The sequence below is a fragment of the Cetorhinus maximus genome, unplaced genomic scaffold (genome assembly GCF_964194155.1).
Source record: "Cetorhinus maximus unplaced genomic scaffold, sCetMax3.hap1.1 HAP1_SCAFFOLD_442, whole genome shotgun sequence".
Taxonomy (NCBI): Eukaryota; Metazoa; Chordata; class Chondrichthyes; order Lamniformes; family Cetorhinidae; genus Cetorhinus; species Cetorhinus maximus.
The window spans coordinates 18,494-162,672 of record NW_027596386.1 but is presented as its reverse complement, the minus strand read 5'-3'; the positions used below and the strand labels follow the sequence as shown (position 1 = coordinate 162,672).

The following is a 144,179-nucleotide window of genomic DNA, read 5'->3' as shown; positions in this document are numbered from 1 at the left end:
GAAATGAACAGACACAGTACAATATAAACACAGAGTAATGAACTGATACAATACAATGTAAACACAGGATAATGAACTGACACAGTACAATGTAAACACAGAGTAATGAATTGACACAGTACAATATAAACACAGAGTAATGAACTGACACACTACAATATAAACACAGGGCAATGAACTGACACAGTACAATACAAACACAGGGTAATGAACTGACACACTACAATATAAACACAGGGTAATGAACTGACACAGTACAATGTAAACACAGAGTAATGAACTGACATAGTATAATATAAACACAGAGTAATGAACTGATACAGTACAATATAAACACAGAGTAATGAACTGACACAGTACAATGTAAACACAGAGTAATGAACTGACACAGTACAATATAAACACAGAGTAATGAACTGACACAGTACCATAAAAACACAGAGTAATGAACTGACACAGTGCAATATAAACACAGAGTAATGAACTGACACAGTGCAATATAAACACAGAGTAATGAACTGACACACTACAATTTAAACACAGAGTAATGAACTGACACAGTACAATATAAACACAGAGTAATGAACTGACACATTACAATATAAACACAGAGTAATGCAATGACACACTACCAAATAAACACAGAGTAATGAACTGACACAGTACTATATAAACACAGAGCAATGAACTGACACAGTGCAATATAAACACAGAGTAATGAACTGACACACTACAATATAACCACAGAGTAATGAACTGTTACGCTACAGTATAAACACAGAGTAGTGAACTGACACGGTACAATATAAGCACAGAGTAATGAACTGACACTTAAAATATAAACACAGAGCAATGAACTGACACAGTACAATACAAACACAGAGTAATGAACTGACACAGTACAATATAAACACAGAGTAATGAACTGACACAGTACAATATAAACACAGGGTAATGAACTGACACAATACAATATATACACAGAGTAATGAACTGACACACTACAATATAAACACAGAGTATTGAACTGACACAGTACAATGTAAACACAGAGTAATGAACTGACACAGTACAATATAAAGACAGAGTAATGAACTGACACTGTGCAATATAAACACAGAGTAATGAACTGACAGAGTGCAATATAAACACAGAGTAATGAACTGACACACTACAATGTAAACTCAGAGTAATGAACTGACACAGTACAATATAAAGACAGAGTAATGAACTGACACACTACAATATAAACACAATGCAATGAACTGACACGGTACAGTATAAACACAGAGTAATGAACTGACACACTACAATATAAACACAGAGTAATGAACTGACACAGTACAATATAAACACAGAGTAATGAACTGACACATTACAATATAAACACAGAGTAATGAAATGACACACTACCAAATAAACACAGAGTAATGAACTGACACAGTACAATATAAACACAGAGTAATGAACTGTCACAGTGCAATATAAACACAGAGTAATGAACGGACACAGTACAATATAAACACAGAGTAATGAACTGACACAGTACAATATAAACACAGAGTAATGAACTGACACACTACAATATAAACATAGAGTAATGAACTGACACAGTACAATATAAACACAGATTAATGAACTGACACAGTACAACATAAACACAGTGTAATGAACTGACACACTACAATATAAACAGAGAGTAATGAACTGACACAGTACAATATAAACACAGAGTAATGAACTGACACAGTACAATATAAACACAGAGTAATGAACAGATACAGTACAATATAAACACAGAGTAATGAACTGACACAGTACAATATAAACACAGAGTAATGAACTGACACAGTAAATATAAACACAGAGTAATGAACTGACACACTACAGTATAAACAGAGAATAATGAACTGACATATTACAATATAAACACAGAGTAATGAACTGACACACTACAATTTAAACACAGAGCAATGAACTGACACAGTACAATATAAACACAGAGTAATGAACGGACACAGTACAATATAAACACAGAGTAATGAACTGACACACTACAATATAAACATTGAGTAATGAACTGACACAGTACAATATAAACAAAGAGTAATGAACTGACACACTACAATATAAATACAGAGTAATGAACTGACACAGTGCAATATAAACACAGAGTAATGAACTGACACAGTACAAAATTAACACAGAGTAATGAACTGGCACACTACAATATAAACACAGAGTAATGAACTGACACACTACAATATAAACAAAGAGTAATCAACTGACACACGACAACATTAACACAGGGTAATGAACTGACACAGTACAATATAAACACAGAGTAATGAACTGACACAGTACAATATAAACACAGAGTAATGAACTGACACACTACAATATAAACAAGGAGTAATGAACTGACACAGTACAATATAAACACAGAGAAATGAACTGACAGAGTACAACATAAACAGAGAATAATGAACTGACACACTACAATATAAACACAGAGTAATGAACTGACACACTACAATATAAACACAGAGTAATGAACGGATACAGTACAATATAAACACCGAGTAATGAACTGACACAGTACAATATAAACACAGAGTAATGAACTGACACAGTACAATATAAACACAGGGTAATGAACTGACACAGTACAATATAAACACAGAGTAATGAACTGACACACTACAATATAAACACAGAGTAATGAACTGACACACTACAATATAAACACAGAGTAATGAACTGACACGCTACAATATAAACACAGGGTAATGAACTTACACAGTACAATGTAAACACAGAGTAATGAACTGACACAGTACAATATAACCACAGAGTAATAAACTGACACAGTACAATATAAACACGGAGTAATGAACTGACACACTACAATATAAACACAGAGTAATGAACTGACACACTGCAATATGAACACAGATAAATGAACTGCTACGCTACAGTATAAACACAGAGTAAAGTGCTGACATGGTACAATATAAGCACAGAGAAATGAACTGACACAGTAAAATATAAGCACAGAGTAATGAACTGATACAGTACAATATAAACACAGAGTAATGAACTGACACAGTACAATATAAACACAGAGTAATGAACTGACACAGTACAATATAAACACAGGGTAATGAACTGACACACTACAATATAAAAACAGAGTAATGAACTGACACACCACAATATAAACACAGAGTAATGAACTGACACAGTACAATGTAAACACAGAGTAATGAACTGACACAGTACAATATAAACACAGAGTAATGAACTGACACAGTACAATATAAACACAGAGTAATGAATTGACATACTACAATATAATCACAGGGTAATGAACTGACACAGTACAATATAAAGACAGAGTAATGAACTGACACACTACAATATAAACATAGAGTAATGAACTGACATACTACAGTATAAACGCAGGGTAATGAACTGACACAGTACAATATAAACACAGAGAATTGAACTGACACAGTACAATATAAACACAGAGTAATGAACTGACACACTTCAATATAAAAACAGAGAAATGAACAGACACAGTACAATATAAACACAGAGTAATGAACTGATACAATACAATGTAAACACAGGATAATGAACTGACACAGTACAATGTAAACACAGAGTAATGAATTGACACAGTACAATATAAACACAGAGTAATGAACTGACACACTACAATATAAACACAGGGCAATGAACTGACACAGTACAATACAAACACAGGGTAATGAACTGACACACTACAATATAAACACAGGGTAATGAACTGACACAGTACAATGTAAACACAGAGTAATGAACTGACATAGTATAATATAAACACAGAGTAATGAACAGATACAGTACAATATAAACACAGAGTAATGAACTGACACAGTACAATGTAAACACAGAGTAATGAACTGACACAGTACAATATAAACACAGAGTAATGAACTGACACAGTACCATAAAAACACAGAGTAATGAACTGACACAGTGCAATATAAACACAGAGTAATGAACTGACACAGTGCAATATAAACACAGAGTAATGAACTGACACACTACAATTTAAACACAGAGTAATGAACTGACACAGTACAATATAAACACAGAGTAATGAACTGACACATTACAATATAAACACAGAGTAATGCAATGACACACTACCAAATAAACACAGAGTAATGAACTGACACAGTACTATATAAACACAGAGCAATGAACTGACACAGTGCAATATAAACACAGAGTAATGAACTGACACACTACAATATAACCACAGAGTAATGAACTGTTACGCTACAGTATAAACACAGAGTAGTGAACTGACAGGGTACAATATAAGCACAGAGTAATGAACTGACACTTAAAATATAAACACAGAGCAATGAACTGACACAGTACAATACAAACACAGAGTAATGAACTGACACAGTACAATATAAACACAGAGTAATGAACTGACACAGTACAATATAAACACAGGGTAATGAACTGACACAATACAATATATACACAGAGTAATGAACTGACACAGTACAATATAAACACAGGGTAATGAACTGACACACTACAATATAAACACAGAGTAATGAACTGACACACTACAATATAAACACAGAGTAATGAACTGACACAGTACAATGTAAACACAGAGTAATGAACTGACACAGTACAATATAAACACAGAGTAATGAACTGATACAGTACAATGTAAACACAGAGTAATGAACTGACACAGTACAATATAAATACAGAGTATTGAACTGACATAGTACAATATAAACACAGAGTAATGAACTGACACACTACAATATAAACACAGGGCAATGACCTGACACAGTAGAATATAAACACAGGGTAATGAACTGACACAGTACAATATCAACACAGAGTAATGAACAGACACAGTACAATGTAAACACAGAGTAATGAACTGACACAGTACAATATAAGCACAGAGTAATGAACTGACACACTACAATATAAACACAGTGCAATGAACTGACACGATACAGTATAAACACAGAGTAATGAACTGACACACTACAATATAAACACAGAGTAATGAACTGACGCAGTACAATATAAACACAGAGAAATGATCTGACACACTACAATATAAACACAGAGTAATGAACTGACACACTACAATATAAATACAGAGTAATGAAATGAAACACTACCAAATATACACAGAGTAATGAACTGACACAGTACAATATAAACACAGAGTAATGAACTGACACAGTGCAATATAAACACAGAGTAATGAACGGACACAGTACAATATAACCACAGAGTAATGAAATGACACTGTACAATATAAACACAGAGTAAAGAACTGACACGGTACAATATAATCAGAGAGTAATGAACTGACATAGTACAATATAAACACAGAGTAATGCACTGACGTACTACAGTATAATCACAGGGTAATGAACTGACACAGTACAATATAAACACAGAGTAATGAACTGACACAGTACAATATAAACACAGAGTAATGAACTGACACATTACAAAATAAACACAGGGTAATGAACTGACACAGTACAATGTAAACACAGAGTAATGAACTGACACACTACAATATAAACACAGAGTAATGAAGTGACTCAGTGCAATATAAACAGAGAGTAATTAACTGACACACTACAATATAAACACAGAGTAATGAAATGACACACTACCAAATAAACACAGAGTAATGAACTGACACACTACAATATAAACACAGAGTAATGAACTGACACACTACAATATGAACACAGAGTAATGAACTGACACAGTACAATATAAACACAGAGTAATGAACTTACACAGTACAATGTAAACACAGAGTAATGAACTGACACAGTACAATATAAACACAGAGTAATAAACTGACACAGTACCATATAAACACAGAGTAATGAAATGACACACTTCCAAATAAACACAGAGTAATGAACAGACACACTACAATATAAAGACAGAGTAATGAACTGACACACTACAATATAAACACAGAGTAATGAACTGACACACTACAATATAAACACAGAATAATGAACTTCTACGCTACAGTATAAACACAGAGTAATGAACTGACGCGGTACAATATAAGCACAGAGTAATGAACTGACACAGTAAAATATAAACAAAGAGTAATGAACTGACACAGTACAATATAAACACAGAGTAATGAACTGACACAGTACAATATAAACACAGAGAAATGAACTGACACAGTACAATATAAACACAGGGTAATGAACTGACACATTACAATATAAACACAGAGTAATGAACAGACACACTACAATATAAACACAGAGTAATGAACTGACACAGTACAATGTAAAAACAGAGTAATGAACTGACACAGTACAATATAAACACAGAGTAATGAACTGACACAGTACAATATAAACACAGAGTAATGAACTGGTACAGTACAATGTAAATACAGAGTAATGAACTGACACAGTACAATATAAACACAGAGAATTGAACTGACATAGTACAATATAAACACAGAGTAATGAACTGACACACTACAATATAAACACAGGGCAATGAACTGACACAGTACAATATAAACACAGAGTAATGAACTGACACAGTACAATATACACACAGAGTAATGAACTGACACACTACAATATAAACACAGGGTAATGAACTGACACAGTACAATGTAAACACAGAGTAATGAATTGACACAGTACAATATAAACACAGAGTAATGAACTGATACAGTACAATATATACACAGAGTAAAGAACTGACACAGTACAAAATAAACACAGAGTAATGAACTGACACAGTACAATATAAACACGGAGTAATGAACTGACACAGTACAATATAAACACAGAGTAATGAACTGACACAGTACAATATAAACACAGAGTAATGAACTGACACACTACAATATAAAAACAGAGTAATGAACTGACACAGTGCAATATAAACACAGAGTAATGAACTGACAAACTACAATATAAACACAGAGTAATGAACTGACACACTACAATGTAAACACAGAGTAATGAACTGACACTGTACAATATAAACACAGAGTAATGAACTGACACACTACAATATAAACACAGTGCAATGAACTGACACAGTACAATATAAACACAGAGTAATGAACTGACACACTACAATATAAACACAGTGCAATGAACTGACACAGTACAATATAAACACAGAGTAATGAACGGACACACTACAATATAAACACAGAGTAATGAAATGAAACACTACCAAATAAACACAGAGTAATGAACTGACACAGTACAATATATACACAGAGTAATAAACTAACACAGTGCAATAAAAACACAGAGTACTAAACGGACACAGTACAATATAAACACAGAGTAATGAACTGACACGGTACAATATAAACACAGAGTAATGAACTGACACGGTACAATATAAACACAGAGTAATGAACTGACACAGTACAATATGAACACAGAGTAATGACTGACATACTACAATATAAACACAGGGTAATGAACTGACACAGTACAATATAAACACAGAGTAATGAACTGACACACTACAATATAAACACAGAGTAATGAACTGACATACTACAATATAAACACAGGGTAATGAAGTGACACAGTACAATATAAACACAGAGTAATGAACTGACACAGTACAATATAAACACAGAGTAATGAACTGACACACTACAATATAAACACAGAGTAATGAACATACACACTACAATATAAACACAGAGTAATGAACTGACACATTACAATATAAACACAGAGTAATGAAATGACACACTACCAAATAAACACAGAGTAATGAACTGACACAGTACAATATAAACACAGAGTAATGAACTGTCACAGTGCAATATAAACACAGAGTAATGAACGGACACAGTACAATATAAACACAGAGTAATGAACTGACACACTACAAGATAAACACAGAGTAATGAACAGACACGATACAATATAAACACAGCGTAATGAACTGACACTGTACAATATAAACACAGGGTAATGAACGACACACTACAATATAAACACAGAGTAATGAACTGACACAATACAATAAAAACAGAGAGTAATGAACTGACACAGTACAATATAAACACAGAAAAATGAACTTACACAGTACAATGTAAACACAGAGTAATGAACTGACACAGTAAAATATAAACAGAGAGTAATGAAGTGACACAGTGCAATATAAACACAGAGTAATCAACTGACACACTACAATATAAACACAGAGTAATGAAATGACACACTACCAAATAAACATAGAGTAATGAACTGACACAGTACAATATAAACACAGAGTAATGAACTAACACAGTGCAATAAAAACACAGAGTACTAAACGGACACAGTACAATATAAACACAGAGTAATGAACTTACACAGTACAATGTAAACACAGAGTAATGAGCTGACACGGTACAATATAAACACAGAGTAATGAACTGACACGGTAAATATAAACACAGAGTAATGAACTTACACAGTACAATATGAACACAGAGTAATGAACTGTCATACTACAATATAAACGCAGGGTAATCAACTGACACAGTACAATATAAACACAGAGTAATGAACTGACACACTACAATATAAACACAGAGTAATGAACTGACATACTACAATATAAACACAGGGTAATGAACTGACACAGTACAATATAAACACAGAGTAATGAACTGACACAGTACAATATAAACACAGAGTAATGAACTGACACACTACAATATAAACACAGAGTAATGAACTGACACACTACAATATAAACACAGAGTAATGAACTGACACGCTACAATATAAACACAGAGTAATGAACTTACACAGTACAATGTAAACACAGAGTAATAAACTGACACAGTGCAATAAAAACACGGAGTAATGAACTGACAAACTACAATATAAACACAGAGTAATGAACTGACACACTACAATATAAACACAGAATAATGAACTGCTACGCTACAGTATAAACACAGAGTAATGAACTGACATGGTACAATATAAGCACAGAGTATTGAACTGACACAGTAAAATATAAACACAGAGTAATAAACTGACACATTACAATATATACACAGAGTAATGAAATGAAACACTACCAAATATACATAGAGTAATGAACTGACACAGTACAATATAAACACAGAGTAATGAACTGACACAGTGCAATATAAACACAGAGTAATGAACTGACACAGTACAATATAAACACAGAGTAATGAACTGACACAGTACAATATAAACACAGGGTAATGAACTGACACACTACAATATAAACACAGAGTAATGAACTGACACACTACAATATAAACACAGAGTAATGAACTGACACAGTACAATGTAAACACAGAGTAATGAACTGACACAGTACAATATAAACACAGAGTAATGAACTGATACAGTACAATGTAAACACAGAGTAAAGAACTGACACAGTACAATATAAACACAGAGTATTGAACTGACATAGTACAATATAAACACAGAGTAATGAACTGACACACTACAATATAAACACAGGGCAATGACCTGACACAGTACAATGTAAACACAGAGTAATGAACTGACACAGTACAATATAAACACAGAGTAATGAACTGACACAGTACAATGTAAACACAGAGTAATGAACTGACACAGTACAATATAAGCACAGAGTAATGAACTGACAGAGTACAATATAAACACAGAGTAATGAACTGACACAGTACAATATAAGCACAGAGTAATGAACTGACACAGTACAATATAAGCACAGAGTAATGAACTGACACACTACAATATAAACACAGTGCAATGAACTGACACGATACAGTATAAACACAGAGTAATGAACTGACACACTACAATATAAACACAGAGTAATGAACTGACGCAGTACAATATAAACACAGAGAAATGATCTGACACACTACAATATAAATACAGAGTAATGAAATGAAACACTACCAAATATACACAGAGTAATGAACTGACACAGTACAATATAAACACAGAGTAATGAACTGACACAGTGCAATATAAACACAGAGTAATGAACGGACACAGTACAATATAACCACAGAGTAATGAAATGACACTGTACAATATAAACACAGAGTAAAGAACTGACACGGTACAATATAAACAGAGAGTAATGAACTGACATAGTACAATATAAACACAGAGTAATGCACTGACATACTACAGTATAATCACAGGGTAATGAACTGACACAGTACAATATAAACACAGAGTAATGAACTGACACAGTACAATATAAACACAGAGTAATGAACTGACACATTACAATATAAACACAGGGTAATGAACTGACACAGTACAATGTAAACACAGAGTAATGAACTGACACACTACAATATAAACACAGAGTAATGAAGTGACTCAGTGCAATATAAACAGAGAGTAATTAACTGACACACTACAATATAAACACAGAGTAATGAAATGACACACTACCAAATAAACACAGAGTAATGAACTGACACACTACAATATAAACACAGAGTAATGAACTGACACACTACAATATGAAAACAGAGTAATGAACTGACACAGTACAATATAAACACAGAGTAATGAACTTACGCAGTACAATGTAAACACAGAGTAATGAACTGACACAGTACAATATAAACACAGAGTAATAAACTGACACAGTACCATATAAACACAGAGTAATGAAATGACAAACTACCAAATAAACACAGAGTAATGAACTGACACACTACAATATAAACACAGAGTAATGAACTGACACACTACAATATAAACACAGAGTAATGAACTGATGCACTACAATATAAACACAGAATAATGAACTTCTACGCTACAGTATAAACACAGAGTAATGAACTGACACGGTACAATATAAGCACAGAGTAATGAACTGACACAGTAAAATATAAACAAAGAGTAATGAACTGACACAGTACAATATAAACACAGAGTTACGAACTGACACAGTACAATATAAACACAGAGAAATGAACTGACACAGTACAATATAAACACAGGGTAATGAACTGACACATTACAATATAAACACAGAGTAATGAACAGACACACTACAATATAAACACAGAGTAATGAACTGACACAGTACAATGTAAAAACAGATTAATGAACTGACAGAGTACAATATAAACACAGAGTAATGAACTGACACAGTACAATATAAACACAGAGTAATGAACTGATACAGTACAATGTAAATACAGAGTAATGAACTGACACAGTACAATATAAACACAGAATATTGAACTGACATAGTACAATATAAACACAGAGTAATGAACTGACACACTACAATATAAACACAGGGCAATGAACTGACACAGTACAATATAAACACAGAGTAATGAACTGACACAGTACAATATACACACAGAGTAATGAACTGACACACTACAATATAAACACAGTGTAATGAACTGACACAGTACAATGTAAACACAGAGTAATGAATTGACACAGTACAATATAAACACAGAGTAATGAACTGATACAGTACAATATATACACAGAGTAAAGAACTGACACAGTACAAAATAAACACAGAGTAATGAACTGACACAGTACAATATAAACACGGAGTAATGAACTGACACAGTACAATATAAACACAGAGTAATGAACTGACACAGTACAATATAAACACAGAGTAATGAACTGACACACTACAATATAAAAACAGAGTAATGAACTGACACAGTGCAATATAAACACAGAGTAATGAACTGACACACTACAATGTAAACACAGAGTAATGAACTGACACTGTACAATATAAACACAGAGTAATGAACTGACACACTACAATATAAACACAGAGTAATGAACTGACACAGTACAATATAAACACAGAGTAATGAACTGACACACTACAATGTAAACACAGAGTAATGAACTGACACTGTACAATATAAACACAGAGTAATGAACTGACACACTACAATATAAACACAGTGCAATGAACTGACACGGTACAATATAAACACAGAGTAATGAACTGACACAGTACAATATAAACACAGAGTAATGAACTGATACAGTACAATGTAAACACAGAGTAATGAACTGGCACAGTACAATAAAAACACAGAGTATTGAACTGACATAGTACAATATAAACACAGAGTAATGAACTGAACACTACAATATAAACACAGGGCAATGAAATGACACAGTACAGTATAAACACAGAGTAATGAACTGACCCAGTACAATATACACACAGAGTAATGAACTAACACACTACAATATAAACACAGGGTAATGAACTGACACAGCACAATGTAAACACAGAGTAATGAATTGACACAGTACAATATAAACACAGAGTAATGAACTGATACAGTACCATATATACACAGAGTAAAGAACTGACACAGTACAAAATAAACACAGAGTAATGAACTGACACAGTACAATATAAACACGGAGTAATGAACTGACACAGTACAATATAAACACAGAGTAATGAACTGACACAGTACAATATAAACACAGAGTAATGAACTGACACACTACAATATAAACACAGAGTAATGAACTGACACACTACAATATAAACACAGAATAATGAACTGACACAGTACAATATAAACACAGAGTAATGAACTGACAGAGTACAATATAAACACAGAGTAATGAACTGACACACTACAATATAAACACAGAGTAATGAACTGACACACTACAATATAAACACAGAGTAATGAACTGACACAGTTCAATGTAAACACAGAGTAATGAACTGACACAGTACAATATAAACACAGAGTAATGAACTGAAACAGTACACTATAAACACAGGGTAATGAATTGACACAGTACAATATAAACACAGAGTAATGAACTTACACAGTACAATATAAACACAGAGTAATGAACTGACACAGTACAATATAAACACAGAGTAATGAACTGACACACTACAATATAAACACAGAGTAATGAACTGACACAGTACAATATAAACACAGAGTAATGAACTGACACACTACAATATAAACACAGAGTAATGAACTGACACAGTACAATATAAACACGGAGTAATGAACTGACACAGTACAATATGAACACAGGGCAATGAACTGACACAGTACAATATAAACACAGAGTAATGAACTGACACAGTACAATATAAACACAGAGTAATGAACTGACACAGTGCAATATAAACACAGAGTAATGAATGGACACAGTACAATATAAACACAGAGTAATGAACAGACACGGTACAATATAAACACAGGGTAATGAACTGACACAGTACAATAGAAACTCACAGTAATGAACTGACACAGTACAATATAAGTACAGAGTAATGAACTGACACACTACAATATTAACACAGGGTAATGAACTGACACAGTACAATATAAACACAGAGTAATGAACTGACACAGTACAATATAATCACAGAAAATGAACTGACACAGTACAATATAAGCACTGAGTAATAAACTGACACAGTACAATATAAACACAGAGTAATGAACTGACACAGTACAATATAAACACAGAGAAATGAACTGACACAGTACAATATAAGCACGGAATAATGAACTGACAAAGTACAATATAAACACAGAGTAATGAACTGACACAGTACAATATAAACACAGAGTAATGAACTGACACACTACAATATAAACACAGAGTAATGAACTGACACACTACAATATAAACACAGAGTAATGAACTGACACAGTACAATATAAACACGAAGTAATGAACTGACACACTACAATATAAACACAGAGTAATGAACTGACACACTACAATATAAGCACAGAGTAATGAACTGACACTCCACAATATAAACACAGAGTAATGAACTGACACAGTACAATATAAACACAGAGTAATGAACTGACACACTACAATATAAATATAGAGTAATGAACTGACACAGTACAATATAAACACAGAGTAATGAACTGACACACTACAATATATACACAGAGTAATGAACTGACACACTACAATATAAACACAGAGTAATGAACTGACACACTACAATATAAACACAGAGTAATGAACTGACACAGTACAATATAAACACAGATTAATGAACTGACACACTACAATATAAACACAGAGTAATGAACTGACACAGTACAATATAAACACAGAGTAATGAACTGACACACTACAATATAAACACAGAGTAATGAACTGACACAGTACAATATAAAGACAGAGTAATGAACTGACACACTACAATATAAACAGAGAGTAATGAACTGACACACTACAATATAAACACACAGTAATGAACTGACACAGAACAATATAAACACAGAGTAATGAACTGACACGCTACAATATAAACACAGAGTAATGAACTGACACAGTACAATATAAACACAGAGTAATGAACTGACACACTACAATATAAACACAGAGTAATGAACTGACACAGTACAATATAAACACAGAGTAATGAACTGACACGGTACAATATAAACACAGAGTATTGAACTGACACAGTATAATATAAACACAGAGTAATGAACTGACACAGTACAATGTAAACACAGAGTAATGAACTGACACACTACAATATAAACACAGAGTAATGAACTGACACACTACAATATAAACACAGAGTAGTGAACTGACACAGTGTAATATAAACACAGAGTAATGAACTGACACAGTACAATATAAACACAGAGTAATGAACTGACACAGTACAAAATAAACACAGAGTAATGAACTGACACACTACAATATAAACACAGAGTAATGAACTGACACGCTACAATATAAACACAGAGTAATGAACTGACACAGTACAATATAAACACAGAGTAATGAACTGACACACTACAATATAAACACAGAGTAATGAACTGACACAGTACAATATAAACACAGAGTAATGAACTGACACGGTACAATATAAACACAGAGTATTGAACTGACACAGTATAATATAAACACAGAGTAATGAACTGACACAGAACAATATAAACACAGAGTAATGAACTGACACGCTACAATATAAACACAGAGTAATGAACTGACACAGTACAATATAAAAACAGAGTAATGAACTGACACAGTACATTATAAACACAGAGTCATGAACTGACACAGTACAATATAACCACAGAGTAATGAACTGACACTGTACAATATAAACACTTGAGTAATGAACTGACACAGTACAATATAAACACAGAGTAATGAACTGACACACTACAATATAAACACAGAGTAATGAACTGACACACTACAATATAAACACAGAGTAATGAACCGACACACTACAATATAAACACAGAGTAATGAACTGACACAGTACAATATAAACACAGAGTAATGAACTGACACACTACAATATAAACACAGGGTAATTAACTGACACTCTACAATATAAACACAGAGTAATGAACTGACACACTACAATATAAACACAGAGTAATGAACTGACACAGTGCAATATAAACACAGATTAATGACATGACACAGTACAATATACACACAGAGTAATGAACTGACACAGTACAATATAAACACAGAGTAATGAACTGACACAGTACAATATAAACACAGAGTAATGAACTGACACAGTGTAATATAAACACAGAGTAATGAACTGACACACTACAATATAAACACAGAGTAATGAACTGACACAGTGTAATATACACACAGAATAATGAACTGACACAGTACAATATAAACACAGAGTAATGAACTGACACACTACAATATAAAAACAGAGTAAGGAACTGACACAGTACATTATAAACACAGAGTCATGAACTGACACAGTACAATATAAACACAGAGTAATGAACTGACACAGTACAATATAAACACAGAGTAATGAACTGACACACTACAATATAAACACAGAGTAATGAACTGACACACTACAATATAAACACAGAGTAATGAACTGACACAGTACAATATAAACACAGAGTAATGAACTGACACAGTACAATATAAACACAGAGTAATGAACTGACACACTACAATATAGACACAGAGTCATGAACAGACACAGTACAATAGAAACACAGAGTAATGAACTGACACAGTACAATATAAACACAGAGTCATGAACTGACACAGTACAATATAAACACAGAGTAATGAACTCACACACTACAATATAAACACAGAGTAATGAACTGACACAGTACAATATAAACACAGAGTAATGAACTGACACAGTACAATATAAACACAGAGTAATGACATGACACAGTACAATATAAGCACAGAGTCATGAACTGACACAGTACAATATAAACACAGAGTAATGAACTGACACAATACAATATAAACACAGGGTAATGAACTGACACAGTACAATATAAACACAGAGTAATGAACAGTCACAGGGCAATATAAACACAGAGTAATGAACTGACACAGTACAATATACACACAGAGTAATGAACTGACCAAGTACAATATAAACACAGAGTAATGAACTGACACACTACAATGTAAACACAGAGTAATGAACTGACACACTACAATATAAACACAGAGTAATGAACTGACACACTACAATATAAACACAGAGTAATGAACTGACACAGTACAATATAAACACAGAGTAATGAACTGACACAGTACAATATAAACACAGAGTAATGAACTGACACACTACAATATAAACACAGAGTAATGAACTGACACAGTACAATATAAACACAGAGTAATGAACTGACACACTACAATATAAACACAGAGTAATGAACTGACACAGTACAATTTAAACACAGAGTAATGAACTGACACAGTACAATATAGACACAGAGTAATGAACTGACACACTACAATATAAACACAGAGTAATGAACTGACACACTACAATATAAACACAGAGTAATGAACTGACACAGTACAATATAAGCACTGAGTAATAAACTGACACACTACAATATAAACACAGAGTAATGAACTGACACACTACAATATAAACACAGAGTAATGAACTGACACACTACAATATAAGCACAGAGTAATGAACTGACACTCCACAATATAAACACAGAGTAATGAACTGACACAGTACAATATAAACACAGAGTAATGAACTGACACACTACAATATAAATATAGAGTAATGAACTGACACAGTACAATATAAACACAGAGTAATGAACTGACACAGTACAATATAAACACAGAGTAATGAACTGACACACTACAATATAAACACAGAGTAATGAACTGACACAGTGCAATATAAACACAGAGTAATGAACTGACACACTACAATATAAACACAGAGTAATGAACTGACACACTACAATATATACACAGAGTAATGAACTGACACACTACAATATAAACACAGAGTAATGAACTGACACACTACAATATAAACACAGAGTAATGAACTGACACAGTACAATATAAACACAGATTAATGAACTGACACACTACAATATAAACACAGAGTAATGAACTGACACAGTACAATATAAACACAGAGTAATGAACTGACACACTACAATATAAACACAGAGTAATGAACTGACACAGTACAATATAAAGACAGAGTAATGAGCTGACACACTACAATATAAACAGAGAGTAATGAACTGACACACTACAATATAAACACACAGTAATGAACTGACACAGAACAATATAAACACAGAGTAATGAACTGACACGCTACAATATAAACACAGAGTAATGAACTGACACAGTACAATATAAACACAGAGTAATGAACAGACACACTACAATATAAACACAGAGTAATGAACTGACACAGTACAATATAAACACAGAGTAATGAACTGACACGGTACAATATAAACACAGAGTATTGAACTGACACAGTATAATATAAACACAGAGTAATGAACTGACACAGTACAATGTAAACACAGAGTAATGAACTGACACACTACAATATAAACACAGAGTAATGAACTGACACACTACAATATAAACACAGAGTAGTGAACTGACACAGTGTAATATAAACACAGAGTAATGAACTGACACAGTACAATATAAACACAGAGTAATGAACTGACACAGTACAAAATAAACACAGAGTAATGAACTGACACACTACAATATAAAAACAGAGTAATGAACTGACACAGTACATTATAAACACAGAGTCATGAACTGACACAGTACAATATAACCACAGAGTAATGAACTGACACTGTACAATATAAACACTTGAGTAATGAACTGACACAGTACAATATAAACACAGAGTAATGAACTGACACACTACAATATAAACACAGATTAATGAACTGACACACTACAATATAAACACAGAGTAATGAACCGACACACTACATTATAAACACAGAGTAATGAACTGACACAGTACAATATAAACACAGAGTAATGAAGTGACACACTACAATATAAACACAGGGTAATGAACTGACACTCTACAATATAAACACAGAGTAATGAACTGACACACTACAATATAAACACAGAGTAATGAACTGACACAGGGCAATATAAACACAGAGTAATGACATGACACAGTACAATATACACACAGAGTAATGAACTGACACAGTACAATATAAACACAGAGTAATGAACTGACACAGTACAATATAAACACAGAGTAATGAACTGACACAGTGTAATATAAACACAGAGTAATGAACTGACACACTACAATATAAACACAGAGTAATGAACTGACACAGTGTAATATACACACAGAATAATGAACTGACACAGTACAATATAAACACAGAGTAATGAACTGACACACTACAATATAAAAACAGAGTAATGAACTGACACAGTACATTATAAACACAGAGTCATGAACTGACACAGTACAATATAAACACAGAGTAATGAACTGACACAGTACAATATAAACACAGAGTAATGAACTGACACACTACAATATAAACACAGAGTAATGAACTGACACACTACAATATAAACACAGAGTAATGAACTGACACAGTACAATATAAACACAGAGTAATGAACTGACACAGTACAATATAAACACAGAGTAATGAACTGACACACTACAATATAGACACAGAGTCATGAACAGACACAGTACAATAGAAACACAGAGTAATGAACTGACACAGTACAATATAAACACAGAGTCATGAACTGACACAGTACAATATAAACACAGAGTAATGAACTGACACAGTACAATATAAAAACAGAGTAATGAACTGACACAATACAATATAAACACAGGGTAATGAACTGACACAGTACAATATAAACACAGAGTAATGAACAGTCACAGGGCAATATAAAAACAGAGTAATGAACTGACACAGTACAATATACACACAGAGTAATGAACTGACCAAGTACAATATAAACACAGAGTAATGAACTGACACACTACAATGTAAACACAGAGTAATGAACTGACACACTACAATATAAACACAGAGTAATGAACTGACACACTACAATATAAACACAGAGTAATGAACTGACACAGTACAATATAAACACAGAGTAATGAACTGACACAGTACAATATAAACACAGAGTAATGAACTGACACACTACAATATAAACACAGAGTAATGAACTGACACAGTACAATATAAACACAGAGTAATGAACTGACACACTACAATATAAACACAGAGTAATGAACTGACACAGTACAATTTAAACACAGAGTAATGAACTGACACAGTACAATATAAACACAGAGTAATGAACTGACACACTACAATATAAACACAGAGTAATGAACTGACACACTACAATATAAACACAGAGTAATGAACTGACACAGTACAATATAAGCACTGAGTAATAAACTGACACAGTACAATATAAACACAGAGTAATGAACTGACACAGTACAATATAAACACAGAGAAATGAACTGACACAGTACAATATAAGCACGGAGGAATGAACTGACACAGTACAATATAAACACAGAGTAATGAACTGACACAGTACAATATAAACACAGAGTAATGAACTGACACACTACAATATAAACACAGAGTAATGAACTGACACACTACAATATAAACACAGAGTAATGAACTGACACACTACAATATAAACACAGGGTAATGAACTGACACAGTACAATATAAACACAGAGTAATGAACGGACACAGTACAATATAAACACAGAGTAATGAACTGACACAGTACAATATAAAGACAGAGTAATGAACTGACACACTACAATATAAACACAGAGTAATGAACTGACACACTACAATATAAGCACAGAGTAATGAACTGACACTCCACAATATAAACACAGAGTAATGAACTGACACAGTACAATATAAACACAGAGTAATGAACTGAAACACTACAATATAAACATAGAGTAATGAACTGACACAGTACAATATAAACACAGAGTAATGAACTGACACAGTACAATATAAACACAGAGTAATGAACTGACACACTACAATATAAACACAGAGTAATGAACTGACACAGTGCAATATAAACACAGAGTAATGAACTGACACACTACAATATAAACATAGAGTAATGAACTGACACACTACAATATAAACACACAGTAATGAACTGACACACTACAATATAAACACAGAGTAATGAACTGACACACTACAATATAAACACAGAGTAATGAACTGACACACTACAATATAAACACAGAGTAATGAACTGACACACTACAATATAAAGACAGAGTAATGAACGGACACAGTACAATATATACACAGAGTAATGAACTGACACAGTACAATATAAACACAGAGTAATGAACTGACACACTACAATATAAACACAGGGTAATGAACTGACACACTACAATATAAATACAGAGTAATGAACTGACACACTACAATATAAACACAGAGTAATGAACTGACACACTACAATATAAACACAGAGTAATGAACTGACACACTACAATATAAACACAGAGTAATGAACTGACACAGTACAATATAAACACATAGTAATGAACTGACACACTACAATATAAACACAGAGTAATGAACTGACACAGTACAATATAAACACAGAGTAATGAACTGACATGCTACAATATAAACACAGAGTAATGAACTGACACACTACATTATAAACACAGAGTAATGAACTGACACAGTACAATATAAACACAGAGTAACGAACTGACACAGTACAATATAAACACAGAGTAATGAACTGACACAGTACAATATAAACGCAGAGTAATGAACTGACACACTACAATATAAACACAGAGTAATGAACTGACACAGTGCAATATAAACACAGAGTAATGAACTGACACAGTACAATATAAACACAGAGTAATGAACTGACACACTACAATATAAACACAGAGTAATGAACTGACAGACTACAATATAAACACAGAGTAATGAACTGACACACTACAATATAAACACAGAGTAATGAACTGACACACTACAATAGAAACACAGAGTAATGAACTGACACGATACAATATAAACACAGAGTAATGAACTTACACAGTACAATATAAACACAGAGTAATGAACTGACACAGTACAATATAAACACAGAGTAATGAACTGACACACTACAATATAAACACAGAGTAATGAACTGACACACTACAATATAAACACAGAGTAATGAACTGACACACTACAATATAAACACTGAGTAATGAACTGACACAGTACAATATAAACACAGAGTAATGAACTGACACAGTACAAGAGAAACACAGAGTAATGAACTGACACAGTACAATATAAACACAGAGTAATGAACTGACACAGTACAATATAAACACAGAGTAATGAACTGACACACTACAATATAAACACAGAGTAATGAACTGACACACTACAATATAAACACAGAGTAATGAACTGACACACTACAATATAAACACAGAGTAATGAACTGACACACTACAATATAAACACAGAGTAATGAACTGACACACTACAATATAAAGACAGAGTAATGAACGGACACAGTACAATATAAACACAGAGTAATGAACGGACACAGTACAATATAAACACAGAGTAATGAACTGACACAGTACAATATAAACACAGAGTAATGAACTGACACACTACAATATAAACACAGAGTAATGAACTGACACAGTACAATATAAACACAGAGTAATGAACTGACACAGTGCAATATAAACACGGAGTCATGAACTGACACAGTACAATATAAACACAGAGTAATGAACTGATACAGTACAATATAAACACAGAGTAATGAACTGACACACTACAATATAAACACAGAGTAATGAACTGACACAGTACAATATAAACACAGAGTAATGAACTGACACACTACAATATAAACACAGAGTAATGAACTGACACAGTACAATATAAACACAGAGTAATGAACTGACACAGTACAATATAAACACAGAGTAATGAACTGACACACTACAATATTATCACAGAGTAATGAACTGACACACTACAATATAAACACAGAGTAATGAACTGACACAGTACAATATAAACACAGAGTAATGAACTGACACACTACAATATAAACACAGAGTAATGAACTGACACAGTACAATATAAACACAGAGTAATGAACTGACACACTACAATATAAACACAGAGTAATGAACTGACACAGTGCAATATAAACACAGAGTAATGAACTGACACACTACAATATAAACAGAGAGTAATGAACTGACACACTACAATATAAACACAGAGTAATGAACTGACACAGTACAATATAAACACAGAGTAATGAACTGACACACTACAATATAAACACAGAGTAATGAACTGACACAGTACAATATAAACACAGAGTAATGAACTGACACACTACAATATAAACACAGAGTAATGAACTGACACAGTACAATATAAACACAGAGTAATGAACTGACACGGTACAATATAAACACAGAGTAATGAACTGACACGGTACAATATAAACACAGAGTAATGAACTGACACAGTACAATGTAAACACAGAGTAATGAACTGACACAGTACAATATAAACACAGAGTAATGAACTGACACGGTACAATATAAACACACGGTAATGAACTGACACAGTACAATAGAAACTCACAGTAATGAACTGACACAGTACAATATAAGTACAGAGTAATAAACTGACACACTACAATATTAACACAGGGTAATGAACTGACACAGTACAATATAAACACAGAGTAATGAACTGACACAGTACAATATAAACACAGAAAATGAACTGACACAGTACAATATAAGCACTGAGTAATAAACTGACACAGTACAATATAAACACAGAGTAATGAACTGACACAGTACAATATAAACACAGAGAAATGAACTGACACAGTACAATATAAGCACGGAGTAATGAACTGACAAAGTACAATATAAACACAGAGTAATGAACTGACACAGTACAATATAAACACAGAGTAATGAACTGACACACTACAATATAAACACAGAGTAATGAACTGACACACTACAATATAAACACAGAGTAATGAACTGACACAGTACAATATAAACACGAAGTAATGAACTGACACACTACAATATAAACACAGAGTAATGAACTGACACACTACAATATAAGCACAGAGTAATGAACTGACACTCCACAATATAAACACAGAGTAATGAACTGACACAGTACAATATAAACACAGAGTAATGAACTGACACACTACAATATAAATATAGAGTAATGAACTGACACAGTACAATATAAACACAGAGTAATGAACTGACACAGTACAATATAAACACAGAGTAATGAACTGACACACTACAATATAAACACAGAGTAATGAACTGACACAGTGCAATATAAACACAGAGTAATGAACTGACACACTACAATATAAACACAGAGTAATGAACTGACACACTACAATATATACACAGAGTAATGAACTGACACACTACAATATAAACACAGAGTAATGAACTGACACACTACAATATAAACACAGAGTAATGAACTGACACAGTACAATATAAACACAGATTAATGAACTGACACACTACAATATAAACACAGAGTAATGAACTGACACACTACAATATAAACACAGAGTAGTGAACTGACACAGTGTAATATAAACACAGAGTAATGAACTGACACAGTACAATATAAACACAGAGTAATGAACTGACACAGTAAAAAATAAACACAGAGTAATGAACTGACACACTACAATATAAAAACAGAGTAATGAACTGACACAGTACATTATAAACACAGAGTCATGAACTGACACAGTACAATATAACCACAGAGTAATGAACTGACACTGTACAATATAAACACTTGAGTAATGAACTGACACAGTACAATATAAACACAGAGTAATGAACTGACACACTACAATATAAACACAGAGTAATGAACTGACACACTACAATATAAACAAAGAGTAATGAACCGACACACTACAATATAAACACAGAGTAATGAACTGACACAGTACAATATAAACACAGAGTAATGAACTGACACACTACAATATAAACACAGGGTAATGAACTGACACTCTACAATATAAACACAGAGTAATGAACTGACACACTACAATATAAACACAGAGTAATGAACTGACACAGGGCAATATAAACACAGAGTAATGACATGACACAGTACAATATACACACAGAGTAATGAACTGACACAGTACAATATAAACACAGAGTAATGAACTGACACAGTACAATATAAACACAGAGTAATGAACTGACACAGTGTAATATAAACACAGAGTAATGAACTGACACACTACAATATAAACACAGAGTAATGAACTGACACAGTGTAATATACACACAGAATAATGAACTGACACAGTACAATATAAACACAGAGTAATGAACTGACACACTACAATATAAAAACAGAGTAATGAACTGACACAGTACATTATAAACACAGAGTCATGAACTGACACAGTACAATATAAACACAGAGTAATGAACTGACACAGTACAATATAAACACAGAGTAATGAACTGACACACTACAATATAAACACAGAGTAATGAACTGACACACTACAATATAAACACAGAGTAATGAACTGACACAGTACAATATAAACACAGAGTAATGAACGGACACAGTACAATATAAACACAGAGTAATGAACTGACACACTACAATATAGACACAGAGTCATGAACAGACACAGTACAATAGAAACACAGAGTAATGAACTGACACAGTACAATATAAACACAGAGTCATGAACTGACACAGTACAATATAAACACAGAGTAATGAACTGACACAGTACAATATAAACACAGAGTAATGAACTGACACAATACAATATAAACACAGGGTAATGAACTGACACAGTACAATATAAACACAGAGTAATGAACAGTCACAGGGCAATATAAACACAGAGTAATGAACTGACACAGTACAATATACACACAGAGTAATGAACTGACCAAGTACAATATAAACACAGAGTAATGAACTGACACACTACAATGTAAACACAGAGTAATGAACTGACACACTACAATATAAACACAGAGTAATGAACTGACACACTACAACATAAACACAGAGTAATGAACTGACACAGTACAATATAAACACAGAGTAATGAACTGACACACTACAATATAAACACAGAGTAATGAACTGACACACTACAATATAAACACAGAGTAATGAACTGACACAGTACAATATAAACACAGAGTAATGAACTGACACACTACAATATAAACACAGAGTAATGAACTGACACAGTACAATTTAAACACAGAGTAATGAACTGACACAGTACAATATAAACACAGAGTAATGAACTGACACACTACAATATAAACACAGAGTAATGAACTGACACACTACAATATAAACACAGAGTAATGAACTGACACAGTACAATATAAGCACTGAGAAATAAACTGACACAGTACAATATAAACACAGAGTAATGAACTGACACAGTACAATATAAACACAGAGAAATGAACTGACACAGTACAATATAAGCACGGAGGAATGAACTGACACAGTACAATATAAACACAGAGTAATGAACTGACACAGTACAATATAAACACAGAGTAATGAACTGACACACTACAATATAAACACAGAGTAATGAACTGACACACTACAATATAAACACAGAGTAATGAACTGACACACTACAATATAAACACAGGGTAATGAACTGACACAGTACAATATAAACACAGAGTAATGAACGGACACAGTACAATATAAACACAGAGTAATGAACTGACACCGTACAATATAAACACAGAGTAATGAACTGACACACTACAATATAAACACAGAGTAATGAACTGACACACTACATTATAAGCACAGAGTAATGAACTGACACTCCACAATATAAACACAGAGTAATGAACTGACACAGTACAATATAAACACAGAGTAATGAACTGAAACACTACAATAAAAACATAGAGTAATGAACTGACACAGTACAATATAAACACAGAGTAATGAACTGACACAGTACAATATAAACACAGAGTAATGAACTGACACACTACAATATAAACACAGAGTAATGAACTGACACAGTGCAATATAAACACAGAGTAATGAACTGACACACTACAATATAAACACAGAGTAATGAACAGACACGCTACAATATAAACACACAGTAATGAACTGACACACTACAATATAAACACAGAGTAATGAACTGACACACTACAATATAAACACAGAGTAATGAACTGACACAGTACAATATAAACACAGAGTAATGAAATGACACACTACAATATAAAGACAGAGTAATGAACGGACACAGTACAATATATACACAGAGTAATGAACTGACACAGTACAATATAAACACAGAGTAATGAACTGACACACTACAATATAAACACAGGGTAATGAACTGACACACTACTATATAAATACAGAGTAATGAACTGACACACTACAATATAAACACAGAGTAATGAACTGACACACTACAATATAAACACATGGTAATGAACTGACACAGTACAATATAAACACAGAGTAATGAACGGACACAGTACAATATAAACACAGAGTAATGAACTGACACAGTACAATATAAACACAGAGTAATGAACTGACACAGTACAATATAAACACAGAGTAATGAACTGACACACTACAATATAAACACAGAGTAATGAACTGACACACTACAATATAAACACAGAGTAATGAACTGACACAGTACAATATAAACACATAGTAATGAACTGACACACTACAATATAAACACAGAGTAATGAACTGACACAGTACAATATAAACACAGAGTAATGAACTGACATGCTACAATATAAACACAGAGTAATGAACTGACACACTACATTATAAACACAGAGTAATGAACTGACACAGTACAATATAAACACAGAGTAACGAACTGACACAGTACAATATAAACACAGAGTAATGAACTGACACAGTACAATATAAACGCAGAGTAATGAATTGACACACTACAATATAAACACAGAGTAATGAACTGACACAGTGCAATATAAACACAGAGTAATGAACTGACACAGTACAATATAAACACAGAGTAATGAACTGACACAGTACAATATAAACACAGAGTAATGAACTGACAGACTACAATATAAACACAGAGTAATGAACTGACACAGTACAATATAAACACAGAGTAATGAACTGACACGATACAATATAAACACAGAGTAATGAACTTACACAGTACAAGAGAAACACAGAGTAATGAACTGACACAGTACAATATAAACACAGAGTAATGAACTGACACAGTACAATATAAACACAGAGTAATGAACTGACACACTACAATATAAACACAGAGTAATGAACTGACACACTACAATATAAACACAGAGTAATGAACTGACACACTACAATATAAACACAGAGTAATGAACTGACACACTACAATATAAACACAGAGTAATGAACTGACACACTACAATATAAACACAGAGTAATGAACGGACACAGTACAATATAAACACAGAGTAATGAACGGACACAGTACAATATAAACACAGAGTAATGAACTGACACAGTACAATATAAACACAGAGTAATGAACTGACACACTACAATATAAACACAGAGTAATGAACTGACACACTACAATATAAACACAGAGTAATGAACTGACACAGTGCAATATAAACACGGAGTCATGAACTGACACAGTACAATATAAACACAGAGTAATGAACTGATACAGTACAATATAAACACAGAGTAATGAACTGACACACTACAATATAAACACAGAGTAATGAACTGACACACTACAATATAAACACAGAGTAATGAACTGACACACTACAATATAAACACAGAGTAATGAACTGACACAGTACAATATAAACACAGAGTAATGAACTGACACAGTACAATATAAACACAGAGTAATGAACTGACACACTACAATATTATCACAGAGTAATGAACTGACACACTACAATATAAACACAGAGTAATGAACTGACACACTACAATATAAATACAGGGTAAAGAAATGACACAGTACAATATAAACACAGAGTAATGAACGGACACAGTACAATATAAACACAGAGTAATGAACTGACACACTACAATATAAACACAGAGTAATGAAATGACACAGTACAATATAAACACAGAGTAATGAACTGACAGAGTACAATATAAACACAGAGTAATGAACTGACACACTACAATATAAACACAGAGTAATGAACTGACACAGTACAATATAAACACAGAGTAATGAACTGACACACTACAATATAAACACAGAGTAATGAACTGACACAGTACAATATAAACACAGAGTAATGAACTGACACACTACAATATAAACACAGAGTAATGAACTGACACAGTGCAATATAAACACAGAGTAATGAACTGACACACTACAATATAAACAGAGAATAATGAACTGACACACTACAATATAAACACAGAGTAATGAACTGACACAGTACAATATAAACACAGAGTAATGAACTGACACACTACAATATAAACACAGAGTAATGAACTGACACAGTACAATATAAACACAGAGTAATGAACTGACACACTACAATATAAACACAGAGTAATGAACTGACACAGTACAATATAAACACAGAGTAATGAACTGACACGGTACAATATAAACACAGAGTAATGAACTGACACGGTACAATATAAACACAGAGTAATGAACTGACACAGTACAATGTAAACACAGAGTAATGAACTGACACAGTACAATATAAACACAGAGTAATGAACTGACACACTACAATATAAACACAGAGTAATGAACTGACACACTACAATATAAACACAGAGTAATGACCTGACACACTACAATATAAACACAGAGTAATGAACTGACACACTACAATATAAACACAGAGTAATGAACTGACACAGTACAATATAAACACAGAGTAATGAACTGACACTACAATATAAACACAGAGTAATGAACTGACACACTACAATATAAACACAGAGTAATGAACTGACACAGTACAATATAAACACAGAGTAATGATCTGACACACTACAATATAAACACAGAGTAATGAACTGACACAGTACAATATAAACACAGAGTAATGAACTGACACAGTACAATATAAACACAGAGTAATGAACTGACACACTACAATATAAACACAGAGTAATGAACTGACACACTACAATATAAACACAGAGTAATGAACTAACACACTACAATATAAACACAGAGTAATGAACTGACACACTACAATATAAACACAGAGTAATGAACTGACACAGTATAATATAAACACAGAGTAATGAACTGACACAGTACAATATAAACACAGAGTAATGAACTGACACAGTACAATATAAACACAGAGTAATGAACTGACACATTACAATATAAACACAGGGTAATGAATTGACACAGTACAATATAAACACAGAGTAATGAACTGACACAGTACAATATAAACACAGAGTAATGAACTGACACAGTACAATATAAACACAGGGTAATGAACTGACACAGTACAATATAAACACAGAGTAATGAACTGACACAGTACAATATAAACACAGAGTAATGAACTGACACAGTACAATATAAACACAGAGTAATGAACTGACACAGTACAATATAAACACAGAGTAATGAACTGACACAGTACAATATAAACACAGAGTAATGAACTGACACACTACAATATAAACACAGAGTAATGAACTGACACACTACAATATAAACACAGAGTAATGAACTGACACACTACAATATAAACACAGGGTAATGAACTGACACAGTACAATATAAACACAGAGTAATGAACGGACACAGTACAATATAAACACAGAGTAATGAACTGACACACTACAATATAAACACAGAGTAATGAACTGACACAGTACAATATAAACACAGAGTAATGAACTGACACAGTACAATATAAGCACAGAGTAATGAACTGACACTCTACAATATAAACACAGAGTAATGAACTGACACAGAACAATATAAACACAGAGTAATGAACTGACACACTACAATATAAACATAGAGTAATGAACTGACACAGTACAATATAAACACAGAGTAATGAACTAACACACTACAATATAAACACAGAGTAATGAACTGACACACTACAATATAAACACAGAGTAATGAACTGACACAGTATAATATAAACACAGAGTAATGAACTGACAGAGTACAATATAAACACAGAGTAATGAACTGACACACTACAATATAAACACAGAGTAATGAACTGACACAGTACAATATAAACACAGGGTAATGAATTGACACAGTACAATATAAACACAGAGTAATGAACTGACACAGTACAATATAAACACAGAGTAATGAACTCACACAGTACAATATAAACACAGGGTAATGAACTGACACAGTACAATATAAACACAGAGTAATGAACTGACACAGTACAATATAAACACAGAGTTATGAACTGACACAGTACAATATAAACACAGAGTAATGAACTGGCACAGTGCAATATAAACACGGAGTCATGAACTGACACAGTACAATATAAACACAGAGTAATGAACTGATACAGTACAATATAAACACAGAGTAATGAACTGACACACTACAATATAAACACAGAGTAATGAACTGACACACTACAATATAAACACAGAGTAATGAACTGACACACTACAATATAAACACAGAGTAATGAACTGACACAGTACAATATAAACACAGAGTAATGAACTGACACAGTACAATATAAACACAGAGTAATGAACTGACACACTACAATATAAACACAGAGTAATGAACTGACACACTACAATATAAACACAGAGTAATGAACTGACACACTACAATATAAACACAGGGTAATGAACTGACAGAGTACAATATAAACACAGAGTAATGAACTGACACACTACAATATAAACACAGAGTAATGAACTGACACAGTGCAATATAAACACAGAGTAATGAACTGACACACTACAATATAAACACAGAGAAATGAACTGACACACTACAATATGAACACAGAGTAATGAACTGACACAGTACAATATAAACACAGAGTAATGAACTGACACACTACAATATAAACACAGAGTAATGAACTGACACACTACAATATAAACACAGAGTAATGAACTGACACACTACAATATAAACACAGAGTAATGAACTGACACACTACAATATAAACACAGAGTAATGAACTGACACAGTGCAATATAAACACAGAGTAATGAACTGACACACTACAATATAAACAGAGAGTAATGAACTGACACACTACAATATGAACACAGAGTAATGAACTGACACAGTACAATATAAACACAGAGTAATGAACTGACACACTACAATATAAACACAGAGTAATGAACTGACACAGTACAATATAAACACAGAGTAATGAACTGACACACTACAATATAAACACAGAGTAATGAACTGACACACTACAATATAAACACAGAGTAATGAACTGACACGGTACAATATAAACACAGAGTAATGAACTGACACGGTACAATATAAACACAGAGTAATGAACTGACACAGTACAATATAAACACAGAGTAATGAACTGACACACTACAATATAAACACAGAGTAATGAACTGACACACTACAATATAAACACAGAGTAATGACCTGACACACTACAATATAAACACAGAGTAATGAACTGACACACTACAATATAAACACAGAGTAATGAACTGACACAGTACAATATAAACACAGAGTAATGAACTGACACTACAATATAAACACAGAGTAATGAACTGACACACTACAATATAAACACAGAGTAATGAACTGACACACTACAATATAAACACAGAGTAATGAACTGACACACTACAATATAAACACAGAGTAATGAACTGACACAGTACAATATAAACACAGAGTAATGAACTGACACAGTACAATATAAACACAGAGTAATGAACTGACACACTACAATATAAACACAGAGTAATGAACTGACACACTACAATATAAACACAGAGTGATGAACTAACACACTACAATATAAACACAGAGTAATGAACTGACACACTACAATATAAACACAGAGTAATGAACTGACACAGTATAATATAAACACAGAGTAATGATCTGACACAGTACAATATAAACACCGAGTAATGAACTGACACACTACAATATAAACACAGAGTAATGAACTGACACAGTACAATATAAACACAGGGTAATGAATTGACACAGTACAATATAAACACAGAGTAATGAACTGACACAGTGCAATATAAACACAGAGTAATGAACTGACACAGTACAATATAAACACAGGGTAATGAACTGACACAGTACAATATAAACACAGAGTAATGAACTGACACACTACAATATAAACACAGAGTAATGAACTGACACAGTACAATATAAACACAGAGTAATGAACTGACACAGTACAATATAAACACAGGGTAATGAACTGACACACTACAATATAAACACAGAGTAATGAACTGACACAGTACAATATAAACACAGGGTAATGAACTGACACAGTTCAATGTAAACAGAGAGTAATGAACTGACACACTACAATATAAACACAGAGTAATGAACTGACACAGTACAATATGAACACAGAGTAATGAACTGACACACTACAATATAAACACAGAGTAATGAACTGACACACTACAATATAAACACAGGGTAATGAACTGACACACTACAATATAAACACAGAGTAATGAACTGACACACTACAATATAAACACAGAGTAATGAACTGACACAGTACAATATAAACACAGAGTAATGAACTGACACACTACAATATAAACACAGAGTAATGAACTGACACAGTACAATATAAACACAGAGTAATGAACTGACACAGTACAATATAAACACAGAGTAATGAACTGACACAGTACAATATAAACACAGAGTAATGAACTGACACACTACAATATAAACACAGGGTAATGAACTAACACACTACAATATAAACACAGAGTAATGAACTGACACACTACAATATAAACACAGAGTAATGAACTGACACAGTACAATATAAACACAGAGTAATGAACTGACACACTACAATATAAACACAGAGTAATGAACTGACACACTACAATATAAACACAGAGTAATGAACTGACACACTACAATATAAACACAGGGTAATGAACTGACACACTACAATATAAACACAGAGTAATGAACTGACACACTACAATATAAACACAGAGTAATGAACTGACACACTACAATATAAACACAGAGTAATGAACTGACACACTACAATATAAACACAGAGTAATGAACTGACACACTACAATATAAACACTGAGTAATGAACTGACACAGTACAATATAAACACAGAGTAATGAACTGACACACTACAATATAAACACAGAGTAATGAACTGACACAGTACAGTATAAACACAGAGTAATGAACTGACACACTACAATATAAACACAGAGTAATGAACTGACACAGTACAATATAAACACAGAGTAATGAACTGACACACTACAATATAAACACAGAGTAATGAACTGACACACTACAATATAAACACAGAGTAATGAACTGACACACTACAATATAAACACACAGTAATGAACTGACACACTACAATATAAACACAGAGTAATGAACTGACACAGTACAATATAAACACAGAGTAATGAACTGACACAGTACAATATAAACACAGAGTAATGAACTGACACAGTACAATATAAACACAGGGTATTGAACTGACACACTACAATATAAACACAGAGTAATGAACTGACACACTACAATATAAACACAGAGTAATGAACTGACACAGTACAAAATAAACACAGAGTAATGAACTGACACACTACAATATAAACACAGAGTAATGAACTGACACACTACAATATAAACACAGAATAATGAACTGACACAGAACAATATAAACACAGAGTAATGAACTGACACAGTACAATATAAACACAGAGTAATGAACTGACACAGTACAATATAAACACAGAGTAATGAACTGACACAGTACAAAATAAACACAGAGTAATGAACTGACACAGTACAATATAAACACAGAGTAATGAACTGACACACTACAATATAGACACAGAGTAATGAACTGACACAGAACAATATAAACACAGGGTAATGAACTGACACAGTACAATATAAACACAGAGTAATGAACTGACACAGTACAATATAAACACAGAGTAATGAACTGACACACTACAATATAAACACAGAGTAATGAACTGACACAGTGCAATATAAACACAGAGTAATGAACTGACACAGTACAATATAAACACAGAGTAATGAACTGACACACTACAATATAAACACAGAGTAATGAACTGACACAGTACAATATAAACACAGAGTAATGAACTGACACACTACAATATAAACACAGAGTAATGAACTGACACAGTTCAATATAAACACAGAGTAATGAACTGACACACTACAATATCAACACAGAGTAATGAACTGACACACTACAATATAAACACAGAGTAATGAACTGACACAGTACAATATCAACACAGAGTCATGAACTGACACAGTACAATATAAACACATAGTAATGAACTGACACACTACAATATAACCACAGAGTAATGAACTGACACAGTACAATATAAACACAGAGTAATGAACTGACACACTACAATATAAACACAGAGTAATGAACTGACACAGTACAATATAAACACAGAGTAATGAACTGACACACTACAATATAAACACAGAGTAATGAACTGACACAGTACAATATAAACACAGAGTAATGAACTGACACAGTACAATATAAACACAGAGTAATGAACTGACACGGTACAATATAAACACAGAGTAATGAACTGACACAGTACAATGTAAACACATAGTAATGAACTGACACAGTACAATATAAACACAGAGTAATGAACTGACACACTACAATATAAACACAGAGTAATGAACTGACACACTACAATATAAACACAGAGTAATGACCTGACACACTACAATATAAACACAGAGTAATGAACTGACACACTACAATATAAACACAGAGTAATGAACTGACACAGTACAATATAAACACAGAGTAATGAACTGACACTACAATATAAACACAGAGTAATGAACTGACAAACTACAATATAAACACAGAGTAATGAACTGACACAGTACAATATAAACACAGAGTAATGAACTGACACACTACAATATAAACACAGAGTAATGAACTGACACAGTACAATATAAACACAGAGTAATGAACTGACACACTACAATATAAACACAGAGTAATGAACTGACACACTACAATATAAACACAGGGTAATGAACTGACACAGTACAATATAAACACAGAGTAATGAACTGACACACTACAATATAAACACAGAGTAATGAACTGACACACTACAATATAAACACAGAGTAATGAACTGACACACTACAATATAAACACAGAGTAATGAACTGACACAGTATAATATAAACACAGAGTAATGAACTGACACAGTACAATATAAACACAGAGTAATGAACTGACACACTACAATATAAACACAGAGTAATGAACTGACACACTACAATATAAACACAGGGTAATGAACTGACACACTACAATATAAACACAGAGTAATGAACTGACACACTACAATATAAACACAGAGTAATGAACTGACACACTACAATATAAACACAGAGTAATGAACTGACACACTACAATATAAACACAGAGTAATGAACTGACACACTACAATATAAACACAGAGTAATGAACTGACACAGTACAATATAAACACAGAGTAATGAACTGACACACTACAATATAAACACAGGGTAATGAACTAACACACTACAATATAAACACAGAGTAATGAACTGACACAGTATAATATAAACACAGAGTAATGAACTGACACAGTACAATATAAACACAGGGTAATGAACTGACACAGTACAATATATACACAGGGTAATGAACTGACACACTACAATATAAACACAGAGTAATGAACTGACACAGTACAATATAAACACAGGGTAATGAACTGACACAGTACAATGTAAACACAGAGTAATGAACTGACACACTACAATATAAACACAGAGTAATGAACTGACACAGTACAATATAAACACAGAGTAATGAACTGACACACTACAATATAAACACAGAGTAATGAACTGACACACTACAATATAAACACAGGGTAATGAACTGACACACTACAATATAAACACAGAGTAATGAACTGACACAGTACAATATAAACACAGAGTAATGAACTGACACACTACAATATAAACACAGAGTAATGAACTGACACAGTGCAATATAAACACAGAGTAATGAACTGACACACTACAATATAAACACAGAGTAATGAACTGACACAGTACAATATAAACACAGAGTAATGAACTGACACAGTACAATATAAACACAGAGTAATGAACTGACACAGTACAATATAAACACAGAGTAATGAACTGACACACTACAATATAAACACAGGGTAATGAACTAACACACTACAATATAAACACAGAGTAATGAACTGACACACTACAATATAAACACAGAGTAATGAACTGACACAGTACAATATAAACACAGAGTAATGAACTGACACAGTACAATATAAACACAGAGTAATGAACTGACACACTACAATATAAACACAGAGTAATGAACTGACACACTACAATATAAACACAGGGTAATGAACTGACACACTACAATATAAACACAGAGTAATGAACTGACACACTACAATATAAACACAGAGTAATGAACTGACACACTACAATATAAACACAGAGTAATGAACTGACACACTACAATATAAACACAGAGTAATGAACTGACACACTACAATATAAACACAGAGTAATGAACTGCCACAGTACAATATAAACACAGAGTAATGAACTGACACACTACAATATAAACACAGAGTAATGAACTGACACAGTACAATATAAACACAGAGTAATGAACTGACACACTACAATATAAACACAGAGTAATGAACTGACACAGTACAATATAAACACAGAGTAATGAACTGACACAGTACAATATAAACACAGAGTAATGAACTGACACACTACAATATAAACACAGAGTAATGAACTGACACACTACAATATAAACACACAGTAATGAACTGACACACTACAATATAAACACAGAGTAATGAACTGACACAGTACAATATAAACACAGAGTAATGAACTGACACACTACAATATAAACACAGAGTAATGAACTGACACAGTACAATATAAACACAGGGTATTGAACTGACACACTACAATATATACACAGAGTAATGAACTGACACACTACAATATAAACACAGAGTAATGAACTGACACAGTACAAAATAAACACAGAGTAATGAACTGACACACTACAATATAAACACAGAGTAATGAACTGACACACTACAATATAAACACAGAATAATGAACTGACACAGAACAATATAAACACAGAGTAATGAACTGACACAGTACAATATAAACACAGAGTAATGAACTGACACAGTACAATATAAACACAGAGTAATGAACTGACACAGTACAAAATAAACACAGAGTAATGAACTGACACAGTACAATATAAACACAGAGTAATGAACTGACACACTACAATATAGACACAGAGTAATGAACTGACACAGAACAATATAAACACAGAGTAATGAACTGACACAGTACAATATAAACACAGAGTAATGAACTGACACACTACAATATAAACACAGAGTAAAGAACTGACACACTACAATATAAACACAGAGTAATGAACTGACACAGTACAATATAAACACAGAGTAATGAACTGACACAGTACAATATAAACACAGAGTAATGAACTGACACACTACAATATAAACACAGAGTAATGAATTGACACAGTACAATATAAACACAGAGTAATGAACTGACACACTACAATATAAACACAGAGTAATGAACTGACACAGTTCAATATAAACACAGAGTAATGAACTGACACACTACAATATAAACACAGATTAATGAACTGACACAGTACAATATAAACACAGAGTAATGAACTGACACAGTACAATATAAACACAGGGTAATGAACTGACACAGTACAATATAAACACAGAGTAATGAACTGACACAGTACAATATAAACACAGAGTAATGAACTGACACAGTACAATATAAACACAGAGTAATGAACTGACACAGTACAATATAAACACAGAGTAATGAACTGACACACTACAATATAAACACAGAGTAATGAACTGACACAGTACAATATAAACACAGAGTAATGAACTGACACACTACAATATAAACACAGGGTAATGAACTGACACAGTACAATATAAACACAGAGTAATGAACTGACACAGTACAATATAAAAACAGAGTCATGAACTGACACGGTACAATATAAACACAGAGTAATGAACTGACACACCACAATATAAACACAGTGTAATGAACTGACACAGTGTAATATAAACTCTCTCTCTCTCTCTCTCTGTACTTTCCATCTTCCCCACTGGTCGGTCCTCTCTCTCCATCTCTCTCTCTGTAGTTCCTCTCTCCCCAGCTGGTTGGTGCTCCCTGTCTCTCCCCCTCTCTCTCTATCGTTACTCTCTCCACCATTGTGGTGCTCTCTCTCCCTCTTTCTCTCTCTTTAGTATATCTCTCCCTCGCTGGGAGGTGCTCTCTCTCTCTCTCTCTGTAGTTCCTCCCTCCCCTACTGGGCGGTGCTCACTATTTCTCCCTCTATCCCTCTGTATTTCCTCTCTCCCCCACTCAGTAGTGCTCTCTTTCCCAAAACAAAAACACAATTACCTGGAAAAACTCAGCAGGTCTGGCAGCATCGGTGGAGAAGAAAAGAGTCGACGTTTCGGGTCCACACGACCCTTCAACAGAACTGAAGTGTAGTTAGGAGAGGGGTGAAATATAAGCTGGTTTAAGGTGGGGGGTGGGGGGAGAGAAGTTGAGGGGGGATGCTTGTAGGGACAAGCAAGCAGTGATAGGAGCAGATAATCAAAAGGTGTCACAGACAAAAGGATCAAAGAGGTGTTAAAGGTGGTGATATTATCTAAGAAAAGTGCTAATTAAGAATGGATGGCAGGACACTCAAGGTACAGCTCTAGTGGGAGTGGGGTGGAAAGACTGACAAGGTATTAGTTGTAGATTTAAAAATAATGGAAATAGGTGGGAAAAGAAAAATCTACATAAATTATTGAAAACAAAAAACAAAAGGGAGGGGGAAGAAACGGGGTGGGGATGGGGGGAGGGGGAGTTTAAGATCTAAAGTTGTTGAATTCAATATTCAGCCCGGAAAGCTGTAAAGTGCCTAGTCGGAAGATGAGGTGCTGTTCCTCCAATTTGCGTTGGGCTTCACTGGAACAATGCAGCATGCCAAGGACAGACATGTGGACAAGAGAGCAGGGTGGAGTGTTAAAATGGCAAGCGACAGGGAGGTTTGGGTCTTTCTTGTGGACAGACCGCAGGTGTTCTGCAAATCGGTCACCCAGTTTGCGTTTGGTCTCTCCAATGTAGAGGAGACCGCATTGGGAGCAACGAATGCAGTAGACTAAGTTAGGGGAAATGCAAGTGAAATGCTGCTTCACTTGAAAGGAGTGTTTGGGCCCTTGGACGGTGAGGAGAGAGGAAGTGAAGGGGCAGGTGTTGCATCTTCTGTGTGGGCATGGGGAGGTGCCATAGGTGGGGGTTGAGGAGTAGGGGGTGATGGAGGAGTGGACCAGGGTGTCCCGGAGGGAACGATCCCTACGGAATGCCGCCAGGGGGGGTGAAGGGAAGATGTGTTTGGTGGTGGCATCATGCTGGAGTTGGCGGAAATGGCGGAGGATGATCCTTTGAATGCGGAGGCTGGTGGGGTGATAAGTGAGGACAAGGGGGATCCTATCATGTTTCTGGGAGGGAGGAGAGGGCGTGAGGGCGGATGCGCGGGAGGTGGGCCGGACACGGTTGAGGGCCCTGTCAACGACCGTGGGTGGAAAACCTCGGTTAAGGAAGAAGGAGGACATTTCAGAGGAACTGTTTTTGAAGGTAGCGTCATCAGAACAGATGCGACGGAGGCGAAGGAACTGAGAGAATGGGATGGAGTCCTTACAGGAACCGGGGTGTGAGGAGCTGTAGTCGAGGTAGCTGTGGGAGTCGGTAGGCTTGTAATGGATATTGGTGGACAGTCTATCACCAGAAATTGAGACAGAGAGGTCAAGGAAGGGAAGGGAAGTGTCAGAGATGGACCATGTGAAAATGATGGAGGGATGGAGATTGGAAGCAAAATTAATCAATTTTTCCAGGTCCCGACGAGAGCATGAAGCAGCACCGAAATAATCATCGATGTACCGGAGAAAGAGTTGTGGGAGTGGGCCGGAGTAGGACTGGAACAAGGAATGCTCTCTCTCTCTCTCCTTAGTTCCTCCCTCCCCCACTGGGCGGTGCTCACTATTTCTCTCTCTATCCCTCCGTATTTTGTCTCTCCCCCACTCGGTAGTGCTCTCTTTCCTTCTCTCTCCTTAGTTCCTCCCTCCCCCACTGGGCGGTGCTATGTCTTTCTCTCTCTCTGTGGTCTGTAGTTACTCTCTCCCCCGCTGGCAGTCCTGTCTCTCTCTTTCTCTCTCTCTGTAGTTCCTCTCTCCCCCTCTGCGCAATGCTCTCTCTCTCTCTCCCTCTCTGTGGTCTGTAGTTACTCTTTCCCCCGCTGGGAGGTCCTGTCTCTCTCTTTCTCTCCCTCTCTCTGTAGTTCCTCTCTCCCCCTGTAGGCAGTGCTCTCTCTCTCTCTATCTCTCTCTCTGTAGTTCCTCTCTCCCCCTCTAGGCAGTGCTCTCTCTCTCTATCTCTCTCTCTGTAGTTCCTCTCTCCCCCTCTAGGCAGCGCTCTCTCTTTCTCTCCCTCTCTCTGTAGTTCCTCTCTCCCCCTCTAGGCAGTGCTCTCTCTCTCTATCTCTCTCTCTGTAGTTCCTCTCTCCCCCTCTAGGCAGCGCTCTCTCTCTCTCTCTCTGTAGTTCCTCTCTCCCCCTCTAGGCAGTGCTCTCTCTCTCTATCTCTCTCTCTGTAGTTCCTCTCTCCCCCTCTAGGCAGTGCTCTCCCTCTCTATCTCTCTCTCTGTAGTTACTCTCTCCCCCTCTAGGCAGCGCTCTCTCTTTCTCTCCCTCTCTCTGTAGTTACTCTCTCCCCCTCTAGGCAGCGCTCTCTCTTTCTCTCCCTCTCTCTCTGTAGTTCCTCTCTCCCCCGCTGGGCGGTGCTCTCTCTCTCTCTCTGTAGTTCCTCTCTCCCCCGCTGGGCGGTGCTCTCTCTCTCTCTCTCCCTTTGTCGTTCCACCCTCCCCCGCTGGGCGGTGCTCTCTCCCCCTCTCTCCCTTTGTCGTTCCTCGCTCCCCCGCTGGGCGGTGCTCTCTCCCTCTCTCTCCCTTTGTTGTTCCTCCCTCCCCCGCTGGGCGGTGCTCTCTCTCTCTCTCTGTAGTTCCTACCTCCCCCACTGGGCGGTGCTTTCACTCTCTCTCTCTGTAGCTGCTCCCTCCCCCACTAGGTGGTGCTCTCTCTCTCTGTCTCTTTCTCTGCAGTTCCTCCCTCCCCCGCTTGTTGGTGCTCTCTCTCTCTCTCTCTTCGTAGTTCCTCTCTCCACCGCTGGGCGGTGCTCACTCTCTCTCTCTCTTTCCCTGTAGTTCCTCCGTCCCCTGCTGGGCGGTTCTCTCTCTCTCTCTCTGTAGTTCCTCTCTCCCCCGCTGTGTGGGGCTCTCTCTCGCTCTGTCTCTTTCTCTGCAGTTCCTCTCTCCCCCGCTGGGTGGTGCTCTCTCTCTCTCTCTGTAGTTCCTCCTTCCCCCGCTGGGCGGTGCTCTCTCTCTCTGGTTCCTCACTACCCCGCTGGTTGGTGTTCTCTCACTCCCTGTAGTTCCTCCCTCCCCCGCTGGCTGGTGCTCTCTCTCTCTCTCTCTCTGTAGTTCCTCTCTCTGCCGCTGGGTGGTGCTCTCTCTCTCTCTCTCTCTCTGTAGTTCCTCTCTCTGCCGCTGGGTGGTGCTCTCTCTCTCTCTCTGCAGTTCCTCTCTCTGCCGCTGGGTGGTGCTCTCTCTCTCTCTCTCTGTAGTTCCTCTCTCCCCCGCTGGGTGGTGCTCTCTCTCTCTCTCTCTGTAGTTCCTCTCTCCCCCGCTGGGTGGTGCTCTCTCTCTCTCTCTCTTTAGATCATCCCTCCCTCGCTGTAAGGTCTTTTCTCTCTCTCTATGTCTCTCTCTCTCTGTAGTTCCTCTCTCCTCCGCTGGGTGGTGCTCTCTCTCTCTCTCTCTGTAGTTCCTCCCTCCCCCACTGGGCGGTGCTCTCTCTCTGTCTCTCTCTCTGTGGTTCCTCCCTCCCCCGCTGGGCGATGACAGATACGAGGTACTTGCTCCCTGTGTGGATGAGGAAGAGGGCTGTAGGGAGGATGAGCCAGCTGACCACGGCACCGTGGCACAGGAGGCCATTCAAGAGGGGGGAGCAAAAAGACAAGTGGTAGTTGTAGGGGATTCTATAATTAGGGGAATTGATAGCTTCCTTTGTAAGCAGGATGGAGAGTCCCGCATGGTATGTTGCCTGCCCGGTGCCAGGGTGAGGGACATCTCTGACCGGCTTGAAAAGATATTGGAGAGGGAGGGGGAGGATCCAGTTGTTGTGGTCCACGTCGGGACAAATAACATAGGGAAGACTAGGAAAGAGGACCTGTTTGGGGATTATCAGGAACTAGGAACTAAATTAAAGAACAGGTCCTCAAGGGTTATAATCTCTGGATTACTACCCGAGCCACGTGCAAATTGGCATAGGGACGTGAGAATAAGGGAAGTAAACACGTGGCTAAAGGAGTGGTGTGGGAAAGAGGGGTTCCATTTCGTGGGGCACTGGCATCAGTATTGGAACAGGAGGGATCTGTACCGTTGGGACGGTCTCCACCTGAACCAATCTGGGACCAAGGTTCTAGCGAAAAGGGTAAATAGGGTGGTCAACAGGACTTTAAACTAGAAAGTGAGGGGGGAGGGAAGGGTAAAACTCCAAGAAGTATGACTAATGGGAAACAAAGCAGCAGGTTAGCGTGTGGGGGGGTGGATTCAACTTCATGGAAAATTATGTTAAAACTGAAAAGAAAGGAGAGCCCAGGAGAGGCTATTAAAGTCTCCAAAACACAAAATAGGACAGAGTGTTTGGAAAGGGCTAGGAATCTAACTTCAAGCACAGCAGATAAAGGGACGACAATGAGAAAGGTTACGGGAAATACAGGACTGAAGGTGTTGTATCTGAATACACGCTGTATACGAAATAAGGTAAATGAGCTTGTGGCGCAGATTGAAATTGGCAGGTATGATGTGGTGGGCATCACGGAGACATGGCTGCAAGGGGATCAGGACTGGGAGCTAAATATCCAAGGATATACATCCTATCGAAAAGATAGGCAGGTTGGCAGAGGGGGTGGGGTTGCTTTGTTAGTAAGAAATGAAATTAAATTGATAGCAAGAAACAGCGTAGGGTCAGATGATGTAGAATCTGTGTGGGTAGAGTTGAGGAACCGCAAAGGTAAAAAAAACCATAATGGGAGTTATGTACAGGCCTCCGAACAGTAGTCAGGATGTGGGGCACAAGATACACCAGGAGATAGAAAAGGTGTGTAAGAAACGCAAGGTTACAGTGATCATGGGGGATTTCAATATGCAGGTAGACTGGGAAAATCAGGTTGGTAGTGGATACCAAAAAAAGGAATTTGTGGAATATCTACGAGATGGCTTTTTGGAGCAGCTTGTGGTGGAGCCCACTAGGGAACAGGCAATTCTAGATTTAGTGATGTGTAATGAGGCAGATTTGATAAGGGAGCTTAAGGTGAAGGAACCCTTAGGAGGAAGTGACCATAATATGATAGAATTTACCCTGCAATTTGAGAGGAAAAAGCTGGAATCAGATGTAACGGTATTACAGTTGAATAAAGGCAACTACAGAGGCATGAGGGAGGAGCTGGCCAGAATTGACTGGGAGATGAGCCTAGCAGGAAAGACAGTGGAACATCAATGGCAGGAGTTTCTGGGAGTAATTTGGGAGACACAGCAAAAATTCATCCCTAGGAAGAAGCATATTAAAGGGAGGACGAGGCAACCATGGCTGACAAGGGAAGTCAGGGAGAGCATAAAAGCTAAAGAGAAAGCATACAATGCGGCGAAGAGCAGTGGGAAACCAGGGGATTGGGAAGTCTACAAAGACCAACAGAGGACAACTAAAAAAGAAATAAGGAGGGAGAAGATTAAATCTGAGGGTAAACTAGCCAGTAATATAAAAGAAGATTGCAAGAGTTTTTTTAGATATATAAAGGATAAGAGAGAGGCAAAAGTGGACATTGGGCCGCTGGAAAATGACGCTGGAGAAGTAGTAGTGGGGAACAAAGAAATGGCGGAGGAACTGAGTAGGTACTTTGCATCAGTCTTCACAATGGAAAACACGAGTGACATCCCCAAAGTTCAAGAGAGTCGGGGGGCAGAGGTGAGTATGGTGGCCATTACCAAGGAGAAGGTGCTCGGAAAACTGAAAGGTCTGAAGGTGGATAAATCACCTGGACCAGATGGATTACACCCCAGAGTTCTGAAGGAGATAGCTGAAGAGATAGTGGAGGCGTTAGTGGTGATCTTTCAGGAATCACTGGAGTCAGGGAGGGTCCCAGAGGACTGGAAAATCGCTAATGTAACCCCCCTGTTTAAGAAGGGAGTGAGGCAAAAGACGGGAAATTACAGGCCGATTAGCCTGACCTCGGTCGTTGGTAAGATTTTAGAGTCCATTATTAAGGATGAGATTTCAGAATAATTGGAAGTGCATGGTAAAATCGGGCAAAGTCAGCATAGTTTCATCAAGGGGAGGTCATGCCTGACAAATCTGTTAGAATTCTTTGAGGAGGTAACGAGTAGGTTAGACAAAGGAGAGCCAATGGATGTTATCTACTTGGACTTCCAGAAGGCCTTTGACAAGGTGCCGCACAGGAGGCTGCTCAGTAAGATAAGAGCCCATGGTGTTAGAGGCAAGGTACTAGCATGGATAGAAGATTGGCTGTCTGGCAGGAGGCAGAGAGTGGGGCTAAGGGGGTCCTTCTCAGGATGGCGGCCGGTGACTAGTGGAGTTCCGCAGGGGTCAGTGTTGGGACCACAACTTTTCACTTTATACATTAATGATCTAGATGAAGGAACTGAGGGCATCCTGGCTAAGTTTGCAGATGATACAAAGATAGGTGGAGGGACAGGTAGTATTGAGGAGGCGGGTAGGCTGCAGAAGGATTTGGACAGGTTAGGAGAATGGGCAAAGAAGTGGCAGATGGAATACAACGTGAGGAAGTGTGAGGTCATGCACTTTGGTAGGAAGAATAGAGGCATAGACTATTTTCTAAATGGGGAGAGAATTCAGAAATCTGGAGTGCAAAGGGACTTGGGAGTCCTAGTCCAGGATTCTCTTAAGGTTAACTTGCAGGTTGAGTCGGTAGTTAGGAAGGCAAATGCTATGTCGGCATTTATTTCGAGAGGACTGGAATATAAAAGCAGGGATGTGCTGCTGAGGCTTTATAAGGCTCTGGTCAGACCACATTTAGAATATTGTGAGCAATTTTGGGCCCCGTATCTTAGGAAGGATGTGCTGGCCCCGGAGAGGGTCCAGAGGAAGTTCACGAGAATGATCCCAGGAATGAAAGGCTTAACATATGAGGGACGTTTGAGGATTCTGTGTCTATACTCGATGGAGTTTAGAAGGATGAGGGGGGATCTGATTGAAACTTACAGAATACTGAAAGGCCTGGATAGAGTGGAGGTGGGGAAGATGTTTCCATTAGTAGGAGAGACTAGGACCCGAGGGCACAGCTTCAGAGTAAAGGGAAGACCTTTTAGAACAGAGATGAGGAGAAACTTCTTTAGCCAGAGAGTGGTGAATCTATGGAATTCATTGCCACAGAAGGCTGTGGAGGCCAGGTCATTGAGTGTATTTAAGACGGAGATAGATAGGCTCTTGATTGGTAAGGGGATCAAAGGTTACGGGGAGAAGGCGGGAGAATGGGGTTGAGAAACTTATCAGCCATGATTGAATGGCAGAGCGTACCCGATGGGCCGAATGGCCTAATTTCTGCTCCTATGTCTTATGGTCTTATGGTCTCTCTCTCTCTGTAGTTCATCCCTCCACCCACTGGGTGGCGCTCTCTCTCTCTCTCTATGTAGTTCCTCCCTCCCCCGCTGGGCGGTGCTGTCTCTCTCCCTCTAGTTCCTCTCTCCCCCACTGGGCGGTGCTCCCTCTCTCTCTGTAGTTCCTCTCTCCCCCGCTGGGCGGTGCTCTCTCTCTGTAGTTCCTCTCTCCCCCGCTGGGCGGTGCGCTCTCTCTCTCTCTCTCTCTGTAGTTCCTCTCTCCCCCGCTGGGCGGTGCTCTCTCTCTCTCTCTGTAGTTCCTCTCTCCCCCGCTGGGCGGTGCTCTCTCTCTGTAGTTCCTCTCTCCCCCGCTGGGCGGTGCGCTCTCTCTCTCTCTCTCTCTGTAGTTCCTCTCTCCCCCGCTGGGCGGTGCTCTCTCTCTGTAGTTCCTCTCTCCCCCGCTGGGCGGTGCGCTCTCTCTCTCTCTCTCTCTGTAGTTCCTCTCTCCCCCGCTGGGCGGTGCTCTCTCTCTGTAGTTCCTCTCTCCCCCGCTGGGCGGTGCGCTCTCTCTCTCTCTCTCTCTCTCTCTCTCTGTAGTTCCTCTCTCCCCCGCTGGGCGGTGCTGTTTTCCCACATTCCGCGAGTGAGCGACGTGGATGGGTTGAAAGTTTGGGGAAGTTTTGATTGAGAGTTTGGCAGTGCCGGAGATGGTTGGGAGTTGAGTGCCCGGCCGCCTGGAGGCTGCAGAGGGATCGGAAGCGATGGACGGGGCGGTCACTATCATCCTGCTCTCTCTGGCAATGTTCGGGGGCTGCCTGCTCCTGGGACTGATCCCTTTAACCATCAGACTGCCTCAGGTAAGAGCCAGATCCCCAGGAACAAGCAGCTCTTTCTCATAACCAGTTAATCTCTAACGGTTTAAAGAATAGTTCCCTTCCTTCAGTGATAGTTTAGCTGGAGGGAGAGCGTTTGCTCTTTGTTTGGTTTAAGGGGTGTTTACTGTAAAGTTAAACTTGTATCAAAGTGTAAAATGCTCAGTTTATTGCTCCCCTTCCTGTAAATAACCACAGTCATGTTCACCCATCAATAACTAGCAGCCCCGGTTAATGGTAAATGGAAAAAACACACTGGTTAATAGAATCGGGAGACAGTATCAGCCAGGCTCCTGTGACCAGTTTCCTGTTCAAAACTGCCAAACACATTCTCACTATTTTTTGGGGATATCTAATTCCAAAGGAAGTAAGCCTGGGTTTTGGAAATGTGGACTAGACAATGCAGGATATGATCCAGCCCTCCCTCTCTCCCTCTGTGTGTGAGCCAGGTCACACAGGACGCTGCAGTCTACAAATGGCCTGGATACGATCAGAGTGTGTATTGTTCCAGCCCAGCAGGTTCCCAACAGACCCCACCCCCGAGGCTTGGTTTATACATTGTACAGCAGCAAGAAACAGGTCTTGAGCCTAATGCCCTGAGGCGTTCCGACTGTATAGAGGGAATCATACCACACAATTCAAAAATCTATTGTCACTATACAACACTAGGGAACAGTACTGGCGGGTACAGCCCTGTCACTGTAAAACACTGGTATACAGTATTGGTCAGTACAGCTCTGTCACTGTAAAACACTGGTATACAGTATTGGTCAGTACAGCTCTGTCACTGTAAAACACTGGTATACAGTACTGGTCAGTATAGCTCTGTCACTGTAAAACACTGGTATACAGTACTGGTCAGTATAGCTCTGTCACTGTAAAACACTGGTATACAGTATTGGTCAGTACAGCTCTGTCACTGTAAAACACTGGGATACAGTATTGGTCAGTACAGCTCTGTCACTGTAAAACACTGGTATACAGTACTGGTCAGTACAGCTCTGTCACTGTAAAACACTGGGATACAGTATTGGTCAGTACAGCTCTGTCACTGTAAAACACTGGTATACAGTACTGGTCAGTACAGCTCTGTCACTGTAAAACACTGGGATACAGTATTGGTCAGTACAGCTCTGTCACTGTAAAACACTGGTATACAGTACTGGTCAGTACAGCTCTGTCACTGTAAAACACTGGTATACAGTATTGGTCAGTACAGCTCTGTCACTGTAAAACACTGGTATACAGTACTGGTCAGTACAGCTCTGTCACTGTAAAACACTGGTATACAGTATTGGTCAGTACAGCTCTGTCACTGTAAAACACTGGTATACAGTACTGGTCAGTACAGCTCTGTCACTGTAAAACACTGGGGTACAATACTGGTGAGAACAGGTCTGTCAGTATGAAACTGGGGTGCAGTACTGGTGGGGACAGGTCTATTACTGTACACTCTGGTATATAGTACTGGTCAGTACAGCTCTGTCACTAAACAACATTGGGGTACAGTACTGGTGGGTACAGCTCTGTCACTGTAAAACACTGGTGTACAGTACTGGTCAGTACAGCTCTGTCACTGTAAAACACTGGTGTACAGTACTGGTCAGTACAGCTCTGTCACTGTAAAACACTGGTGTACAGTACTGGTCAGTACAGCTCTGTCTCTAAATAACACTGGGTTAAATACTGGTGAGAACAGGTCTGTCACATGACACGGGTACAGTACTGGTGGGAACAGATCGGTCACTGTACAACACTGGTGTACAGTACTGGTCAGTACAGCTCTGTCACTGTACAACACTGGTGTACAGTACTGGTCAGTACAGCTCTGTCACTGTACAACACTGGTGTACAGTACTGGTCAGTACAGCTCTGTCACTGTACGACACTGGTGTACAGTACTGGTCAGTACAGCTCTGTCGCTGTACGACACTGGTGTACAGTACTGGTCAGTACAGCTCTGTCGCTGTACGACACTGGTGTACAGTACTGGTCAGTACAGCTCTGTCACTGTACAACACTGGTGTACAGTACTGGTCAGTACAGCTCTGTCACTACAACACTGGTGTACAGTACTGGTCAGTACAGCTCTGTCACTGTACAACACTGGTGTACAGTACTGGTCAGTACAGCTCTGTCACTGTACGACACTGGTGTACAGTACTGGTCAGTACAGCTGTGTCGCTGTACGACACTGGTGTACAGTACTGGTCAGTACAGCTCTGTCGCTGTACGACACTGGTGTACAGTACTGGTCAGTACAGCTGTGTCGCTGTACGACACTGGTGTACAGTACTGGTCAGTACAGCTGTGTCGCTGTACGACACTGGTGTACAGTACTGGTCAGTACAGCTCTGTCGCTGTATGACACTGGTGTACAGTACTGGTCGGTACAGCTCTGTCGCTGTACAACACTGGGGTACAGTACTGGTGGGTACAGCTCTGTCACTGTAAAACACTGGTGTACAGTACTGGTCGGTACAGCTCTGTCACTGTACAACACTGGGGTACAGTATTGGTCAGTACAGCTCTGTCACTGTAAAACACTGGTGTACAGTACTGGTCAGTACAGCTCTGTCGCTGTATGACACTGGTGTACAGTACTGGTCGGTACAGCTCTGTCGCTGTACAACACTGGGGTACAGTACTGGTGGGTACAGCTCTGTCACTGTAAAACACTGGTGTACAGTACTGGTCGGTACAGCTCTGTCACTGTACAACACTGGGGTACAGTATTGGTCAGTACAGCTCTGTCACTGTAAAACACTGGTGTACAGTACTGGTCAGTACAGCTCTGTCACTGTAAAACACTGGTGTACAGTACTGGTCAGTACAGCTCTGTCACTGTAAAACACTGGGGTACAGTACTGGTCAGTACAGCTCTGTCGCTGTACAACACTGGGGTACAGTACTGGTGGGTACAGGTCAGTCACTGTAAAACACTGGTGTACAGTACTGGTCAGTACAGCTCTGTCGCTGTACAACACTGGGGTACAGTACTGGTGGGTACAGGTCAGTCACTGTATAGCACTGGGATACAGCACTGGTGGGTAGAGGTCAGTCACTGTGTAACACTGGGGTACAGTACTGGTGGGTACAGATGTGTCGCTGTATAACACTGGAGTACAGTACTGGTGGGCACTGGTCAAAGAATTCCCAGCCTCTGACCTGCTCTTGTAGCCACAGTATTTATATGGCTAGTCCAGTTCAGTTTCTGGTCAATGATAACCCCCAGGATGTGATAGTGGGGGATTCAGTGATGGTAATGCCATTGAATGTCAAAGGGCAATGGTTAGATTCTCTCTTGTTGGAGATGGTCATTACCTGGCACTTTTGTGGTGCGAATGTTACTTGCCACTTGTCAGCCCAAGCCTGGATATTGTCCAGGTCTTGCTGCATTTGGACATGGACTGCTTCAGTATCTGAGGAGTCACGAATGGTGCTGAACATTGTGCAATCATCAGTGAACATCTCCATTTCTGACCTTATGATGGAAAGAAGGTCATTGATGAAGCAGCTGAAGATGGTTGGGCCGAGGACACTACCCTGAGGAACTCCTGCAGTGATGTCCTGGAGCTGAGATGACTGATCTCCAACGACCACAACCATCTTCCTTTGTGCTAGGTATGACTCCAACCAGTGGAGAGTTTTCTCCCTGATTCCCCTTGACTCCAGTTTTGCTAGAGCTCCTTGATGCCACACTCTGTCAAATACGGCCTTGGTGTCAAGGGCAGTCACTCTCACCTCACCTCGGGAGTTCAGATCTTTTGTCCATGTTGGAACCAAGGCTGTAATGAGGTCAGGAGCTGAGTGGCCCTGGCGGAACCCAAACTGGGCATCAGTGAGCAGGTTATAGCTAATCAAGTGCCACTTGATATCACTGTCAACAACACTTTCCATTACTTTACTGATGATGGAGAGTAGACTGATGGGGCGGTAATTGGCTGGGTTGGATTTGTCCTGCTTTTTGTGTACAGGACATACCTACCAACCAGTGGAGAGTTTTCCCCTTGATTCCCATTGACTCCAGTTTTGCTCGGGCTCCTTGATGCCACACTCGGTCAAATGCGGCCTTGATGTCACCTCACCTCAGGAGTTCAGCTCTTTTGTCCATATTTGACCCAAGGCTGTAATGAGGTCAGGAGCTGAGTGGCCCTGGCAGAACCCAAACTGGGTGTCAGTGAACAAGTTTTTGAGTAAGTACTGCTTGACAGCACTGTTGATGACCCCTTCCATTACTTTACTGATGCAGTGATTGGCCGGGTTGGATTTGTCCTGCTTTTTGTGTACAGGACATACCTGGGCAATTTTCCACATAGCCAGGTAGATGCCAGTATTGTAACTGTACTGGAACAGCTTGGCTAGGGGTGCGGCAAGTTCTGGAGCACAAGTCTTCAGTACTGTTGCCAGAATATTGTCAGGGCCCATAGCCTTTGCAGTATCCAATGCCTTCAGCTGTTTCTTGATATCACGAGGTGTGAATCGAATTGGCTGAAGACTGGCATCTGTGATGCTGGGGACCTCCGGAGGAGGCCAAGATGGATCATCCACTCGGCACTTCTGGCTGAAGATTGTTGCAAAGCTCCAGCCCTTGGCTGATGTCTGGTGGGGGGAGGGTGGTATGTGTGTTTGGAGGGGGGGTGATGTCTGGTGGGGCAGGGTGGTGTGGGTGTTTGGGAGGGTGATGTCTGATGGGGCATGGTATGGGTGTTGGTGGGGGTGATGTGTTTGGGGGGATGATGTCTGGTGGGGTGGGGTGGTGTGGGTGCTTGGGGGGGTGATGTCTGGTGGGGTGGGGTGGTGTGGGTGTTGGTAGGGTGATGTGTTTGGGGGGTGATTTCTGGTGGGGGATGGTATGGGTGTTGAGGGGGGTGATGTCTGGTGGGGTGGGGTGGTGTTGGTGTTGGTAGGGTGATGTGTTGGGGGGGTGTGATTTCTGGTAGGGGGCTGGTGTGGGTGTTTGTGGGGGGGGTGATGTCTGGTTGGGGGAGTGGTGTGGGTATTGGGGGGGGTGATGTTTCCTGTCACTTAACCAATTTCATATCCATGTTGCTATTGTCCCTTTTATTCCATGAGATCAAACTTTGCTCACAAGTCTTTGTGCAGCACCTTATCAAATGCCTTCTGGAAGTTCATGTACGCCATCAACAGCTCTCAACATCAACTCGCTTTGTTACCTCATCAAAAACCTCCAGCAAGTTAGTTAACCCTGACTTGCACTTAACATATCCACACTGGCTTTCCTTCATTAACCCACAATGCCCAAGTAACATAGGGACAGAGAAACGCTGGCTGCCTCTTGCTGTTTCTTAGCTCCAACCAAACTGATTCTATATCTTGATCCTTCGATCCTCTCTTACTAATGTACTGATCCTGTATGTTATTAACAGCCTTACCACATCTCCTTCCCCTTTTCCCCTGTCCTTCCGAAATGACAAATATCCTTGGATATTCAGTTCCCAGTCTTGATCACCCTGTAACCACATCTCCGTACTGGAAATTAGATCATACCCATTTATCTCTATTTGTGCCTTCAAATTGTCTACCTGGCTGCGAATGCTGTGTTCTTTCAGATGGAGTGCCCTTAAACTTGTCTTTTTTCACATTCGGATCCTATTTGATGCTTGCCTTTGCTTCATCTGCCTTTTAATTTCGCTCTCCACTTTCCTACTTCTTGTTACTAGTTTTGCTTCCCTCTAATCTGAGCCCCTTTCAGATTCCCAGTCCCCTGAAAATCTAGTTTAAACACTCTCCCTCACTGGCAAACCTTCCTGAGAGGGCATTAGTCCCAGTCCTGTTAAGCTATAACCTGTCCATCCCCTACAGGTCCCACCAGCCCCAGAACTGGTCCCAATGCCTCAGAAATCTGATGCCCTCCCTCCTACACCAGTTCTCCAGCCACATGTCCAATCGATCAATCCTCCTATTCCTATGCTCACTAGCACATGGCACTTGGAGTAATCCTGAGATCTTGAGGTCTTGCTTTTTAATTCCTCTCCTAATTCCTTAAAATATACTTTCAGGACCTCATCCCTCTTCCTACCTATGTCATTGGTACCAATGTGGACTATGACTTCTGGCTGTTCACCCTCCCCCAGAAGAATGTCCTGCAGCTACTCTGTGACGTCCTTGACCCCGGCACCAGGGAGGCAACAAACCATCTATGGCCGCAGAATTGCCTGACTGTTCCCCAAACTAATGAATCCCTATGATTATTGCTCTTTCACTCTTCTTTCTCCCCTCCAGTACAGCTGAGTCACCCATGGTGCCACTGACTTGGTTCTTGTTGCACTCCTCTGAGGAGTCATCACCCTCACCAGTATACGAAATGGAACACTGGCTAGCAAGCGAGATTGACTTGGGGAGCTCCTGCACTACCTGTCTGGTTCTCTTAGACTGCCTGGCAGTCACCCATTCCCTCTCTGTCTGCATGCTCCTAACCTGCAGTGTGACCACCTCCTTAAACATGCTATCCACGTACTTCTCTGCCTCGTGATGCACTGCAACGACTCCAAAACCCAGAGCCCGAGCTTCTGACTGGCCTGCAGTGACACTACCTGCAGATGTGTAAGTCTAGGACACATGGTGCGCCCATGACTTCCGCATGTCACAGGATGCACATTCCACTCAGCTGAGCTACCCTCCCATACCATAACTTCACAAATTATTTATTTTAAGTAGAATAACTTGCCTGTTACTCATCAGTCAGCTTCTTCCCCCTGTACTGAAGTAAGAACCAAATACTGGAGGCTGTAAAAGGTAGAAAAAGAAAGCAACATCTCCCAGAAATCTGATGCCCTCCCCTCCTACACCAGTTCTCCAGCCACGTGTTCAATCGAATGTCATCAAACTCTTCAACTTCGTCAAACTCCCAGTTTCTCACGCTATCCAAGCTGCACTCAGACCCCTGTATTCATACTACCTGAGACTTAAAGAGTCAACACTTCTGCAGCTACAGAAACCGGATTAAACTAACTATCTAATTAACTCATCACAGCTGCTCTCCAGTACAGAGCTTGTTTGTCCCTGCTTAAAGCTTACCGTAAACATTAAATTTTAGTTAAATGCTAAATGTAAACAAGACTAGATTTTTAGAAAGAGATTAACCCTTAAGATTCCCTCACTCACGAAACTCCCAGCCTCTCACTCTGTCCAAGCTGCACTCCATGCGAGTTGCACTCAGACCCCTGTATTTATCTAAGTGACTGTTAATTTAATCCCGAATTGTCGTTTCTAGAAGCTTCCTCACCACTGAGGTTAAACTGACTGGCCAGCAGTTGCTCGGCTTATATTTACACCCTTTTTTGAGCAAGAGTTGTAACATTTGCAATTCCCTTGTCCTCTGGCACCACCCCTGAGACTGGAAGATGATGGTCAGTGCCTCCACAATTTCCACCTGTACTTCCCTCAGTATCCTTGGATGTATCTCATCCGGTCCCGGTGCCTTATCAACTTTAAGTACAGATAACCTATCAACACTTCCTTTATCTAGTGTCTCAACACCACATTTTTGACCAAGATTTGGATAGCATCTTCTTCCTTGGTAAATACAGATGCATTTACTACCACAGTCATGCCGCTTTGTTCTGTGAATCCTCCCTTGGCTACATAATTGTGCGCACTCTGCCTTTTACCATCGTTTTACTATTTATATGCTTATAGAGAACTTTTGGATTTCCTTTTATGTTAGCTGCCAGTGTCTCCTCATATTCTCCACCTGACATTTGTCATATGCACCTTTTATCTGTTTCATCTTACTTTCTATCTCTTCTGCCATCCAAGGAGCTCTGGATTTGTTTGCCCTGCCTTTCCCCCTCGTGGGAACGTACCTTGACTGTGCCTGAACTATCTCTTCTTTAAAGGCAGCCCATTGTTCAGTTACTGTTTTGCCTGCCAACCTTTGATTCCAATTTCTCTGGTCCAGACCCATTCTCACCCCATTGAAGCTGGTTTTGCCCCAGTTAATTATTCTTAGTCTGCATTGCTCCTTGTCCTTTTCCATTGCTGAACTGAACCTTATGATATAATGATCATTGTCCCCTATATTTTCTCCTCCTGACACTTGACCCACTTGACCCACCTTATTCCCAAGAACCAGGTCCTGCAATGCCTTCTTCCTCGTTGGAAACATGCTGATGGAAAAAATTCCCCTGAACACACTCTAGAAACTCTTGCCCCTCTCTGCTTTTTGCATTGTTACTATCCCAGTCTGTATTAGGATAAATGGAGTCTCCCATTATAACTATTCTATAATTCTGACACCTTTCTGTAATTTCCTTGTAAATTTGTTCCCCTACATCCTTCCCACTAGTTGGTGGCCTATAGAATTCACTGAGCAATGTAATGGTAGCTCTATTGTTTCTTAGCTCTAACCAAATAGATTTTGTCCTTCTTGACCCCTCTGAGACATCCTCTCTCTCCAGCACTGTAATCGATTCAGCCACCCCTCCTCCTTTCTTTCTGTCCCTATCTTTTCTGAACACCTTGTTTCCAGGAATGTTTAGTACCCAGACCTGCCCTTCTTTGAGCCAGGTCTCCATTATCGCCATAACATCATATTTCCACATGGCTATCTGCATCTGCAGTTCACCAACCCTTTTGTTTAACCACACTCTGCACATTCACATACATGCACAATAAAGCTAATTTGGACTGTATTACATTCCCTCTGACTCTGATACCACCTTACTATTTCCTACTCCAATGCTATCTATTTCTGCCAATTCTCTGTGCATCTTTCCTCTCTAATATTGCCTCCTAGAGAGTTTAAACCATCCCCAATAGCACTAGCACATTGCCTCACAAGGACGTTGGTCCCAGGTTTGTTCAGGTACAACTCCTCCGGCCTGTACAGCTCCCACGTCCCCCAGAACTGATCCCAATGGCCCACGACTTTAAAGCTCTCCGTCCTGCACCATCTGTCCAACCAGACATTCGTACATCCTATTTTTATACTCGCTTGTGCATGGTACTGGGAGTAATCCAGAGATTACTACCTTTGAGGTCCTGCTTGCTAGTTTCCTTCGCACCTCCCTAAACTTTGCCTGTTAGACCACATCCCTCTTTCTACCTATGTCATTGGTACCAAGATGCAGCATGAATGCTGGCTGTTCACCCTCCCCCACCTCCCCAGAGCACTCCTACTCTACTGTAAGGAGGACAGTTCCCAATGAAGGAGAAAGTGTATGTGTGTCCCAGGCTGGCATTAAAGATCAGGAGGCATAGGGAGAGGACTCATGTACCATGGCAAACCTGAAGGCTGTTTGTACCTCAGCTGTCTGAGGATTCACCATTCTGCCACCTCTTCACTTCATGTAGCTGAGGAGTATTTCCCCTCTAACCCAAACACAGAACCTCTGCTTGACTGTGTCTCCCTCAATTTGGCTTCTCGAGCTCTCCCATTAATGGGAGAAGTCCTACCTTAGATTTAGCTCCATCCTGACACTAGCTGAAGTGGATGGCTGAATGGGGTAGGGGTTGTAGACAAGGGTGGTCCTGTCTCCCTTTCCCTGGTTCCCTATATGAAAGAGCCCATCAATTGTTTGCACTTATTCTGAATCCTTGGCATTTGCTGTGAGAAGCTGTACATTTGACCTCATTGAAAACACAAAAGGTGCTTTGAAATTTGTGTCTGGACAAAGGCCACATCCCTGGTTATTGAGAGGGAGAGAGGCAACTCTGTTTATTAATTGACTGAATTCTGGCAAAACAAATACTGAGCCTCTGTGTGAGTGAAGTGTCAATACTCCTACGGGCTTTTCCCCATTGATATTAATCCATCCCACAATTTGAATTAAAGAAAGGATTTGTATTTATCTGCATCTTACTGGTCTCCCCAGTGCCTCAAAATGCTTTGCATACAACTAATTACTTTGACATGACTGTTATTGTACAGATATAGGAAGCCATTTCTTGCCCTTGAAGATTTTAAAAACCAATAACATTATCGCTTGAAACTTCTCTAGTCCATTGCAAGCATTTCCAGCATCTGCAGTTTCTCCTTACAACCCAGGTACTGAATCCCTGCTCTCTGTATAGCTGCCCTTCACTGACCCTTCCCAATGCTTGCATATCTTTGTCACCATTGCAATGGCCAGATTTTAATCTAATTAAACCCTCATGGGATGTGGGCTTCGCTGGCTGGGCCAACATTTATTGCCCATCGCTAATTGCCCTTGAGAAGGTGGTGGTGAGCTGCCTTCTTGAACCGCTGCAGTCCCTGTGGTGTAGGTACACCCACAGTGCTGTTAGGAAAGGAGTGCCAGGATTTTGACCCAGTGACAGAATGGTGATATATTTCCAAGTCAGGATGGTGAGTGGCTTGGAGGGGAACTTGCAGGTGGTGGTGTTCCCATCTATCTGCTGCCCTTGTCCTTCTAAGCGGTTGAGGTTGCGAGTTTGGGAGGTGCTCTGTAGGAGCCTTGGTGAGTTGCAGCAGTTTGTCCTGGACAGTGTTGAGCATCTTGAGTGTTGTGGGAGCTGCACTCACCCAGGCAAGTGGGGAATATTCTGTATCAATCCTGACTTGTGCCTTGTAGATGGTGGGCAGGCTTTGGGGAGTCAGGAGGTGAATTACTCACTGCACGATTCCTAGCCTCTGACCTGCTCTTGTACCCACATGATTTATATGGCTGATCCAGTTCAGTTTCTGGTCAATGGTATCCCCCAGGATGTTGACAGTTGGGGTTTCAGTGATGGTAATGCTATTGAATGTCAAGCAACGGTGGTTAGATTCTCTTTTGTTGGAGATGGTCATTGCCTGGCACTTGTGTGGCATGAATGTTACTTGCCTCTTGTCAGCCCAAGCCTGGATATTGTCCTGGCATTTGGACATGGACTGCTTCAGTATCTGAGGAGTCGCGAATGATGCTGAACATTGTGCAATCATCAGCGAACATCCCCACTTCTGACGTTTTGATGGAAGGAAGGTCATCGATGAAGCAGCTGAAGATGGTTGGGCCAAGGACACTACCCTGAGGAACTCCTGCAGTGATGTCCTGGAGCTGAGATGATTCACCTCTAACAACCACAACCATCTTCCTTTGTGCTGGGTATGACTCCAACCAGCGGTGAGCTTTCCCCCTGATTCCCATTGACTCCAGTTTTGCTAGAGCTCCTTGATGCCACACTCTGTCAAATGCTGCCTTGATGGGTGATTTATAGAACAATCAGTGTGTATTATAGAACAGACAGTGTGCAATATAGAACAGTCAGTGTCTACGAAAAACAGTGTATTATAGCAACAGTGAATGCTTATTATAAAAAAGTGTCCATTATATATGACACTCCGCATGTATTACAGAACCATCAGTGCATATTATAGAACAGTCAGTGTGTATTATAGAACAATCAGCTCTTTAATAGAATACTCATTGTGCATTATAGGACAGTGTGTACTATAGGACAGAAGGTGCGTACTATAGGACAGTCAGTGTGTACTATAGGACAGTCAGTGTGTACTATAGAACAGTGCGTACTATAGGACAGACAGTGCGTACTATAGGACAGTCAGTGTGTACTATAGGACAGACAGTGCGTACTATAGGGCAGTCAGTGTGTACTATAGGGCAGTCAGTGCGTACTATAGGGCAGACAGTGCATACTATAGGGCAGTCAGTGCGTACTATAGGACAGACAGTGCGTACTATAGGGCAGTCAGTGCGTACTATAGGGCAGTCAGTGCGTACTATAGGACAGACAGTGCGTACTATAGGGCAGTCAGTGCGTACTATAGGGCAGTCAGTGTGTACTATAGGGCAGTCAGTGTGTACTATAGGACAGTCAGTGCGTATTATAGGACAGTGTGTACTATAGGACTGTCAGTGTGTACTATAGGACAGTCAGTGCATATTATAGGACAGTCAGTGTGTACTATAGGACAGTGTGTACTATAGGACAGTCAGTGTGTACTATAGGACAGTAAGTGTGTACTATAGGACAGTCAGTGCATATTATAGGATAGTGTGTACTATAGGACAGTCAGTGTGTACTATAGGACAGTCAGTGCGTATTATAGGACAGTGTGTACTATAGGACAGTCAGTGCGTACTATAGGACAGTCAGTGCGTACCATAGGACAGACAGTGCGTACTATAGGGCAGTCAGCGTGTACTATAGGACAGTGGGTACTATAGGACAGACAGTGCGTACTATAGGACAGATAGTGCGTACTATAGGACAGACGGTGCGTACTATAGGGCAGTTAGTGTGTACTATAGGACAGTCAGTGCGTATTATAGGACAGTGGGTACTATAGGGCAGTTAGTGTGTACTATAGGACAGTCAGTGCATATTATAGGACAGTGCATACTATAGGACAGTCAGTGCGTACTATAGGACAGTGTGTACTATAGGACAGTCAGTGTGTATTATAAGACAGTCAGTGTGTACTATAGGACAGTCAGTGTGTACTATAGGACAGTGCGTACTGTAGGACAGTGTGTACTATAGGACAGTCAGTGTGTACTATAGGACAATCAGTGCGTATTATAGGACAGTGTACTATAGGACAGTCAGTGTACTATAGGACAGTCAGTGTGTATTATAGGACAGTGCGTACTATAGGGCAGTCAGTGCGTACTATAGGATAGTGCGTACTATAGGGCAGTCAGTGCGTACTATAGGACAGTCAGTGTGTACTATAGAACACTCATTGTCTATTACAGAACAGTCAGTGTCTATTATAGAACACTCATTGTCTATTACAGAACAGTCAGTGTCTATTATAGAACACTCATTGTCTATTACAGAACAGTCAGTGTCTATTATAGAACACTCATTGTCTATTACAGAACCGTCAGTGTCTATTATAGAACACTCATTGTCTATTACAGAACAGTCAGTGTCTATTATAGAACACTCATTGTCTATTACAGAACAGTCAGTGTCTATTATAGAACACTCCTTATCTATTACAGAACAATCAGTGTCTACTATAGAACACTCATTGTCTATTACAGAACAGTCAGTACATATTATAGGCAGTCAATGTGTATTATCGAGCCATCAGTGTCTATCATAGAACAGTCAGTGTGTATTATAGAATAGTGTGTATTATAGAAGTCATTGACTATTATATAACAGTCATTGTCTATTTTAGAACAGTCAGTGTCTATTATAGAACTGCCAGTGTGTATTATAAAACCTTCAGTGTGTATTACAGAAGTCAGTGTGTATTACAGAAGTCAGTGAGTTTTGTAGAACAGTCAGTGAGAGTTATAGAACAGTCAGTATGTATTAAAGAACAGTCCGTGCATATTATATGACAATCAGTGCATATTATAGAACAGTCGATGTGTATTATCGAAGTCGGTGTTTTTAGAGAACAGTCAGTAACTATTATAGAACAATCAGTGTATATTATAGATCAGTCAGAGTCTATTGTAGATCAGTCAGTGTATATTACAGATCAGTCAGTGTCTAATGTATCAGTCAGTGTATATTATAGAACAGTCAGTGTCTATTATAGAACAGTCAGTGTGTATTATAGATCAGTCAGTGTCTATTGTAGAACAGTCAGTGTCTATTGTAGAACAGTCAGTGTATATTGTAGATCAGTCAGTGTTTATTGTAGATCAGTCAGTGTATATTATAGAAAAGTCAGTGTGTATTATAGATCAGCCAGTGTATATTATAGAACAGTCAGTGTATATTGTAGATCAGTCAGTGTATATTGTAGATCAGTCAGTGTTTGTTGTAGAACAGTCAGTGTATATTATAGAATAGTCAGTATATATTGTAGATCAGTCAGTGTCTATTGTAGATCAGTCAGTGTCTATTGTAGATCAGTCAGTGTGTATTATAGAACCTTCAGTGCATATTATAGAACAGTCAGTGCATATTACAGAAGTCAGTGTGTATTGTAGATCAGTGAGTAACTATTATAGATCAGTCAGTGTCTATTGTAGAACAGTCAGTGTATATTACAGAACCTTCAGTGCCTATTATAGAACAGTCAGTGGGTATTACAGAAGTCACTGTGTATTGTAGATCAGTCAGTAACTATTATAGAACAGTCAGTGTATAGTGTAGATCAGTCAGTATCTATTGTAGATCAGTCAGTGTGTATTATAGAACAGTCAGTGCGTATTACAGAAGTCAAAAGTGTGTATTATAGATCAGTCAGTAACTATTATAGAACAGTCAGTGTATATTATAGATCAGTCAGTATCTATTGTAGATCAGTCAGTGTGTATTATAGAACCTTCAGTGCGTATTATAGAACAGTCAGTGCATATTACAGAAGTCAGTGTGTATTGTAGATCAATCAGTAACTATTATAGAACAGTCAGTGTATATTGTAGATCAGTCAGTAACTATTTTAGAACAGTCAGTGTCTATTGTAGATCAGTCAGTGTGTATTATAGAACCTTCAGTGCGTATTATAGAACAGTCAGTGCGTATTACAGAAGTCAGAAGTGTGTATTATAGATCAGTCAGTGTCTATTATACATCAGTCAGTGTATATTATAGATCAGTCAGTGTCTACTGTAGAACAGTCAGTGTGTATTATAGAACAGTCAGTGTATATTATAGATCAGTCAGTGTCTACTGTAGAACAGTCAGTGTGTATTATAGAACAGTCAGTGTATATTATAGATCAGTCAGTGTCTACTGTAGAACAGTCAGTGTGTATTATAGAACAGTCAGGCCTGAAATTTTCACCCTTTGGACATGCGCAATCGACAAGCGCGAGAGCGGAAGGGAAATGGACCCTGACCGCAATTGGCCCCTGACTGCGATTGGCCCCTGACTGTGATTTCACGCTGGCCTGCCCAATTAACAGCCAGCCAGCGTGAAACATGCACTGAGAAAGGCTCAGCACTTCCAATGGGGCCTGGAAGATGACGGTAAAATTCTGGAACAGTCGGTGTATATTATCGAACAGTCCCGGTCAATTATAGAACTGTCAGTGTGTATTATAGAGTACAGTGTATTATAGAAGTCATTGTCTATTATAGAACAGTCACTGTCTATAATAGAACAGTCAGTGTGTATCATAGAACTGTCAGTACATATTACAGAAGAGTCAGCGCGTATTACAGAACTGTCAGTGTGTATTGTGGAACAGTCATTGTCTATTATAGAACAGTCAGCGTGTTTTATAGAATAGTGTGTATTATAGAAGTCATTGTCTATTATAGAACAGTCGCTGTCCTATTATAGAACAATCATTGTCTATTATAGAACAGTCAGTGTGTGTTATGGAACAGTCAGTGTGTATTATAGAACAATCATTGTCTATTATAGAACAGTCAGTGCGTATTATAGAACAGTCAGTGTGTGTTATGGAACAGTCAGTGTGTGTTATGGAACAGTCAGTGTGTATTATAGAACAGTCATTGTCTATTATAGAATAGTCCATAAGACCATAAGACATAGAAGCAGAAATTACGCTATTCGGCCCATCGAGTTTGCTCCGCCATTCAATCATGGCTGATAAGTTTCTCAACCCCATTCTTCCGCCTTCTCCCCGTAACATTTGATATTCCTATAATAGTCAGTGTGTATTATAGAACAGTCATTGTCTATTATAGAATAGTCCATAAGACCATAAGACATAGGAGTCATTATCTATTATAGAGCAGTCACTGCCTATTATAGAACAGCCAGTGTACCTTAAAGAAGTCATTGTCTATTATAGAACAGTCAGCGGGTATTATAGAACCATCAGTGCATATTAAAGAACAGCCAGTGCGCATAACAGAAAAGTCAGTGTGTATTGTGGAACAGCCATTGTCTATTATAGAACAATTAGTGTGTATTATAGAACAGTCAGTGTGTATTGTAGAACAGTTAGTGGTGTTATGGAACAGTCAATATGTATTATAGAACGGTCAGTACGTATTATAGAACAGTGAGTGCTTATTATAAAACACTTAGTGTCTATTATATATAACACTCAGCATGTACTACAGAACCGTCAGTGTGTATTATAGAACAGTTTGTGTCTATTATAGAATAGTCAGTGTGTATTATAGATCAGTAAGTCTGCACTGTAGAACAGTCAGTGTCTTTTATAGAACACTCAGTATGTATTATAGATCAGTCAGTTGTTTTATAGAACAGTCAATGTCTAGTATAGAACAGTCATTGTCTTTTACAGAATAGTCAGTATGTATTGTAGAACGGTCAGTGTTTATTAAACAAAAGTCACTGTCCAGTTTAGAACTATCATTGTCTATTATAGAACAGTCAGTGCGTATTATAGAACAATCAATGTCTATTATAGAACAGTATTATAGAACAGTGTCTATTTTGGAACAGTTATTGTCTATTATAGAATAGTCAATGTGTATTATCGAATAATAAGTGTTTTTAAGAACAGTCAATGTCTATTATAGAACAGTCATTGTTTATTATAAATTTAATGAAAATATAATAATTTTCATAATATTTTCCACTAATCAAATTGGATAATGAGGGGATACTTGAAAACTTAAATGTAATATTGAGTTACTTTCCAGACAAGTGTCAAAGTGATTTGGAGAAGCTATTGCAGTCACATAAAGCTATTTGTGGGAATAAGCTAGGGAGGACAAATTTAGCTACACATGATGTGAGTGTAGAAGATTCACTTCCAAAATGGCAACATCCTTATAGATTAAGTTCAGCAAAGTTATCACGAGTACAGAAAGGAATTGAATTCATGCTTCAAAATGATATCATTGAGTCTAGTTGCAGTAACTGGAGTTTGCGTATTGTGAAGGTACAGAATCTGGGTAGAACACAAAGACTGTGTGTGGACTATCGAAAAGTGAATGTGGTGACAAAAGTGGATTCATATCCTATACCATGGTTGGAAGATTGTATTGAGAAAGTGGGACAATCAAAGTTTATCACAGAGATTGACTTGCTGAGAGGATATTGGCAAGTACCGTTGTTGGAGAGGGCAAAGGAGATATCGGCTTTTTTGACACCAGATGGACTATATCAGTTTAAAGTCATGCTGTTTGGTATGAGAAATGCACCAGCAACATTTCAAAGACTGACAAACAAAGTAATTACCGGACTGAGCAATCGTGCTGTTTATATTGATGACTTGATAGTTTTCAGTCCAACATTGGAGGAGCATTTACAACATCTGGAAGAATTATTTAATCGACTACAAGAGGCTAATTTGGTGAAGAACTTGGCTAAAAGTGAACTTTCAAAAGTACAAGTTACATATCTAAGCCATACCATTGGACATGGTAAGGTGGCTCCGAGAGATGTGAAAGTCAAGGCTATTGGGAATTTCCCCGTGCCTACAATAAAATGAGAAGTTTTGAGATTTCTTGGCATGAGTGGGTTTTATCGGAAATTTGTACCAAACTTTAGCAGTGTGGTTGCTCCATTGACTGAACTATTAAAAAACAAAAAGTTTCAATGGACACAGGAGTGTCAGAATCATTTGACAGTTTAAAAACTGTATTGACTATGATACCAGTTTTGGCAGCACCCAATTATGCCAAGCAATTTAAGTTGGTCATTAATGTGAGTGATTTAGGCATTGGGGCAGTACTGTTGCAAGAAGATGAAACTGGAATTGAGAAACCAAATGGGTATTTTTCTTGAAAGTTGATTGTACAACATAGAAAATATCCAATGATCAAAAAGGAGACTCTGGGTCTGGTTTTAGCATTGCAGCATTTCAAGGTTTATATTACAAACAATTCACCAGAAACAATTGTTTATACAGACCACAATCCATTAAAACTTATGGTCATATTTTGAGACCGAAGTGCAAGGCTCTTGAGATGGAGTTTATTACTGCAACCATTTAATCTACAGATTATACATGTTCCTGGATGAGAGAATTTAATTGCAGGTGCATTGTTGAGAGTTTAAAACTCAAAGGCAAATTGGACATTTAAAACCTGGACACTGGACTGAAATGACCTCTGTTGATACCAAGGGTCTGTATATGTATTGTTATACAAATGCATGCATCTAGTAATGTAATAGTTTGGGTATATAGATAAGTATAGTAGGTAGTGTAAGATTGGTTAAGAAAATGAAACCTTTTTTTAAGTTGTGATGGTTCATTTTCTCATAAGGAGGGAGGTGTCATGAAAATATAATAATTTTCATAACATTTTTCTGGTTTACTGTAAAGTCGATTTATGGGGGATAAGTAGTTGGGTCTATCTGTGTGTGATTTAATTAGATTTGGAGCCAAATAGTCTGCAGGCTTTGACTCATCAAAAGAAGCTAGGTGCTTGACATGCTAATGAGTAAACATGGATGCTGGCATAGCATGTACGATGTGAAGAGAATTTGCATTTTTAGATAGGTGAAGGGGGGTTTGGATTTCAAAGGGAGCTCAGTCTGTTTACAAATAGCCAGACAAGCAAGCTAAGGAATTTGTTTATTTTTTCCCAAGGGTTACTGACAATATACAGTGACAACATGAAAGTTTTTATGTTAGAAGTGAGATACAGTTTCAAAGACTTATGAAACAATAGAATTTACATATTAAGAAGAGATAAACATATATAAAGGAGAATGAAGCTATGTGTCAGGAGAAGGCATTGTGAGATCTAACAGAAACGTGTGAAATGGCCTTAATGAAGCCTCCAGTATTTGTGCATAAGTCTGCTGCCTACTGAAACTGAAGCTGGAGGAGAAAGCCATTTGGAATTCCACTGTCCAGGGTATTGTGTTAATGTGCTGGATCTGTTTAAAATCTAAAATCTATTTTTGGACCATTGCCTTAAAGGGGGTGTAACTGGGAGTCAAATTAATTGGGGATTTTAGGAGTTATGAGAGTGGTAATTTGTAGCCCTTGTATGTGCTTGAAATCTTTTCTTTTGTTAATAAGAAATCTAAAAGTCTTGGTGGACTTATTACTTCTGAATTCGGTGCACGCATCTCGAAATAAATACAAATTGCAAAAGCGATGTGAAAGCGCGATCAAGTTTCGCTCCTGGATTTGATCCACCTGGCACACATTATCTGCCACGTCATAACAATAGAACAGTCAGTGCATATTATAGACCAGTCAGCGTGTATTATAGAACAGTCAGTGTGTATTATAGAACAGTCAGTGTGTATTATAGAACAGTCAGTGTCCAATATAGAACCGTCATTTTCTATTATAGAACAGTCAGTACTTACTACAGAACTAAGATAAATACAAAATGCTGCGAATGCTAGAAATCTGATATAAAAACAGAAAATGCTGGAAAAACTCAGCAGGTCTGACAGCATCTGTGGAGAGAGAAACAGAGTTAACGTTTCAAGTCCATATGATTCTTCTTCAGAGCTAAAGAGAAGTATAAATGAGATGGAATTTATACTGTTTAAGGTGCTTGGAGCAGGTGAAGCTGGATAGAAGGCCAGCGATAGGTGGGGTCTAAGGAGAGATTGACAAAGATGTTATGGACACAAGACAAAGGGAGTGTTAATGGTAGTGCTGAAGACTAAAGGAGGTGCTGATAATGGCATAAAGGTCAGATAGCAGAATGTGGTAATAGCAGAACAAGGGTCTGCACTCTGTGAAAGAACAACATAGAACAAGTAACAGATAGCCCTTTTTGGGGAAGGGTGGGGGAGGCAGCAGTTGAAAAGGGATTAAAAATGCAGATAAAAAGATGAATAAATATAAAAATAAGTGAATAAAGATAAAAATAAATTTTTTAAAAAGGGATTAAAAAAGGGGTGAAGATGGAGGAGGGAGTTCATGGTCTGAAGTTGTTGAACTCAATGTTAAGACTTCTTCTGAGCTAAAGAGAAATAAAAATGTGATGAAATTTATACTGTTTAAGGTGGGTGGGGCAGGTGAAGCTGGATAGAAGGTAAGCTATAGGTGGGGGCAAAGGAGAGATTGACACAGATGTCATGGATAAAAGGACAAAGGGGGTGTTAATGATATCGGTTCTGGCTAAAGGAGGTGCTGATGGTGGCATTAAGGTAAGAAAGCAGAATGTGGATAATAGCAGGACAAGGGTAAGCACTCTGGAAAGAACAATATGAGCAAGTGACAGATGGGCCTGGTGGGGGTCGGACGGGGGAGGGGACTGTGGTGGGAAAAGTGGTTGAAAATAGGATACAAGGTGGGGTTAAAACAATGAATAAAAATGAAAATAAATAAAAATAAAAATAAGTGGATAAAAAATAAAAATGAAAATGAACATTGATAAAAGGGGATCAAAAAGCGGGTGAGGATGGAGCAGAGAGTTCATGATCTGAAGTTGTTGAACTCAATATTCAGTCCGGAAGGCTGTAAAGTGCCTAATCGGAAGATGAGGTGCTCTTCTTCCAGTTTGTGTTGAGCTTCACTGGAACATTGCAGCAGGCCAAGGATGGACATGTGGGCATGAGAGCAGGGTGGTGTGTTGAAATGGCAAGCGACATGGAGGTCTGGGACATGCTTGCGGACAGACCAAAGGTGTTCCACAAAGCAGTCATCCAGTCTGTGTTTGGCCTCTCCAGTGAAGAGGAGACCGCATTGGGAGCAGCGAATGCAGTCGACTAAATTGAAGGAGGTGCAAGTGAAATGCTGCTTCACCTGAAAGTAGTGTTTGGACCCTTGGTCGGTGAGGAGGGGGGAGGTACAGGGGTAGATGTTGCACCTTCTGCAATTGCATGGGAAGGTGCCGTGTGAGTGGGATGAGGTGTTGGGGGTGATGGAGGAGTGGACCGGGTTCCCGGGGGGAATGGTCCCCATGGAATGCTGACAGGGTGGGTGAGGGGAAGATGTGTCTGGTGGTGGCATCATGCTGGAGTTGGTGGAAGTGGCAGAAGATGATACTTTGAATGCAGAGGCTGGTGGGGTGAAAAGTGAGGACAAGGGTGACCCTATCATGGTTCTGAAGGGAGGGGAAGGGGTGAGGGCAGAGGCGTGGGAGATGGGTCAGACATGGTTAAGGGCTCTGTCAACCACAGTTGGGGGGAAACCTCGGTTAAGGAAGAAGGAAGACATGTCAGAAGCACCGTTTTGGAAAGTGGCATCACCCGAACAGATGCAACGGAGGCAAAGGAACTGAGAGAATGGAATGGGAGAATGGGAACAGTCAGTGGGTATTATAGAACAGTCAGTGACTATTGTAGAACCGTCAGTGTCTGTTATAGAATAGTCAGTGGGTATTATAGAACAGTCAGTGTCTATTGTAGAACAGTCAGTGTCTATTATAGAACAGTCAGTGGGTATTATAGAACAGTCAGCGTCTATTGTAGAACAGTCAGCGTCTATTGTAGAACAGTCAGTGTCTATTATAGAACAGTCAGTGTCTATTATAGAACAGTCAGTGGGTATTATAGAACAGTCAGTGTCTATTGTAGAACAGTCAGTGGGTATTATAGAACAGTCAGTGTCTATTATAGAACAGTCAGTGGGTATTATAGAACACAGTATCTATTGTAGAACAGTCAGTAGGTATTATAGAACAGTCAGTGTCTATTATAGAACCGTCAGTGTCTATTATAGAACCGTCAGTGTCTATTATAGAACCATCAGTGTCTATTGTAGAACAGTCAGTGGGTATTATAGAACCGTCAGTGGGTATTATAGAACCGTCAGTGTCTATTGTAGAACAGTCAGTGGGTATTATAGAACAGTCAGTGTCTATTGTAGAACAGTCAGTGGGTATTATAGAACAGTCAGTGGGTATTATAGAACAGTCAGTGGGTATTATAGAACAGTCAGTGGGTATTATAGAACAGTCAGTGGGTATTATAGAACAGTCAGTGTCTATTGTAGAACAGTCAGTGTCTATTATAGAACAGTCAGTGTCTATTATAGAACAGTCAGTAGGTATTATAGAACAGTCAGTTGGTATTATAGAACAGTCAGTGGGTATTATAGAACAGTCAGTGTCTATTGTAGAACAGTCAGTGTCTATTGTAGAACAGCCAGTGTCTATTATAGAACAGTCAGTGTCTATTATAGAACAGTCAGTGTCTATTATAGAACAGCCAGTGGGTATTATAGAACAGTCAGTGGGTATTATAGAACAGTCAGTGTCTATTGTAGAACAGTCAGTGGGTATTATAGAACAGTCAGTGGGTATTATAGAACAGTCAGTGGGTATTATAGAACAGTCAGTGTCTATTATAGAACAGTCAGTGTCTATTGTAGAACAGTCAGTGTCTATTGTAGAACAGTCAGTGTCTATTGTAGAACAGTCAGTGTCTATTATAGAACAGTCAGTGTCTATTGTAGAACAATCAGTGTCTATTGTAGAACCATCAATGTCTATTGTAGAACAGTCAGTGGGTATTATAGAACAGTCAGTGGGTATTATAGAACAGTCAGTGGGTATTATAGAACAGTCAGTGTCTATTATAGTACAGTCAGTGGGTATTATAGAACAGTCAGTTGGTATTATAGAACAGTCAGTTGGTATTATAGAACAGTCAGTGGGTATTATAGAACAATCAGTGTCTATTGTAGAACAGTCAGTGTCTATTATAGAACAGTCAGTGTCTATTATAGAACAGTCAGTGGGTATTATAGAACAGTCAGTGTCTATTATAGAACAGTCAGTGGATATTATAGAACAGTCAGTGGGTATTATAGAACAGTCAGTGTCTATTATAGAACAGTCAGTGTCTATTATAGAACAGTCAGTGGGTATTATAGAACAGTCAGTGTCTATTATAGAACAGTCAGTGGGTATTATAGAACCGTCAGTGTCTATTGTAGAACAATCAGTGGGTATTATAGAACAGTCAGTGTCTATTATAGAACAGTCAATGGGTATTATAGAACAGTCAGTGTCTATTGTAGAACAGTCAGTGGGTATTATAGAACAGTCAGTGTCTATTATAGAACAGTCAGTGGGTATTATAGAACACAGTATCTATTGTAGAACAGTCAGTAGGTATTATAGAACAGTCAGTGTCTATTATAGAACCGTCAGTGTCTATTATAGAACCGTCAGTGTCTATTATAGAACCATCAGTGTCTATTGTAGAACAGTCAGTGGGTATTATAGAACCGTCAGTGGGTATTATAGAACCGTCAGTGTCTATTGTAGAACAGTCAGTGGGTATTATAGAACAGTCAGTGTCTATTGTAGAACAGTCAGTGGGTATTATAGAACAGTCAGTGGGTATTATAGAACAGTCAGTGGGTATTATAGAACAGTCAGTGGGTATTATAGAACAGTCAGTGGGTATTATAGAACAGTCAGTGTCTATTGTAGAACAGTCAGTGTCTATTATAGAACAGTCAGTGTCTATTATAGAACAGTCAGTAGGTATTATAGAACAGTCAGTTGGTATTATAGAACAGTCAGTGGGTATTATAGAACAGTCAGTGTCTATTGTAGAACAGTCAGTGTCTATTGTAGAACAGCCAGTGTCTATTATAGAACAGTCAGTGTCTATTATAGAACAGTCAGTGTCTATTATAGAACAGCCAGTGGGTATTATAGAACAGTCAGTGGGTATTATAGAACAGTCAGTGTCTATTGTAGAACAGTCAGTGGGTATTATAGAACAGTCAGTGGGTATTATAGAACAGTCAGTGGGTATTATAGAACAGTCAGTGTCTATTATAGAACAGTCAGTGTCTATTGTAGAACAGTCAGTGTCTATTGTAGAACAGTCAGTGTCTATTGTAGAACAGTCAGTGTCTATTATAGAACAGTCAGTGTCTATTATAGAACAGTCAGTGTCTATTGTAGAACAATCAGTGTCTATTGTAGAACCATCAATGTCTATTGTAGAACAGTCAGTGGGTATTATAGAACAGTCAGTGGGTATTATAGAACAGTCAGTGGGTATTATAGAACAGTCAGTGTCTATTATAGTACAGTCAGTGGGTATTATAGAACAGTCAGTTGGTATTATAGAACAGTCAGTTGGTATTATAGAACAGTCAGTGGGTATTATAGAACAATCAGTGTCTATTGTAGAACAGTCAGTGTCTATTATAGAACAGTCAGTGTCTATTATAGAACAGTCAGTGGGTATTATAGAACAGTCAGTGTCTATTATAGAACAGTCAGTGGATATTATAGAACAGTCAGTGGGTATTATAGAACAGTCAGTGGGTATTATAGAACAGTCAGTGTCTATTATAGAACAGTCAGTGGGTATTATAGAACCGTCAGTGTCTATTGTAGAACAATCAGTGGGTATTATAGAACAGTCAGTGTCTATTATAGAACAGTCAATGGGTATTATAGAACAGTCAGTGTCTATTATTGTACAGTCAGTGGGTAATATAGAATAGTCAGTTGGTATTATAGAACAGTCAGTGGGTATTATAGAACAGTCAGTGTCTATTGTAGAACAGTCAGTGGGTATTATAGAACAGTCAGTGTCTATTATAGAACAGTCAGTGTCTACTGTAGAACAGTCAGTGTCTATTGTAGAACCGTCAGTGTCTATTGTAGAACAGTCAGTGGGTATTATAGAACAGTCGGTGTCTATTATAGAACAGTCAGTGGGTATTATAGAACAGTCAGTGTCTATTATAGTACAGTCAGTGGGTATTATAGAACAGTCAGTGTCTATTATAGAACAGTCAGTGTCTATTATAGAACAGTGGGTATTATAGAAGAGTCAGTGTCTATTATAGAACAGTCAGTGGGTATTATAGAACAGTCAGTTGGTATTATAGAACAGTCAGTGGGTATTATAGAACAGTCAGTGGGTATTATAGAACAGTCAGTGGGTATTATAGAACAGTCAGTGGGTATTATAGAACAGTCAGTGGGTATTATAGAACAATCAGTGTCTATTGTAGAACAGTCAGTGGGTATTATAGAACAGTCAGTGTCTATTATAGAACAGTCAGTGTCTATTATAGAACAGTCAGTGGGTATTATAGAACAGTCAGTGTCTATTATAGAACAGTCAGTGGGTATTATAGAACAGTCAGTTGGTATTATAGAACAGTCAGTTGGTATTATAGAACAGTCAGTGGGTATTATAGAACAGTCAGTGGGTATTATAGAACAGTCAGTGTCTATTATAGAACAGTCAGTGTCTATTATAGAACAGTCAGTGTCTATTATAGAACAGTCAGTGTCTATTATAGAACAGTCAGTGTCTATTATAGAACAGTCAGTGTCTATTATAGAACAGTCAGTGGGTATTATAGAACAGTCAGTGTCTATTATAGAACAGTCAGTGGGTATTATAGAACAGTCAGTGTCTATTGTAGAACAGTCAGTGGGTATTATAGAACAGTCAGTGGGTATTATAGAACAGTCAGTGGGTATTATAGAACAGTCAGTGGGTATTATAGAACAGTCAGTGGGTATTATAGAACAGTCAGTGGGTATTATAGAACAGTCAGTGGGTATTATAGAAACGTCAGTGTCTATTGTAGAACAGTCAGTGTCTATTATAGAACAGTCAGTGTCTATTATAGAACAGTCAGTGGGTATTATAGAAATGTCAGTGTCTATTATAGAACAGTCAGTGGGTATTATAGAAACGTCAGTGTCTATTGTAGAACAGTCAGTGGGTATTATAGAACCGTCAGTGGGTATTATAGAACCGTCAGTGTCTATTGTGGAACAGTCAGTGTCTATTATAGAATAGTCAGTGTCTATTATAGAACAGTCAGTGGGTATTATAGAACAGTCAGTGGGTATTATAGAACAGTCAGTGGATATTATAGAACAGTCAGTGGGTATTATAGAACAGTCAGTGGGTATTATAGAACAGTCAGTGTCTATTATAGAACAGTCAGTGGGTATTATAGAACCGTCAGTGTCTATTGTAGAACAATCAGTGGGTATTATAGAACAGTCAGTGTCTATTATAGAACAGTCAATGGGTATTATAGAACAGTCAGTGTCTATTATTGTACAGTCAGTGGGTAATATAGAATAGTCAGTTGGTATTATAGAACAGTCAGTGGGTATTATAGAACAGTCAGTGTCTATTGTAGAACAGTCAGTGTCTATTGTAGAACAGTCAGTGTCTATTATAGAACAGTCAGTGTCTACTGTAGAACAGTCAGTGTCTATTGTAGAACCGTCAGTGTCTATTGTAGAACAGTCAGTGGGTATTATAGAACAGTCAGTGTCTATTATAGAACAGTCAGTGGGTATTATAGAACAGTCAGTGTCTATTATAGTACAGTCAGTGGGTATTATAGAACAGTCAGTTGGTATTATAGAACAGTCAGTTGGTATTATAGAACAGTCAGTGGGTATTATAGAACAATCAGTGTCTATTGTAGAACAGTCAGTGGGTATTATAGAACAGTCAGTGTCTATTATAGAACAGTCAGTGTCTATTATAGAACAGTGGGTATTATAGAAGAGTCAGTGTCTATTATAGAACAGTCAGTAGGTATTATAGAACAGTCAGTTGGTATTATAGAACAGTCAGTGGGTATTATAGAACAGTCAGTGTCTATTATAGAACAGTCAGTGTCTATTGTAGAACAGTCGGTGGGTATTATAGAACAGTCAGTGGGTATTATAGAACAGTCAGTGGGTATTATAGAACAGTCAGTGGGTATTATAGAACAGTCAGTGGGTATTATAGAACAGTCAGTGTCTATTATAGAACAGTCAGTGGGTATTATAGAACCGTCAGTGTCTATTATAGAACAGTCAGTGGGTATTATAGAAACGTCAGTGTCTATTGTAGAACAGTCAGTGGGTATTATAGAACCGTCAGTGTCTATTGTGGAACAGTCAGTGTCTATTATAGAACAGTCAGTGGGTATTATAGAACAGTCAGTGTCTATTATAGAACAGTCAGTGGGTATTATAGAACAGTCAGTGGGTATTATAGAACAGTCAGTGTCTATTATAGAACAGTCAGTGGGTATTATAGAACAGTCAGTGGGTATTATAGAACAGTCAGTGTCTATTATAGAACAGTCAGTGGGTATTATAGAACCGTCAGTGTCTATTGTAGAACAATCAGTGGGTATTATAGAACAGTCAGTGTCTATTATAGAACAGTCAATGGGTATTATAGAACAGTCAGTGTCTATTATTGTACAGTCAGTGGGTAATATAGAATAGTCAGTTGGTATTGTAGAACAGTCAGTGGGTATTATAGAACAGTCAGTGTCTATTATAGAACAGTCAGTGTCTATTATAGAACAGATAGTGTCTATTATAGAACAGTCAGTGGGTATTATAGAACAGTCCGTATCTATTGTAGAACAGTCAGTGGATATTATAGAACAGTCAGTGGGTATTATAGAACAGTCAGTGGGTATTATAGAACAGTCAGTGGGTATTATAGAACAGTCAGTGGGTATTATAGAACAGTCAGTGGGTATTATAGAACAGTCAGTGGATATTATAGAACAGTCAGTGGGTATTATAGAACAGTCAGTGGGTATTATAGAACAGTCAGTGGGTATTATAGAACAGTCAGTGTCTATTATAGAACAGTCAGTGGGTATTATAGAAACGTCAGTGTCTATTGTAGAACAGTCAGTGGGTATTATAGAACAGTAAATGTCTATTATAGAATAGAATGTATTATAGAATACTGTGTATTATAGAACAGAACAGTCAGTGCGTACTATAAAACACTTAGGGTGGAATTTTCCCAGATTTGCACTAAGTGCGGTAGCGGGCAGTTAAAACGATGCCTTACCTGCTGGCCAGATGGTGGATTTTCAAGCCATATCATCCCAAACCCGCCAGATTAATCACAGCGTTTCCATGGTGAGCGGTCTCTCATTCGCCCGTCCACCATCAATCCATCACGCAGGGCGCCATATTTAAAGTCTAACCACAAGCACACATCTCAGTGCTTCCAGACTAACACTGCAGCACGGAAGACATGACCCTGAAACTGAAGAAAACTGCAACCCCCAGCTTCAGCAACGCATCCCTCGAGCGCCTTTTGGATGCCGTGGAGGCCCGCCGGGATGTCCTCTACCCCGGCTCTGGCTGTAGGATAGGCAGCAACAGCACTAACCCAGCTTGGGAGGTGGTGGCAGCATTGGTCAGTGCCCCTCAGCCACCCAGTGCTGCAAGAGGATGAATGATCTCCTCCGTTACACTAGAGTAAGTCACTCTTCTCATCACTCCCAACTCACACACTCACAAACCCATCACACATCTACAGGGCCCTCACTCACTGTCAGTTCAAGGGACATCTCCATTCACTCTCACACACTCACCATCATTGTCCTCATCCCGTTCATGGGACCACTCACCACCTGCACAGGCCAGGCATACTTATCATCGGCCTGGTAGGTGTCCTGCTCACTTCCTCCATCTCTATTCTTGCAGGACAAGCTGGCACACAACAAGAGGGAGAGGTCACAGACTAGTGGAGGAATGCCTGAAATCAAGGACCTAAGGACTTTGAAAACAGAGCCATCCAGCTGACCGGTGAGGATCTGGTCCGGTCCTGTGCTGACGGTGAGGTCAGCGATGCTCTACCAAGTGAGGATACAGCAGTGCAACATCCATCAGACAACCACGCTGTGAGTGATGTGTCCTGTTTCACAGGCCACTGCCAAGCACTAATTATCTCCCCTTGCTTTCGCAGGCACATCTGGGAAACAGCTGACAGAGTCCATCCAGGGCCTCCAATCAAGCCCCGAAGAAACCTCTGAAGAGGAATCTGGAGGCACCCTCCCTGAAGTCCCATCACAGCGCTCACCCACACCCTCCACCAGCACAGAGACACACACCTCGGTGGGACCTGGATTTAGAGTAGCCTCGGGATCACAATCTGGTGAGCATATCGCACTGTCTGATCCACAGCAGGCAGCAGCAGAGACTTCCCAGGTGTCCAGCACTCGGAGGACTGCTGGAGGTCAGAACGTTGCTGAGTCCGAGTCAGATGACAAGCCTCTGGACTCGGTCATGTCATAGTTGCTGGAGCAGCAAAGACAAGCTCGGGAACATCAGGAAGGGATGTCCGCTGCACTCCTCAGATTGCAAGGCACGATGGAGGAATCTGTCCGCCTTCACTCTGAGGTGATAGCGCTGGCATGCCAAAGCACCGAGGTCAACACTGGTAGGATGGCGGCCACCATGGAGACCTTGGCCCAGGACTTTGCTCCTGCACTGCTGTGCGGGCTTAACTCCATCGCTGATGCCATAGTTGGTCTCCAACAGTGTGTATGAGAGGGGTGTGAGGCAGTGCTATCTCACTCCAGCTACACCTGCTCCTCAAGGAGTCAGCCTCGGGCCCCCGAGCACCCATAGGGAGGAGGATCAGCAGGTGTACCCCCGGTGCCACCCATCCAGTGACTCTGGGAGTGTCCGGCCCATCCAACTCCCCTCTTCCTGTGACCTCAGCAGCTCCAGCTCCACAGGCCGAGGAGGGTGCCACTGCCACACAGCAGAACCCCGAAAGTAGGCCTGGGCCCTCCAGGTCACGGCGCCCCCCAGAGGACACCCCCAAAGGTCGTCAGAGACAGGGTGTCGCAGTCAGCAGGCTGCCTCCACCTCCGCTGTGGATGTCCGGGGAGCCTTGGTCGGTACCCTTGTCCAATAGGTGCGAGGGTCTTGCTATGTTGTGGATGGGGACACAGACTGCAGGGAGGATGAGCAAACTGACCACAGCACCGTGGTACAGAGCACAATTCAAGCGGGGGGAGAAAAGAGAAATGGTGTAGTAATAGGGGATAGCATAGTTAAGGGAATAGATACTGTTCTTTGCAGCAAAGACAGAGAGTCCCAAAGGCCGTGTTGCCTACCCGGTGCCAAGGTTAAGGATATCTCTTCTGGGCTGGAGAGGAACTTGGAGTGGGAGGGGAAGGATCCAGTTGTCGTGGTCCACATAGATACCAATGACATAGGTAGGACTAGGAAAGTGGTATGAAGAAAGAGTTGTCTAAAGTAGGCTGGGAAAATAGACTAAGGGGAAGGTCAGTGGATCAGCAGTAACAGACATCTAAGCAGATATTTCATAACACTCGGCAAAAATTAATCTGGTCAAAAAGAAGGACTCAATGAGAAGGATGAACCATCCGTGGTTAACAAAGGTGGTCAAGGAGAGTATCCAATCAAAAACTAAGGCATACAAAGCAGCGAAAACTAGTGGTAGGTCAGAGGATTGGGAACTTTTTGGGAAGCAGCAGCGGATGACTAAAAAGCGAATTAAGAGGGAGAGAATTGATTATGAAAGTAAATTGGCAAGAAATATAAAAACAAACAGCCAGAGCTTCTACAGGTATATAAAAAGAGAGTGGCTAAACTGAGCATGGATTCCTTGGAGGATGCAATTGGAGAATTGATAACGGGGAACAGGGAAATGTGCATTATTTAAATCAATATTTCACATCGGTCTTCACAGCGCAGGACATTATAAACATTCCAAAGATACAAGATAAGCAAGGAGCTAATGGGAGGAAAGATCTTGCAACAGTCTCTATCACAAGGGACAAAGTATTTGACAAACTAATGGGACTAAAGGCAGACAAGTCACGAGGACCTGATGGCCTGCATCCAAGGGTTTTAAAGGAAGTGGCTTTTGTTTTATTCATTCATGGGATGTGGGCTTCGCTGGCTGGGCCAGCATTTATTGCCCATCCCTAGTTGCGCTTGAGAAGGTGGTGGTGAGCTGCCTTCTTGAACCGCTGCAGTCCATGTGGTGTAGGTACACCCACAGTGTTGTTAGGAAGGGAGTTCCAGGATTTTAACCCAGTGACAGTGAAAGAAAGGTGATATATTTCCAAGTCAGGATGGTGAGTGACTTGGAGGGAACTTCCAGGTGGTGGTGTTCCCATCTATCTGCTGCCCTTGTCCTTCTAGATGGTAGTGGTCGTGGGTTTGGAAGGTGCTGTCTAAGGAGCCTTGGTAAATTTCTGCAGTGCATTTTGTAGATGGTACACACTGCTGCTACTGTGCGTTGGTGATGGAAGGAGTGAATGTTTGTGGATGTGGGGCCAATCAAGTGGGCTGCTTTGTCCTGGACGGTGTCAAGCTTCTTGAGTGTTGTGGGAGCTGCATTCATCCAGGCAAGTGGGAGTATTCCATCACACTCTTCACTTATGCCTTGTAGATGGTGGACAGGATTTGGGGAGTCAGGAGGTGGGTTATTCGTCGCACTATTCCTGGCCTCTGACCTGCTTTTGTAGCCACAGTATTTATATGGCTAGTCCAGTTCAGTTTCTGGTCAATGGTAACCCCCAGGATGTTGATAGTGGGGGATTCAGTGATGGTAATGCCATTGAGCATCAAGGGGTGATGGTTGGATTCTCTCTTGTTGGAGATGGTCATTGCCTGGCACTTGTGTGGTGCGAATGTTACTTGCCACTTGTCAGTCCAAGTCTGGATATTGTCCAGGTCTTGCTGCATTTGGACATGGACTGCTTCAGTATCTGAGGAGTCGTGAATGGTGCTGAACATTGTGCAATCATCAGTGAACATCTCCACTTCTGGACCCTATGATGGAAGGAAGGTCATTGATGAAGCAGCTGAAGATGGTTGGGCTGAGGACACTACCCTGAGGAACTCCTGCAGTGATGTCCTGGAGCTGAAATGACTGACCTCCAACAACCACAACGATCTTCCTTTGTGCTAGGTATGACTCCAACCAGCGGAGAGTTTTACCCCTGATTCCCATTGACTCCAGTTTTGCTAGGGCTCCTTGATACCACACTCGGTCAAATGCTGCCTTGATGTCAAGGGCAGTCACTCTCACCTCACTTTGGGAGTTCAGCTCTTTTGTCCATGTTTGAACCAAGGCTGTAATGATGTCAGGAGCTGAGTGGCCCTGGCGGAACCCAAACTGAGCGTCAGTGAGCAGGTTATTGCTAAGCAAGTGCCGCTTGATAACACTGTTGATGACCCCTTCCATTACTTTACTGATAATGCAGAGTAGACTGATGGGGCAGTAATTGGCGGGTTGGATTTGTCCTGCTTTTTGTGTACAGGACACACCTGGGCAATTTTCCACATAGCTGGGTAGATGCCAGCGTTGTAGCTATACTGGAACAGCTAGGCTAGGGGCGCGGCAAGTTCTGGAGCACAGGTCTTCAGTACTATTGCCAGAATATTGACAGGGCCCATAGCCTTTGCAGTATCCAGTGCCTTCAGCCGTTTCATGATATCACGTGGAGTGAATTGAATTGGCTGAAGACTGACATCTGTGATGCTGGGGACCTCCGGAGGAGGCCAAGATGGGTTATCCACTCGGCACTTCTGGCTGAAGATTGTTGCAAATGCTTCAGCCTTATCTTTTGCACCGATGTGCTGGGCTCCTCCATCATTGAGGATGGGGATATTTGTGGAGCCTCCACCTCCAGTGAGTTGTTTAATTGTCCACCACCATTCACGACTGGATGTGGCAGGACTGCAGAGCTTAGATCTGATCCGTTAGTTTTGGGACCGCTTAGCTCTGTCTATCACTTGCTGCTTATGCTGTTTGGTATGCAAGTAGTCCTGTTTATAGCTTCACCAGGTTGACACCCTATTTTTAGGTATGCCTGGTGCTGCTCCTGGCATGCCCTCCTGCACTCTTCATTGAACCAGGGTTGATCCCCTGGCTTGATGGTAATGGTAGAGTGGGGGATATGCTGGGCCATGAGGTTACAGATTGTGTTCGAGTACAATTCTGCTGCTGCTGATGGCCCACAGTGCCTCATGGATGCCCAGTCTTGACTTGCTAGATCTGTTCGAAATCTATCTCATTTAGCATGGTGGTAGTGCCACACAACACGATGGAGAGTATCCTCAATGTGAAGGCAGAGATTGTGGAGGCATTGGTGGAAATATTCCAGAATTCACTGGATTCCGGGAGGGTCCCAGCGGATTGGAAAACCATTAACGTGACACCCCTGTTCAGGAAGGGAGGGAGATAAAAATCAGGAACCTATAAGCCAATCAGCCTAACATCTGTCGTTGGGAAAATGCTGAGTCCGTTATTAAAGAAGAAATAGCGGGACATTTAGAAAAGCTTAACGCAATCAAACAGAGTCAACATGGCCTTGTACATATTGTTCACTATTGTGAAAAATGTTTGACAAATTTGCTAGAGTTCTTTGAGGATATAAGAAGCAGAGTTGAAAAAGGGGAACCAGTAGATGTAGTGTATTTGGATTTCCAGAAGGTATTCGATAAGGTGCCACATAAAAGGCTATTGCACAAGATAAGAGCTCACAGTATTGGGGGCAATGTATTAGCATGCACTGGGGATTGGTTAACACACAGGAGACAGTGTGTTGGGATTAATGGGTCTTTTCAGCTTGACTTATCAAGAACAGCTAAATAGGTTAGGCCTTTATTCATCAGAGTTTAGAAAAATGAGGAAAAAATCTTATTGAAACATACAAGATTCTGAGGGGACTTGGCAGGGTGTATGTTGAGAAGATGTTTCCATTAGTGGGGGAATCTCGAACTAGGGCACATAGTTACAGAATGAGGGGACACTCATTTAAAACTGAGATGTGAAGGAATTTCTTCTGTCAGAGGGTAGTGAATGTCTGGAATTCTCTACCCCAGAGAGTTGTAGAGGCTAGATCACTGAAAGTATGTAGAGAGGAGGTAGATAGATTTTTGAAATATCGGGGAATTGAGGGCTATGAGGAGCTGGCACGAAAGAGGAGCTGAGGCCTGGGGCAGATCAGCCGTGATCTTATTGAATGGCGGGGTAGACTTCAGGGGTCTGCTCACCAAGTTGCGAGCTGCTGCATGAGCCTCATTATAGCGTCGCTCTGCTGCAGTCTGAGGCCACCACACTGGTTTCATCAGCCACGGCCTCTGTGGGTAGCCCTTGTCCCCGAGGAACCAACCCTGCAGTCTCTGCGGACCCTGGAAGACTCCAGGGATCTGTGACCCCACTGAGGATGTGGGCGTCATGCACACTCCCTGGAAACCGTGCGCACACCTGCAGGATGTGTTTGTGGTGGTCGCACACCAGCTGCACATTCAGCGAATGGAACCCCTTGCGATTGATGTAGTCCATCGTGTGTTGCGACGGAGATCTGAGCGCCACCTGAGTGCAGTCGATGGCACCCTGCACCTGTGGGAAACCCGAGATCTGGGTGAATCCAATCGCTCTTGCATCCTGGCTGCCCTGGTCCTGGGTAAACGCACAAAGTTGTGTGCCCTGGTGAAGATGGCATCCATGACCTCATGGATGTATTTGCGGGTGGAGGCTTGTGATATCCCATAGAGGTCACCTGTGGAACCCTGAAAGGAGCCACTGGCGTAGAAATTGAGGCCACGGTCACTTTCACAGCCACTGGCAGAGGATACCCTCCATGTTCCCGTGGCACCAAATCCTGCAGGAGCCGGCAGATGGGACCGACCAGTTCCCTAGACATGTGCAGTCTTCCGCGACACTGGTTCTTGGTCACCTGCAGAAATGAAAGGCGGCGTCTATAGACCCTGGGTGTCACTAGGTGCCGCTCTGTGATGGCTCACTGTGGCTCTTGGGCAGCATGTGTGGGAGCCCCAGCCACCCCTTCTTCCTGCTGCTGCTGCCACTGTGCAGCCAGGAGCCTCAGTTACTCTCTCTTCCGTCATCTTCGATGGCCAGAGATTAGTGCACTGCATGGCTGCCTGAAACCCCACCATTTCCACCCCAGTCCACCTGACCGATTGGCGGCAGCTTCACCCACTGGGCTGCAGGCTGTGCTGTCAGCTCAGGCACAGGCATTCTCCTAACCCACACTGCAAGGCTGCCCTGTTAGCTTGAACCATGGGGGAGACTGGTCCAAACCGGGATGCGGAGATTGCAAGGGGCTGTGAGCACCTCCAGCAGTGACTGCTCCAAGGCCAGCTTTAGTGAGGAGATTGTACAACGTGCGCAGTCGTCCAACTGTTCTGCCGTCCACTAAAATGCTCATGAGTTTCCAGACTGTGCCGGCAGGAGGCGGGTGGGAAGCTCTGGAGCACTTGGTGGCACTTTGATGCCTCTGCATTGCTCGAGTGGGCTGGTAACCTAGGAGCCCGACTTCAACCATATCAATGTGGCTGCGCCTGAACTGTCTCAGTTGCAGAGGAATGGTCACTTTATACAGGTTTCCCGAATCCGTGGCCGCTTCCCTCACCCACCCTGCCCCCCACCCCAAATGCTTGTGCGCTATATTCAACAGCAGGGCTGCCCTTAACCCCAACCCCCCGATGCCCCTGAAGCTTGAAGTTCAACAGGTGACCCTGGCGAGAGCTGCACAACGTTACTGTGTACTCACCTCCGAGTTCCCCTCAAAGTGCAGCCGCCAAGTGCACACCTTTCACGTGCTGTTGTGAAACGTGTCAGCGTGCTTTCCCGCTGACGTGGACGGAGGATCCAGCAAGGTGGGGGGTATGATTCCGGCGGGCTGGCCTGATAATGATATGCTGATATATCACAATGAGGTTCCTGATGTCCGATGGTGGGAAACGCAGCCAGTCATCGGTGGGCTGAGCGGACGGTCGCAAACTGGCTTGACACCATCGTGAAACCTGTCGCACCATATTGTCCGCTCACACCACTGATCACGCCCGACGACAGTGGACAGGGAAAATTCCGCCCTTAGTGTTTATTATATATAACACTCAGCATGTGCATTATAGAACGCTCGGTGTGCATTATAGAACGCTCGGTGTGCATTATAGAACGCTCGGTGTGCATTATAGAACGCTCGGTGTGCATTATAGAACGCTCGGTGTGCATTATGGAACGCTCATTGTGCATTATAGAACGCTCATTGTGCATTATAGAACGCTCGGTGTGCATTATGGAACACTCGGTGTGCATTATGGAACGCTCGGTGTGCATTATGGAACGCTCGGTGTGCATTATGGAACGCTCGGTGTGCATTACAGAACACTCAGTGTGCATTACGGAACACACACTGTGCATTACGGAACACACACTGTGCATTACGGAACACACACTGTGCATTACGGAACGCTCGGTGTGCATTACGGAACACACACTGTGCATTACGGAACGCTCGGTGTGCATTACGGAACACACACTGTGCATTACGGAACGCTCGGTGTGCATTACGGAACGCTCGGTGTGCATTACGGAACGCTCGGTGTGCATTACGGAACGCTCGGTGTGCATTACGGAACGCTCGGTGTGCATTACGGAACGCTCGGTGTGCATTATTATAGAACAGTCAGTCTATACTGGGCTAAATCTGTAATCACGTTGCCTTATTCTGCTCTTTCTCTTTAACTGCTTTAGGAGAAGCTGAAGTTTGTGACAGTGCTGGGAGCAGGATTACTCTGTGGGACAGCTCTGGCCATCATTATTCCTGAGGGAATCGAGCTGCTGCTGGGTGATCTCGTGGCAGGTGTGTGCCCATTTACACTCACTCACCATTTAACCTGCATATACATAGATCATTAACCATAGTCCATGTGGGACCTTAGGCATCTCTCTCTGTTAGCTTAAGGGGCACCACTCTGCATCAAGCATGGGGCAAGGCAAGGAGGCAGTCCTCCATGAACTACCACAGGCAGTACAGGGATTGAACCCACACCATTGGCCTCATTCTGCACCACACTCTAGCCATCTGGCCAACTTAGCAAACTGACCCCCATATACATAAAGGTGGAAGTGGGCATTTACATGGAATGAGTAAACTGTAGAAGGCTGTAGGGGTTCATATAGACTGATCTTTACAAGTGGGTCCACAAATTGAAAAGGCTGTAAAAGTAAATGGCTATCGGATCTTAGTCCTCAAAAGGCTCCCCCTCTCCTCTCCTCCACCCCTTCTCCTTTCTCCCCTTCTCCTCCCACCCTTCCCCATCCCCCCTCCCTCCCCCTCTAAATTCCAGGGAATATAGGCCCAGTCGTCTCAATCTCTCCTCATCAACAATTCCCTCATCCCAGCAATCAGTCAAGTGAACCTTCAGTGCACTCCCTCTAGGGCAAATATGTCTTTCCTCATGTAAGGAAAGCTAACATACCATTTGCCTTCCTCATTGCTTGCTGTACCTGCATGTTAACTTTCAATGATTCATGTCCAAAGATCCCCAGATCCCTTTGGTTACAAACATTTCCCAGTCTCTCACAATTCAAAAATATTCTGCTTTTCTATTCTTCCTACCAGAACGGATACCTTCACACTTCCCCACATTATATTCCATCTGCTATGTTCTTACCCACTCGCCCAACCTGCCTATGTCCCTCTAAAGCCTCTTTTCATCCTCTCTGCTTAACTTTGTATTGTCTACACACTTGGATGTGTTGTACTCAGTTCCTTAATCTAAGTCATTAATATATACTGTAAATAGCTGAGGCCCATGTACTGATCTTTGTGGTAACCCACTAATTACAGTCTGCAACCCAAAAATGTCCTGTCTATTTCCACTCTGTTTTCTGTCCATTAACCAATCCTCAATCCATGCTAATATATTACCCCCAAACTGTTGAACACTAACTTTGTGTCGTAACCTTTTGTGTGGCACCTGATCAAATGCTTTTTGAAAATCCAAAAACATAATATACACTGGTTCCCTCTTATCCATCCTACTAGTCACACCCTCAAAAATCTAACAGCTTTGTCAAACATGATTTTGCTTTCATAAATCCATGATGACTCTGCTAATCATATTATGATTTTCTAAATGCCCTGTTACCACATCCCTAATAATAGATTCTAGCATTTTCCCTATGTGACTGGAATCTAAGAACTTTTGGAAGGTCAAAGTCAATGCAGTCACTACCTCTGCAGCTACCTCAGGATGTGGGTTGTCAGATCCGAGGAATTTGACGCCACTTAGTTCCATTAATTTCCACGGTAAGTTTTTTTATTTCCAATGATTTCTTTAAGTTTGTCATTCTCTCTAGGCCCTTAGCCCTCCATTATTTCCAGAATGTTTTCTTGGATCTTCTAAAAGTATTTTTGATCTGCCATTTCCTTATTTCCCATTATAATTTCACTTGTCTCTGCCTCTAATGGGCTGCATTTACTTTGATTCATCCCTTCTTATTTACATACCAATAGACATGCTTACCAGACATCCTGCGCCCTGTATGAAAGCCACTGTGCCAGTTGGTGCTGAACTGACGGCAATTGGCTGCTGTTGGGCTCAGGCCTATGGAGACCTGAACTCAGATTCCCTCAGACTTGTAGCAACTTTTGACAGCAGACAATGAGGTGGGGGCGGGGGGGGGGGGGGGGGGGGGGGCGCTGGATTTGTACCCAAATCCAGAAGTTAAAGGCCATTGCATGAACCACTGTATCTAACTTCTCTGATGAACCTGTTCTTATATGCTGTTGATCGGTGAGATACATTAATTCTTCTGGTTCAGGTGGGACAACCTCATTTTTCTAATTGACCTGGTTAAAAAGAGAGAAAAAAAGAAAGACTTGCATTTATATAGCACCTTTCACAACCACCAGACCTTCCAAATCACTTTACAGCCAATGGTGCACTTTTGAACCATTGTCACTGTTGTAAAGGTGGAAACGCTCCAATGGGGAGATTACAGCCCAGGATATATTAGAGATGCGAAGCCTTCTGGACAGTGGCCAGACCAGCTACAAACCGGACTGTCTAGGACAAAATTGGATGTCTGACTTACCTAGGATATATCCTCCCAGCAAACAGCTGATAATTTTGCCACATTTAACTGTTTCAAACTCCTCCTTAATTAGATTAAAGACAGTTGAATATTTCAGATTATCCCCTCCAGGTTAGTTAATTAAATATCTGTGATTCTGTGCCTCCTCCTACTGTTTAAAGGAGGGGCCTGGTAGACGGGTTATGATCCTGACCCATCAAGAAGGGAATAGTCAATAAAGTGTGGAGGATGGGCTGGGAGTTGGGGAGAGGGTTGGGGTGGGGGGGGGGTCTTTGGAAGAAACCAAAAAAATATTTTTTCACTTTGAAAATGTGTTTTGGAAAACCATTCTGTCTGAAATTACAGATCAGCACAGGAATATATCACAGAGTCAAGTTCTCACGGAAATCCAGGTGTCTGATGGAAAACAGTTTGCACCTCCTCATTTCATCATTGGCATCTCCCTTGTCATGGGCTTCCTTCTGATGTTCATTGTTGATCAGGTCGGCAACTGCATTGCATGGCAAGGAGGTAATATTCAACTGCCTGACTAAAATAACTTGCATAATATGAAAAAAATATACTCCTTTCTCTCCATTGTTTGGGAAGTGACAAGCCCAGCATTTATTGCCCATGCTTAATCCCCTTGAGAAGGTGGTGGTCAGCTGCCTTCTCGAACCGCTGCAGTCCATGTGGTGAAGAAATAGGAGCAGGAGTAGGCCATTCAGCCACTCGAGCCTACTGCGCCAGATCGTGGCTAATCTTCTACCTCAAAGCCATTTTCCCACACTATCCACATATTCCTTCATATCTTTAATAACTAAAAATCTATCGATCTCTGTCTTGAACATACTCATAACTGAACCTCCACAGCCCTCTGGGGTAGAGAATTCCAAAGATTCACCACCCTCTGTGTAAAGAAATTCCTCCTCATCTCAGTCCTAAGTGGCCTACTTCTTATTCTGAAACTGTGTCCCTGGTTCTATACTCCCTCAGCCAGGGAGAAACACCCTTCCCTGACGAGCCCTGTAAGTATGTTTCAATAAGATCACCTCTCATTCTTCTAAACTTTAGAGAATTCAGGCCCAGCCTCCTCAATCCCTCCTCACAAGACAATCCCGCCATCCAAGGAATCAGTCTGGTGAACCTTCGTTGTACTCCCTCTATGGCAAATATACACTTCCTTAGATAAGGAGACCAAAACTGTACACAATACTCTAGGTGCAGTCTTACCAAGGCTCTCTACAATGCAAGACTTCTTCATTCCTATACTCAAATCCTCCCATAGTTCTGTATGCCAGGGCAGTGGTATTGTCACTGGACCGGTAATCCAGAGACCCAGGGCATTACCCAAGCATTACTCCGGGGCCCTGGGTTCGAATCCCACCACGACAGATGGTGGAATTTGAATTCAATAAGTATCTGGAATTAAAAACCTAATGATGACCATGAAGCCATTGTCGATTATTGTAAAAACCCATCTGGTTCACTAATGTCCTTTAGGGAAGGAAATCTGCCATCCTTACCTGGGTCTGGCCTACATGTGACTCCAGACCCACAACAATGTGGTTGACTCTTAAAAATGCCCCTTGAACAGGGGTAATTAGGGATGGGCAATAAGTGCTGGACTAGCCAGTGATGCCCACATCCCACAAACGAATTAAAAAAAATGTAACTCAGGGATTTTGACCCAACAACGATGAAGGGACGACAATATGTTTCCACGTCAGGATGGTGTGTGAAGGGTGGTGTCCTTCAACGTAGCAGCGTTTAAGATTACAAATCGCTCAAACATGTGATTTTGCTTTGAACTAGAAGAGCAGCAAATGACCAGGTGACCTTGACCTTTTACCTGAGGTGGAGGTCCACATGCTCAGAAAGGAGTTAAATTCAGTGGAACTTTCAGAGTGGACAAATAAATCTCATTGTACACAGTCTTCAAATATTCAGCATCTTGGGATAGAAACATAGACAAATTTATGGCACAGGAAGAGGCCATTAGATCGATCGGCCCATAGCATTTCCACTTTGGAGTTATTCGGGAAATTGGATGCAACTTGCATTTGACATTGCACTGTTTGGGTTACAGTGCAAGATTCTGCTAAAATGCATTTGTAATATCTCAAATCTCGCAATCGGGCACTATAATAAAATGTAATCATTGCTGTTTTTTCTTTGCATTTAATTGTGTTGCTTGATGTATTTGAGAGTGATAAGCTAGTGCAGTTCTTTTAATAGAGCTGAAAATGGGTTTACCACACAAAAAAATAAACATTTTTCATGTGTCCAGTTCTTTATGTGTGTTATCCACTGAACCATTGAATTGTTTCATTGGTATAGGCTAGTCAGCTTCTTTTAAATAAATATTTTCTACTATGTAAGGACTTTTAAAACATCCCTATTAGTGCCTGTGTGCCTAAGAAAATAAGCTGAATTTGAAAGCCTTCCTGGATGGACGCAATTGGAGGAAGCTGGCTATCCTCATTTCGAGCTGGGGGTGTGGCCAGTTTTATTGACAGGGCCAACTTCAGCCAAATTGGTTTCTAAATCAGCCTTAAAGATCATAGAAACTCAACGTATACTTGGCTTAACTTACACTTAAGCTTCTTGCAATCTTGTGCACTGGTACAGCAGTTATCACCCTGATTAAACTGATAGCACATGCACCAACTGGCAGCAACTCTGCCCCTTTGATTTTATTCCTCCATCTGCCATGCAGAACAGTATTGGAAAAGCCCACATTGTAGGTGGGACCTGTCAGATTGGAGTCTTAACAGACCCTTCAAAGAGGCACTAGAGCCTAAGAGCGTGGGTTATGGTGAAGCTGGGGGTCTCCATGAAGCCTGTGTTCATACCATCCTTTTTTAGATGTGATTTAATACAGGTTGGTTTTTCTAATAACTTACTATTGTTGATCCCCTTTAACTGGATTGTTGGGCACCAGAAACAAGTCACAACCACTAAAACCAGCTGACTGTACCTCGGCGAGGTAAATGGAAGACAGCTAGGAAATTGAAACGGGGCTGGTACATGCGATTAGGATACTGCTCGTGTGGAGGCTGAACACCAGCTCAGACTGAAACAGAGCTCTGAAGAAGAGTCATACGGGCTCAAAACGTTAACTCTGTTTCTCTCTCCACAGATGCTGTTAGACCTGCTGAGTTTTTCCAGCATTTTCTGTTTTTGTTTCAGATATCTAGCATCTGCAGTATTTTGCTTTTATACCAGCACAGACTGGTCGGGCTGAATGGCCTGTTTTGATGTTGAAATTCCTGTTCCATCCTGGGGAGATAAATGGCAGCCTTGTCAATGTTGCTAAGTACGAATACAAAAATGAATAAATGAAATCTTACAGGTGCCCTCGACCATGTTTGATCCTGAGCTAGCCATGTCTCAGTATTATGTGTCTCTTCATCCTTCCCTGCCCCCAGCCAGCTTCGTTGCTAGGTCATTGAGACCTAGGACTTGCTGGGTTTACAGTGTGCTCTTTGTACTTGGCTGCTGCTTTTGGGAGTGGGGTGAGAGCTTGTGTGATTGGGTGACAGACAAGTTTTTGCTGGTGAACAGAGACTCCTTTGTTCTGCAAGTGGGCTTTGTGTCTGATAAGCAGACTCCCTCTCCTTCTGAAAGTGTTTCATGGCCCTTGTCCCAAAAATAGTGCTCTTGAAAGTCCCAAAACAAAAAACTTCTGCTAGACTTGGCACATCCTCCAATCTTCAAGCACCCAACAAGATTTGAAGCGATTGGAAAGATTTTTTTCTAAGTGAACAAAATAGAAAAGAATGAAAAGGGGCTTTAAAGCGACGTGAACAGCCTAGAGGGGAACCAGGGTATATAGAGGACAGGGGGAGATCCATTACACCAGACAGCACCAAACATATAGGGCGGAATCATAGTGGATGGGAAAAAGGACGTTTTACCCACTGGCTGCACTTGCGGGTTTTTGCACTGTATCGTCCCAATCCCGTCTCATTAATCATGCATTCCCGGGAAACATGCCATTTCGCTGGTGAGTGGCCTCCGATTCGCCTGTCACACCGTCACCTCACCACTTCCTCACACCGGGACCCATATTTAAAGTGCAGCCGCGTGCACACCTCTCAGTGCTTCCAGCCCAGGATCGCTGCACAGAAAACATGGTCCCGAGAGGAAAGGAGACTGCAGCCCCCCTAATTCAGTGGTACGTCCCTGGAATGTCTTTTGGACGCAGTGTAAGCCTGCCGCGATGTCCTCTACCCCAGCTCTGGGAGATGGCCAGTAAGCATGGCCGCCAATCCTGCATGGGAGGCAGTGACAGTGGTGGCCAGCGCCAACGGCCTGCAAAAGAGGACAGCCACCCAGTGCAGAAAGGGGATGAATGGTCTCCTCTGTCCTGCCAGGGTAAGTCACTCTCCTCATCACTCTCAACTCACACACACACTCACTCACCAGCCCACCACACATCCACAGGGATCTCACACCTCAGGAGAAAATACCACTAACTCTCACACACATCCTCACATCTCCATCAGGCTCATATCCTCTGGAGCTCACATCCTCATCCTGTCCATGGCTCCATTCACCACACAAACATTCCAAGTGGTGCCATGTGACCTGCTCACACTCTCTCCATCTGTTTTCATGCAGGAGAAGCTGGCTGACAGCAGCAGGGAGAGGTCCCAGACCAGGGGGTGGAATGGCCCACACTAGGCCCCTCACTCACTTTGAGGAGTGTGTCATCGCGCTGGCTGGTGAGGATGTGAACCCTGCCTGCGGTGATGGTGAGGTCGGCAGCGAACACCCTCATGAGGACCTACACCACATCCTCCCTCTCTCAACGCAACTGTGAGTGCTCTCTCTCTCTCTCCTGCTTTTGTCTGTGCTCCATGCACTACGTATCTCTACTTTGATTCACAGGGAGCTCTGCCAAGCGAACAACACCCTCAGCCAGCCAGTCCCTCAGCTCCATCCAGATCCTCACCTCCAGCCAAGAGGACACCTCCTCCATTGAAGAGCTGGAAATAAGCAGCTTGAAAGACCCGTCACAGCGCTTACCCACACCCTCCACCAGCGCAGAGACACACACCTCAGTGGGACCTAGATCTAGAGCAGGCTCGGGTTCACAACCTGATGGTCATCGCACGGACACATGTCCACAGCAGGAGGAGGCAGGTTCATGCGAGCTCCCCAGCACTTGGAAGACTGCTGGGGAAGAGGCATTTGTGGTGTCCGAGTCAGATGACGAGCCTCTGGATTTGGCCTTCCAACTCATCGTGGAGAGTTAGCAAAAGGTGGGGGAACATCACACAGAGCTGCTGGACCCCCTCAACAGAGTGGTTCGTGAGTCAGAGGAGTGCATCCGCCTGCTGTCTGATGAAATGGTGCCCACATGTGCGTGTATGGAGGTCTCCATGGGGAGGATGGCAGACGCCATGGAGACTGTGGTCCAGCAGAACACGGAGATGTGTGGAGGCCTGCACTCCGTCATGGGAGTCATGGGTGAGTTCCTGCAGTGGGAACGCAAGAGGGGAACGGGACACCTCGACGTCCCTCCAGATGCTCCTTCCCCTCAAGGAGTCAAATCTATGCCCCCTGGATATTGACACCTCCGCTAAGGGGAAACGTTTCTTATCTACCCTATCTATGCCCCTCATAATTTTGTATACCTCTATCAGGTCCCCCCTCAGCCTTCTCTGCTCTAAGGAAAACAATCCTAGCCTATCCAGTCTCTCTTCATAGCTGAAACATTCCAGCCCAGGCAACATCGTGGTGAATCTCCTCTGCACCCTCTCCAGTGCAATCACATCCTTCCTATAGTGTGGCGACTAGAACTGCACACAGTACTCCAGCTGTGACACAACTAGTGTTTTATACAGCGCCAACATAACCTCCCTGTTCTTATATTCTGTGCTTTGGCTAATAAAGGCAAGAATCCCATATGCCTTCTTAACCACCTTATCTACCTGTGCTGATGCCTTCAGGGACCTATGGGCATATACACCAAGGTCCCTCTGATCCTCTGTAGGGTCCCACCATTCATTGTGTATTCCCTTGCCATGTTAGTCCTCCCAAAATGCATCACCTCACACTTCTCAGGATTAAATTCCATTTGCCACTGCTCTGCCCATCTTACCAGCCCATCTATATCGTCCTGTAACCTGTTTGCTCAATAGTTATATTCCTATTTATACTTCTGAAAATGGGTTATTACGTAGTGAAATATATATTTATTATTAACATAAAGTTTTACGTTTCCACTACAGAACCAAGGACAGGCCCAGGTGCTGGATCCAGTCTGACTGCAACACTCGGCCTGGTTATTCATGCTGCAGGTATGGAAACAGATTCCTCCCACTCAATAAACTATACGTCTGGACAGTAGCCTAGCGGAGTTTGGGGGTTAGTTTAAAGTAATACCTGTCTTGTTTGGAGTTAAATACGATCATATGAATTAGGAGCAGGAATAGGCCACTCGGCCTCTCGAGCCTGCTCCACCATTCAATAAAGTCATGGCTGATCTGATTGTAACCTCAACCTCACATTCCTGCCCACCCCCGGTAACCTTACACCCCCTTGTTAATCAAGAATCTATCTATCCCCGTCTTAAAAATATTCAAAGACTCTGCTTCCGCCGCCTTTTGAGGAAGAGAGTTCCAAAGACTCTCAACCCTCTGAGGGAAAAAATCTCCTCATCCCTGTCTTAACTGAGCGACCCCTTATTTTTAAACAGTGACCCCTAGTTCTAGATTCTCCCACAAGAGGAAACATCCTCTCCACATCCACCCTGTCAAGACCTGTCAGGATCTAAAAAGTTTCAATTAAGTCACCTCTTATTCTTCTAAATCGGTTAGGCATTGTGTAGAATAGTGAGGTGAGGAGTACTAGGTGGTGTATGAGGAGGGGGCTGCTGGGTGTGGTGAGGGTGGGTTCAGTGTGGTGAGGAAGGGCCTCTGTGTGGTGTGGGGGGAGAGGGCTCAGTGTGGTGAGGGGAGGCTCAGCGTGGTGAGGGAGGGCTCAGTGTGGTGAGGAGGGGCTCAGTGTGGTGAGGGAGGGCGCAGTGAGATGAGGAGGGGCTCAATGAGGTGAGAGGGGGCTGAGTCCGGTGAGGGGCTGAGTCCGGTGAGGGGGGTGCTGATCTGATGAGGTGTGGTGAGGATAGGAGCTCCGTATACTGAGGCCGGGGGTTGCTCAGTGTGGTGAGGGGAGCCTCGGTGTGTTGAGGGGAGCCTCGGTGTGGTGAGGGGAGCCTCGGTGTGGTGAGGGGAGCCTCGGTGTGTTGAGGGGAGCCTCGGTGTGTTGAGGGGTGGCTCGGTGTGGGTGGGGTGCTCAGTGTGGGTGGGGTGCTCACTGTGGGAGGGTGCTCAGTGTGGTGAGGGGAGGCTCAGTGTGGTGAGGGGTGGCTCAGTGTGGGTGGGGTGCTCAGCGTGGTGAGGGGAGGCTCGGTGTGGTGAGGGGAGGCTCGGTGTGGTGAGGGGAGGCTCAGTGTGGGTGGGGTGCTCAGTGTGGTGAGGGGAGGCTCAGTGTGGTGAGGGGAGGCTCGGTGTGGGAGGGGAGGCTCAGTGTGGTGAGGGATGCTCAGTGTGGTGAGGGGAAGCTCGGTGTGGGAGGGGTGCTCAGTGTGGTGAGGGGAGGCTCGGTGTGGTGAGGGTGCTCAGTGTGGGAGGTTGCTCAGTGTGGGAGGGTGCTCAGTGTGGGAGGGTGCTCAGTGTGGGTGGGGTGGCTCAGTGTGGGAGGGGTGCTCAGTGTGGTGAGGGGAGACTTGGTGTGGTGAGGGGTGCTCACTGTGGTGAGGGGAGGCTCGGTGTGGTGAGGGGTGGCTCGGTGTGGTGAGGGGAGGCTCGGTGTGGTGAGGGGAGGCTCGGTGTGGTGAGGGGAGACTCGCTGTGGGAGGGGTGCTCGCTGTGGGAGGGGTGCTCAGTGTGGTGAGGGGTGGCTCAGTGTGGGAGGGGTGCTCAGTGTGGTGAGGGGAGACTCGGTGTGGTGAGGGGAGGCTCAGTGTGGGTGGGGTGCTCACTGTGGGAGGGTGCTCAGTGTGGGAGGGGAGACTCAGTGTGGGTGGGGTGCTCACTGTGGTGAGGGGAGGCTCGGTGAGCCTGGGGTGCTCAGTGTGGTGAGGGGAGACTCGGTGTGGTGAGGGGAGGCTTGGTGTGGTGAGGGGAGACCCGGTGTGGTGAGGGGAGACCCGGTGTGGTGAGGGGAGACTCGGTGTGGGAGGGGAGACTCGGTGTGGGAGGGGAGACTCGGTGTGGGAGGGGAGACCCGGTGTGGGAGGGGAGACCCGGTGTGGGAGGGGAGACCCGGTGTGGGAGGGGAGACCCGGTGTGGGAGGGGAGACCCGGTGTGGGAGGGGAGACCCGGTGTGGGAGGGGAGACCCGGTGTGGGAGGGGAGACTCGGTGTGGGAGGGGAGACTCGGTGTGGGAGGGGAGACTCGGTGTGGGAGGGGAGACTCGGTGTGGGAGGGGAGACTCGGTGTGGGAGGGGAGACTCGGTGTGGGAGGGGAGACTCGGTGTGGGAGGGGAGACTCGGTGTGGGAGGGGAGACTCGGTGTGGGAGGGGAGACTCGGTGTGGGAGGGGAGACTCGGTGTGGGAGGGGAGACTCGGTGTGGGAGGGGAGACTCGGTGTGGGAGGGGAGACTCGGTGTGGGAGGGGAGACTCGGTGTGGGAGGGGAGACTCGGTGTGGGAGGGGAGACTCGGTGTGGGAGGGGAGACTCGGTGTGGGAGGGGAGACTCGGTGTGGTGAGGGGAGACTCGGTGTGGTGAGGGGAGGCTCGGTGTGGTGAGGGGAGACTCGGTGTGGTGAGGGGAGGCTCAGCGTGGTGAGGGTGCTCAACGTGGTGGGGGGAGGCTCAGCGTGGTGAGGGGAGGCTCAGTGTGGGAGGGGAGGCTCAGTGTGGTGAGGTGAGGCTCGGTGTGGTGAGGGGAGGCTCAGTGTGGTGAGGGGAGGCTCAGTGTGGGAGGGGAGACTCGGTGTGGTGAGGGGAGGCTCAGTGTGGTGAGGGGAGGCTCAGTGTGGTGAGGGGAGACTCGGTGTGGTGAGGGGAGACTCGGTGTGGTGAGGGGAGGCTCAGTGTGAGTGTGGTGAGGGGAGACTCGGTGTGGTGAGGGGAGGCTCGGTGTGGGAGGGGTGCTCAGTGTGGTGAGGGTGCTCAGCGTGGTGGGGGGAGGCTCAGCGTGGTGAGGGGAGGCTCAGTGTGGGAGGGGAGGCTCAGTGTGGTGAGGGGAGGCTCAGTGTGGTGAGGGGAGGCTCAGTGTGGTGAGGGGAGACTCGGTGTGGTGAGGGGAGACTCGGTGTGGTGAGGGGAGGCTCAGTGTGAGTGTGGTGAGGGGAGACTCGGTGTGGTGAGGGGAGGCTCGGTGTGGGAGGGGTGCTCAGTGTGGTGAGGGGTGCTCAGTGTGGGAGGGATGCTCAGTGTGGGAGGCGTGCTCGCTGAGGGAGGGGTGCTCGCTGTGGGAGGGTGCTCAGTGTGGTGTGGGGAGACTCGGTGTGGTGAGGGGAGGCTCAGTGTGGTGAGGGGAGGCTCGGTGTGGGAGGGTGCTCGGTGTGGTGAGGGGAGACTCGGTGTGGGAGGGGTGCTCGTTGTGGGAGGGTGCTCAGTGTGGGCGGGTGCTCAGTGTGGGAGGGGAGACTCGGTGTGGGAGGGGTGCTCGCTGTGGGAGGGTGCTCTGTGTGGTGAGGGGAGACTCAGTGTGGTGAGGGGAGACTCAGTGTGGTGAGGGGAGACTCAGTGTGGTGAGGGGAGACTCGGTGTGGGAGGGTGCTCGGTGTGGTGAGGGGTGGCTCGGTGTGGGAGGGATTATTTGTAAGACTTGGAGAGAGAGCAGAGGATCAGACGCTCAGTGGCGGGGAAGTATGTGCAGACTGTTCCAATTGTGGTCTTGCGAGCTAATGGTTGACAGATTTTATACACGATGCTGATGGTGTAGATAGCCTTCCAGCTTCTTCCATTCCTTTTGCATTTTTAGCTGTTGGGATAATAGCTGATTCACTGATATCTTTCTGGGTGGAGAACCTGTCACCCTCTCACCCAGACTGAGCTACATCAGACTCCAGTCCCACTCTATTTGGCTGACTCTTCACCCTCTCTGAAGTGACCTGGGCCTTTCCAAGCTGTACAGTCATTCGAAGGCCGACCACCACCTTCTCATCACAACTCCGCTTGTGCAATAAATCCAATCACATAGAAACAGAAATCGGCAACTTAGCCTCTCGACCCTGTCCTGTCATTCAATTAGATTATGGTTGAACTAACCTCTATCTCAGTTTGATATTTTTAATTGACTCAATCTCAACAGCTTTTTGGTGAGAGAGAGTTCCAGATTTCCACTACCCTTTGTGTGAAGAAGTGCTTCCTGACATCATCCCTCTATAGTCCAGCTCTCATTTTAAGGTTGTGTTTTGGACTCCCCCCACCAGCATAGAGTAATTAGAGTTTCCCTCTCATTACTCTGAGATCCTCTAAATCATCTTAATACGATCACCCCTCAATTTCCTGAAAATTCAAGGAAATACAAATTATGTTAATCCAACCTGCTCTCACAAACTAACTCTTCTAACTTTAGTAACATTCTGCTGAACCTGCGCTACAGTCCTTCTAAGGCCAATATATCCTTCCTCAGGTAAGGTGCCCAAATTGAAAGCAGTACCATAGACAGCAGTCCAACCAGAGTTCTGTACGACTTGTAATGTAACTTCCATACATGAAAAGGAGTTCATGACTAACCTGTTTTATTCCCTCTTCCAGCGGACGGTGTGGCTCTTGGTACTGCAGCAGGATCGTCCCAGATCTCTCTCCAAGTCATTGTGTTCTTTGCCGTTATCCTTCACAAGGTGAACAGACAAACTAACTTTGACATTTAGTGTTGTTGAGCTCTGGGCAATGCTAGCAAGGATCACTGTCCATAGTGGCCCTGAGAAGGTGGTGGACCACCTCCTACTGCACTCCTGATGCCCTGACTAACATTTATCACACAACCAACATTGTTGTGACAGATAATCTGATCGTTTATCTCACTGTTGTCCATGGGTATTTGCTGTACCCAATTTGGCTGCAATGTTTCACTACATTACAATATTACTAAATTTCAGGGAGTAATCATTGGTTGTTGAGAAAGGAGTAGAATATGGTGTCAGTCTCTACAGCCAGTGGGAGACGCTCTCTCTCATGAACCTGTACAACTGCAGGCTTCCCCTTAAACCCCTCACTTCCATTTTTAAAAGAATTTAAATCCAAGTGCTTAGATATCCAGGACAAAGCAGTTTGCTTGGTCAAGTTTTTGCCAGTGCACTCAATATCCAGTCCCTCCATCAGCAGTGTAGTGCCTGTAGCATGTACCAACTACAGAGGCACTGTGGGAACTTACAGCACCTCCCTTCTCTGTGACCTCCAATACCAGGAAGCTAGAGAGCAGCGATGTCCTGGGAATACCATTATCTCAACAGCTTCCTCCATCACTCATCATATTGACTTGGGACTAGATCACTGTCCCTCACTGTTGCTGGGTGAAAATCCTGGAACTCCCTTCCTAACTGCACTGTGGGTGTCCCTACACCGCATGGACTGCAGCGGTTCAAGAAGGCAGCTCACCACCACCTTCTCAAGGACAACTAGGGATGGGCAATAAATGCTGGTCTTGCCTACAATGCTCACCTCCCCATAACAAATATTTTAAAACTCCATTTTTAAAAAAATCAGCTGTTACTTTTTTTATTCATTGCTGGAATGTGGGCGTCACTGGCTGGGCCAGCTATTTATTGCCCATCCCTAACTGCCCTTGAGAAAGTGGTGGTGAGCTGCCTTCTTTAACTGCTACAGGCAGCTCATCACTACCATGCATACCAGGCTACAAAGCGTTGTCTATACACAAATATTGTGCAATCCTTTAAATGGACATGTCCTGGTTTAATTTAAAGTGCAGATTCAACTTCTTTCTCCTAGTAACTCTCTAATTACTTCAATGAAAAGAACTAAGGCTCTCTGGGGAGGAAAGGCAGATGCAAATAAACCACTGAGTGGGAAGATGTGGAGATTAACCCATGGGATTAGCTAGAAACACATAACAGGCCTACTAAACCGATACTTTGATATGCCAGCATTTACACCTACAGGGTTTTCATAGTTTCTTGGGCCAAATGCGATGGTTTCTCTCACCCACTCGAGTTCCTAAAGTGAGGAGCAGTGACTAAAGATCAGGGAAGTCTTGGGGACTGGCAGATGGGATGAGCTGGAGAGCATGGAGGAAACAACAGCTGGAACATGGGGAAGGGCTGGGGAAAGGAGCAGAAGCTAAGACTGGTGAAGAGGACAGCAACAAGAGACAAGACTAAAATTTCCATCCTTTCCTGATAACTCAATTTTTTGACACTAAAGATCAAATTTATAATCCTTAGTGCAGATCCAGAGGTTGAAGACCAGAAGCTCCAGATATGTAATACAGCTGCAGCACTTTGGACTGAACATAAGAAATAGGAGCAGGAATAGGCCACTCAGCCCTTCGAGTCCACTCCATCATTCAACCAGATCCTGGCTGATCGTCTGCTTCAACACTATTTTCCAGCACTATCCCTGTATCCCTTGATGATTTTAATATGTAGAAATCTATTGACCCCAGTCTTGAACATATTCAACAACTGAGCCTTCACAGCCCTCTGGGTCAGAGAATTTCAAAGGTTCACCACCCTCTGAGTGAAGAAACTTCTCCTCATCTCAGTCCTAAATGGCCTGCCCCTTTTTCTGAGACTGTGTCCCCTGGTTCCAGATCCCCCAGCTAAGGGAAACATCCTTCCTGCATCTACCCTGTCGAGCCCTGAAAGGATTTTGTATGAATGAGATCTCCTCTCCTTCTCCTAAACTCCAGAGAATAAAGGCCCAGTCTATTTAATCTTTCCTCATAGGACAACCTTCCATCCCAGGAATTAATTTAGTAAACCTTCATTGCACTTCCCCTGTGCAAGTATGTCTTTTATTAGGTAAGGAGACCAAAACTGCGCACACTACTCCAGGTGTGGTCTCAACAAAGCTCTATGTAATTACAGTAAGACATCTTTACTCCTATACTCAAATCCTCTTGTAATAAAATCCAACATATCATTTCAATATCATACCTTCTTAATTGTTTGCTGAACCTGCATGTTAGCTTTCATTGATTCATGGACAAGGACACCCAAGTCCCTTTGGAGTTCAACACTTCCAAGCCTCTCACCATTTAAGAAATACTCTGTATTGCTGTTTTTCCCACCAAAATGGATAACTTCATGGCCAGGATTTTTCCCTTGTTGGGCAAGCTTGGTGGGGGCTGGCGGAAGAAGTCAGAAGCTGCCCACGATCGGGGGCAGACCGCGATTTCACGCTAAGGCCCACCCAGCATGAAACGCGCACAGCAGCGCTCAGTGCTGTCTGTGTGGGAGTGGGAGGAGGGCGAGAGCGTGAACTTGCACTCCCGACCTTCTCCCCCTCCCACACAGGCAGCGGGTGCGCGAGAGTCACATGAGGAGCCATGTTTTTTAACATTTCAAAAATCTTTATTTATAATTGTCAAAACTCTTCATCTCCCTGAGTAAGCTCTGTGCCTCTGGGAGCTTTTCCAGCATGCTGGACTCTGTCACATGAGCAGGGACATGTTAGATACTAAGATGAATTATTTTTTTAATGACGGATCAAATGAGGTTTGGATGAGATTTCGCAAAAAAATTTAAATTTAAAAATTTAAATCAATTACATTGTTAATGGCCTTAATAGGCCTTTTAATTGTTGGAGGCCGGGCTGCCGATTCCCGTGCGCGCCTGCTGACTGAAATATCGTGCAAGTACGCAATGACGTCAGGACGCTCGCCGAATCATCGTGCGTCATTTTACACTCGAGCGGGTCAGGGGCATGCCCGCCCGCTCAGCAAAAGACCCTGCCCCACATTTCTCCACATTGTATTCCATCTGCCAAATTTTTACCCACTTGCTTAACCTCTCCAAATCCCCTTGAAGCGTCTTTGCATCATCCTCACAACTCACACTTCTACCTAGCTTTGGGTCATCTGCAAACTTGGAAATATTACATTTGATCCCCACATCCAAATCATTGATATAGATTGTGAACAGCTGGGGCCCAAGCACTGATCCTTGCGGTATCCCACAAGTTATAGCCTGCCAACCTGAAAATGACCCATTTATTCCTACTCTCTGTTTTCTGTCCATTAACCAGTTCTCCATCCATGCCAGTATATTACCCCCAATCCCATCTGCTGTAATTTTGTTTACTAACCTCTTGTATTGGACCTTATCAAAAGCTTTCTGAAAGTCTAAATATATCGCAGCCGCCTTATCTACTCTGCTAGCTACATCCTCAAAAATTCCAATAGTTTGTTAAACATAGGGCAGAATTTTTCCCGTGTCGGGCGGGCTCGGCAGGAGCAGGCAGGGGCGGTCAGCTCCGCACCGCCATTTTATGCAGGCGTGCCAATTAAGTCCTTTTCACAGCTTACTTTCCTACCCATCTTTGTGTCATCAGCAACTTTAGCAACTGTACCTTCTGTCCCTTCATCCAAATCAATTATATAAAGTGTAAAGAGTTGATGCCCCAGCACTGGTCCCTGTGGCACACCACTCGTCACATCCTGCCAACCAGAAAATGACCCATTTATGCCTACTCTGTTCCTTGTCTATCCAATCGTCAATCCATGCCAATATGTTACCCCCTACACCATGAGCTTTTATTTTCCACAATAACCTTTGATGTAGCACCTTATCAAATGCCTTCTGAAAATCTAAATACAGCAAATCCACAAGTTCCCCTTCATCCACAGCACGTTACTTCTTCAAAGAGCTCCAATAAATTGGTTAAACATGATTTCTCTTTCACAAAACCATGTTGACTCTGCCTGATGGCCTTGAATTTAAGTACCCTGTGATAACATCTTTAATAATAGCTTCTAACATTTTCCCTATGACAGATGTTAAGCCAACTGGTCCATATTTTCCTGCTTTTTGTCTCTTTTTTTGAATAAAGGAGTTACATTCGCTATTTTCCAATCTAATGGAACCTTCCCCAAATCTCATGAATTTTGGAAAATTAAAACCAACGCATCAACTATCTCACTGGCCACTTCCTTTAAGACCCTAGGATGAAGTCCTTCAGGACCCAAGGACTTGTCAGCCCACAGCTCCAACAGTTTGTTAAGTACCACTCCCCTGATGATTGTAATTTTCTCTCTCCCTTCCAATTCCTGATTTACAGTAATTTCTGGGATGTTACTTGTATCCTCTATAGTGAAGTATTTTCAAATACTTAACAATTGTTGTCCTTTAAAATAATAATGCAGCTTTCTATTAATCGGGTTACCAACTGTTTAATCCTGAAACAAAACAGCTGGTGTGGTTTTTTTAATTCGTACTCATGTCAAAAGGATTCCGCAGCCAACCACATCTCCCACAAACTCAAACTTCCCAATCTGTGAAGTTACTTGGAATAGTGTTTCGGAGTTCATTATCTATTGTTTTAACAATTAGGTACATTCCCGAAGGATTGCTGAATCCCTGTTATACATGCTGATCTCTCCAGAGAAACATATTAACTAATTATATTTTCGTAGTTTAGTTTTTTAAAATGCAAGTATATACTGAAGTAAAATGTAGAAGCTGTTGTAGCGTAACATAATGCTTAATTTTGGTAACACTTCTCAAAATACCAATTTTATTTGCCATTCATTTTGGTTCCTGAGCGGTTTAGCATCTTTGACAGAGCCTGAAGACAACTCTTAATTATTCTCTCTGGGGTACAGCAGACATCCATTAATTTTCATTTCATTGCACTTACTGGAAAAGACAACTGAAACAAGTAAATTAAGCCTGCTCCTCATTTCTTTGGTTAGATTCTTTGAGAAGAACCCCACCAGCATTCACCTTGAAACATAGGTTTACTCTTTAAACTCAAAACATAATCTCATTGAAATAGGCATGATTGTATTGGAGCCTTGCTTTCTGGCAGGTTACTTCTCCAGGTAAAGATTACATTGGACATCAAGTATTTTGCTTTCCCAACTGAATGGATTTAAGTCTAGATTTGGATGAACTTTGAACTTTGAACTGTGTCATTGCTAATATAAAATAGTTTTAAACAGTTAATTGTGTTGGATTGGCTCAACATTCAGATCATGGAGGTTGCCTCTTCATCTTACCCCACAATAGTGGAGTGGATGCCCCTTCAAGCTATATAACCAAATATCTCTCTCTAATAGGGAGAGATGCCAATCATCTATTGTGGACTATGGCTAATTAATTACTTACTGTGACTCACTCCAAACCATTGGATCATAACTTCTGATTGATTTTAGTCAGACAGCCACTGAAAGTCAGCCCAGTCTGATTAGAGGGAAATAAATGTTTGAAACTCATAAAGATTAAACAGTAAAATGGAAGGGCAAAGCACCTTAAGAAGGTGCTATTTGAAAGTGAAATACATAGGCCAACATTTTCCTCTCGTTAGGGAGGGGGAGGAGCGTGAGTGGGCACCGATGGGCGGGCCTCCGATCGGCGTTCCCAGTCAGGGGGGTGGGGCGCAGCCATTTTAAGTGGGCGGCCCAATTAAGGCCCACCCAGTGTGATGTGCGCCAGGAAGCTCTATGCACTCCCCGTGCGGGCAGGGGGGGGATTCCCTCAGTCTGGAATGCGCTCATTCGCGCATGCGCATGAAAGAGTGCACAGATCTCCCTGAGGCAAAGTGCTGCCTTAGGGAGATCGTCTCCGATGTAAAACTCGAAATAAAGAGGTTTGAAAAATCTCCCTGCCATGTTCCCTCATGTGACACTGTCACATGAGTTGTGACATGTCCATAACTTTTATTGAAACGTTTCATAAAATTTTAATACCCTCATGAAACCTCATCCCGCCCGTGGATGAGGTTTCATGCTTTTTCCGAGGCCCGCCTGGGCTCCCGGCCTGCCCGCCAGCCCTAAGGTTAGACGGGCAGGTCCATCAATCACGTTAATTGGTTTTTTAATGGCCTTAATAGGCCGTTGACAGTTCGGTGGGCGCGCAGCCAATTCGGCTGTGCGCCCGCTGAACTGACAATCTAAATGACACGGGGTGACGTCGGGACACACACCCGACGTATCCCCACGTCATCTTACTCATCGGCGAGTGGGCCCCGCCCCTGCTTGCTGACTGGAAAAACCTGCCCATGAAAGTTTATGGGTCTGAGTCCAGTACATCCCCCACTCCCACTGCCCTTGACCCCTGCGAGGTGCAGGGGCTGGTGTTTAACCACCATCGGCAATTGATTGATTATTCCTTTGCGTCCCCTCCCTCCCCAGAATAGACCCGTCTACCCTCCCCTCCCAGAATGGCTCCGTCTATCCTCCCCTCCCAGAATGGCTCCGTCTATCCTCCCTGCATTGGACCCGTCTGCCTTGCAAGGTCATATAGGGGTCACGGTCAATGTGGCCGGACTCAGGACCCGGGGATCCTCTGCAGCCAATGGCCTCAAACTGCAGCCACAGCTGATCTCCCCCCCACCTTACCTTACCTCACCTCAGATCGAGGGGACTTATCTACTTTAAGTTTCATTAATTTCTCTTGTACTTTTTTTTTACTAATATTAATATCCTGCAGTTCCTCATTTACACTAGTCCCTTGATTCTCCATTATTTCTGGGAGGTTTTTAGTATTTTCCACCATGAAGACAGACAGGAAGTAATTGTTTAGTTTCTCTGCCATTTCCTTACTCCCCATTATAAATTCTCCTCACTCTGCTTGTAATAGGCCCACATTTGTTTTTGCTAATCTTGTTCCTTTTTACACACTTATAGCAGCTTTTACAGTCCATTTTTATGTTTTCTGCTAGTTTATTCTCATTCTATTTTCCCTTTCTTAATCTTTTTCTTGGTCCTCCTTTGCAGAATTCTAAAATGCTCCCAATTCTCAGGCTTACCTATTTTTGACAACCTTATACGCCTAATGCAATCCCTGATTTTTTTCATTAGCCACAGTTAGAACACTTTCCTTGATGGGTCTTTGTGCATTAAAGGAATATATTTTTCTTGTAAACTGTGCATTAGTTCTTTAAATGCTAGCCAGTGCCTGTCTACCATCACAAATTTTAGCATAGTTTCCCAATCTACCATAGCCAATTTTCCCCTCATATCTTCATAGATTCCTTTGCTTAGAATTAAGACTCCCCAAAGCCAATCTACAAGGCACAAGTCAGGAGTGTGATGGAATATTCTCCACTTGCTTGGATGAGTGAGGCTCCCACAACACTCAAGAACTATCCAGGACAAAGCAGCCCGCTTGGTTGGCACCACATCCAGGCACATTTTCTCCCTCCACCACCGATACACAGTAACAGCAGTGTGTACCATCTACAAGATGCGCTGCAGGAATTCAGCAAGGCTCCTAACACAGCATCTTCCAAACCCATGACCACTGCCATCTAGAAGGACAAGGGCAGCGGAGAGATGGGAACACCACTACCTGGAAGTTCCCCTCCAAGTCACTCACCATCCTGACTTGGAAATATATCGCTGTTCCTTCACTGTCACTGGGTCAAAATCCTGGAACTCCCTTCCTAACAGCACTGTGGGTGTACCTACACCACATGGACTGCAGCGGTTCAAGAAGGCAGCTCACCATCACCTTCTCAAGGGCAATTAGGGATGGGCAATAAATGCTGGCCCAACCAGTGAAACCCACATCCCATGAATGAATAAAAAAAAGTCTCTGATTGAACTGCATCACTTTCAAACTTCATGTAAAATTCTATCATATTATAGTCCCTCTTTTCTAAAGGCTCCTTTACAACAAGATGATTAATTATCCCTTTTACATTGCACAATACTCGTTCTAAACTAGCCCATTCCCTAGTTGGTTCCTCAATGTACTGCTCTAGAAAACCCTCTTTCACACATCCCAAGAATTGTTCCACTACAACATTAGTACTAATTAAGATTACCCAGACTATGTGTAGATTGAAACCCCCATGATTACTATAATATCCTTTTTACACACATCTCTAATTTCCAGATTTATACTGTGATTTATATTACCATTGCTGTTTCTTAGTTCCACTCAAACTGATGCAACGTCTTGATCTTTAGAACTAAGGTCATATCTAACTACAGTATTAATGGCCTCTTTAATTAACAGAGCTACCCTACCACCTTTTCCCAGCTTCCTGAGTATCTCATACTCTTGGATATTCAGGTCCCAGCTTTGGTTTCCTTGTAGTCATGTCTCTAAAATAGATATCAGGCCATACGAATGAATTTCAATGTGAGCTGATAATTTATCTGTTTTATTGTGAATGCTGTGGGCATTCAGGTACAGAGTCCTTAATTCAGTTTCCTTTTACTGTTTCTGTAACTCTGGCCCTTGTAACTGTTGGACAAAGTCAGGGGCTGAGACTCCTTCATCACTACATGCTGGTTCCTCTTATCTGCCTGACTCGCAGCCACATCCTCCTGTCCCTGACCACAGACCAACTCTAAGATCCTGTTTAACCTAACAGGAGTGACTGTCTCCTGGAACAAAGTGTCCAGGTAACTCTTCCCCTCCCTGATGCCCCACAATGTCCACAACTCAGACTCTAGCTCCGCAACTCGGAGCTGAAGTTGCCTAAATTGCAGACACTGTCTGCAGATATGGTTGTCTAGAATTGCAGTACATTCCACAGGTTCACACATGCTACAGTCAAGGCACATCACCAGCCTTGCCATTTCTGTCCGACCTTATTTATTTAATTAGTCAATTAGTTAATAATGTACACAGATTAAGTAACAGAAAGCTGCACTTACCTAGCTCAGAGACAAGGAAGGAAACTCGCCAACCACTGGAGGCTGAAAAAAAGTAGAGCACCTCTTTCCCCCCCTCTGCCCCTAATTCCCACCTGAGCCTAATGCCCAATTCCTCACTCAATCTGCATCTCACTCAGGCGTCGTCTGGTGTGTACACGACATTGGCAGTACTGTATAGTTAGAATTCTATTAGTTTTATTGACATATTGTTCTGTAATCTCTGGACATACTGACTGCTGGGTTTGTCATTCCCAGATCCTGGCTATTCTTTTCCCTAGTTCAATCCCATTCATTGAGTAATTCATCTTTCATTCTGTCTTCTATTGCTTCTTTTCTATTTCTCTGGACCCAAAGTTTCCAAGTTGTAACTCTTTCAGTTTTCTCAATTCAACCTCAAATTACAACATCAAAAATAGTTCAACAAGCAAGTAGAGGTTGAAGGAGTGGGTGACGAGGGGTGGGAGGGGGAGTTGAGTCTGTGTGGAAGCTGCTATTGCAGCTGGGTAAACAGAGGCATTGGCAGAAGGTAATCCATGAGGGTGGATGTGTAATGGAGAGAAACCAAAAGGAGGATGTGCAGAATATGTGAATAAAATCATTTATTGCTTAACAGTGAGATTGCCTGCCAGGTTTTACTATCTGTGCTCACTGCTGTTAGTCTGGATATTTTCAGGCTCCTGCATCATTTGGTTTGGTGTCGTATCTGATGCATGCAGGTTTAGAGAAGCGGCAGATTCAGAAACACCTATTCGTATTCTCCCTGGCAGCACCGCTCCTCGCCATCACCACCTACTTTATAGTCAGCAAGGTAAGACCCGCAGAGACATCTCCACCTCTAATCCTCAGCCTCCACCATTACTCCCTGCCTCTGCTAATTCACCCCCTCCTCCTCTAATCCTCACTTTCCATCTCTACTCCCTCCCTCTTTTAATTCACACTTTGCATCTAGAATCCTCAGCTTCCACTACCTCTCCTCCTCTGCTCCAAATCTCCACTGAGTGGTGAAATTCATGTTCTCAGCAGTGATTTCCCAATCTGGAATAAAAAAGTTCTTTTTTCCTCTTGCTTCTTTGCCTCCCTCACCACTTTCTCCTCTTTCATTTCTTCTTCTTTTCCTAATTTCACCATTCCTTCTTCCATTTTATCTCCTCTCTCCCTCCTTTCCTTCCTTTCTATACCTCCCTTTCCCTCTCCCCTCCCTCCTTTCCACTTACCTTTTGTCTTCCTCCCTTTTGTCCCCCCTCCCTCCCTCTTTTCTGTTCTTCTTCACTCCCTCCCCATCTCCCTTTCATCTCACTCTTCCTGCTTCTCTCCCTTGTTAAAATCAGAGTGTTTTAAACCTATGCCCTGGAACCATCTGTTTGCCAGTTGTACCGGGGTACAGGCTCAGGATTGGCTTATTGCTGTATGATGTACTGTGTAGAGGACCAACCAGTACAAGTTGACAGACCTATGTTCTTTGAACCTGACCATTCTTTTCTCCCCTCTTCTCCACAGAGCAGCGTGGGCTCGCTGCACCAGACCAAGGCCACCGGCATCGGGCTGCTCTTCTCCGCCGGGACATTTCTGTATGTTGCATCTGTGCATGTGTTGCCTGAAGTCAGCAGCCAAAGTCACCATGGGGTCACCAACGGCAATGGCAAGAAGGGCCTAGGTGTTCTAGAGAGCCTGACACTAATTGTGGGCTGCATGATTCCAGTTTTCTTGTCGCTGGGACTTCACGATGCATAAGTAGAATTGGAACCTTGCCTTGCATCACCAGCCCCATGTTCCACCAGCGTGACCTTTACCTCAAGCAGGAGGGAGAAGGCCTCAGCCCCTTGTGACAATGACACATGCAGACATCGGAAGTGGGGACAAGGTTAAACTAATATCTTTCAAAATTAATGAGACCAAGGAGCATTTTTTGTTGAGTAATGGGTATTCTATTATTGGAGTGTGGAGTTTTGAGGCATGAGACATAATGGGATTGGGGTGAGGGGGTGGTGGGCAGGGGGCATCATGAGGACAAGTCAAACAGGCAATGTCCTCTGGTTCCATTACACACACAGATTTGAGGCCTTCCACAGCCTCATAGTATACATGAGGATACATAGTAGATACTAGCAATAATATTATTTAGTTTTCTAAGTTTCCTTTCTCTTATGGTTAAGTTCTTAATAGTTCTACCCAGCTAAAAAGGGACTGGTAGATTTATTTGTGTTTAGTTGATGCCACTAGAGCAATCCAGCACATCCTTATTGAGTAAAGAAATCTAAAAGGGAAAAATGCAAGTTAATGTTTAAGGCAAAATCCCTTGTCCTAATTCTGATAAAGGGTTCTGCCCTCTTCAGGTATTGACAGTCCTGATGCGTATTTCCAGAATGCTCTGTATTCCAACTTCATTCTTTCAGTGTTTGCCAATTTTTATTTCTATTCTCCCTGCAAAATTAAAATACTTACTCTGAGCTGAACAGGAAGAGAAAAAAAAAAATCACCATTTTGCTCCCAACTGAGACAGTCAACAAGATCATGGATGGAGGGAAGCCAACTGGCGTCATAGGATATGAACTCTGCATTCCGCCCAACACAACATCTAACCTTCCCACGTGTAGATTTGAGTCTGCAGCCACCGCCATCTCCTAAGTGTCAGTAACTCAGTGAAATGCATATGACTTCACTGACAGAGAAGTGAAATCAATTGAAATAGGTAAATGCTTAAACACATAAGAGGACAGTATGTAAAGGCAGAGTGAGCAAGTACTGTTTTTATTAATATAAAGCTTAGGGGGTGAATTACTAATCTGAAGCATACTAAGGGGTTTACTAATATAGACCATAGTAAGGGATAAATTATAAGTGTCTTTTTTGCATAGGGCTGAATTACTTTCAACAGGCTTAGGACTGAATTATTGGTATAAAATATACAGGGGCTGAATTACTCTTGTTAAGCAAACAGGAGGTGAATACTGGTATAAAGTTTACTTAGGGGGTGAATTACCTCACTCCACTGTTGAAACTTAACACACATAAGGATTTCCCCTGAACTTGCACCATAGTTAGAGAATTTTAGAAATTTATGCCACGGGAGGATGACATTCTGCCCATCTTATCCATGGCAGACAAGAAAGAGCTATTAAGCCTAGTCCCAGTTTCAAGCCTCTGGTCCTTAGCCTTGTAGGTTGCAGCACAGATGAACATACAAATTAGGATTAGAAGCAGGCCATTCGACCCCTAGGCCCTGATCCGCCATTTTATAAGATCATGGCTGATCTGATTGTGATCTCAACTCTACTTTCCTGCCTATCCTCTACACTCTTTGACTCCCTTATCAATCAAGAATCTATCTCAGTCTTAAAAGTATTCAATGACCCAGCCTCCACTGCTCTCTAGGGAAGAGAATTCCACAGATTAACGACCCAAGAGAAAAAAATTCTTTTCATCTCCGTCTTAAGAGTCCCATTACTTTTAAAACTGTGCCCCTAGTTCTGGCCTCTCCCACAAGGAGAAACATCCTCTCAGTAGCCACCTTGTTAAGTCTCCTCAGGATCTCATGTGGTTCAATAAGATCATCTCTCATTCTTCTAAGCTCTAATGGACACCGACCCAATCTTTCCTCATAAGATAACCCCTTCATCCCAGGAGTCAGTTCAATTTTGAGTGCATATCCAAGTACTTCCTAAATGCTGAATGTTTCTGCTTTAAAACCCTTCCGGCAATGAGTTTAATATCCCTGCCACCTTCTGGATAGAAAGTTTTCTTAACTCCCCTTTAACCGTTTTACCAATTACTTTAAATCTATGTCCCCTGGTTATTGCCCTCTCTGCTATGTGAATTAGGACCACGTAATCCACTCTGTCTAGGCTCCTAATAAATTTGTATACCTCAATTAAGTCTCCTGTGTTCCAAAGAAAACAACCTATTGAATCTTTCCTCGTGGCTAAAATTCTCCAGTCATGGCAAAATCCTCATAAATCTTCTCTATACCCACTCCATTCATCCTGCAATGTGGTGCCCAAAACTATACACATTACTTGAGCTGCAGTCTACCCATTGTTTTATACAGTTCCAGTATAACCTCCCTACTCTTATATTCTATGTCTCCACTAATAAAGGGAAGTATCCTGTTTGCCTTCTTGACCACCTTATCTACCTGTCCTGTGAACTTCAGATATCTGTGAATACACACTCTACAATTTTCAGTGTCCTACCATTTATTGTGTATTCCTTTACTTGTTTGCTCACCCTGCACTTCTCTGGAGTAAATTCCATTTCCAACTTTCCTGTCTGCCTGACCAGTCCATTGATATTTTCCTGCAGTCTACAACTTTCTTCTTCACAATTCACCACACAGCCAATTTTGTATCGTCTGAAAAAATCTTAATCATGACCCCTACATTTAAGTCGAAATCATTGATATATATACCACAAAAAACAAGGGCCCTGGTACTGAGCCATGCAGATCCCCACTGGGAGCCTTTTGGTCACACAAGTGTCAGGCAATGACCATCTCCAACGAGAGAGAATCCAACCAGCGCCCATTGATGTTCAATGGCATTACCAACACTGAATCCCCTACTATCAACATCCTGGGGGTTACCATTGACCAAAAACTGAACTGGACTAGCCATATAAATACTGGGCTACAAGAGCAGGTCAGAGGCTAGGAATAGTGTGACGAGTAACTCACCTCCTGACTCCCCAAAGCCTGTCCACCACCTATAAGGCGCAAGTCAGGAGTGTGATGGAATGCTCCCTATTTGTCTGGATGAGTGCAGCTCCCACAACACTCAAGAAGCTTGACACCGTCCAGGACAAAGCAGCCCATTTGATTGGCCCCAGATCCAAACACATTCACTCCCTCCACCATCGCCGCACAGTAGCAGCAATGTGTATCATTTACAAGATGCACTGCAGAAATTCACCAAGACTCCTTAGACAGCACCTTCCAAACCCATGACCACTACAATCTAGAAGGATATGAGGCCAGCAGATAGATGTGAACGCCACCACCTGGAAGTTCCTCTCCAAGCCACTCACCATCCTCACTTGGAACTATATCGCCGTTCCTTCACTGCCGCTGGGTCAAAATCCTGGAACTCCCTAACAGCAGTGTGGGTGTGCCTGCACCACATGGACTGCAGCGGTTCAAGAAGGCAGCTCACCACCACATTCTAAAGGGCACCTGGGGATGGGCATTAAATGCTGACCCAGCCAGTGAAGCCCACATCCCGTGAATGAATAATTTTTAAAAATGGTCTGCTTCAATGTCTGAGGAGTTGCGAATAGTGCTGAACATTGTGCAATCATCAGCGAACATCCCCACTTCTGACCTTATGATGGAAGAAAAGTCATTGATTAGGCAGCTAAAGATGGTTGGGCCGAGGATACTACCCTGTAGTTTACTCCCTTAATGATGTTCTGGAGCTGAGATGACTGCCAGTTGCCCTTTGATTGGGCTTTTACTTTTCTGATCAATCTGGATGTTGGGCCTGAAAAAGCCTTGCTAAATTCTATGTAAACTACATCACAAACCCTCCTCAAAAAATTCAATTAGGTTAGTCAGGTACAACCTTCCCTTAATAGATCTTTGTTGCCTTTGATTAATCTATGCCTTTCTAAATGATGATTAAGCTGTCCCTCAGGATTTTTTCCATAATCTGCCCACCACCAAGGTTAGGCTGACTGGCCTGTAACTACTCGATCTATTCTTTTCACAATTTTGAAGTGTGCAGGCTTAAGTGCAGTTGTTTTCCTCTCATGTTTAGGGACTAAAATACCAAGAACCGGAGACAAAACGAGCAAACCTTTTTTTTTCCCATGCAGCAAGTTGTGAAATGAAATGCACTGCCTGAAAGGGTGGTGGAAGCAGACTGAGTAGCAAAATTCAGAAGAGATTTTGATAAATACTTGAAGAGAATAAATTTACAGGTCTAAAGGGAAAGAGTAGAGAAATGGGACTGGTTAGATAGCTCTACCAAAGAGCCTTCACAAGCATGAATAGCCAAATGGTCTCCTCTTGCCCTGCATCATTCTATAAGACGTGGCAGACTGTGGTAACTGTGTGCCACATGGACATTTCAGGAGTCTTTGACACAGTGCCAGATCTCCCAATCTCCTGCATCCTTACTCTAACAATGGTTTAATTTGGTCTGTGTTTACGGCTGGGTCTATTTTCTATTTTAAGGGAACAATTTCCTGGAGTCTTATAGGAATTACTAAACAATAAAAGACCACAGACCTAGTTTGCCTTCAGTCATCCTGGTAGGCAGATGTTACAACAATAATGAAGTTGTTGACAGCTCCTAGCAATCAGTTGCTATCAATTAGTCAACAACAGATCCAGAGATGAGTTGAGGAAAACTCCCAGTAATGGAGAACTTTGGACCAAAGTCACCATGTCTCAAATTACTCACACAACAGGACCTACGTTGTTATTTTCTGAAAGAAATCTATCTTATTTGAATGAACACTAACTGCTTTCATCATCTCCTGGAGAACAATGATGCATAGATTGACCGCAAATTCACTAAAGTTAGTTGCTTGGTAGTACAGAACTTGAGTAGTGCTGAAAAATTAGACATGCTGTCGAAGCTTTTCATTTTGCAGTCATTAGGACAGATGCAAGAATGCCAAATTTCAAAAGGAACAACAATTTATACTGCAGGAGAAAATGGGTGCTGATTGGTTGATAAGTTAGCTCTGACTGGTTTAGATGTTGCCATGGCAAATGCACCAGGGAGCCAAGCTTTTGTTTATTCAAAAAAGGTGCAATGTCTGGACATATTCCTTTCACCTGCAGAGAACAGGTCCCTGCATATGAATACATTTAGCTTCTAGCAAGTGTAAGTGAGCCACATTGCAAGCCCAACTGATAATCTTAAATTAGTGTAATTGTTAGCACACTCGGCATGGTTCAGCAAATGCTGTCCAATCGCAGAATTACATCTAATGTTAGACATTATGTTCTGAGTTTTACAAGCACAGGTTAGTTGAGTACAGCCAGCACTCTGCCTATTGGGAACAGCTGAAAGAAGTGCTGCTCGATTCACCAGTCATTGGGATGTACGGCCTACTGGCATTGCACTGACACTGATATTGACCTACTATACCACTCATTTGGGTGGTAGGCAGAACATCTTTTTGGCTTGACAGCAGCATCCTGTTAATGGAACACACCACTCGTGTTGCCACTGCAGAGTAGCAGAATGAAATGGCTAGCTTCACCTGTTGTTCAAATTTTTGGGGTCCTTTACCCTTCTATGGTAATTTGAAGTAGGATGGATACTTTTCAGGTCTGAAAGTGGCGACTTTTGCAGGAAAAAGGAATATGTCCAAACATTGCAACTTTTTTGAGTAAATAATAGCATGGAGGATCCCATGGGACTATGACCCCATGGCACTATGCAAAGAAGAGTCGTAGGGAGATATAGCTCAATGAAGAGTGCAGGAGAACATGCCAGGAGCAGCACCAGTCATACCTAAAAATGAGGTGTCAACCTGGTGATGCTACAACACAGGACTACTTGCAAGCTAAACAGAAGAAGCAGCGTGCAATAGACAGAGCTAAGCAATCCCACAACCAACCGATCAGATCTAAGCTCTGCAATCCTGTCACATCCAGTTGTGAAAGGTGGTGGACAATCAAACAACCAACTGAAGTAGGAGATTCCACAAATATCCCCAAGACCTAACTAGTGGAGTGCCACTAGGATTGGTCCTATGGCCTCAATTATTTACTATCTATATTAATGACTTGGAAGAGGGGGCAGAGTGTAATGTATCCAAATTTGCTGATGATACAAAAATAGGTGGAAAGGCATGTTGTGATGATGACATAAGGAATTTGCAAGGGGTATGGATAGGTTGAGTGAGTGGGCTAAAACTTGGCAGGTGGAGTTTAATGTAAGAAAGTGTGAGGTCATGTACTTTGGTAGGAAGAATCAAGAGGCAGACTATCATTTAAATGGTGAGACTCCAAAAGAGTGCAGCACAGAGGGATCTGGGTGTTCTTGTGCATGAAACTCAAAAAGGTTAGCATGCAGGTGCAGCAAGTAATTAAGGCGGCAAATGGAATTTTGCCCTGTATTGCTAGGGAGTTGGAGTTTAAAAATAGGGAAATCTTGTTACAACTGTACAGGGTGTTGGTGAGGCCGCACCTGGAGTACTGTATACAGTTTTGGTCCCCATATTTAAGAAAGGATATACTGGCATTGGAGGCAGTTCAAAAGAGATTCACAAGGCTGATTCCTGGGATGAAGGGGTTGACTTATCAAGAATGACTAAACAGGTTAGGCCTTTATTCATTAGAGTTTAGAAGAATGAGGGGTGATCTTTTTGAAACGTACAAGATTCTGAGGGGGCTTGACAGGGTAGATGTTGAAAAGATGTTTCCATTAGCTGGGGAATCCCGAACTAGGGAACATAGTTGCAGGATAAGGGGACACTCGCTTAAAACTGAGATGCGAAGGAATTTCTTCTCTCAGAAGGTAGTGAATGTCTGGAATTCTCTACCCCAGAGAGTTGTGGAGGCTAGATCACTGAAAGTATGTAAAGAGGAGGTAGATAGATTTTTGAAATATTGGGGAGTTGAAGACTATGAGGAGCTGGCACAAAAGGGGATTTGAGGCCTGGGGTAGATCAGCTATGCTCTTATTGAATGGCAGGGCAGGCTTGAGGGGCTGAATGGCCTACTCCTGCTCCTATTTCTTATGTTCATCTTAAATTATGGGAGAGCCCAGCACGTCAGTACTGGCTGAAGCATTTGCAACCATCTTCAGCCAGTAGTGTTGAGTGGATGATCCATCTCTGCCTCCTTCTGTGGTCCCCACCATCACAGTTTCAGTGCCAGTTTCAGCCAATTTGATTCGCTCCAAATGATATCAAGAAATGGTTGAAGGCACTTGATACTGCAAAGGCCCTGAAAGCATTCTGGCAAGAGTACTGAAGACTTATGCTCCAGAATTAGCTGTGCCGCTAGCCAAACTGTTGCAGTGCAGCTATAACACTTGTATCTACATGGCAATGTGGAAAATTGCCCAGGTATGTCCTGCATATAAAAAACAGGATGAAGCCAACGTGGCCAACTGCTGCCATTCAGAATACTTGCAATCATCAGCAAAGTGATGAAGGGGTCGTTGGCAGTGCTATCAAGTGGCACTCCCTCATCATTAACCTGCTTACTGACACTCAGTTTGGGTTCCACCAGGGCCACTCAGATCCTGACCTCATTACAGCATGGACAAAAGAGCTGAACTCAAGAAGTGAGGTGAGAGTGATTGCCTTTGACATCAAGGCATCATTTGACTGAGTGTGGCATCGAGGAGCCCTTGCAAAGCTGGAGTGAATGGGAATCAGGAGGAAAACACTACTAGTTGGAGTCAAAGCTGGCACAAAGGAAGATAGTTGTCCTTGTTAGAGGTTAATTATCTTAGTCCCAGGACAACGCTTCAGGAGTTCCTCAAGGTAGTGTCCTCGGCATAACCATCTTCAGCTTTGACCTTTCCTCCATCATTAAATCTGAAGTGGTTTGTTGATGATTACACAATGTTTAGCACCATTTGCAACTCCTCAGATGCTGAAGTAATTCTTGTTTATATGCAGCAAGACCTGGACAACATTCAGGCAGGTGTTGATAAGTGGCAATAACATTTGTGCCACACAAATGCTTGGCAATGATCAACTCCAACAAGGGAGAATCTATCCATCTCCCCCTAACATTCAATGGCAATACCATTGCTGAATCCTCCTCTATTAACATCCTAGGGGTTACCATTGACCAGAAACTGAACTGAATCTGCCAGGTAAATACTGTGGCTACAAGAGCAGGTCAGAGGCTGGGAATTCTGTGGTGAGTAACTCACTTCCTGACTCCCCAAAACCTTTCCACCATTTATAAGGGACAAGTTGGAATGTGATGAAATGTTCTCCACTTGCTTGGATAAGTGCAGCTCCAACAACACTTGAAGCTTGACACCATCCAGGACAATGTAACCCTCTTGATTGGCACCCCATCTACCACTGACAGTGGCAGTAATGTGTACCATCTGCGAGATGCACTGCAGCAAATCACCAAGGCTCCTTGGACAGCACTTTCCAAACCCGAGACCTCTACCACCTGGAAGGATAAGGGCAGTAGATGTATGTGAACGCCACCACCTGCAAGTTCCCCTCCAAGCCACACACCATCATGACTTGGAACTATATCGCCATTCCGTCACTGTCACTGGGTCAAAATCCTGGAATTCCCTTTGTGAGAGCACTATGGGTCTATCTACACCACATGGCCTACAGCAGTTCAAGAAGGCTGCTCATCACCACCTTCTCAAGGGCAATAAGAGATAGGCAATAAATGCTGGGCTAGCCAGTGATGCCCACACCCTGTGAAATAATTAAAAAAAACCATAACACTAGTATTTCAGAATTTGTATATTGAACTGTGACATCTGTATAACTGATAGGCTGTCAACATGAGTTTGACTAATCTAGCCCTCATGAAATGTCTGTTCTGAGAGTAATATATTTAAAGGTCTAAATGCAAAACATTAAAGACATTCAAACATCAGGAAAGGACATTAGGCACACGGTTCGTCTTTCTAGTGGCCAGTACCACAGCATTCAACTACGTTGCTCCTTTCATTCCACCATCTTATTTAGATTATTCCAAACGTATCTGACTTAGTGAAGAAATTCTTCACTATGATCACTCCAAATTTATTTTTCACTAAATAAGTTTATGCCTATTTTTACTATCCTGAATGGCATTCTTAATTTGTCCTATCGATACCAGTTAATATTTTAGATATTTCAGCCTCCCTCTTTAAAAACTGTAGAACCTGAGCTTCTGTAATGTTTCCTCACAATTCATCCACTTTACACTTAGGATCACTTGTGTTGATCTTCTCCACAATCTCTGATGTAGTCATGATCATTCTGACATGTGGTGACTAGACTGTGCATACCGTTCTTAAGTATGAGGTCTGACTAGGGCATTGTAAAGCCTCATCGGAAAACCAAATCCAATTGAGTAGAAGAACAGAGGCTGAATTTAGAAACGTTGCTGTTGCAATGTCAGGCATTTTCATTGTTTCTTTCCTGAATAAGAGGACAAATAACCTGCATTTATATTGTGCCTTTCACAATCTCAGCATGTCTCAAAGTGCTTCACAGCCAATGAATTATTTTTGAAATGTAGTCACTCTTGTAATGTAAGGGAATAGGACAGCCAACAAAAACAGAAAATGCTGGGAAAACTCAGCAGGTCTGACAGCATCTTTGGAGAGAGAAAAACAAAGTTAACGTTTCAAGTCCGTATGACCCTTCTTCAGAACCAATTTAGGACAGCCAACTTGTGCATAGCAAGGTCCCACAAGCAACAATGAAATAAATGATAAAAACAAAAAGCTAAAAGCTACTGCGGATGCTGGAAATCCAAAACAAAAACAGAATTACCTGGAAAAACTCAGCAGGTCTGGCAGCATCGGTGGAGAAGAAATCAGTTAACGTTTCGAGTCCTCATGACCCTTCGGCAGAACTGAGTATAGTTAGGAGAGAGGTGAAATATAAGTTGGTCTAAGGTGGGGGGGGGCGGGGGGGAGAGAGAAGTTGAGGGTGTGGTGATTGTGGAGATAAGCAAGCAGTGATAGGAGCAGATAATCAAAAGATGTCACAGACAAAAGGATCAAAGAGGTGTTGAAGGTGGTGATATTGTCTAAGAAAAGTGCTAATTAAGAATGGAAGACAGGATACTCAAGGTACAGCTCTAGTGGGGGTGGGGTGGAAAGACTAACAAAGTTTTAGTTTTAGATTTAAAAATAATGGAAATAGGTGGGAAAAGAAGAATCTATATAAATTATTGAAAAAAAAGGGAGGGGGGAGAAACGGGTTGGGGATGGGGGGAGGGGGAGTTTAAGATCTAAAGTTGTTGAATTCAATATTCAGCCCAGTAGGCTGTAAAGTGCCTAGTCGGAAGATGAGGTGCTGTTCCTCCAGTTTGCGTTGGGCTTCACTGGAACAATGCAGCAAGCCAAGGACAGACATGTGGGCAAGAGAACAGGGTGGAGTGTTAAAATGGCAAGCGACAGGGAGGTTTGGGTCTTTCTTGCGGACAGACCGCAGGTGTTCTGCAAAGCGGTCGCCCAGTTTGCGTTTGGTCTCTCCAATGTAGAGGAGACCGCATTGGGAGCAACGAATGCAGTAGACTAAGTTAGGGGAAATGCAAGTGAAATGCTGCTTCACTTGAAAGGAGTGTTTGGGCCCTTGGACGGTGAGGAGAGAGGAAGTGAAGGGGCAGGTGTTGCATCTTCTGCGTGGGCATGGGGAGGTGCCATAGGTGGGGGTTGAGGAGTAGGGGGTGATGGAGGAGTGGACCAGGGTGTCCCGGAGGGAACGATCCCTACGGAATGCCGCCGGGGGGGTGAAGGGAAGATGTGTTTGGTGGTGGCATCATGCTGGAGTTGGCGGAAATGGTGGAGGATGATCCTTTGAATGCGGAGGCTGGTGGGGTGATAAGTGAGGACAAGGGGGACCCTATCATGTTTCTGGGAAGGAGGAGAAGGCGTGAGGGTGGATGTGCGGGATATGGGCCGGACACGGTTGAGGGCCCTGTCAACGACCGTGGGTGGAAAACCTCGGTTAAGGAAGAAGGAGGACATGTCAGAGGAGCTGTTTTTGAAGGTAGTGTCATCAGAACAGATGTGACGGAGGCGAAGGAACTGAGAGAATGGGATGGAGTCCTTACAGGAAGCGGGGTATGAGGAGCTGCAGTCGAGGTAGCTGTGGGAGTGGGTAGGCTTGTAATGGATATTGGTGGACAGTCTATCATCAGAAATTGAGACAGGTCAAGGAAGGGAAGAGAAGTGTCAGAAATGGACCATGTGAAAATGATGGAGGGGTGGAGATTGGAAGCAAAATTAATAAATTTTTCCAGGTCCCGACGAGATATATATATGACCAGGTCATCTGTTTTAGTGATGTTGGGATGCCAAGAGATCTCCCTTTCTCTTCTTAAATAGTGCCATGTGATCTTTTATCGACCTGACAAGACAGATAGGGCCTTAGTTTCACATCTCCACAGAAGGCTTAGCACTCAGTGAGGTGGGATTAGGAATTGGGGAGAACATTGTCTGTTTCTGCTATGAAGCTTTGCATGAAGAGAACAACTGAAAGGGTGAGAAAAGGAGTCTTGTCCTCTAGGTAAAAAGAAATGCAACAAACTGCTGCTGGTCTTACCAAAACATTGATCCATTGCTTCCATCAGACTTCCCTCTTGGGAAGAAACAAAAGGGTGAAAAAAAAAAACACTGAAGTTGAGCACTTCAGTAGCTGCAATTGACAAAACAAGGTGGCCAAATTGAAAGATCAAAGTTAAGTTTACCAAAGCGTCTTCACTCCTGGGTCTTAAACTGGAGGCATATTCAGCAGAAATGACATGTAATTCTCACACACATACACACAATTTAAATAATATTTATCATGGTGTTGCAGCATAGTTATCTACTATCTTTTGTTTCTCTACCAGTTCAAGAGATGAGATTGCATTCTATGGGAATCCTGTTTTACCAGACAGTCCAGTCTACATTAATATTTTAATCTCATGAGCAACTGGTGCAAACCTGTATAAGTTTTAAAGTTCACCTAGCAATAGTTAGCAATAGGCAGCTGGGGAAATCTAAATTCAATTAATAAATAAATAAATCTGGAATAAAATGCTGGTCTCATTAATAAGGATAATGAAACTACTGATTATTGTAAGCACATTTCTGGTTCACTAATGTCTTTCAGGTGAGAAAATCTGCCGTCTTTACCTGGTCTAGTCTAGATGTGACTCCAGACCCACATCAACATGGTTGACTCTTCTGAAATGGTCTAGCTAGCCACTCAGTTGCATCAGAAAAAAAGCACTTTGGGTGTACCTACACTAGATAAACTGCAGAAGTTCAAGGTGGTTCACCACCACCTTCACAAGGGCAATTAGGGATAGGCAATAAACGCTAGCCTTGTCAGTGACGTTCACATCCCAAGAACAAAAAAAAATTAGTAGAGATTGAGTCTGCAGCATATTAACTTCGGTTTAAAGTCCATGGTTAGAGTAAAATCAAGCATTGTCTTTCTTTTATGCGTTGAGAGTAATATTATGAAACTGTTTATTCACCTGCCTTATGTAAATAAAGCCAAAGTCTGACCCTTGATCGGTTAAGATTGCATATTCAGTTTGCTTTTAAAGAGAGGAGAATCAGGTTATACATTCCAATAGTTAGTGTACAGAGTGAGTGTTGTTTTAATTCTTGTATCTCAGTATTATTTAGATATTAGACAGAAACTTGCACTCCAGATCACAGAGAACCTACTTAGTGAGTATGGCTGATTAGATATTTTCTTGGGTTCAGCACACTTTGAAAACCCCAAAATATAACATAGACCCAGAAAAAGATTATTCTCAAATGTGCTATTGGGTGACAGCTGCAGGTTAATTAAAGTAAATGAGGGTCCCAACCTCACTTTTAGATTCTGGATCTCCACATTGACAGCAGGGTCCAGAAGTGCTACAGAGACTGACTCTCCCAGACATGGAATGTAGAAAGGGAAAGAGCAATGCATAGGATTAATTGTTCAAAACAGGATCATGTCAAATATTTTTTAAAATTCCACTTACCAGGAAAGATTTGGATACGTCACCTGTCCCTCAATCAGACCTTCAAGGAATTTTTTTTAAATGTGACAATGGAAAGCTGAACTAAAAGTGTAAAGGTATCTCCCTTTATTTGTAATATTTAGGGCATATGGAATACAACTCCTATTTAAATTATCTGTTGATGCAGAGAATGAAACAATGGTTTATTCAGGCACTGACTTTGTCTCAATTTACTGAAATAGATACTGTCATGCCATTTACTATCATTGGTAACATGAAGCTCTTGTGAACTGTAGAATTTTCTACTCTCTATTCCTACTGATTAGCAGCAGCCTAGTGAGAGGGAGTTGGCCAGAGCGGCCTGCCAAGTACTAATTAGAGGCAAGGTGACCACCCATTCTTCTCTGAAAATGTAAACCAGAGGCTGAGTAAACTCACATCTCTTGGGATCCAGTGCAAGAGCTGTAATTATTAATCTTCAGCACAAAAGCAAGACACGACAGATGCTGAAAATACTTAGCAGGTCTGGCAGCATCTCTGGAGATAGGATCAGAGTTAATGCTTCAGATTAATGACCTTTCATCAGATTGACTTCCCTCTGGTTAATGTAAAAGAAAACAAAAAGATGGTTTCCTAGCAATAGTGTGCCAATATCACACTGAAAAGGTTACCAAAACCATTTTATATAGAGTCTCAGAAGTGGCTAATTAGGAGTAGTGTTTGAAAATACTAAGGAATGGTGATTAATGGCACTGACTTTGTCAGGACAGATATCTAACAACTCTCTAGTACTGCACTGGAAATCATAGAATATTGCTGCACAGAATTACAGAGCTCAAACATCGACTCCATGCCAGTGCTTGCTTAGAGCTATCTTAGTGCTTGCTAGAAGCTATCAGGATAATTGCGTAGTCAGAGGATAGAGGAAATGAGGTAGATATGAATTTTCCGAAGAACCTTCGATACAATAGCACTAAAATATTAACTGAAAAGGTGATATTGAGGGGAATATTAGTGTATTGATAAAAAATAATTGGAGGGCAGAAAGTATGAGGGTGGGATTAGACTTAAGTGGGTTGTGGACAATACTTAATGAACTCAGTAGCCTTTTTCTGTGCTGTAACCTTCTGATTTGTGCTCACTCCTCACATCTTTTATTATTGCTTTTTTTCAAGCAAATATCTAAATCCTTTGCAAAAAGAATTTATGAAACGTGGTTCACTAACAGCGTGAAGCAGAGAATTTTAAATTTTAACCAAGCTGAGTAAAGTTCTCTAATCCCGCCATGTTTATTGACCACAAATACCTACATTCATACTTAATATTGAGATTTACAGAGACATTAAGAAACATTTCTCATCTTTCAACTCTTATGAAGGTATTTACACAGGTACCAGCTGCCCTCTGGCACCTCACCCAAACTGGCCATTTCATGAACCTAGAAAGTGAATGTCAATACATTACCCCATCATGAAAGGCATAATGGCCGAGCCCAATCCTATTTTCATGGGATGTCCATTAGGCATAATTTCCAGCAGGTTGTACTAGATGAATATCAGGATACGACCCCCAGTAAACTTTATCAATCCCTAGCCCAGGGTTGCTGAGGGCTTCTGTAGCATACTGTTACCAGAGACCTGCTAATTCAGTCCAGAATGGTGATCAAATTTGACACTGTCCAAGTATGCAAATAAGAAAACACTTGTTTAAGAATAATTTATTAAAATGATTAGTCAAACAATAATAAATGGAGCATAAAAATAGACAAAAACAATATTACAAGATGTACACAGGCACTAGTTTTAGATAATAAAAATAAAATGCCTATTATGTAATTTAAGGAAAGCCTCGCTCTGTATAAAAATAGTGTACAACTTATTTCAAATATATATAAATATGGAAAATAAAAGAGACCCAGTAACAGAAATTAGGGCTGCACTATTAAGGGTGGGGAAAGAGACCTGGTACTTCCACAAGCACAGCTCACCAAATAACTCTCAAAAAAGGCCATCAATTTAGTTTAGGTGGAATTCCAAATTGTAACTCACAAGACATCAATAACTCCATGTAATTAAACAAACTGAATTATTCTGTTTCCACAAATCAATAGCTATTATAAATTTTGACTCCAAAACTCTTGGCAAAAATCCCAAATAGTAAGAACAGAATTTGACTTAAAATTACTAAGTCAAGTGGCCCTCCTCATGAGTGGCAAAGTGACTTGTCTGTTACACAATTTGAAGAGGAAACCTGTTCTTTGCAGTGCAATTGATTTATAAATACTCATGATATTAAACTCAGACCAAAATTGTGAGTGCAATTTCTAATTTTTGTTTTGAAGGTCCATTATTTCACAAGCTAAATCTGATCAAAGGTAACAAGGTGCCATTTTAAAAATCTATAAAACAGACAATTAAGTATTAAATTAGCCAACATACATCCTAAAATATTCCAATGGTGTCACTTGCTCTCTTCTTAGTTAGAAAAGCCCTAACATATCTCAAAGCACTCCACATACAATGATTTATAACAAAATGAAAATTTAGAGCCAAATATCATTGCACATACTACAAGAACCCATAAACATGCAATGAATGACCAGTTAACCTGTTTTTGGTTGCATTAACTGAGGGAGGAACAATGGCCGGATCAGCAGGAGAATTCCCTGCTCCTCTTTAAATGGTGCTTTGGGATCTTTAGCATCATCTCTTACACTGGAAGAGGCAGGCAGACAGGTATCTCATACGAAGGACAGCACCTTCAACAACTCCCTCAGTATAGCTAGCATAGATTGTGGGCTCAAATGCTTGGCATGGAATTCAACTCAAACTTCTGGCCCAGAGATATGTCTACTACCAAGCTGACTAAAAAGCTAATGCTGCAATTTGTCTGTTAGTGTACAGGAAGAATAGTTTTTACACAAGCTTGCGTACAGAAAGAACTATCGATTTTCTAAGTACTTATTGCCAGAGGAAATCCCAGGCAGTGTGCTGGTAGTTTCACATAATTTATTCATCCTCATGGACATAACTGTACCAATTGTTCCCACCTAGTTCAACACTATAGTCATAAAGTATGAGAAAATGTGTATGATAGGTGCTGTGTGAATTTTCCATTGAGGTGACTCAAGAGGAAACAAACTGTCAGTAAACTGGTTGGTAACATGACAAATATTGAAAATAAATTCTTAGCTTCAGTTGTCAAGCCGAGCCAAACAAATGCTACATACAATTTGCTTTTGTCGCAGGGTACATATGTATCGGTTGATAGATTTTCCTTCAAACTGCAGGTGGAAGATTGCTCTAGTGGGACAGTGGATAGGCTGAACGATACAAGCTGCCTGCAAAGTAGCAGCTTCCAAAACTGCTTCTCTCACATGCACACACACACATTCCCGATCCCGGCTCAGAAATTGTAGCAAGCACCATGTGACATGAGTAATTTGAAAAAATAAAATCCCATCTTCAGCTGCACCTGTAAAAATAAAATCTCATTCTTCTTCACCTGACATCGCCACATGGAGTATTATGAGATGCTTTGTACCTGTTTAGCTCTTGGATGCACAATAATGCATGGCACAGAGAAGCCCCGATGAAAAGGCAGAAAGTAATAATTGGAAAAAAGTAAAGGTGGGTCATGGCTGTGTCACAGAATGATAATAAGTGATTTCACATCAGCAGCATTCTACTTAGTATAGCCGAGATTGGTGATCACGGTGATATACCAAGCAGAAGCCATGTACTTGCCTACAGGAAGACAAGGGGGAGCAATCAGTGGGGTTACTCCAAATCACATGACATGCCTATCAGCTACCTAAGGATCTGCTTTCATTGATGCATTGGTTAGGCTTAATGTTTTTGCAGTTCTCTGTCATAAATGTTATATAATTACAATTGTAGGCCCTGTAATTTTAGTGGAGGACTTTTACTAATCATACAGATGCTGGTATAAACCCAGTCCTTGGCAGCAAGCAAAAACACTTGGAAATGCCACAGCTTACTGTAAAGCAAAAAAAAAAATTAACTGTGGCCAGCTGCAAATTGGCACATTAAAATTACATTTGTTTTCTGGACAAGTCGATGTCCGTAGTATAGGGTACCTAGCAGGAAATTTCACGCTGGGGTTCTAGCCATTGTTAACAATGGTTACACCCAGTTTCATTGGCTAAAATTACTTTTTTTGCTGGAGGGTTACATTTGTTCTTAATCTCATTCTACTGATGGGAATGTTAAGGTTTTATTAAGTAGGTTCTCAGACATGTCATACAGTTAAGACTCAAAATCAATGCTTTTTCTTCCTGTCCCACATTTTTCTCCATGGAGCTCTCCAAGGGTCTATCAATGGCCCTCCAATTCTACATTTATATGATGCCCCCATCAATGATCTCACCTGTTGACACAGGACCAGGTTCTGTGTATACACTGACGACACCCAACTCTAATTCTCCATCCACTTTTGTGTTTATCTGACATCCAGTCTCTGATAAACTCACTGCAAAATTCATACTGATGTATCAATCAGTAGTCACTGATTGAAAATGAAGGGGCTAATGAGAGTGATGAACTTAAAGTAATTAATATCAGTTGAAGAAAATTACCAGATAAATTAAAGGAACGAAAATCCAACAAATTCCCTCAAACAGATGGCCTACATCCTAGGGTTCTAAAAGAGATGAAGTGTGAATGCATTGGTTGCAATATTTCAAAATTCCCTAGATTCTAGAACAGTCTCAGTGGATTGAAAAGTTAGCAAATGTAAACCTGCTATTAAAGGAAGAAGGGAGAGAGAAATCAGGAAACTTACAAGCCAATTAGTCTGACATCAGCCATCAGGAAAATTTCTGGAATCTATTATTAAGGATGTGTTAACAAGGCAATTGGAACATCATAATGTGATTAGACAGAGTCAACATGATATTATGAAAGAGAAATTGTGTCTGACAAATGTATTAGTGTTTGAGAATGTAACTAAAAAGGAACCAGTAGGTGTAGTATATACAAAAGACATTTGACAGTGTACCACATAAAGGTTATCATAGAAGGGCTCATGGGTTTGGAGGTGATATATTAGCATGGCATGGCTAGAGGATTGGTTAATGTACATCTCCAAATCCTCTACCTATGTGTACCCCTCAAAGTACTATGTCCATTCGTCATATTTTCTGAGTGTATCTTTCAAGATACCAGGATAAGATGGGTTTTGACAGAGTAGATAGATGAGAACCCGTGTCCACTGGCTGTTCCAAAGAAGAGTCATTGGACTTGAAGTGTTAACTCTCTTTCTCTCTCCACAGATGCTAGCAGACCTGCTGAGTTTTTTCCAGCAATTTCTATTTCTGTTTCTATTCCACTGGCAAAAAGGTCGACAATCGTAGGATACATTTAGATAATTGGCAGAAAAGCTGAGGGTGATATGAAGGGTATTTGTACTTGCTCTTGAGTTATGATCTGGAATGAGCTGCTTTAAAGGTTTGTGGAAGCAGCCTCAATAGTAACTTTCAAAAGGACTCTACTTAAAAAAGGAAAAATTGTAGGGTTATAGGGAAAGACAAGGGGAATGGGACTAATCAATAGCTCTTTTAGTGAGCTAGTACAGGCATGATGTGCCAAATGGTCTCTTTGTATGATTCTATAATAAGAATGAAAATATTTATGCCGCAGCTGTGCCGAAGTAGCATGCTCAAGGGCGTGCCTCCTAGAACTGCAACAAGGAGAGATTGTTAGTCAGCTCCAATCTTACACCATTCCAAAAATGGTATTGATGTCACTACTGTCGCTGTAAAATAATTAGATGATGGGAGATAAAAGAAAACTCTACGTGTCAGATATCTGATGTAAACAGTAATTACTGTAAAAACATAGCTGGTTCCTCAAAAGGAAAAAAACAGCTTAATGTTTGTAATCAAGCTTTCATGAGGGATCTATGTCTAAAACATTGAGCTGTTTTTTCCTATTTTCAGATACTGGCAAAGCTTTTTATTTCCAGCAGTTTTGGTTTGTAGAACTATATCATAACTTCAGTGATATCTCTGCTAATTGTTGTATAACTTATATTTATTGTACAAAGCAATTTTCCTCCCTTCCCAAACAACCCAACCTAATTAATATAAAGAGGTAAAACAACAGAATTAAGATCATCCAATAAAAGCAGGGATGAAAACTCCAAGACAGAAAGGAGATGAGATGGTACAGGTTCACAGGACATTAATTGTAGCACCTCAAGTTGAAAAGGCTGTTTAAAAAATACTTTTCAAGAGATAATGATGCGCTATATAAAATCTTAGTACGACCTCAAAGTAGTGTTAGCAGTATTAAATTCCAAACTATAGGAAGGATATTGAAGCTCCAGAAACCATACAATTCAGATTCACTAGGTTACTGAAGAAATACAAAAGACTTGAAAAGTTGGGTCTTTTCTTGCTACAATGATATGATACAAGTATTTAAAATTATGAAGTGAGGGACAATGAAGCAGAGGAGGTGGGGTGGGTTAACGGAGCAGAGGGGAGGAAGGGGCACAAGATAGATAGAAACACACTGCTTCTAATAGTAAAGAAACCCAGAACAAGGGCCCATAGACAAAAGACTGAATGCAAGGGACAGCAAAGGAAACAATCATACGAGGAATTGTGAGGCTTTGAATTTCACTCATAGATTGTGGGCAGCGCTGGCTAGGCCAGCATTTATTTCCCCTCCCTTTTTTAAAAAGAGTCAACCACATTGCAGTGGGTCTGGAGTCACATGTAGGCCACACCAGGTAAGGATAGCAGATTTCCTTCCCTAAAGGACATTAGTGGTTGAGGAAGAAGCTATGGCAATGGGTGGAGGAAAAATAAATAATTGGATATGGAAGAGAATGGGTAGAGGTGATTAAGATTTGAGGGTAAGTGGGAGCACAGATTAGTTGTGCAGAATATCCTGATCCATTTGTGTCATTTCAAATCTGGCGCACCCACAGTTTCCCTAAAAATAACATGGCGTGAGTAAGTAGAGGGGCGTTTGCAGCTGATGTTTTGGGTTGTTGGAAAGTGGATCTATTAATCACAAAGCAGTTTTAAAAATCTAAATATGGGGAGCTGGAGATCAGACTTTAATGGCCCATAATCAAAATTACAGAAGCACCAAATTAAAGCTTTCTATTAGTTCAGATCAGAGGGAGCAAGTGTGAAAAAAACACAAACACCACCTCATTCAGAAGAAGCAACATGCAATAAATACTCTCAAAAGACACTGCACATTGATTTTCAATGATTTTAACATGGCCCATGTTTTAAATGCAAAACTTCCAATTTCTAAGTTAAGTATTGGAAAGGAATGGAAGATCAGACAGCAGATATAGCTGGGGATGGGTAAGGAGAGAGGGATTTAGTGGCAAAGCATTTTGGTGTGCAAGTGGTAAGCCAAGATATGAAATTAAAAGAGAAGAGCATGAGTGAGAGGCAATGAGAAGATGAACATGAAGCTTATGCAAAGAACTTTGGTGAGAAAATGTGTGGTGAGCCGAGCAGAGGATTGGAGGTCGGGAGTGGAAGGATGGGGGACGAAGACTGAAGGGACGGAGGGAGCGAGCGGAGGAGGGGGCGAGGAGGGTGCGAGGAGGGGGCAAGAGGGCAGGGAGGGGGTGAGGGCAGGGCAAGGAGGGGGCAGGGAAGGGGGCAAGGAGGGGGGCAAGGAGGGGACAAGGGAGCAGGGAGGGGGCAAGGAGGGGGAGAGGGCAAGGAGGGGGAGAGGGCAAGGAGGGGGAGAGGGAGCAAGGAGGGGGAGAGGGAGCAAGGAGGGGGGAGAGGGCAAGGAGGGGGGAGAGGGCAAGGAGGGGGGAGAGGGCAAGGAGGGGGGAGAGGGCAAGGAGGGGGGAGAGGGCAAGGAGGGGGGAGAGGGCAAGGAGGGGGGAGAGGGCAAGGAGGGGGGAGAGGGCAAGGAGGGGGGAGAGGGCAAGGAGGGGGGAGAGGGCAAGGAGGGGGGAGAGGGCAAGGAGGGGGGAGAGGGCAAGGAGGGGGGAGAGGGCAAGGAGGGGGGAGAGGGCAAGGAGGGAGGAGAGGGCAAGGAGGGGGGAGAGGGCAAGGAGGGGGGAGAGGGCAAGGAGGGGGTGAGGGGGTAAGGGGGGTGAGTGGGCAAGGAGGGGGCGAGTGGAGAAGGGGGTGAGCGGGGAAAGGGGGGCGAGCGGGGAAAGGGGGGGCAGGCGGGGAAAGGGGGGGCGAGCGGGGAAAGGGGGGGCGAGCGGGGAATGCGGGCGAGCCGGGAAAGGGGGGGGGCGAGCCGGGAAAGGGGGGGCGAGCGAGGAAAGGGGGGGCGAGCGAGGAAAGGGGGGACGAGCGGGGAAAGGGGGGACGAGCGGGGAAAGGGGGGACGAGCGGGGAAAGGGGGGACGAGCGGGGAAAGGGGGGACGAGCGGGGAAAGGGGGGACGAGCGGGGAAAGGGGGGACGAGCGGGGAAAGGGGGGACGAGCGGGGAAAGGGGGGACGAGCGGGGAAAGGGGGGACGAGCGGGGAAAGGGGGGACGAGCGGGGAAAGGGGGGACGAGCGGGGAAAGGGGGGACGAGCGGGGAAAGGGGGGACGAGCGGGGAAAGGGGGGACGAGCGGGGAAAGGGGGGGGCGAGCGGGGAAAGGGGGGCGAGCGGGAAAAGGGGGACGAGCGGGAAAAGGGGGACGAGCGGGGAAAGGGGGGACGAGCGGGGAAAGGGGGGACGAGCGGGGAAAGGGGGGGGCGAGCGGGGAAAGGGGGGCGAGCGGGAAAAGGGGGACGAGCGGGAAAAGGGGGACGAGCGGGGAAAGGGGGGCGAGCGGGAGAGGGGGGGCGAGCGGGAGAGGGGGGCGAGCAGGAGAGGGGGGAGGGGAAGGGAAGAGACGGGCTGGGGCCGGTGAGGGGAGTGGTGGAGACGGGCTGGGGCTGGTGAGGGTGGGGACGGGCTGGGGTCTGTGAGGGGAGGGGTGGAGATGGGTTGGGGCCGGTGAGGGGAGGGGTGGAGACGGGCTGGGGTCGGTGAGGGGAGGGGTGGAGATGGGTTGGGGTCTGTGAGGGGAGGGGTGGAGACGGGCTGGGGTCTGTGTGGAGGGGTGGAGACGGGCTGGGGTCTGTGAGGGGAGGGGTGGAGACGGGCTGGGGACGGTGAGGGGAGGGGTGGAGACGGGTTGGGGTCTGTGAGGGGAGGGGTGGAGACGGGCTGGGGTCTGTGAGGGGAGGGGTGGAGACGGGCTGGGGCCGGTGAGGGGAGGGGTGGAGACGGGCTGGGGTCTGTGAGGGTGGAGAAGGGTTGGGGCCGGCGAGGGGAGGGGTGGAGACGGGCTGGGGTCTGTGAGGGGAGGGGTGGAGACGGGCTGGGGTCTGTGAGGGGAGGGGTGGAGACGGGCTGGGGTCTGTGAGGGTGGAGAAGGGTTGGGGCCGGCGAGGGGAGGGGTGGAGACGGGCTGGGGTCTGTGAGGGGAGGGGTGGAGACGGGCTGGGGTCTGTGAGGGGAGGGGTGGAGACGGGCTGGGGTCTGTGAGGGGAGGGGTGGAGACGGGTTGGGGTCTGTGAGGGGAGGGGTGGAGAAGGGCTGGGGTCTGTGAGGAGGGGTGGAGACGGGCTGGGGCCGGTGAGGGGAGGGGTGGAGATGGGCTGGGGTCTGTGAGGGTGGAGAAGGTTTGGGGCCGGCGAGGGGAGGGGTGGAGACGGGCTGGGGTCTGTGAGGGGAGGGATGGAGACGGGCTGGGGTCTGTGAGGGGAGGGGTGGAGACGGGTTGGGGTCTGTGAGGGGAGGGGTGGAGAAGGGCTGGGGTCTGTGAGGAGGGGTGGAGACGGGTTGGGGCCGGCGAGGGGAGGGGTGGAGATGGGCTGGGATATGTGAGGGTGGGGACGGGCCGGGGCCGGTGAGGGTGGGGACGGGCCGGGGCCGGTGAGGGTGGGGACGGGCCGGGGCCGGTGAGGGTGGGGACGGGCCGGGGCCGGTGAGGGTGGGGACGGGCCGGGGCCGGTGAGGGTGGGGACGGGCTGGGGCCGGTGAGGGGTGGAGACGGGCTGGGGCCGGTGAGGGGTGGAGACGGGCTGGGGCCGGTGAGGGTGGAGACGGACTGGGGCCGGTGAGGGGAGGAGACGGGCTGGGGCCGGTGAGGGTGGAGACGGGCTGGGGCCGGTGAGGGTGGAGACGGGCTGGGGCCGGTGAGGGTGGAGACGGGCTGGGGACGGTGAGGGTGGGGACGGGCTGGGGCCGGTGAGGGTGGGGACGGGCTGGGGCCGGTGAGGGTGGGGACGGGCTGGGGCCGGTGAGGGGTGGAGACGGGCTGGGGCCGGTGAGGGTGGAGACGGGCTGGGGCCGGTGAGGGTGGGGACGGTGAGGGTGGGGACGTGCTGGGGCCGGTGAGGTTGGGGACGGGCTGGGGCCGGTGAGGTTGGGGACGGGCTGGGGCCGGTGAGGTGTGGGTGGGGAGAGGCTGGGGCGTGGCCAGTGATGGACTGCGGCCTGTGAGGAGGTTGGTGGGGCGGGGGGTGTGGGGAATGGGCTGGGGCGGGGCCGGTGAGGGTGACGGGATAAGGAATTGAGGGAGGAAAAGGAAAAGAGAGTTCAGGGCAAAGGATGTGGGCAAGTGAGAAGGGTGAATCAGATTGAGAACAGAGCATGTTGTGAGGGGTATGTGACAGCTGTAATGCACTGAACAGAATGGGAATAGGAGCGCGTTAAGATGGAGCACAAGGCAAAACGTGGGATTGGGAACACAAGGAGGGAAACTCCATCCAGTTCAAATTATTTTTCCTCACAGCTCCAGCAAAATTGCATCTTGCAATCCAAATTTTATCGGTCCTTTCCCTGGTCAACACCCATACCTGCCACCCTTTCACAATCGGCAGAGCGAGAAAGAGAAGAGAGCATTTTAAAGAAAGCAACAGTGAAAGACAAAGAGAAAGATGCTACCAGAAACTCAGGAGATGAGATGACAACACAGACACTAAGACACAGCACATCCTGCAAATTACTATCAGCAAATGTGATGGAAGATCCACTAGAATATAAAAAGTTTGAATACTATTGTAGAGGGGAATTTGGCCACAGTTTTCCTTTCACTCTTATGAAAAAGATAACTTATGGATGGCTCAAAGTTCACAGTTTTTTGATTTTGTTTCCTGAATAGTGTAGCAATAAGGGCTTGTTCTGTGCATTTGCCCAAATATTAAAACATGCACAAGTAAAACATTTTACAAACATTCTTCCAAGTAACAAAAGGATGATTGTTTTCTGCAGCTTCACAACACTGGTAGAACAAATGTGGTCATGATAAAGCTTTAAGTTATGTTTACATATCAATAAGCTCTATAATCCTACAACACAATCAAATTCCACAGAGCCATTTTACAATGGATTCCCAGAATATTTAACTTCTTTATGAGAAAATTCATTACCTCATGGTCTGCTATTAACTAAAGTACAATCATACATGTTTATGCCTTTCCTAAAAAACTGTTAACTTGTTGCTCCAGTGTCATCAAGCGAAACAAAAAAAATCCCTTGTTAGAGGGGCACCACTAATAAGGAACTAAATCAGGTATTCTACTGATGGGATTTCATTTTTTCCCCTCAAACATTAGTAAGCTATCTTTTTCACCAAGCTTGCCCATAGCTCAGCTTCCATAGCCATTTGATCAAAGGAACGGCTGTTGATCTGCTCCCTCACTCGTTCCCTCATTTGGAAGGCTGCTCGGGCAACTTGACGGGACTCCTCAATGGTTGCTTTCTTCACTTTCAAAATTTCTTCACTCCTCTTGTCTTTCTTCTTAATAGTTTCTTCCATTGCTTGTCGGTGCCATTCTTCTTCCTCCTCAACCTTCTTTTTTATCTGCTGGTGGACCTTCTCTTTCTCCGATCTGGTCTTCTGGGACTGAAGGGCTTTATTTTGGACACTCTTCAGCACAGTTTTCTGAGCCTGTTCAATTTTGAGGTCAGAGATTTCTGCCAATGCTTCCTTACGTTCCTTCTGTTCCTGTTCTAGTTTTTCAGCCCTTGACTTGGCTTGAATGATCTGGTTTTTCTCCTTGGTTGCTTTTTCTTTCAGCCCTCTCTTTCTTTCTTCCACTAGAAGTTTGTGATTTTCCTTGAATTTTAAAAGCTTCCGCTCCAGTGACATCCTCACCATTAACTCCTCTGCATTGGTTAGATGGTCAATCTCCCTTTTCAGCATCAGATGCTTCAGCTTTTCGTGCTCATTCTCCAGTTTGATTTTGTTCTGGTCGCTCATTTCTTTCACCAGCCGCTTCTGGGCAGCATTTGACAGCTTTGCCTGCGAAACCTGTACTTCTTGCTCTTTGGTAATTTGCTTGATGGTTTCGGTTTGTTTCCGTAACTGATTTTGATGACGTTTACGGATTTCTGCTTCGTATTTTGATTGCTCTAATTTTTCCTTTTTCTTTAATTCCTGTTTCTCGGCCAACATTCTCCACTTATTTTCTTTTGAAATCACGTCTTTCTCCCGTAGTTCAGCCATCTGTTTTACTTCCTGCTGTATTTTAGACTGTCTCATTTCCCGTTCTTTCCTCCACCTGTGAATACATGAAATTCAATTTATGAAAAGAAATGCTTGTGTTTATACTATCTTTTCTGATCTCAGGACATTCCAGAGGACTTTATAACTAATAAAGTACTTTTGAAGTGTAGTCACTTACTCATTTAGTAATGCAGGAAAGGGGGATGGTCTCACAAACAACAATGAAATAAATGACTATATTATCTGGTTTAGGTGTTAGTTTGGGCAAGCCTCAGCTTAATGCCTCATTCATACCAACAGGGTAGCACTCACTCGGTACTGCACCGAAGTGTCAACCTTGAGTTATGCATTTAAGTCAAGAGAAACAAAAGAAAGCTAGCTAGTAATATAAAGAGGGATAGTAAGAGTTTCTATAAATATTTAAATAAGAAAAGTGAGCATTGGTCCTATACAGAGTGCATCTGGGAACTGATAATGGAAAGGAGGGAGATGTAGGTTGAATTAAACAGATATTTTGCTTCGGTCTTCACTATAGAGGACACAAGTAACATCCTGGAAATAGCTGTAAATCAGGAAATGGGAGCGAGGGAGGAACTCGGGAAAATTGCAATCACCAGGGAAGTGGCACTGAGCAAACTGTTGGGGCTGTGGGCTGGCACCAGGTCTGGGTGGATTTCACCCTAAGGTCTTGAAAGAAGTGGCTAGTGAGATAGTTGATGCATTGGGCAAGGCTCCATTAGATTGGAAATAGCAAAATTCAAAAAGGGAGGGAGACAGAAAGCAGGAAGCTATAGGCCAGTTAGCCTAACATCTGTCACAGGGGAAATGTTAGAAGCTATTACTAAAGATGTTATAGCAGGGCACTTAGAAAAATTCAAGGCAATCAAGCAGAGTCAACATGGTTTTGTGAAAGGAAAATCATGTTCTACCAATTTAATGGAGTTCTTTGAAGGAGTCACATATGCTGTGGATAAAGTGGAACTGGTGGATGTACTGTACTTAGATTTCCAGAAGGCATTTGATATAAGTTCCACATCAAAGGTTACTGCGGAAAATAAAAGCTCATGGTGTAGGGAGTAACATATTCGCATGGATAGCAGATTGGCTAGTTAACAGGAAGCAGAGTGGCATAAATAGGTCTTTCTCTGGTTGGCAGAATGTGATGAGTGGTGTGCCACAGGGAACAGTGCTAGGACCTGAACTATATTAATGACTTAGGTGAAGGGATGGATGGGATGGTTGCCAAATTTGCTGATGATACAGGTAACGTTAGGTAAGAAAGTAAGTTGTGATGAGGACATAAGGAGGCTACAAAAAGATATAGATAGGTTAAGTGAGTGGGAAAAGATCTGGAAAATGGAGTGTAATGAGGGCAAATTTGAAATTGTTCATTTTGGCAGGAAGAATAAAAAAGAAGCATATTATCTAGACGGTGAGAGATTGCAGAGCTCTGAGATTCTGAGGTATCTTCGTGTTCTAGTGCATGAATCACAAAAGGCTAGTTTGCAGGTACAGTAAATAATTAGGAAAGCTAATTATCATTTCTTGTGATTACAGTAAATACAATTAATTGCTTACAAAAGTAGGGAAGTTATGATTCAGTTGCATAGGGCACTGGTGGGACCACATCTGGAGTATTGTATACAGCACCGACCTCCTTATTTAAGGAAAGACATAAATGCGTTAGAAGCAGTTCAGAGAAGGTTTACTAGACTAATACCAGGAATGGACAGGTTGTCTTATGAGGAAAGGTCGGATAGGTTACACTTGTATCCACTGGAATTTAGAAGAGTAAGAGGCGACTTGATTGAAACCTTTAAGATCCTGAGGGGTCTTGACAGGGTAGATGTGGACAGGATGTTTTCTCTTGTGGGAGAATATAGAACTAGGGGTCACTAGAGGTGAATGGCAGGGGGATGGGAACCTGAGCAGGGAGACAGAGGAGGGGGAAACAAGGATAGAAACAAAAGACAGAAAATTAAGAAGCAAAAGTGGAAGGCAGAAAAAACAAGGGTGTAAAACAAATGGGGTTATAGTGCAAAATAAAGCTAAGATGACTTAACAAGGTTAAAAAGAGAAGTCTAAAGGCTTTGTATCTTAATGCGTTCGCAACAAAATAGATAAATTAACAGCACAAATAGGTATAAACGATTGTGATATAGTTGTAATTACGGAGACATGCTGCAGGGTGACCAAGGATAGGAACTGAACATCCAGGGGTATTCAATATTTAGGAAGGACAGACAAATAGGGAAAGGAGCTGGGGGAGCATTGTTAGTAAAGGAGGAAATTAATGCAATAGTGAGGAAGGATATTGGCTCAGAAAATCATGATAGGGAATCTGTTTGGGTGGAGATAAGAAACACCAAGGGGCACAAAACATTGATGGGGGTTGTATAGGCCCCCAAATAGTAATGGAGATGTAAGGGAAGGCATTCAACAGGAAATTAGAGATGCATGCAATAGGGGTGCAACTGTAATCATGGGTGACTTTAATCGACGTATAGATTGGACAAACCAAACTAGCAATAATACTGTGGAGGAGAATTTCCTGGAGTGTGTACGTGATGGTTTTTTAGGCCAATATGTTGAGGAACCAACTAGAGAGTAGACTATCCTAGACTGGGTATCGTGCAATGAGAAAGGTTTAATTAATAATCTTGTTGTGCGGGTCCCTTGGGGAAGAGAGACCATAAAATGATAGGACTGTCCATTAAGATGGAGAGTGAAGAAGTTGAAACCGAAACTAGGGTCCGGAATCTAAATAAAGGGAACTATGAGGGTATGAGGCTTGAGTTGGCAATGATGAATTGGGGAACCTTACTGAAAGGGTTGACAGTGGATAGACAATGGCTAATATTTAAGGAATGTATGCATTAATTACAACAATTATTCATTCCTCTCTGGCGCAAAAATAAAACAGGTAAGGTGGCTCAACCATGACTTACAAAAGAAATTAGGAATAGTATTAGATCCAAAGAGAGGACATATAAAATTGCCAGAAAAAGCAGCTAGCCTGAGGATTGGGAGCAGCTTAGAATTCAGCAAAAATGCACAAAAAGATGATCAAGAAGGGGAAAATGGAGTATGAGAATAAACTTGCAAGGAACATAAAAACTGACTGTAAAAGCTTCTATAAATATGTGAAGAGGAAAAGATTAGTGAAGACGAATGTAGGTCCCTTACAGTCAGAAATGGGGGAAATTATAATGGGGAACAAAGAAATGGCAGAAGAGTTGAACACATATTTTGGTTCCTTCTTCACAAAAGAGGACACAAATAATTTCCCAGAAATGTTAGGGAGCCAAGGGTCTAGTGAGAGGAAGGAATTGAAGAAAATCAGTATTTGAAAAAAAAAATGGTGCTAGAGAAATTAATGGGGTTAAAGGCTGAAAAATCCCCAGGGCTTGATAATCTACATCCCAGATTACTAAAGGAAGTGGCCCTGGAAATATTGGATGCATTGGTGGTCATCTTCCAAAATTCTATAGACTCTGGAGCAGTTCCTAAAGATTGGAGGGTAGCAAATGCAACCCCACTATTTAAAAAAGGGGGGAGAGAAAAACAGAGATTTACAGGCCAGTTAGCGTAACATCAGTAGTGGGGAAAATGCTAGAGTCTATTATAAAAGACGTGGCAGCAGAACACTTGGAAAGCATTAACAGGATTAGACAAAGTCAGCATCGATTTCTGAAAGGGAAATCATGCTTAACTAATCTACTGGAGTTTTTTATGGATGTAATTCGTAGAATAGATAAGGGAGAATCATCAGTGGATATAGTGTATTTGGATTTTAAGAAGGCTTTTGATAAGGTCCCACATAAGAGGCTAGTGGGCAAAATTAAAGTACATGAGATTGGGGGTAATATACTGACATGGATTGAGAATTGGTTGACAGACCGCAAACAGAGAGTGGGAATAAATGGGTCTTTTTCCAGGTGGTAGGCACTAGTAGTGCACCGCAGGGATCAGTGCTTGGGCCCCAGCTATTCATGATATATATAAATGACTTGGATGAGGGAACCAAATGCAATATTTCCAAGTTTGCTGACGACACAAAACTGGACGGGGTTGTGAGTTGTGAGGAGGATGCGAGGAGGCTTCAGGGCGATTTAGACTAGTTGTGTGTGTGGGCAAACACATGGCAGATGCAGTATAACGTGAATAAATGTGAAGTTATATGCTTCGGTGTGAAAAATAGAAAGGCAGAGCACTATTTAACTGGTCTTCTTCTTATTGTGTCCACGGACAGTCTATACATGGCCTAGCCAGAACTGGACACATTTTTGCGCCTTGTTGTTGAATTCGGCAAGATCTGCAACAGTGCAGGGTTCCTCTAGCAATAGGCATTGCAGGAGATGTTGCATAGTCTGTAGCTCAGTTCCACATTTACAAGTTGTCGGGCTGGTTGTATATCCCCATTTGCTTAGTGACACCCTTGAAAGACCTACACCAGTCCTAAGTCTGTTAAGGCACTTCCAGGTTGCCCAGTTGCAATTAGCTCCTGGGGGAAGGCTTTCATCCGGAAGAATTTCCATCGCTGGGGGTTGTTCGAGACTGGTGAGCCGGTCTTTCCACTTTTAACTGGTGATATATTGGGAAATGTGGATGTACAAAGGGATCTGGTTGTCCTTGTACACCAGTCAATGAAAGTAAACAGGCAGGTGCAGCAAACAATTAGGAAGGCAAATAGTATGTTGGCCTTCATTGCAAGAGGATTTGAGTTCAGAAGTAGAGATGACTTACTGCAGGGCCTTGGTGAGACCACACCTGGAGTATTGCGTGCAGTTTTGGTCTCCTTACCTAAGAAAGAATATTTTTGCCCGATAGGGAGTGCAGCGAAGGTTCATGGGGCTGATACCAGGGATGGCAGGACTGTCTTCTGAGGAGAGATTAGATCGACTGGGCCTGTATTCACTAGAGTTTAGAAGAATGACAGGGGGTCTGATTGAAATGTATAAAATTCTAACAGGGCTAGACAGACTGGATGCAGGGAGGATGTTTTCCCTGTTTGTGGAGTCTAGAACCAGGGGCCACAGTCTCAGCATATAGGGCAGGCCATTTAGGACTGAGATGAGGAAACATTTCTTCACTCAGAGGGTGGTCAACCTGTGGAATGCTCTAACACAGAAGGCTGTGGAGGCTGGGTCACTGAGTATATTCAAGAAAGAAATTGATACATTTTTGGATATTAGGGGCATCAAGGGGTATGGAGGGAAAGCAGGAATATGGCGTTGAGATAGAAGATCAGCCATGATCACGCTGAATGGCGGAGCAGGCTCGAAGGACGGAATGGCCTATTCCTGCTCCTAGTTTCTATGTTTAAAAATAAGGCATCGCTCATTTGAGACAGAGATGAGGAGAAATTTTCTCCCTCAGAGGGTAGCAAGTCTTTGGAAATCTCTTCCTCAAAAGGCAGTGGAAGCAGAGTCTTTGAATATTTTTAAGGCAGAGCTAAATAGATTCTTGATTAACAAGGGGGCGAAAGGTTATCCACGGTAGGCAGGATTGTGAGGTTGAGGTTACAATTCAGATCAGCCATGATCTTATTGAATGGCGAAGCAGACTCGAGGGACCAAGATCCTGCTCCTCATATGTATGTTCATATGTTCATACGTAAGTCAGTCTCTGGAGTGGGACTAGACGCCATAACGAATGCTGAGCTAAAATAGACCACTTTTATGGAGAGAAGGGGGTAGCATCGAGGAAAGCATCTTGCAAAGCAGTTCTAACATTTTATTTCATAAATACGATGCAGTACTTAACAGTATTACTATTGAGAGGCTACAAAATAATTAACCTTTTACAAGTACACTTAAATCCTTATGGTAAATTATTGTATGCTGAAAGAAGGTATGCACATGATATCAATTTTAGTTGCTACTCAAAACTTATAGAGCTAATATTTGGTGCTGCCATATTGAGATTGCCTCAGATGATGAATTTATTGCTATGTGCAGAACTTAGAGAGACTTGGGTTTAACTTGTGTTTGGAACAATGTATAGTTTTAAGGTTAATTTATATTTTGTATTTGGGTGTTAAGAAAAGTGAAACCTGGTTTTAGTTTCATTTAGAGGTTTTTGTGAGCTGGGTGCCGGGAAGTCTGTGTCGCTGTTTGTATACATTGTCACAAACACTTTAATCACAGTAAATGGTTCATCTTCAAGGACTAAGAACATTCTGGAAGAATGTGTTTTAAAAGACACCATCCCTTAAAGGGTTAATGTAGGACTGGCTGCTATTTCTGGAAAAAAGCATCCTTTTACATCCTTAAACAGCTTTTAAAAAGCTGGAAACCTCTTGACCCTGGTGGACTGCGTACAAAAGGGGTCACATGGTAGTTTATGGCTCTGAAAAAAACCATACCTGGAAAAATTGTGCATAAAAATTGGTTTTGCTTTTGAGAAGAGAAAAAGACCAACTGCTTGTGAAAGGAAGACAGCAGCCTTTTTGCAGTCCAGAGCCAGTCCACATTCGCAAGTGAATATAAGCTGTTCCTGAGGTGCTACGTGCTGGAATACAGTAACTGCAAGTGTAGCCCGCCTGCAAGCAGTGCAAGAGTCATCAACTGTTTCACAGATCAGCGCTGAGACACCAGCCATATAACCTGGATGCCATTTCAAAGACTCAACCATTTGTCCTTTTCCCTTGAACCATTGACTTTTAGCCTTTGACAAAGTTCCTTTATTTTTATTTTATTATTGTTCTGGGGGTGGGTGTGTGTGTGAGTGAGAGAGAGAGAGAGAGAGACTTAGGGTATCTCGAAAGAGTAATTAGTATACTTTCATATTCCATACTACATGTTAATAAGTTTTGCCTTTCTATTCAACAACACTGGTTTTACAATAAACTGATACATTTTTTGTTTATTGAAAGAAACCTGGTTAAAGTCTCTCTTATGAGTTTAGGGAACTTGTGTGTTTACTCTGAAGTTGAAGTAATAGTGAGTTCATAGTGCGAGGTTTTGGGGTGTCTCAGGGAGAAATACCAGCTGAAGAAAAGCATCTAGTAAACAGTCAGCAGTTTGACAGAAGAAAACTGTTTGAAACTGAGCTAACCCAAGCAAGAAACTTTGGTGTTGAGGTAGTGGTAAATCTCCAATGGGGCTTTGCATCTGTAAGGGTTGCTGGGATAAAAGGAATAGTGTCAATGTAATCAAATGGATTCTTATCTGGTGTGAGGTAGACCCTTTTTACCTCATTTACATTGTTATACTCTGCTCCAACCATTCTCAAAGCCCCAATTTCACAGGCCTTCACTGCTTTGCCCTCTGTTTTGTGCCTGACAACTAGACATTCTTCAAACATATAGCTAAGAAAGTTTAGTCCTCTTAAATCCTCTTGCTGCTGTGACTATACACGTTACAACTGCAACGCACCACTGTTTTTGTGCCCATTTTAATCAACAATTTGTATTTATGTAGCAGCTTAACTATAAAAAATGATCAGAGACACTTCACAAGGAGCATAATGAAGCAAAATTGGACACTGAGCCTCATAAGACAATATTAGGGCAGATGGCCAAAAACTTAGTCTAAGATGTATGTTTTAAGGAGCATCTTGAAGAGATAGAGAGGCAGGGAGGGTTATAGAGGGAATTTCAGAGCTTAGGGCCTTGACAACTGAAGGCACAGCCACCAATGATGGAGCAATTAAAATCGGCAATGCTCAAGTGGCCATAATTAGAGGGCCACAGATATCTAGGAAGGTTGTGGGATTGGAGGAGATTATAGAGATAGGGAGGGGCAAGGCCATGGAGGGGACTTGAAAGCATTCACCGCAACAACAGTCAATACCATGAAGTGAAAGTACATGGGTTCACAAAGGCAAGTCTGGATGAGAAGCCATTCAATCAGCTCATTCTATCACAGAAACCTACAATTCCTCTCCCCAACACTGAATTTAACTCCCTCTTGCATGACTCCAGACTCTTGCTTCTGCTATCCTACCCAGAAGACTATTCCAAGTAATTATTACTTTGTAAAACGCTTTCCAGTCTTGCCTTTTCCCAAGTTTGTTTCCAACTCCCTTTATCCAACAGCCATGCTTTAACTTGATCAAAAGGATATCTAGTTAGTTTACATCTGTAAAGTTCCCACTCATTTGAAATTAAAACAGAAAATGCTGCATCACAATCAGGCAGCAACTGTGGACAGAGAAAGGTACGGTTAATGTTTCAGGTCAACGACCTTTCATCAGAAAGTCACTCATCTTCCTCCTTTCAAAGCTGATGAGTCAGATTTTTTCTAAGTCTTTTTACATAATTCAGTTTTCTGACCTTTCTCTGACTGATTGCCACTCTATTCAGTTACTGATCTGTGCAATGCCAAGCAAGGTAACCTGAATGTAGCATATCTTCAAATTTTCCAATCGGTATTGAATAAACCTAGCTTTCTGGCACAGTCTGGAGGCCAATCAATCACTTAAAATCTTTAACACATTAAAAAGAAAAATAAGACTTTCATAATTATATTCAACTGGTCAGCATTTTCAAACCAAAACTCGTAGACAATGAATGAAGAAAGACAGCTAAAATGTCACAAAGATTTCAGTAAAGTGTAACAATTTTGAAATTTTCAGCTACTCAACCCTTGGAATTTCAATAAGATAATGGTAAGCATGCAAAATTATCATACCATATCCACGAACTGTCTTCAAAACTTGGCTTGTGCCAAGTACTATTGCAGTGCTTCCCAAGCTGTAAGTTGCAACACTGTTATGAAGCAGTGAGTGGGGTCACAAGCTTCCACTCCTTGGAAACTGCATTCTACACTGAAGCTCAGGAGGTGGCCAGCCCTGCCTTGCACTGCTCCTCTCTCAGTCGCTCTCAGACATGTGGTGGAGGAGAGTGATGGATCTGGTGGGTGGGCAGACAGGTTCCATAAACATCTTGTGTAGGCCACAAAACTCTAAGCAGGGCAGCAGCTGCGGGACTTCTCCCAGTGGCAGACCAAGGTTAACTGCTGCCATCTTTATAGAGGGCAATATGTTCAAGTAGACAAGGTTGTAAAGAAAGCATATGGAATGCTCTCCTTCATTGGCAGAGGTATAGAATATAAAAGTAAGGATATAATATTGGAATTGTGTAAAACACTGGTGAGGCCACAACTGGAGTATTGTGTGCAGTTCTGGTCACCACATTACAGGAAGGACGTAATAGCTCTGGAGAGAGTGCAGAGGTTTACAAGAATGTTGCCAGGGTTAGAAAAGTGTAGCTACGAGGAGAGATTGGATAGGTTGGGGTTATTTTCCTTAGAACAAAGAAGGCTGAGAGGTGACTTGATTGAGGTATACAAAATTATGAGGGGAACAGATGGAGTGGACAGGATAAAATTGTTTCCCTTGGTGGAGAATTCTAGAACCAGGGGACATAGATTCAAGATAAGTGGCAGAAGGTGTAGGGGGGACATGAGGAAGAACTTTTTTACGCAGAGGGTAGTGTGTGTCTGGAATTCGCTGCCCAAGTTGGCGGTAGAGGCAGAAACTCTAAACTCTTTTAAAAAGTACCTGGATCTGCACGTTAAGTGCTGTAAGCTGCAGGGCTATTGGCCGGGTGCAGGAAGGTGGGATTAGAAAGGGCACCTGGGTGTCCTCGGGCTGACATGGACAAGATGGGCTGAATGGCCTCCTTATGTGCTATAACTTTTCTATGGTTCTATGGTTTAATATGCAGCAGAGCACATGTGCAGCTGCCATCTTTATAGGGGGTAATGTGCAGCACAGCGCATGCGCAGCTGCCATTTTTATATGGGGCAATGTGCAGCAAGGCGCATGTGCAGCTGCCATTTTTATATGGGGTAATGTGCAGCACGGTGCATGAGCAGCTTCCATTTTTATAGGGGGTAATGTGCAGCAAGGCGCATGTGCAGCTGCCATTTTTATAGGGCGTAATGTGCAGCAAGGCGCATGTGCAGCTGCCATTTTTATAGGGAGTAATGTGCAGCACTGCGCATGTGCAGCTGCCATTTTTATATGGGGTAATGTGCAGCACGGTGCATGAGCAGCTTCCATTTTTATAGGGGGTAATGTGCAGCAAGGCGCATGTGCAGCTGCCATTTTTATAGGGAGTAATGTGCAGCACTGCGCATGTGCAGCTGCCATTTTTATAGGGAGTAATGTGCAGCACAGCGCATGTGCAGCTGTCATTTTTATAGGGGGCAATGTGCAGCAGGGCGCATGTGCAGCTGCCATTTTTATAGGGGGCAATGGGCAGCACAGCGCATGTGCGGTTATCCTGGGCCAGGAAGCAGAAAGTGAGAGCTTTCACTGAATTTGCTATCACCAGGGATATAGAGGGCTTGACTGAAACTTACATAATGACATTTTTACAAAATACTTCAAAACACAGATTTTCATACTTATATCGTGGATTATATATTGATCTATAATACGCAAACCCTAATAATTATATACTGAATGTTACTAAGCTGCTTTATTGTGGTTTTGTTTTTGTTAGCATCTGAAATCATATTAATTTTCAAATGCTAAAATGGGGTCACATTGGAAAATAGTTTTGGAAGCACTGTACTTGAGACATCTCCCTCTGAGGGAGGTAGATGAGGGAGAGGGAGTAATTTGAGGTGATAATTTAAAAATAGGACAACTGATTTGACATGGTCCACATCTCATGATTTTCTATATTTACTGTGTGTGGAACAAGTTTTTGCCCATGGACTGGAATTTTGCATAAGAAATCCTAGAAGTAGGGAGAATGAGAGTTTGAGTAGCTTGGTGATAATAAATCACATACCTTAATTAAGAGCATCATAGAAGAATCACAGAGGCATACATTAAAGCAGCTATATATTTCTTCTATACTGCACTGGTGCCAATAGGCTAAACAAGCCTCATAACAAAAATACAATATAACGTTTAATGTAGTTACCTGCCAATACTCTTGATTAAGCCCTTTTGCCTTTCAGCCTCCTGCTTCATTTGTGCTAATCTTTCTGCCCTCTTCAGTTTATCCCAGAACTGCTGGGCTTTGAGACGCTGTTCCAGCCTCTCCTGTTCTTCCTGATGTTTAACCAGCATTAACGCTGCAATCTTCCGATCACGTTCAGGAATGATCACATTGGTTTCCCTTCGGATCTCACTGACCAGCTTGTCCAGTTTCTTTGCTGTGGCAGGGGACTGCCTTAGATCACCCAGACTGGTGTTCTTCCGAAAATACCCACTCACACTGGTGTCCTCTGAATTCTTCCTCTTTTGCTGCACAGAAGCCCACATGTCCGCTGGTCTTTTACTTTTTTCTCTTGAAATAGCCCAACTAGATGGTGTGTTCTTGTCATCTGATAGAGGGGCTTTTGAAGAGCTTTCGTCTTCATGGAGAGCATCCAGAACATGACTGTTGGGGAAACCAGATTCATTTGCAGATCTCTGCGCAGAAAATTTCACAAAAGTTGGTATGGGTGTTCTTCTGGCTTTTTCTTCCTCTATGATGCGCTGTCTC

The 144,179-nt window shown here is 41.9% G+C and overlaps 2 protein-coding genes across 5 annotated transcripts in view; one reads left to right on the top strand and one right to left on the bottom strand.

The window, feature by feature from the left end:
- Positions 1 to 47,336: 47,336 nt before the first annotated feature.
- Positions 47,337 to 108,118, top strand: LOC144673712 (zinc transporter ZIP9-like). Of its 4 annotated transcripts, none has more exons than XM_078535413.1 (7): positions 47,337 to 47,555; positions 83,577 to 83,685; positions 86,271 to 86,435; positions 92,147 to 92,215; positions 96,632 to 96,717; positions 106,339 to 106,473; positions 107,163 to 108,118. In XM_078535413.1, exons 1-7 carry the CDS (start codon positions 47,460 to 47,462, stop codon positions 107,394 to 107,396), a joined length of 894 nt encoding a protein of 297 aa, XP_078391539.1. In that variant the 5' UTR covers positions 47,337 to 47,459; the 3' UTR covers positions 107,397 to 108,118. The 4 variants fall into 4 exon arrangements, with proteins under 4 accessions (XP_078391539.1, XP_078391538.1, XP_078391541.1 ...); XM_078535412.1 differs by having other exon boundaries at positions 106,324 to 106,473; XM_078535415.1 differs by lacking the exon at positions 86,271 to 86,435.
- A 23,404-nt stretch (positions 108,119 to 131,522) lies between these two features.
- The window catches only part of LOC144673711 (coiled-coil domain-containing protein 185-like), a 20,119-nt gene continuing 7,462 nt past the window's right edge, over positions 131,523 to 144,179 (bottom strand). The window contains exons 2-3 of the mRNA XM_078535411.1: positions 143,613 to 144,179; positions 131,523 to 132,782 (exon numbers count right to left, since the gene is read on the bottom strand). The exon at positions 143,613 to 144,179 is cut by the window's right edge and continues 13 nt beyond it. Of these exons, the coding sequence (XP_078391537.1) occupies positions 131,831 to 132,782; positions 143,613 to 143,956 (1,296 nt within the window). The 5' untranslated portion in view covers positions 143,957 to 144,179 and the 3' untranslated portion in view covers positions 131,523 to 131,830. The remainder of the gene's footprint in view (positions 132,783 to 143,612) is intronic.

Bases quoted from the DNA above. Each gene is read 5' to 3' on its own strand.
- LOC144673712 (XM_078535412.1), top strand. From the start codon at position 47,460: ATGGACGGGGCGGTCACTATCATCCTGCTCTCTCTGGCAATGTTCGGG. The intron at 96,718-106,323 runs GTGAACAGACAA...CACTGCTGTTAG, and splicing joins TTGCCGTTATCCTTCACAAG to TCTGGATATTTTCAGGCTCC. The intron at 106,474-107,162 runs GTAAGACCCGCA...TCTTCTCCACAG, and splicing joins CCTACTTTATAGTCAGCAAG to AGCAGCGTGGGCTCGCTGCA.